At 42.1% G+C, this 144,179-nt stretch overlaps 2 protein-coding genes across 2 annotated transcripts; both read right to left on the bottom strand.

Moving 5' to 3' along the window:
• Positions 1-271: 271 nt before the first annotated feature.
• Positions 272-14,068, bottom strand: LOC139294074 (coiled-coil domain-containing protein 6-like). The gene is made up of 9 exons (XM_070915851.1): positions 13,814-14,068; positions 12,482-12,631; positions 10,538-10,666; positions 9,794-9,897; positions 8,578-8,738; positions 7,274-7,430; positions 6,125-6,225; positions 4,943-5,064; positions 272-2,047 (listed from the first exon to the last, which is right to left on the bottom strand). The coding sequence occupies exons 1-9, from the start codon at positions 14,066-14,068 to the stop codon at positions 1,847-1,849; spliced, it is 1,380 nt and encodes a 459-aa protein (XP_070771952.1). The 3' UTR covers positions 272-1,846.
• A 1,125-nt stretch (positions 14,069-15,193) lies between these two features.
• On the bottom strand, positions 15,194-109,478 carry LOC139293908 (ankyrin-3-like). Its single transcript, XM_070915576.1, has 45 exons — positions 109,356-109,478; positions 77,283-77,384; positions 76,898-76,996; positions 74,566-74,664; positions 73,807-73,905; positions 72,066-72,251; positions 69,640-69,738; positions 67,761-67,859; positions 67,269-67,367; positions 66,479-66,676; positions 65,605-65,703; positions 65,276-65,374; positions 65,044-65,142; positions 64,748-64,945; positions 62,910-63,008; positions 60,728-60,826; positions 58,349-58,546; positions 57,941-58,039; positions 57,010-57,108; positions 56,735-56,833; positions 56,457-56,552; positions 54,562-54,634; positions 54,279-54,335; positions 49,759-49,882; positions 46,070-46,172; positions 44,241-44,350; positions 42,224-42,448; positions 41,880-42,034; positions 41,308-41,519; positions 40,864-41,071; positions 40,395-40,491; positions 38,918-39,146; positions 38,617-38,742; positions 37,984-38,106; positions 35,816-35,897; positions 26,171-26,245; positions 25,633-25,764; positions 25,031-25,174; positions 21,073-22,555; positions 20,769-20,931; positions 20,324-20,401; positions 19,864-19,947; positions 19,620-19,733; positions 18,186-18,277; positions 15,194-17,232 (listed from the first exon to the last, which is right to left on the bottom strand). The coding sequence occupies exons 1-44, from the start codon at positions 109,476-109,478 to the stop codon at positions 18,206-18,208; spliced, it is 6,756 nt and encodes a 2,251-aa protein (XP_070771677.1). The 3' UTR covers positions 15,194-17,232; positions 18,186-18,205.
• Positions 109,479-144,179: the final 34,701 nt, after the last annotated feature.

A 144,179-nucleotide genomic window follows, 5' to 3' on the forward strand; every position in this document is an offset into this window, starting at 1 on the left:
ATTCAGTAGGATACATCCTCTGGTAAATATGAATGTCTGTACCCAAATTCATGGCAATCCATTTAATAGTTGTCCAGACGTTTTACTCTGAACCACAAATGTCAACCTCACGGTGGCGCCAAGAGGAAAAGTCAGGGAATCGTAAAAGTACAATACAATGTATAATATTTCATTGACCTGTTGATGGCACTAGAAGCAAATTCCATAGCAATCTATTATTTCAGACATTACAAGGTAGTAAGACGACAATACAACATGAGTCTTACCAGTGTTGAAGTGTAGAGAAGCCTGAGACTTCAGTTTAATATGAGAAACGCATCGTTTCCCCACTGTGCGGGAGGTTAAACTCCTCAGTTGCCTCTATGCACATGCAGCACATCACTAAATGTATTGAATGGGGATTCCTCCATAAGAAATATTAACAATTTTGCCTTCCAGGATAGGATTTGAGCTTTGATGGTGCATATTTATTTAAGGCACAAACATTTTCCATCAACTACTGTAGGGGTTTGGTGGGACCTCATGACTTTGACAAGGAAACATTCAAGTGAAGCTAAATACACATAAAGACCAATACAATTCGGCACCTGAGTGCCTGTTAGGAAATCTGTCAAAATCAGCAAGCGTATTACATCTCAAAAAAAGAATCACAAAGAACAGACTGATTGTTATTTGCAACAGTTCTTAAGTCTACTGCTTTCTCATCAGTGTGAAACTGTCATAGTTCTCACATTACAAATGAGAAGCAACTATCCATAAAAACTGACAATTAAAAACAGAAGTTGTCATCTAAAGAGCTTTAATCATACATAGAAATTTAGTTCAACAGTACCATTCATTTAGAATGTTTTAGCAGTATGTATATTTAGTGTAAAGAGCATTATGTTTTTTTCCTTTTTCTGATGAGGAATATCCACAAGGATGATAGAAGCTTTCAGAAATACACCAGAGAGAGAGACAGAAGAGCAGAGAAGAGACTGAGTACATGACTAAGTTGTAACACCTCAGACTACATTTTTAAACACCTCAAAAGGCAACATTTATCTGTGGTTTATGTACCAGTGTCCATCCTCATTGATGCTTTTTTTTTTCCTTTTCATTTTAACTGAAGAGCAGCAGAGCCTTGAATGCTTTCATAAACTAAAATAACTGTGGCGCGAGCTCTGTTTGATCACTGCCCTCTAATGGAGAAACTCCTAGCAGTCGTCTATGACACCTCTTGTTGACCTAATCAAAGCTGTGTTGAGCTTGGGGTCGGAGTGAATAGCTGACACTGTGTCAGAGACAGAGGGGTGAGCGGGAGTGGAGGACATTACTGCAATCGAGTGTCATATTATAGGCATGAAAAGAATCGACCACATCCATCTATCAATCCATCAATTTCTCTAGCCACACATCCATCCATTTATCCAAACATCCAACCTATCAGAAAATACCACCATGAAACATACTGTATGTGCTGTTTGTGCTATCTTAGAAGCGCCACAACAACAATTCCAACCAGCTAAAGTCCCAAGCAAAGAAAAAAAAAAACATAACATGTACAAGACAGAAGGTGGAACAGATAATTGGCCTACAAATCCCAGAAGCGATTATTTTTCAGTCCATCCATTCCTTTTAAGAGTAAAGTAACGCCACGTGTGGATTTGGCAGGCGGCTAGCTTCATTGAGGGTCAGCCGCCGTCTTGTTTCTTTCCCCTCTAAAACTTTTGAAGCTGCTTCTTTTGTGGAGTAAAGAGTAAGAAACTTGACTTCCAGAGCTGGTAATGATGGAAGCTGCTGTTGCGGTAGCGTCGTGGCATTCAGTGGGCGCACTCACGCGCAAAGACAGAGACTGTGTGGTGCGTTAAGGCTGGGAGGGAGGCTGCTGTGCTGCTGCTGCGTGCTGCGACATAGCTGCCGGGGAGGACATGGACTGGACCATGGGCTGAGCTGGTGGGGGTAGCGGAGGCTGAGCCTGCTGGGCCCCTGAGTGCGTGTTGGGGGAGGGTGGGGGCGTTGGACGTTTGAATTTGTCGGGGCTGGTGCTTCTTCTTGGGGAGGGCCTCTGTTTGAGAGAGAGAGAGAGAGAGAAAAATAAATAAATAAATATGCCTCATCTTGTTTAACTAACTGGACGGCAGCAGTCTAAACAGTTTGTGGCAAACTGAGATGTTTGGAGAAACTCAGTCCAACCAACAACATGTGAAGACAGTCTCATATGGGCTTTTAGTTAAGGCAGATACAGATAGAAAGCACATTTGAATAACAAGAGTGTAAAAAAAGCGAGGTAATCGTAGCAGTAATCTTTGTCCAACAGTCTTTCGAGAGCTACAAACCACTGAAAGAAAATAAGATTGAGTGGCGAGGTTACTTGTCTCAGTCGTGTTTCCCCCACTGAGCTTTTGGTCACGACCTGACAACTGCAATTCCAGTCAGAGGAATAAAAAGAGGAAAGAAAAAAATGGTTTTACAGAAAAATTAATCTGTCTGAGGCTCTGGTCTCCCAGACGGAGATTCTTTCCCTGTTTTAACTCCTGGGTGGGCTGAGTGGTGATGGGAAAGATGTGGTCTGTACCATCCTCATGCATCAAGAGTAAATGAATGGATGCAGAATACCAGAGAGGGAGAAAACAAGAGACAGAGGCATACAATAAGAGTGGAAGGAATAGGCTGCATTGAAAGAGATTAAAGCATGAAACAATTCAATCAGTGAATAAATGATTTCAGCTGCCTGTACATAAATATACCATTATGTTTTGAACTTGAACCTTGGTCAGCTGAAATTGGTGTTACCCTAATCTTGGTGTAATACGAGGGAAACATGTTAAGATTTGAACGTGAAATATAAAAACATTTAAACAAACAAAAAAAAGGCATTTGTGAAAAACAAAAGAACTCCACAAGGTCCTACATGTAGGGGACAGCAAAATCTTAACAAAGGGTTTAAGAATTGGTCAGAGCCTAATCACAGTTTCAGTCAAGACTCAGGTCTCAGTGACCTGAAAAGTACCAAGAAGGCGTTCCCATATGTTTCATAACTCGGGAGTAATGACCAGGTACAGAAGAGCCGAGTTTTTAATTGTCAAACTGGCGTAAAACTGACAGACCGCCCTCTGACTAATAGCACTAAAGCCTGTTCCCTGCAGAGTTCTTTTCTCCAAATCATAAAGTACTACGTATGTGAAACAAGTACAAAACGATCCAATACAAGTGATACTTCAACTGCATACAATATCTGGGCTAAGCTGTTCATGAAGGTGAATGGTGACAGTTGTGTCTTAGTGTTCTCTGGGAGTGGTATAACAACAGGATGGCTGAACTTCATTTGAGCATGATTTGCATAAAAGCACATAAATTGCAGGCAAGCTCACCAACATTTAATCCCCGACCATCCAGCTAGTGAGAAATTGACCACAATTTACGCCTGATAGCCTCTTTCCCACAGTGGCTGATCACGAACACTTGGAAATACAGTATGTCACTTTCTCAGACGACATTTGTTTGTCACATTATTTTTTAGATGTAACATGGCTTTATATTATGCTTTAACCATATTGCTTTAATTACCCAGACATTAAAATCCAAAACCAAACCCACAATCTCATTAACTCATCTTCAGAAGTCCCTTGTCCCCCAGAATACTAAACTTGTCATTTTGGCAGCACTTATCCCTTAAATAATACTGTCAGAGCATTCAGGCTCATTAGTTTAGAAAACATCTTGAAACCAAATTAATCTACATAATCTTTCATAAAACCATCTAAACTGACAGAAAGATATTGAGAAAAGTTACTATAAAAGACAAGACAAAACATGTTTGAGATAACAGACACACACATACTTTAAGTCCTGCTGTCTGATTTGACCTTATTGATGTAGGTGTTACGGTCATAACTGAAACTAAAAACACTTAGCAGAAAGGTTTTAGTGGACTATGACCGTGGAATAAAAATATAAAAGATAAGTTTCTACAGAAATATATGGGACGTAACAAGGTGTGTTGATTCAGTTATCACTGTGTTATTGAAGCTGTCTGGACCTTGAGACATTTATGGAGCTATGGGACGTTCTACTATCAATCTAAGACTGGGCTATGTGTGATGTAACAACTATATGTGTGAAGATCAAGCCAGTTTTCTTTGGCAGGTTTAAGGCTTGTAAATGTTCACACTAGGGTTGGGCGATATGTTAAAATGCTCCATCCGGCCACCATCAGGCCAACAACCTGCTATTGCCTTTATATTCATGCAGGCGTGTGTTTGTGGCATGCAGGGGGGTGGGGGAGCCCCCACTTCACCTTATCCTCTGATATCTGCGGTCTTAATGTGAAAATCCAATTTTATTAAAACATTACAGCCTATAGGCTACTCTTCTTCAATTAAACTCACTAAAATCAGCTTGAGATCTTTGCTGAGCAATAAGCTGTAAAGATGGCTGAACAGCTGTCGCACACTGTTTGAAAAGTCTGACGGTGATGAGTCTGATGGTGTCAGATGGTGTCAGATGAAGAACGCCTCCGCTTGCAGCCTCCAAATGAACAAACAGGTGCGAATAACGAAACTATGCCATTACATGATCATGGTGCACAACCACACACACAGTTTTTGGTCTAGTCTCTGAAATGTGATTTATGAACTGATGTTGCTTTTAAGCACCAATCAATCGGACAGCGACCACTAAAGACGGTTCATTGTCATTTAGTCGCTGCCCTGTTTTGTGAAAGACTCAGAGCAACAAGAACGTGTGCAATATGGCCCAATTCCAAATGCCAGTTCCCATCATTTCTATCAATTTAAAAGCATTTTGCTTCACATGCCTAGTAATGCCAATTTACAACACAAAACAATTTAATTGGCAACTAAACTTTTGATTGGAAATAACAAATCCTAAAAATGAACACCAGTGAGCTCCTGAAAACACCAGATGTCTGGTTAAGGAGGTGCCGGTGGACATTACTTACCGCTACGGCGTGAGAGGAGCTTCCGTGGACGTGCAGGGCGGGGGTGTTGTAGTGGGAGATGGCAGCTCTGGACAGCGTTGCTGGAGGGGTGAAGCCAACTGTGTGGCTGCCATATGAGAGACCTGCGACAGAGACAGGAAGACAGACATGAAGAGAAAGTTGCATAAACTGTATGAACGTTTGTTCCAAGTGATTATATTTAACTATAAATTCAACTCTGGTTGTTGAGATTCAGCAGAAGTACTGCTTTGTTCCAGGATTACTTAGAATGATAGATGAATGCAACTTGTACCTGACTGACCGAACAGAAAAGCAGCAGTGCTCTGGTACCTGAGGTCAAACTTATCATTGTGCAAACCTTTAGGCTGTAATATGATATCTTGCTGAATCACACCAAACATGATTGAGTGGACCTGGAATGACTCCATTTTCCTCTGCATTGTATTCAGAATTAGGACTCAAGGCTTAGACTAGATGCTAGTGCGGTATGGGAGATTGGGTTTTGGTTTACAAGAAAAGCCTTTCCACCGCACAAATTAATACATTTAATGAGCTTTTTCCTCATATTTTTCATTTTCGCTACAGTTCTCTTACTCTCACACACTCAACATTGACCCACTTTACATTGCTTTTGCTGCCACGGTCTAACAACTCATTAACTGTAGTGATATAAACGACACCTGGACTATAATTGAACCATTTTTCAAGGAATTTCTTGAATATCGGATAAACCTAAAAAAGCTTAACCATGTTTTTGTGTTCAATAATTCAGCAGCTGACTCCAGTTAAATACTGAATTTTTATACACAATCACTTTCTTTTATTAATTCTAATCAGAAAAATTAATTGTATTTATAGAAAAGAACAAGAAGTTGATTTGATTAGACAGACTGAGGGCAAACATTATGTCACAGCCATCTACACTGGAGATTTATTCATGGTTTCACTGACCTTTGAGACTTAAACCTAAATGTCAATGAATGTTTGTTCCAGATTTGACACATGATATGATGGATTCTAATGTCAAGCTTTGTTATAAAAATAAGGCTTGTCTTCTGGCGATTAGTCATATGAATTGATATCAAAGGTGCTTTTTATTGTTGTGTTGGCCATTCCCTTTGATGCAACATACCCTGTTGACTGCTGTATTACCTGGACAGTGGCCATATTAGATGTACCTACCAGGTGATATGGGTCGGCTGGAGCTGGGGGAGGGGGTGTAGGGGATGGGGCTGGACACAGTCCTTGCTCGCAAGCCCTGTGCAGACATCTCGTTGAAGTACCTGAGATGATGAGATTACCAAGTTTATGAAAATTCAGTAGATTTGTAGGCCAAAAAAGCAGTTCGTTAGATAGGCAAAAAGACATAAAGACATAAATGAGGATAGTTGGTGATAACACCTTAAGGTGCAATGTGAAAAGGTCCTAAAAAGAACAGTGAGATAACAGGCAATAATGTCTATTGCCAATATAAAAGATTAATGATTAGGTGTTCAATACTGAACCTGGCTAGATGATCTAATACTAAGAATGATGGAACAGTGAGTGTTTTTGCGTCTGTATGTCAACCCTTAGGGCCACCACCACTAACTCAAAGTCCTGTCTTGATTTCAGAACTGGGGGACTGGGGACCATCTGGGTACCACTTGGGACTGCCTGAACTGTTAAGTAGTAGTAAAAGGGATCACACAAAGGAGTTCAAATGTGCTGTTCATTCAAAAGAAAGAAGGCAGTCTTTCACTTAATTGGTCCTGATAGTTGGCTCCTTTTCAATTACATCAGGATAACACAGATCGGGCAAAATGAAACTAAGCTACTGCTAATTATTTTGATGGTTACCCGTGCTAACACTGGTGTCGGAGACAATCTTGGCAACTGTGGCCTGAAGCAAAACTGCATGGCAGTACTGAACATTCAAAACATTTATTTTATGATTGTAAGCTTAATGGCCACCATGTTGTTACCTTGCTAATCACAAAGACAGCCTATACACCACTAACAAAGATTGGCTATTGGAAGAGCAACTGGTGTGTGCTGAGGTGGCACGAATGAGCAGGCATGTCTTTTGCATCTCTATCTCTTTTGTTCCTTCATCTTTTCATTCAAGTTCAACCTCCCCTCATTCAATCAGCAATGTCAGCAGTGTAAATGGCAAACGGAGTGAAATGGCACTCTGCAACATCAGACTCGGGTAAACAGGCAACGCCATTTACTAAGATCAAGTCTCTCTCATCCACCTCACTTGACTGGCTGACACATGTGACTGCACATCTGCACTTTGTTATTGTGGCCTTTTTGATAAACTGTCCTATTGTGTGTACCATCCTCTACCTCTCATCGTCCATCTCCAGACTGGATTCACTCTCCGACAGTTGTCTGCACAGGGCCTCCCTGCGCTCCATTTCTCTCTGAAGCTTTCTCTGCAGCCGGATGTTCTCCTCCCTCATGTGTCGCTCCTCCTCTATGTACTGGGCACGCTTCTCTGTGTCTGGGGGGGGGGGGGGGGGGGGGCACAGAACAAATTATATCAGTTGAGATATTGTCAAGCTCACACCCCGGCCACTTTACTGCAACATGAGCAACTACTGCATTCATGTGTAGCATGTCAAAATTATTGCTTAAAAAAACAAAACAAAAATAAAAACGCCTCCATCTAAAAAATGTGCAGATGTAACATGATTTCCTCCAAAAACTTCCAAGAGCAATCCAGTTCGTTTGTGCAGTACAATGCATTCTTTTCAAAAAATAAAGTGAAAGTGGGTCAATGCTGATCTCTACAAACACCTCTCTAGCAATACAGCCTTGCTACTTGACTTGGAACATGAGGTTGGACTGACAGCTCCCTCTAGTGGCAAAAGCAATGCATAGACAAAATAACGTTGTGTGACACTCCCAGGCATGTGCTTACAGTAATCTCCATTAGTTCATTAATTAAAAGATGCATCAAGCTGGACCAGTATTTATGACTGTCTGAACAACAAACAAGTCTTATTAACATCAACAAAATGGTGTTTCCTGCACTGCTGTGTTGTGAGATGTGTATGTTATTTTGTCTAAACGGATATTATGAATACGGTTCTTTTGTGCATTTAAAAAGATAGCACTTAAAAAGGCTCATACGTTGGAGGGCCCTTGAATGCATCAGATAACATTTCCCAGAAGTCCTCAAAAGCGCCTATAAATGCACCATTGGATACTTAGTATCTGCTTGCAATTACATATCCATGCAGTATTAATGTGTGTAATACATAGTACATAGTAGGGTGCGGCACATTATGGTTTGATTTCTAGGTCACACCTTTCTACAGATGGACTGGAGGTCTAGCTTTCTATGCTAGTAACAGTCTGTGTTGTGTTAAAAGACCCTTTATTGAGCATGGAACATGAGGACAAACCAAAAAAAAAAAAGAAGAGTAGTTTAAGTATCTTCAGGTGCAATGTGACCAGTGGGAGGCAACAAGGATGTAAACTGTGTCAGAAAAGGCCAGAAAGTATCCTGTTCTGTCTGGTCCATGAAACAACCCATGCATGGGTTAAGGGCTTATCAAAGGATCAGTTTTACCAATCACATCCTCAATCAACACTTGAGGGCCCACACTCCCTTGGATCATGTGACAAGTTGAGCGGCCACTTACGCTGCAGCTCAGTGGTGCGCAGGCTTTTCTTAAGCCTCTCCACCTCATTCTTCAGGAAGCGGATATGCCGCATCATGTTCTCTGGTGAGTCTATCTCCATGGAAACGTCTCTTGGGGACGGAGGAGCTGACACAGGCTGGTCCAACTTCTCCTGAAGGATTCTAGTTTAGAAAACAAAGAACAGACCACACTGTTACTGTAATTCATTAAAAGAAATAATGGGCATGATGACAAGCTTATAAAACTGAATCTATTTGAGATCCACAAGCCTGGACAAAAGCCTATAGAACTAATATAAGACAATTTACTTGATTCTCAAAAGTGAAAAACCTTCTCGATTGCTACACCTTTAGTTTGAAAATGGCTCTGATTTGAAATGACTGCCTTCAGGAGTTAATTATTCAGCCTTCGTTATAATTAACTCTTCTAAAAACATTACCCTGAAAATGTGTAATCTAAATCAGAAAGCTACGGTTAGTAGATTATTGGAAATTTTACTCTGCATCACAAGTGAAGCTGAGTCACTTGTTTTTGGAGGCAAGCGGGCATTTTACTTGTGCCTGTGAATGTGTGTGCGTCTGTCAGAGACAGAAAGTGGGCCAGAAATATGGAGTATACTTAGACAAAAGCATTATTACACTAATCATAAAACACTGAAATATTGCAACCACCAGTCACCAAAATATTGCTGAAATTTGCTGTTGGGCCCTGTCAAGATATTGCATCTACCCTAGTGGTTCCAAAAATGGCTGCCTTGAGGACAGGTGACCTTCAGTGCTGAAACTATTGGCCAATTTATAGATCAGTTGATCAACAGATGATCAACAGATGTTCCACAAGATGTGGCTGAATGTTCTGCGACATCTAAGTTTTTTTTTGACTGTTAAAACAAAATAAGCAATTGGAAGATGACAACCTGAGCAGTGGGAACTTGCGATGGGAAAGTGTCCTTATTTTCTCGCTTCTTATAGATTAAGAAACTAATCTAAAAAATGATAGATAATGAAAATAATCATAAATTGCAGCCATATTTATTCAATACCATTATGTCGACAGCAATGCTCAGTAAGAGTCTTTGTCCGTTTGTTAGCACTACTGAAGAGATTTTGGCTTTCAAATGTGTTAAAGTATGGCTATGGGCATAAACAAGCATTGAATCCAAGCTCATCATCTCTAGATACTGAAGTGGTTAAAACATAATATAATCAATCCACACCTTTTCTCAGCCTCCAGTTTGTCCATCCGTTTCCACAGTCTGTTGACCAGGGCTTCTTGTTCCTGCTCTAATGTGTTCTCAAGGTCAATCTTCTCCCGCCTCAACTGGAGAATAAAAGGAAGAGTGGAGAGTGATATTCAGAGATACAAAAGCCTTGATGTTGAAAAGTGTTAACAGGACTGGCACAGAAATATACTGTACTGCAAACCGAAGGTCTCTGTCCAGATAAGCGTCTCTTTCATAGAGCTACAGTCCCTATACTGGCTTGTAAGAGACCAGAGAAACAACAACGCAGGATAGATATCTATTTTTATATTTCTAAAGATGTCTTTATTGCCAACTGATATAAAATGACCCTAAAGCTACAATAAGCTGCTCATTAGTGTTTTTAGTGGTGAAATTAAGTCACATTTTTGGTAAACATGCCGTTTGATTACGCCTCCATCTGAGCAAAATGCACAGTGGCATTACACAAGCATCACTCTGACACGTATACATTCGGCAACAATGAATGCATGCATGGACATCTACAGAAAAACCCTGTCATCAGAGCATGGAAACATTATGGAGTGGCTCGGCACAGACAGGTTTGACCAAGCCACAGACCACAATGTTCTTTCCAGCTAACATTCAGTGGGAAGAATTAAGGATGGTGAAATTTTGGCATCTCACACTACAACAAGAACTGGACACACAAGTTCCGGGATATGCTGAAATATTCTTGCGCTACCACGATAAGCATACCTGTTCCAAGGTTAGCTGCTTTGAAATGGTTTCATTCTCCATCTTCTTGATCTTTTTCATGAGTTTATTAACCTGGAACTCCTGCTCCTGCTCCAAGTGCTGCTCCAACTCTGCCTTCTCATGCTGGAGCTAGGATGGAAAAGGGGAGGATAGTGCACAGACAGAGGAAAAGAAGGAGAGGAGGTGGATGAAATGAGAGAAATTAGAAAGAAGGGAGAGGAGCAAGAACACAAGAAGAGACTCGCGGTGAGTCACATAAAAACTATTTGATGACCACAGTGAACAAACACACGGGTGTCAGATCATTTAGCTTACACATTATGTACGAGTATAGCAAAACAGGAAACCAATGTTGCAATTCTACCAGATTCATGGTTAAACTTCCCAGAGGAATAAACAGTGTAAAATAATGATTTGGCAACCAAAGTAACCACCTCTTTGGCAGCTCACCAATACAAAGAAAGGGTGCGGCTCCTGCGCTGATTCATAATGGGACGATTGTGTGATGAATTATATAAGTGATTACTCATTATGGAGAAAGGGATGCTAATTCAATCATAGGAAAAGACTTGAAAGGGAAAAATAACCATTTCCATCATGCTACTCAAAGAAGCAACTAGAGTTTGTTTTAAATTACTGCATTCATGCAGAGTCGAGTGCTCTGTAGCATCCTGGCTGAAAGAACAGAGTTTTGCCACACCCAGTGCAGCAAATTTTCTTGTAATTAACTCACTAACAATTTTAGGAATTGTTTTGATAATGTGCCTCCCTTTAACCAATACAACAACCAGCTATTGTATAACAGGCCTCCACCCCACTGTACTGTGTGGGGAGTGGCAACTATGCCAGAGTCTGTGTGAAAATACATCTGTTCATCTTTGCAAAGATATTTTATCCCACTGTCCTTCAAGCAGAGGCTGTTTGTAAGCAACACCAGAACAGCGGCAATGTGCTCCTGTGTGTACATATTGTACATAATGGTAACTGTGTGAAGGTTTTTCCCTTCATTATGTCATGCATTAATGATAACAATTACGCCAAAATCATTTGAAACATTTTATCACCTTCCTCTCTAAAAAGAAAAAAGAATATTGGCACATAAGAAGATATTAGAAATTACACTGTACATAAAATCTATAGGTCATAAAGTGTGCTGAAAGGGGGGCATTGATTCAAATACCTGCTGACGCACTTGCACGCTTAAGTTTAGACGAAGTGAAAAGTCCATCATCAAAAGTAATGATGGGGAAAACGCAGGTCAGACAAAATTGTTTACAAAAGTGCTTCAGCACAGGAGCATTTACACACCCAGTAAAATAAATAATCACATTTGCTCAATTTTCCCTCTATCATTGCAAGAGTATAACACATGCCCATGTATACAAGCATACACACACACTATGGGATCATCTGTCAGCACCAGGTCTACGGGCAGAGGCAGACACGGGTCTGTTTCATGTTAAGTGAGAAGGCAAGATAACAAAAGCCCGAACCAAAGTCCATATGTATGACCTTAAGCAGGGTCTGCTGAGGCCTACGTGTCCTTTTTAGATTCACACTTCTTTACACATCAACAAACCATTAGTCAGCCTACAGCTAGCCATTGAAAGTGTGAGAGCGTGCGTGCTGTGCACTCTGCAGTTGGGAAAATAAGATGTGGAAAACAGACTGAACCAAATAACCGACAGACGGGAGGAGAGTAATTTGAGAGTCATTTAGAGTAGCTAGCAGGCACAGTGAAGTCATCTTGAGCCTTTCCAGGCTTCAGGCAAGTACCAATACAGTTGATGATAATGCACTAGCTGCTGCGCACTCATACATGGCGCTGTGTGCATACACACACACACACCCTGCGAGCTTGATGATGACGCAGCCAAAAACTTTGTATAATCGAGCATTAAGAAAACATACAGTGATGTGTTATCAATATGATAAGTCACTCACTTGCATGAGTTTCCTCGACAGTTCATTGGTGAGAAATTCCTCCTCCTTCTCATAGTTGACCGCCAAGGTCTCCTTCTCCTTCTGGAGGGCCTGGATCTTCTTGAACAAAGTGTTGCTGATAAATTCTTCCTCCTGCTCTGCTCTTGCTTGCTGTGGGACAAAAAGATATAAGAGAGTGGCAGAGGCAAACGTCAGTGAAGCAGACTCCTAGATCTGGCACATGAAACTGCTGGATTTTCACATTTATCCTGATTAAATTGTAACGTCCAACAGTGCATGTAGGCTCACTGCAAACACACACAAACCAATCAACCAAAATCTGCTGCAGTGAAGTCTGCCAGCCAAAGAGGAAGCAGAATTTTCCCGAATGACTCAAGAGATATTGCAGTAATGGATGACTTACACAGGGGGGAAGAGTGAAACGTGGGGGCACTAAGGAAATGTGCTGGGACAGCTAGCATTACAGTGTGATGATACGTCTGTCCTTGTTAGCACCAGTCTCAAATTCTCCATCCTCATTCTTCACTGACCTCAAAGCTGAATTCTGTTTTGCAAGCTGGGAGAATTTGTCAGTTGTTCGAGGACAATGAGAGGGACAATAGAAACCAAACAGCTAGTTAAGCTTCCCACATTTACAGAGGGTGGACAGGGTGCACTGTGGCTGACTTACGAACATGTGAGCCTGTCATTTATGAGTCTGTGACTTAGCTAGCTTGCTAAGTTTGGCCTACATACTTCCCATATATCCAACAGATCGGTTACACATTTTTATGAAGCTGGGGCTGATTAACCGAGCGTGTAGACATCTGATGCATCGGTCCATGCCAATGCTGCTGCTGCTGCTGGACTATTTATTTTCACTCAGTTAACCTACCCCTGTTGGACATAACGTGGTGACAATGTCTAGCAGTGAGTAATCAGCTGATCAAATAGCTAAGAGCAGTCCAGTAACTTGCATTGTGAGGTGCCCACCTTTTTAAACGCCTTTTGACTTGACGTTAGCCGCTGAGCTAACGTTAGCCAAGATTAGCAACGCAAAACAAAACAAAGCAAACTGGCTGGCTATCGCTGCCCAGCCACCTAGCAAACGTTAGCCCGCTGGCTAAATTAGCAACATACCCAACTAGCTAATGTTAGTAGAGCTAGCAAAACACCAGGTGACTGAGTTCAAATACAGATAACATTTCCATGTAACACATTACATGGGTGTACATTGACTATTTAGTACTAAAGCAACAACACTAGTCATAGCCAGCTAACTGACGAATGCAATATAAAAAGTAGCGTGGGGACAGCATCTAGCTAGCTAGTTAGCTAGCTAACGTTACTCACAATGGTGACGCTAGCTTTGCGGAGGTCCCGATTCTCCTCCTGCAGGGCTTTGCACTTGAGTTTGAACGTCTCAAGCTCAATTTTAAGAACTTTATTCTCTTGTTGCAAAGAGGCCAGGCGGTTCGTCAGCTCCTCCAAACGAAACTGTGAAATGACTATGCTCGGTTTCCCCGAATTTGAAGCGGAGGACGACATCGGGGTGGCCGAGCTGCTCCCCGCTCCGTCGGTGTCGCTCTCGCTTGCGCTGTCCGCCATGGCTGTGCGACAGTGTGGAAGATGACGGCAGCTGCAGCGTTTGAGGAGCGCAGACAGCAGAATGGTACACCGTGTGACCTTGCTCACGCTTGTCGGCATAGCGCCACCACCAGTAAGTCTCCAGTACCGCACGATGCATCATTTGCAGATGAAACTGGAACATTTGATGCATCTTTATCAACTCCATCCAAGAATGGATTTCCAACGGAGCAAAGTGGACAACTGATTCGGGACCTCAGACGTTAAAGCACATTTGAATGAGCTGAATGATGAGAGCAGTAAAGTGTGACTGTATCATTTCCTGTTTTCTTGAGCGGCACTGTGACAAAAAGTGCATGCTGGAAATTAAATAAGTACCACAAAGAGGGGGTCAATAGGGGCCCCAGACCAAGTTTGGATGATGTGGGAAGATTTGCTAAATAATAAATAATAAGTAGTAGAGCATTTCTGTATTGTTTTCCACAACAAACTACCACAATCATTTGGACAGTACCACTAGTATTAATATTTTATTAATAACTACAAACTACTCTCATCATCATCTGCATAAAATATCCACTTAAAGTGTGCTAGTAAATCATACATATAAGAGGCAAGACTTGGTGGGACTGCTTTGAAATGATTATTCCATTTTATCATGAATCATGAGACGACTGTGGCTCAGGAGGTAGAGCGGGTTGTCCACTAATCAGTGTTGGTGGTTAAATCCCCGTCTCCTCCACATTTCAAAGTGTCCTTGGGCAAGACACTCAACCCCAAATTGCTCCTGATGGTCAGGCCAGCGCCTCCCATGGTAACTCACTACCACTACCATTAGTGAGTCTATCATTGTGTGAGTGAATGACAGGCAAATTGTAAAGGGCTTTGGATAAAAGTGCTATATAAATGCAGTCCATTAATTACTTATTCAACAGAAGTCAGCAATATCCTCATAGGGAACTCTCGTTGTATATAAACAAGCGGCCCTGGAGAATTTTGCTCAAGGACACTTACTTAACTCTGGTTGAAGGGCAGAGTCTCTGATGACATAACTACCCTGCTGCTATTACATTACTTACATAATAAAATATGCTCAAGGACACAAAGACAAGAACAGAAACAATTGTATTGCGAAATCAATGCATTTTTATTTTTTTTATTTTTAGGTAGATTTTTTTTAAAGACGTCTGAAACATTTTGTGGTGGCATCATTGCTGCTATAGCCTCTAAAAGACCTTGAATAACCAAAGTGCTAGAATAGTTACATTTCAATGGCTTCACTCTGTTAGTAAGAATTGTACATCAAAAAATCTGCTCAGGTGAAAACACATATCAAACAAAATTGACAAAATTGATAGTTCAACCATATCAAAGGATCCTCTACCCCCTGATTGACATAGTAGTATAAGGGGATGTGGTACAGCACCCCACCTGACTTCCTTTAACCCCTCCCCTCCCAGAAAAAAAAAAGTTACATAGTTTTCATGTCCACAGCATAGACATCAGCATACTGAGCCATCGCACCAGTAGAACACCACACTTGAACTACATGGGCATCTAATGAAAACCAATACAAAGATAATTCCTAATGTAATGTAAAGTAAAAATTTTGCCAATGAGCTAGTGAAAACAATTCTATTCGACACTGCATATACAGACTCTCAAGCCTAAAAAGATCACACAGTTTCAGAGTTAAACACAATTTATTTAATGCTTAAATAATTGTTTTTGACCATCCAGTGTTTTTGTCATACAATATGCTATTTAGAGCTACAATCAAATAATGTCTTTATGTGTCCTTAATGTGAGTAGGTTTTAAATTAAGGAAATACTTCACCAAAAAATCCAAAATGAAATGCCCCAGTTTTCCTTAAATATCACAGCAGCCGTTAGAAAAACCAAATTGACACACTGCTAAAATGATTACAAACAGTCTAACAGTGTACAGAGACTCCTACACCTTATAGCCAATACGCACAATACAGTTATAATTTTACAGCGAGTCAGCCTACTAGCATTTACATTCAGATTATTTCGTTCTTGTAGCAGAAGCTGCCCTCCGGTTTTACATAAACAGACAAGACATCACACCCTCAAGAAGCTATAGAACTTTTTTTCATCCTCACCCCCAAACATGATAAATGTTTTAATGGTATCCTTTTTCAATTTAAAATATAAAATCGTTGACAAATGTTCGGGCTATATGTGTACACAGATAAAGGGTTTTATTTGTCATTTGAATACAGTGTTTGCAAACTTGTAAAAATTGTACTTAAAATAATGTGAACAGCATGCATGAAAATATGAGAACTCTGAAAGGCTGCTTTTCGTAGGATTAGATCCATTCCCACTTTGGGAATTACTGAAATTCGATTTTCTGGAAATTTCCTCTGTTAAAATCAAATCAGCTTTTTTTTTCATGTACAAACATTATACCTGCTCTAATATTTAATTATACAAGAACCTGTGAAGTTACACTCAAATCTTAAAAAGGGGAACCGTTTCAATAAATTCTGAAAGCACTTGAAAAGGTTACTCTCCTCAGTGCGTTCTCAATCAGTAACTTACCCTTTTTTAAGAATTTTACACATTGTAATTTTATATACAGAAAAAGCTTTTGTGTTAGTTTAAGTTTTAAAAAGGAAGAAAAAAAAGTCCCAAAACAATTTACATCCTGACAACAATGGGTTCAAGAAAAAACTATAAGGCGAGTGTTGAAGTTGGATCAGAAGTGTTCCATTAGATTTTTTTTCGTGTTATTGTGTCTACTTCATTCTTTCCACCCACCATGTGGATTGAGCTCTTGTGCCATCTTTGGTCACAGTTGCACCTCTGTAGTTGTCAGTAAGGGAGTCTTTTTTTCGTTTTCACAACAAACGATGCTCCTCAAAAAAGCTCTCACAACACCAGTGGACCAATGGCACGTATTGTTTCACACAAAACAGGAAGCAGAATCATTGTCCACGGGTCCACCGCAGTCGTAAAGTGAGAACCTCCCGGCCCTTTGATTGACAGGTGAGTTTTTCATGCTCATGCGTAAGTCAGAAGGGTCGACTCCTCTCACGTGAAAACCATTTGTTTGAAGCAGATAGCTGACTGGACCCTTGCCTGAAGTCCTCACACTGGAACTCTCCAGCCCTCTGAACACTCACTCCCAGGAAACATCTTACTTGCTTCCTGTACATCTGTAAGACAGAAAACAGAACAACACATATTGTAGCACATTTAATGAAACTTTTAGTTTATAGATTACAGTTGCTCGGAATAATACAGAATGAACTGCGTTAACTAATATCTATAAATGTACATTATCTTTAAAGGAAATATTATTATTCAATTCCATGGGTGTAAGCTTTCTCTCGTAAAATACTAATATACAAACTGTCACGATCTTCCATTCCTTTGTATGACAAAATGACAACATGTTAACAAGACCTGATGGTCCGTGGGTTGTTGTGGTGACCTCTGTTACCATAGAAACGCTTTGCCAGACTTCACAGTAGTGCCATATAATTTCTAAGTCAGTTTTTTTGTACAGATGGAATGATTCACTGCAAACATAACATAAGGGTGAACAGCAGTGGGGATTAACAGTCTGGCCGGTGGGATAACAAACTCTTTTTGGATGCTACAATGCTATTGTGAGTTGGGGATTTAGCGGACAAAAACAGGCACGGAGGGTATCAGTGGGGCAATATAATGCTGAGGTGTGTACCGCCCATCAGCTCTGTTCCCTACTCACACACACTGAGTGAACACGGAGGGAAGAAATGTTGCCAGAGGATAACCAGGCTCAGACATCTGTCAGCCTTTTGCACTGTGTGACAGTGAGACAGTGAGACAGTGAGACTATCTGGGGAGGGATAAATTAAAGGAACAGTTTGACATTTTGGAAAATACCCTCATTTCCTTTCTTGCAGAGAGTTAGATGAGAAGATCAATACCACTCTCATGTATGTGCATTAGGTACAGAGCTGGAGCCAGGAGGCGATTAGCTTAGCAGAATACAGTAAAGAGATGGGGCAGTGGAGTATGGCATGAATGTAATTATATGGAAAAGAATGCAGCATAAAGAGATAAAGAGGACACACACAGATACATCCGCACTCTGATAGTAACTGACAGTAAGCTACTGTACCTGGTAGAGCACAACCATCCCTATGAGTGGAGCTTTTTATCCCCTGACCTTCTGTCATCTTTTCGCCTGCTATTCCTCGACCCTTCTCCTTGCTAGAAAACACAAACACACAGAAATACAGTTGAGACGTGGTATTCTTATCTTCTGATGAGAGGAAAAGAAGTTGCAACCCAAAACGTGAACCTGAATCATCACAGTGAGAAAAAGGAGAAAGCAAAACTGCACACACCGTAGGATCAGCCATCTGAAACTAGCAAATGTTAGCAGTAGCTTAATTGTTAGGAACATAATTAGGACCCAAACCACACATCAACCAGACACCTGGAGGAAAATTAATACAATTATTAAAATTATGTTATTATGGAAAGCGTTAGAAACAAAAGAGGCAGATTGTATTTTCACAGCAGAGTCACGGCACTCGTTAGTCATATTGTTGACTAATCGGTTATACACGTTAAAAAAAACCCATTAAAACCACACAGTCAGGAGCATAGTCAGCATCCCCTTTATTATGCAAACACAATAGACACCACACAGTTTCAAAACACACCATGCAAGCATGTACTTCAAAAGGCTGCATTTATGTGTTTCGGTATTTTTGCCCAGAAGAGAGATAATGAGGATAGTTATTCCAAACCAGTTAATCCAGTGTTAATACAAAATTCACCTGCACCACTGGAGGAAAACATGATCAAATCTAACTGATCCTCTTTTTGACTTTTGAAGCTGCACTCAAACAGCAGTTAGATGTAACTTTGAGGTCTTCAATACTTAGAAATAACATGTGATATCAGTAAACTGAGCTGTTTTAGAGACAGTATTTCTTTCTTAACATTCCTCCTAAATAAGCTTTAAAGTTAGACAAAGTAGGTTATTCACATGCATGACAATGTTACATAGTGTATTTATTCTGTAAGCGCTTGTTCCAGCTATAAGCTATACGCAGCTCACACTGAGTGAAGTATTTAAACCCAGGACATCATGTTCTTATGGCTACACCGTAACACAAATGGAAATATTGTATAGATTTTTTGTGTTGCATTTTATATAAATTTCCAAGTAATTTATCATGCCATATTTCCAATCTTTAGAAATCTTGTTAATAAAATACTGTGGGTTTGAACAATGCTTGGCCAAAGACTATGACTTTCTAATGATGGACCTGCTGGTGGGTCTCACAGGGTTGAAAAGGTTTCTCATTTAGATCTGGTTAAAGCCCCACTTTGCAATGTAGGCCAATAAAATTAGTGTTTTTTAACACTGAGTCTGGTCCAGTGCCGGTTTAAGCCTAACCTTTCCATTAGCTGTTAACCTCCCACTAATTATGTTCATCCTACTGATGTTTTCTGACAGGTGGATAACAGCATCCCATGCATCCCATATAGATTAGACTTTGAACCCAGGAACACAGTTAAAGCGTATCTTCATGCCAACCTCTGACCCGTCTTCCTGCAGAAGGGGACTGTGCTGAGGGTCTCGGTGCCACCTGTCACCTCCTTGGTTTTCTGGTGTGGGAGTAGACACGCGCCGAATAACCTTCCTGATTACCTGCCCGAGGCAGAAGGATGTCGACAAAGGAGGAAAAGATCTGATGGTGTCTGCTTTTATAAAAACATTAAGCTACTCTCCATTTTTATTTCAGTGCTGAATGGGAAATGGTAATGAAGTTATACGTTACTTTTCTACTGATGAGGTTACCATCTCGATCCATATAGTGTTCCTCTGTCACAGACTCGCCTGGGATATTCTTGGCTTGTTCTCCCTGCAAGCGTTTGTGGTTAGCACACAAATAAAGGCTCAGAAATGACCAATTCAAACATGATAAAACAATCCTTCACCATCACCACACCGAAACAACACCTCAAGAGAGGATCTCCATGTCAGAAAAAGACTGAGCACTAGGTTAGTCTTCAACCTGCCAATGTAAACACCATGGTATGAGGTACCATGAACTGTGACAGGTTCAATAGTCATGTACACAAACATATCTATGAGCACAGAAAGAGTAGAACTATAAGTACACCAAGCAATATCACTACAATGCACACCAGACTGACCAGTCTAAACTACACCAAACCAAACCACACCAAACCCAAACCAAGACTCAGCCCAGCTTCTGCTCCAGGCTGTCAGGGTACCTTTAAAATGAGACGGCGTCTGAAGATTCTGGTGGTAACAGTCTGCTCTTCCTCTGAACCAGAATCTACACTAACCCGCTGCTGGGGAAGGTATTATAAGGTCATTCCACAAACACATGGAGGGAGTCAGGAGGATAAAGAAGCACATGTATAGGCAAGAGAATTAGTTAGTTGAGACATTATGTTGATGTCCTTTATGTACTTCAACTCCATGGTTGGCTGTATCAAAAAAGAGAAACCTGGAAAAAAAGTTTATGTTTCTTTACCACGTCAACTTAAACCATAGGTGCTTTAGACATTTCTCTTGCAATAACATAATCACAATGTAATATAGTGCTTTAGTTGCTACAGGAAATAAAGAGGATTATATTCTACACTGTAACGACTACTGTTCAGGGTCTTTTTATTTGATTCTATTCATTATTATTATTGCTTGGAACATTACCTGGACTTTTTTCTCCGACACCAGTGCTCCCTCTTCCTTTCTACCATTCGATGATTCCGATGAGCCGTCCTGAGGTGAGTGCTTTGAGTTGTCGCCGTTCTGTCGGGACCTCCCTGATTCGCCCCTAGACGAGGAAGTGATGGAGTCACTAGAGTTCTCTTGGCTGTTGGGAAAGAAACACAGAATTAGGATTGTAGTTGCAAAGAGAAGATTTCAAATTCATGGTTGGCAAAAAACTGTCGTCATTCTTGGAGACTTTTTTAAGGGACTCTGTTTGAAGCCTATAATTATATAATACTTTTACCTTTCCCGTCTGTCGAGCAGGTCTGAGCTGACACTGCGGCCTGGCGTTGGTGGTTCCACATTGACGCTGGATGAGTCACTGTGCCAACCTGAAAGTGAACACACGTCTTTTTCTGCCTGTTCAACATGATCAAGAATCTCCTGAACACTGGCCTCGGTCATCTCTTCATCCTCCTCCTTCTCCTCTGAGCCTTCTTCTTTCTTCACTTCCTCCAACAGAGATCCTAATGCCTCTTTTGTGATCTCCTCGTCTCTGTTTCCCTCCTCCTCTTCCTCGTTGGATCCAGACTCACTGAGCTGACGTTCACCAAGTGCCTCAACCCAGGCCTGAGGGGAGAGCTGAGCTACAGCCTGGTCCTCGGCTGCCTGGTCCCCTTCTGATGTCCCGCTAATATCTCTTTCACTGCCACACAACCCTTCTTCATCCTTAAACTGCAGTTCTCCACCTGTGTAATCGATTCTGTCACCCTGGTAGACCCTTTCCTCACTGCCCCCATCAACCTTTTGAACCTCAGGTGTTTCATCAATACACTCTTTGCAAGTCTCTGCTTCTATTCTACAATCTTTATGCCCAATTTCTACCAGATTATGTAGTTTTTCTGACAGATTCTGCACATCTTTCACCTCCTCCATCTCACAGGCTGTCCCCTTATTCCCATCTTGAATAAGGACACACCGCTCATTTGTCACATCTTTCTCTTCCTCTGCAGATCCCTCCATCTGTTCCACCAAAATCTTATTTTCCTCTGCCAACGTAGACCTATCTTTTGTTATTATCTCACATTTTCTTTCCACATTTTTAATCAAGTCCTGCTCTACCCACTTTTCCACCAATCCATTTCCCTCTGCAAACTCGGCCGAAACCATCTCAACAACCTTCTCTATTTCTTTTGTCACTTCCTTTTCACCCCCTTTCAAACCTATATCCTCCTGTATCCCATTGGGGGCACCCATCTGCGCTCCTCTGTCTCCCATTTGTGCTCTGTCAGGCGATGAAGGGGTTATTGATGATACTGATGAGAGTGAAGGGGAAGATGTGGAGTAAGCCATGTCAATGTCTAACTCACACATCGCTGGGAGGGACTGTGACTTGGGCTTGTGGCTCAGCTCCATTTCTTGACAAGACCTGTCCTCCTCCTCGCTCAAAAGCAGCTGGTCGTTCAAAGCGATGTGGGGCTTTCTGACCTTGGGAGGAACAGGATCAGGGAGTTCAAAGGCTGGGACGGACAGGGCAAGCTCACAGGGTCTGGGAGGGCTCCTAGGGGGGCTGTCTGGCTCACAGCTGCCGGGCTCTATCTCCGGGCTCCAGGGCAGTGGCTGAGGCTGGGAGTCGGCAAGCAAAGGGGTGTCTGGTTCTGGGTAACGGTGGTGTTGGTCGGGGGCAAGGGAAGGGTTGGGGGTGACGGGGAGTTCAGGCTCCAGGAAGTGGGGGTCAGAGTGCAGTGCGGCGGGGGACTGCAGCTCCGCTAGAATGCTCTGATAATCTGCAGGTGACAGGATGACAAATGTAGAGACATACACACACCGAAGCATGCCACAAAAGAATATAACACACCAAAAACACACACAAACACACACACACACACACAACTCCTAACACATACACCATGTGACGTGAACAATGGCACAGAGGCTGAAGTGTAAAGCTTGTATTCAGACAACCACTAGCTTAGATGGTGATATGTCAGCAGCTACTGTATCATGGCAAAATGACAAACCAATATCAAACATATGCAGTAAAATGTAATAATATACCTACAATACATTTAACTGCATGTTTGAAAATGCCACATTTAACACAAATAAAAAATATAATAAAATATTTAAGATATATAAAGAAGGATTGACAGTAATCATAAAAACAATGTTATGTTTGTCAGTAGTTGCTTGATTTTCAGTGTTCATTCAACAGTTGCGGTGAGGTAAGTCATTGAAAGTGGGACACATCAGTGACATAAGGCCATATTAATCATGTAGCGTGGGATGTGATGAGTGTAAGATATTAATATTTGCCAGGGTGTTCTGTTACATGCTCACACGAGACAGTTGACAGATGAGAGATGGGAGAAGGAATAGGGGAGGAAAGGGAATAAGATAAAGGACAGAGCATGCTAAATGAATATTTCCATTGTGGAAGGGTCAACGCGAGTTCGAGTGGGAGGTGGAGGAATGGGGGGCGCACAAGTACACTGGCAAGCAGGACAGGGAGACAGGGAGCGGAGAGGAGGGGAGGAAGGAGTGGGGCTAGGACAACGTGACCCAGAGGGAGAGACGGGAGGGAGAGTAGACAAGGAGAGAGGGGAGACAGGGCGGGAGGACGAGGAGGCCAGCTGGGTCACTAAAGACTCTTTGCTTGGAGAGGTGGTGACAGAAGGCGGGGCCCTGCCTGATTGTGAGGAGGGGATGGGTGAAACAGGTATGGTGATGGGTTCAGATTGGTTAGGGGCAACAGAGGAGGGTACGAGGGTGAGGTTGGTGGGTGTGGTTGCAGAGTCGGAGGGGGCAGTAGTATGACAGGACGGGTCAGAGGTAGATCCGGATAATGTGAGAGAGGAGGTGTTTGGTTCTGCTTGTGCAGGGTTTGGAGTCGGCGTGGTGAGTGTGGGGGAGGCTGGGACAGAGGTGGGAGAGGACGGGACAGATGTAGCTGAAAAGGGAATGGGAGGTGGAGAGTTAGCAGCAGGTGAAGAAGGTAAAGGTGAGGTGATGAGGGGGATCGGGGAGGATGGGTGGGGCGAGAAAGGGAAAGCAGGGGATTGACGAGGGTCAGCAGGGGGGCACTGAGGAATGAGGCATGGAGCATGGGGGGAGAGGAAGTTGAACCGTGGCTGTTCAAATGGCGCTGGAGGCGCCAAGTCTCTGAGCGAAATGGAGGACTCATAACTCGGAGAGCGGCGTGGGGAAAACGGACGACATTGAAGTGCTGCAGTGGGTGTGAGTGGAGTGGGTGGGGGTGTTGGTGTCAGTGTTGGAAAGAAGGGGCTGGATGTCTGCAGGATGAAGGGAGCTTCAGTGCTTCTGGGAGTTAAGGGGATAATTATGCAAACTATGGTAAAGGAATAAGGCAAGGTATATGCCGAAGAAATAAAAAGTGAATTGGAGTAAGAGGGAAAAAGAACACATAAAAGACTGTTTAATGTGAAACATGCACAACAAGACCATGAATGAATAACATGACTGAACGATGTGTGGAGGAGGAGGCATGTGAGGGATGGATAAGGAGAGGGCACACATAGATATCAGCAACACATGACTCTTAATTTGTTAAGAGCTGTTATGTGCTGTTATCAGCAGTGGATACTGCTGTGGGGAGGTGATGGGAGGCAGGAGGAACGGGAGGAGGAGGCAGTCTGGTTTCACAGAGGAAGAGATTCTCTCATCTATCCAAGGAAGGCTCAGAGGAACTGGAGGAGAACTAGGAGAACTAAACTAAATCAATAAGAGGAAAGCAGACTCTACAAGGTTATATAATTTCTACTCAAGTCAGACATAATTTAAAACACATTTAAAGCAGTATGTAGTATGCAGCATGCATTTAGAATGGGATTTTAACAGTGGATAATGTGACAACTGGATACACTATTGTGATGTGTAGACGAGTATTCACCCAGAGCTGATTTAAATAAAAATGGTGGTATTCAAACAGAAACCAATTCAAATCAGTGCAAGTGTTAAAGTGCTAAAAATATATATAATTTAAATTGAAAAGCAAAAAGAATTTAAGTTTAAAGTAGAGTACAATAATTATTTCAATGGCACATAAGCTGTAAAGCACGAAAATCAGGAATGCATTTGGGGAATAGTAGGAGCCAGTTGTCCAAACAAAATCCAAAATCTGGCTGTAAATCAGCTTCTCTAGAGATTTGCACTAGGACTATGCTATGTGATCCATGCATTGGCACAACAAAAAAAGGTAGCAGGGAGAGGTAAGAGGTCAGCTAGACAGAGCTAAACTTTACCATCAGCCTGATCCCGGAAAACAGCGTTATCATCGGCAAAACATCTCGTGCCTGAAATGTTACCATAGTCAAATATTGGGCCCTCCAGTAAAGTCACAATATCCATCCGATTGACTTTGGTCAGCACTGTAGTTAAGGCATCCGCTGTGGAGACAAAGAAGACAAAAAATGTTGTTACCTGAAAAACGATGAAACAAGGTTTGTAAATTGGAGCAAAACAGCTTATTCCAATGTTTTAATGATTTTACTGAATATATATAAAAAGATAACTGTTTAAACAGTATTAATAGCAAAAAGAGGTAAAAAGTTGGCCTTTTCCTTTTGTTCTGAAATGGGGCAATAAACACAATAAGCCTGTTCCTAAATTTAAGCATCTTGTCCAGATTGGTGCTAGAGGATTTCAGAAAAGATGAGGCTGATGAAAAGACAGACAGAAAGGGAGTGAGGAGGATAGACAGACAGGCACTCTGAATAAGATGGAGAACACAGAAGCCTGTGAAAAAAGCTTTTATTTTAGTGAGCTAGCATAAGAAGTTTGTCTTCTGAAGGTGATTAACATTTTAGCCTTAAATCAAGTGCAGAAAGACTGTAGAGTAACTTACTTGTGGCATTTTTCCCTTCCCGAGTGACCCATTTCTTGAGTAGCATGAAGCTCTGTGCTGTCAGAGAGTTGGGGTTCTCTAGTCTGATGTGGTTGATCTCATCCACTGTGAAGTTCATCTCCCGAGCCAACTCTGTGATGGGACACAGATAGCAACTCAGACATAAATATTCAAACTTTTATGTACAGCATTTAAGTGTCTGTCATGATATTTACAGTACAAACACACATATTGCAGAGGGTAATATACAATACATATATTTGTATTTCAAAATGATTCAAGTCTGTGATTTATACAACAGCTTATTTAACTTGAAAAGTCAATGCTTTTCTGTAACAGGAAGGTAGTTTTATTCTTTTTTGTCCTTAAATAAATTTAGCATTCAGCCATATATTTGGCATAGATTCTCTGTAAGTTATTCTGTTAGCCTGAAGATGGCAGTAAATACCAGGGTTTGAGACTGATTTGGCCCAAGAAATAAAGCTAGGTAAAAGGGGATTAAGAGAGAAAAAAAAGAGCAATGCACAATATTTCTCACCTGTCCAACTGAGTCCCAGGTGATCTGCAACGATAGCCATGCGCAAGTCTGTTCGCTCACATGGACTTTGGGGACCTGGGAAGATAGAGGACAAAGAAACATCAATACCATTCACATTCTTCTCCCCCCGTAAACTAATGTAAGAGAAAAATAAATATGTACTAATTTTCCTTTTCTGGCCACGTATTCATCAGAATTATTTACATTCACAACATTAATAAAAGTTGTGTTAAAAAATATTAATATTACAATGGTTAGCATATTACTGTGATATATCTGTGATATAGGATCAATTATTTCCCCAGGATGGCAAGAAAAGGATATTTCACATTAGAGACATTATGGGCAACTTAAATATGTTCATAGAGTAAGTGGTGCTCTGTGACTGTTTGTGGTATGTATCCTCTAGGCAGGCAGTAACTGTCATGAGAACCACACAAAACAAAGCATAACATGACTCTCAACAACAGACTCATAGTTCTACAAATCTAGGGTGGAAACGTCTATGTTAGAATCTAAAATGTCAACATGCGAAGGCGCTTTTGTGTGTTCTTTGCGGACACTAGTTAGTTTAAATGACAATTGATAAATTCTGTAAGAACAAACTACTACAATAACTTGGTAGCCACCCCGCACAGACAGACAGACAGACAGACAGACAGACAGACAGACCAGAGAATTGTCAAAAAAGGGACTGGTTGTGCCAGTGGACCAGTCACTACTACTGGCATGCTCACTCTACTATACAAAGGTTTAAAAGGGTTGAAAGAAGGGAACAGAGAAAACAGAATCTTGCAACAAGGACAATACAGTACACAGTACATCAATGGCAAAAAAGAAATTTAAATGACAGCTACTGTTCTGAAGAGAATATGTAAACACGCCACAGGCATTCCAGTCAATCCATTAAACGATCACAACGATGTCATGCAACTACAAGTGAAATATATAAATATATAGATGTATTTTAAACATAGTGTGAAAGTTTTACAAACTAGGCTTGATCTCCGCGATGGGAGGCGTTCGAGACCCTGTGAGTCCCTGACTGCCCTCCTTCCCACCAGTCCGCCTACTCCTCCTGCTTCTCTCACTGCCGGAGGCCCTGTCCGTCGTCGCCACCTTTGCCCTTACGGACGCGGCCCCGGCCTCAGCCCTCGAACCTCTACCAGACCTGGATGAGCGGGAGGGCTGGGAGGGCTGGGAGGGCTGGGAAGGCTGGGAGGCGTCCGACAGAGAGGTGCTCCGGGAGGTGCTGTCTTCCTCCGACTGCTCTGTCTGCGTCTTTTTCTCCTCGTCTGACAGGCGGTCCACCAACTTTAGCGTCTCCCCGCTAATGCCTTTAAAGTATTCGATGGTGCGCTTACAAACCTCACTAGGGTTCTCCTTTCTGTCCTGTCTACATACTCCCTCAATTGTTACATTGCTGACCTGATGCCTGTCCTTCAGTGGTAGCCTTGAGGGCAACTGTATGGCTGCTCTGTCTGTGTCCAATGCCCTTGTTGGCTGTGAGGTAACCCGAACTGAAACAAGCGAGCTAGCTGTAGCAGCAGGGTTGCTCTTTTTAACATCCTTGATTGGTATTCTAGACCTGGGCTCTACTTTGGCTATGGCTGGCTCTCCTCTTTTCCTGACCTCAACCGTCACTGCTTGTTTGGGCTTCTGTTTGCCTATGGCTGTTCCCTGTGTGTGAAATGACCACCCTGATGCTTTAACTGGAAGCCTCGACTTGGGCTGCTTTACTTCACTTTCTTTAACTGTTTCACTTTTCTGCTCTTGCATTTGATTGCTATTATGTAATTCCACTCTCTCTTCTAAATCCCTACAGCACAGTGTTTCTATCCTGCTAGCCTTTTGAAGAGTGGGCTCAGAGGAGGACTGCAAATTAAACACCACACTACCACATTGAATGTAGTTGGCCTGAACACTGGAGGACTCGAGGTTATTGTTGTTGTTGAAGTTTTCAGAAGGGTAATCTCTTCTATCTAACTTCGGCTCAGTGTTTCTGCTAGACTGGCTCTCTGTACACTGACCCTCTATACTGATGTATTCTGGCACCAACTGACCCTCTGAAATCTCAGCTTTACAATCAGTGAGATCCCCTGAGTCTTTTTTCACAGTTATAGAGGCAGCTATGCCCATCTTAATAGGAGTGCGTAATTTGGGATCAACCTTAGAGGCTGTGATTGTGCAAGAGGAGGCGGTCTCAGCTATGGCTTCACAGGTGGGGGCATCAGTACCAGTATAGCCAGTGTCATTGCCAGGCTGTGCAGGGCTGCATTTTGCTGTTGTTGCTGCTGGTGTTGTTGGTGTAGTGCTGCTGTCTGTGGTAGTATCTAGAACATTCCCATCTACTGTGGCCCTCTCCCCTGTTTTTGACTGAGAGGAAATTACCCCCAGGATCTTGCCCCCTCTCCCCTTTTCCCCTGTTTTAGGGTCAGAGGAATGCTCACCAATCTGGAAAAACTGAAGCCTCTCTTCAACAAAGTCCCGCTTGCTCATGTCAATAGCACCACTGCGGGTCATCTCAAACATCTTCCCTTCGTGGAAAGGGAAGGGGTTTGGCTCACTAGTCGGTGTGCTCTCATCAGTCGGTGTTCGAGCGGGGGTTGTGTCAGGTGTTGTAGCCTGTGATTTGTCCTCCACCGATAAACCAAAGGGCTTGGGGTCCTCCTCTTTTGTTTTAGACTCAAAAACTCCCTCGTTATCAGCCCCTTTGGTGGACCAGGGGTCAAAGTCCAGGCCTTTGGTGGCAACAGTTTTAAAGGTTGAATTCAGTTCCTCTTCAAGTTGGTAGCCAAAGTAGTTTTCTGCAAAGCCCTGCCTATCTGGATGTCTTCCTTCGAGGGTATAATCTTTTTCATCTCCACTGCTTTTCACTGAAGATGTGCTGGTTTTAGTCTTTCCATTATTCCCCCCTTCCTCACATTTCTCTTCCTCAATCACTTCAAGCTTTGACTGACTGAATGAGCGGTCTGTTGTTTTTCCATCATTGGACAGACTAGATGTTTTAGGGTCCTCGCTCAGTCCATCATCCTCATCCTGAAGGTCATACCCATCTAAAGAGTCTATTTCAGTTGCATCTGTGTCATGGGAGAACTCAGCAGTGGTTGCTATGGAGCAGTCAGTGATTGACTGGTCATTGCCATTTTGTTCAAAGTCAGCATCCTCCCCCTTTACAACACCATTGATCCCAGACTCCTTGCTGTTGTTTCCGTTTTTCTCAGGGTTTTTTTGTTTTGGGTTTCCCTCCTCTTTCATTTTGAAGGTGTACTTTTTGATAGGGATGGGATGGAAGACAGACTCATCATCACTAGAGTCACTGTTATCAGCTCCAGGGGGAATAGGTGATGGAGGCTGGACCCTGATGATTGGCTCGGCTAAGAGGTGCCTATCATGCTCCTCTTGAAGGTTCACCTCCATCATTTCTGTCTCTGCCTCAGAAGAAGCACACGACCCCCTTTTCTCAGGGTCGGACTGCTCTGCCTCTAAAGGAGGAGGAGGTGGAAACTCTATATAAGCCACTCTTTTCTCCTTGGACTTCTGTCTCTCTGCATCCTGTTTTTTACTGTGATTATCTGAGGAAACTGGTTTAGATTTTTCCTTTGAGGGCTCCTTGTAGATGAAGGTCTTCCCTTCTTCATCCTCAGACTCCTCTGGGATAGGGCTTGGCATGCCAGGCATGAAGCCTATCACAGAGTCTGGTGTTCTTGAGGTCAGACTCACTTCCTCTGAGCTGGGGGTCTCGGGGGTAACAGGACTTTTCCCAGAGCTGTCCATGAAAGTCACTTGCTCTAGAGTGTCATCTTCTGGACTTCCTTGAGGAGATGGAGACTGCTTTTGCTTGACAGTGTAAAATGCACCCCTAGTCTCATGCACTGTCCTACTCTCATGGCTTACTATCTTTTTGTATGTTCCCAGCTGCCCCGAGGCTGTTTCTTTCTCATACTGCTTTCCTACTTGGATGCTAACATACACAGGTAAGGGTTTAATATCTTTGAAACCCTCTGTGACAACTACAGGAGTTACTTGATCCAAATACTCTACTTGGTCACTATCAACACCATTACACACTACATTTGACTGGCTACCGTCTGATGAGTCTGTGGATTTTCCTACTGATGATCCACAAGTAGACTTGTTGGATTCAGAGCTACTGTGTAACCGATTTCTAGCTAAAGTAGGTATATGAGACCCTGTCCTCTCATATGGTTCAACAGAGGCATCTAATTTTAAAGCAGTAGATTTGTGGTTTTCTGAGAAATTAGATGGCTTTCTTACAGGAATTTGTGATTCCGAGTTTTTTTTTAGACTATCATTGCTATTTGGACTTTCTCGGACAACGAATTCTGTGTAGATTATTTTCTTGGTGGTTTCTTGTCTTTGGGAATCACTATTGTTGCCATCTTTCATAGAATCATGGACTGAAGAAGGAGATAGTTTGGGAGATTGGGGTTTATAGTTCCCATACTCTTGGCTCTCCCATGTTTTGAATAACTTTTTCTCTTCCTGATCTTTTCCACTGGTCTCATGCTTGGGTGAGAACTTATTTGATTCGCTATCTGGACATCTCCTCTGGTTTCCCAGACTCTCTGGTGTTTTTGGAATGTTTGAACCGGCAAACACCTGATACACAGGTAGCTTGCTTTCCTGGAGTTTCCTGATAGGAGGATTTGAATTTTGGCCACCCTGATGACTCCTCTCTTGCCTTTGAGCCTCTTGCTCAAATTTTAGCCTCACTGCACTGACTTTAGAGGAAGACATTTGAAAAGGTTTAGGGCTTTCACCTGTGCTTCCCTGTGATTTACCATCTCCTTGTTTTCTGGGGTCTGAATCGCTGTACTGCAACAATACTCTCCTCTCTGGACTGCTGGGTAAGCTGGCACATTTCCTGTCACTGGAACTGAACCTGTCTCTAAGCCTTTCTCTGCTCCACTCTTCCCCACTACCCCCATTCCTATAAGCTGACCTCTCTGGACTGCTGTGTGTAGAACTGGGCCCTGATCGTGATTCTCTGAAGTCTGGTCTGCGAGATTTCTTCTCTGGAGATGAGAGCTCATCATTGAGCTGTTCAGTTTTATCACGGAAGAATTGGGATACCTCACTGAGTTTTTCCTCTGCCTCCTTTACAGTCCTGTCCACTCTGTCCTCATACATAAGCTGTTCTCTGTCCTTACTCTGTGAGTCATCTGGCACACGCATCCAAACAGACTGCTTTGGGCTACCAGGCTCAGAAGAATACTGCAAAAGTGTCAGTTTGTCAAAGTTATCATCAACATTGGCCATTCTTCCAGATTTGTCAAACACATTTCTCGACGACCTAAAGACATACTCTGTCCTTGGCCCAACTGATCTACCCTCACTGTGACTGCTTCTGTCCGGTGAGTGGAAGCGAGACCTATCTCTCAGATATTCCTCTGTATCAGAATGAGACTGGTCAAATTTCTCAGAGAGAAGCATTTTCTCTGCAAAATTGTAAGATTCTCCCCTAAGTTCTGATGATTCATCCTCATTATATTCTACAGACTGCTGGCTAAGTAGCTTCAGTGTTTTGTAAGAGTCATCTGCCATGAGCTGGGCTGAACTGGGGCGACTGTCTTCCTCTTGTGACATGGGTGTGTTCACTCTGGGGGAGTCAAGGTACACTGGAAGTGATTCCTCAGGCTCTTCCTCTTCCTGTCTATTGCCTGGATAGTAATACATTTCCTTCTCTGCATGGTTTTTTGTCTCTCTGATGATGACCTCTGTTGGTTCCGTTTTATTGCCTTTTTCAATATGAACTTCAATTATTCTTTCAACCTTAGGTTTGGAGTTGATGTCCTCGAGGACTCTTTGTGATATTTCCTCATTGCCAGACTTGTGTTCAAACAATCCAGCCAGCTCTCTAGAAGGGTCCTTGCCTGACTGAAAAGCCTTCATTATGTCATGCACAGACATAGTTTCCTCACACCTCTCCGATGCAGCTTCTTTGCCAGGTGGTTTGTGGTACACCATCCTGGTGGTGGTAGTGATGTGAGTCTCCTCCTTTACCCTCATCCCTTTCCCCATTGGATCCTCATCAGGGCTGACTTTTATTGAATAGCATTTATTCTGTTCTGGAGATGATGTAGCTTGATTCAGATGCCCTTTAGAATCTGAATCAATATATCTGACAGAATGTGCATCCTCCATTGCAGGTTGTTTGTTATCCTCTGGGGTCTCATAGCTCCTGATGACATGGACAACCTCAGTCCTAGTTTCAGTGATCACTGGGGGCACTGGTATATCCTGAAAAAGGGCCTTGGGGCCCATGCCTTCTGCACTCTGAGGGGCAGAGGGTGTCCTTTCACTCCTGGTCTCAAAGCCACTGTCTGAGAGGGGGCTTTTATCCTGTTCATGTGAGATATCATCAGGGGACTCTAGCACAGTGTCTGCTCCAAAAAGCGCATCTGCTACTTTACTGAGCTCTTTGTCTGAAGCTGAAGAGCGCATGTTTGTTGGAGGCATTTTGAGCTTATGCTCCTGAACTGCTATGGTGGGTTTTAGGACACGTTTCTGCTTCTCCTTGACCTCTCCTTCTCTCTTGCCCTCCTCTGCTTTATGCTTTGTGTCGTGCATTTTGGAGAAAGAGCTGCTACCAACATCATTGACCAGGTAGTCAACCACTTTGGAGAGATTGAAATCTCTATCTGGTATTGTTTTTGATTTGGTCTGAGGAACCACAGTCTCATATCTTGGCGGATAGCTCCAGTTGCTTGGTGGTTGTTCAACTTGTACTTTTGAGAAGTGTATGTCATCCAAAGTACCCCTTGCCTGGGAAACCCTACCATCCTTCACAGAGTCTTTAGTAAGAATTTCGCTCACTTTTACCAAATCTTGTTTTACTTTTTCCACAATCCTATATGGCTCCTCGTCCTCTATCTTAGCCTCTTTGGGAGAATCAGATTGAAATCCTTTATTAGCCATGGAATTTGGGTCTGTCTGCAAAATGGCTGACATTCGTATCAAGTCCTCTTTCATTTCAGCGACATCCTTCAGAATCTCTTGGCTGGATGACAGTGGTGATGTAGTGTTTGATTTCAGGCCAGCAGAAAAAAGAGGGGCTTTGATAGGGGAAAGAGTTCTGGCAAAGGAAGACTGCAACTGAGCATTCGTCTCAGCATGCACTGTCTTCCGTGGGGACAGAAGGGCAGCAGCTGACTTGGACACCTCAGGTAACTTTTTAAACTGGGGCTCTGGCAGTACATTAATAACAGAGTACACTGGAACTGTCATTGTACTGGATGTTACAGCAGTGGTGGCATTAGGAGGGGTTCTAAGAGAGGCATAAAGGGAATTAGATGCTGATGATCTAATGGACTGATATGAGGAGGATGCAGAAGAGGACAAGGACTTCAAGGTGCCATAGCCTGCAGAACAAGAATTAAATGTTTTTTCAACCTCATCAAAGGCTGCATTGACACTTGTAGTTGCAGCATTGGTGGTTGCTTGTATTCTCTCTTGCAGACTGCTTGCGAGAAGAGATGTTGGAGATGAAGAGCGGTACTGTGTAGGCGACACAGTTCCATTGATCAGAGCTGCAGCACTTGGAGGATTGTTGGATTTAAGTGGTGACGAAAGAGAGGAGAACAGGTTTCTTGCAGAGCTAGTGGCATCTGAGGCAAAGGAACGCACAGAGGAGAGACCAGGGACTGTTTTTATGGGTGAGGAGGAAGATGCTGTGCCACTTGAGCCCCCCATAACAGTCTTGTATGGTAGGGGTGAACCGAACATACTAAGAGAAGATTTGGGAGAGGTTGGTGGGGTCATGCCTATGGATGTTCTCTCAAGAAGAGCGCTTCCTCCTCCAGAGACAGTTATTGGGGAGGTCCTAGCAGACAATGCTGCCAGTCCTTTCATAGACATAGGATCTGGGGCAGTTTTACCTGGTGAGGCCAGGGGACTGGGGGTGACCTGGACTGGGTACTGGGCTTGCTGGACTACAGTTTTTATAGGAGAGGAGATGGTTCTGTAAGATCGGATGGGAGAGGCCATGTCACTAACTGACTTTACAGAAGAGGCAGGTGATCCAGGGATGTTGGTCTTGATGGGGGAGGCAGAGTTGATGGACCAGACAGACTTTAATGGAGAGGCAGAGGGCGTGTTGGATGACGAACTGGAGAGGGAGCCAAACCCAGACTTGGTTTGGCCAGGGACGGCGACAGGAACAGGCGACCACGCCTGATAAGATCTCGTTGAAAAGACAGGTTTGTGAGGGTAGCTAGAAGGCTGTGTTCTCGGCGAGCTTCGATCAGTTGTTTCTTCAACAATAATTTAAATAAAAAAAACATAAGGAAGCAAACATAAAATGTAACGTAAAATAATTTGAAATAAAAAATAAAAACCAGAAAGAGAAATTTGAGTCAGTCAGAAACAGCATTATTCACAGCAGCAAGACAAAATGTTACACATGAAATTTAAGAAAGGCCCCTATTCAAAAACCCAGGATGATATGGTAAATGATGGTCTAAAATCAATGACTAATGACAAAATACACAAGATAAAGAATAGAGCATGTATAGGAACAAAAATGCTTGACATACAGTAGAGTTGACAAAAAATGACATGATAACCAAAAAATACAATACCATTGACTTTTGATGTGCTTTCTCTATTTGCCTCCTTGCAACAGTGCCTTTTACTGTACATGTTTTATTGACATGTGTTTATCCTTTCATTTTCAATGCCAGAGATGACCCCACAAGTGTATACCATTAATAAAAAAATATCACTTTACTTGCTTGGTCATGAAAAAATATGAGGTTGCACTTTACAAAAAAGTCAGCCGTTCATGCCTTTCCAGTATGCCCTGCAATTTAAGTGAATTGTCTCTGATTTCAGTTTAATCAACATTTCTAAAGTCATACCTAGGAATGTATTTCAAATCTTATCAAATGGTTGTTAACAACATATTTTTTTCACAAAAGACTCAAATGGAATATGCTGGAATAAGAAAACAAAACAGTACCTCAAAATGTGTCAGATCTTTGTGTCCTGATAATGTACAAGATGCAATAGGAAAATTGCCCCTAAAATATATAATGGTTGCATGAAAATGTATGCCAATATATTGTAAATGGCAAAAATATTGTAGGAAAGTGTTTGCTCTAACATAGTTTCACTGTAGGGGAAATCAAGTTAATGTAAAGTGCAACCTGTTACCACATTAATATACACAGCCGCACACAATCATAAAGCCAATAAGAGTGAAATGGCCACTAAAAGAATGAGAACAATTCAAAAGAATATTTTTATTCCACATGAATTAAAACATTTTTTGTTCAAATGATAAATGAACAGACAGACATTGATTCCCAGTGTTTCCACAAATGTAAAATAACATTGAAACAGGGAGACTTTTTGTCAACATGGGGTGGGTAAGCAAAGCGTAACACACAGTAAACCATGCAAATGTTTGAAGAATGACAGATGATAAAAGAGTATGTGTCAGGTGAATAGAATAAATGATTGATGAACATGTTTTGTCAGGTAGATCTCTTCCTATACTACGGATATATGAAAAAACTTGTACACTGTATAAAGGGACCTTTAGACACTAAAACTGATTAAAATCACATAAATATCTGAAATCAATTAAAAATGTTGTGTAAGTAGAAATGAGAAACTCACTCGCTGCTGGGTCGGTCAAATAGCTGTAGCGCTTACGCAAAGCTAAGGAGGCAAAGGTATGACGTCGTTCTGGCTTTTCAGTCTGAAACAAACAAAAAAGAACAAAAGATGCTTTAACATAAAAAATATGACGAAATGCGATTCTAATCTACCAGAATTAGGTTTAAATAATAATGTTAACTTAGTGCAGTGCATAGTGTCCTGTTAGTGAATCAGTACATGCTGTTAGTGCTGGCACAAGGAGGCACTGCAGGTGTACTGTAGTGTCTACTCTGGGGAGTAATGGACTGTTTCCCTGCATAACTTCACTCACTGAATTTCTCAATGTTATTGCAATGAAATAACTACAGCTTTGTCTGTATGGCCTACCCAGTAAGTGGTAAGCATGGTGAAAATCCAACTTCCAGTTAGGTACCGTATGTTAAACGCATGTCCTCTTATCATGAAGATGCGTTCCCCAGATCATCATCAATTGTGGTGACATGGTACACCTTCTTAAAATTACAATAATAGTGGTAATTGTGTCAATTCCAATATTAGGACATTGGTACATATTCACCCCAGTCTCCAGGAATTATGTTCATATTGGACAATTCTGCATTACATTATTTACAGTATATGCCAACCTTCAGTGCCAATGCAGTTAATAGTGTGCCCTTTATGCAATAAAGTGAAAAGTAAAGGTGTGGAGGTTGGCGTGATGAATGTGGGTCTAGTGTGTCTGTCTTTCATGCCAGTGACCGGAGTTTGTGTCCTTCAGACAATCAATGTTGAAACTATGATCACAACCTTTTGAAAACCTTAACCATAACGTAATCATACTGCAGTTGCAATGCGTGGTTATTGGTGGTATACTTTTTTGTAAATGTTGGCACTGAATGTTCAAAAATGCTGTCACAGAACATAATCTGGGAGCTGAATTGTCCAATATCAACATTCAGTCTGGCGAGGGAGGGATATATTTATTTAGAAGGAATATAACACACACGGTCACTTCATAATGTGTAGATACTCAAAAATAAAAACAGCCTTATCTCCCTTTGATTAAACTCTCCAATAAATGTTTTGACATGCAGCTGAGAGAGTTAGTATTCTGTTACACACAAGCCAAGGACAAGGGTGAAGAAGGGAAACCCCAAATACAACAAAACAATGACTAAGTAGACAAATGATAAGCGTTAAGGTTTCATCTTTAGCTGACAAAAGATACCATAGTCCTGTGTGAAACTTCCTATGAGTTAATAGTAAGGATGGAGACATGGTGATTTCCTGTTGAACATGTATGGAAAGGAAGATAGAGATGAAAAACAAGCTGAGGCGTGGCACAGCAATTGGCTCCACTGGACTTGGGATGAAGACAACAATAAATAAATCCTTGCTGATTAAAACAACTGCCATTTCCACTCATGCACTACATGGGGTCACTTCAGCAATGACGTAGCTGTGTAAAAAAAACGTGCAGTCAGAAGCATCTTTCACACCAAGGTACTGCACAGAGACAAAATATTTGCAACACGCATATTTACTACAGCATCTGCAGTAGAGCAAACAGAAAGGACGACAAAGAAGAAGCAGTTCCATGTGATGATGAAGATTCAGTTTTACCTCATCATCAGGATCAGACTCCATATCCTGTGGTATTCCAAGATGCATTGCAGGAGAGGAGAGAGATGACACAATGGAGAGCAGGGACGTTATAATGAGCGGGGAGGTGGAAATAAAATTCAGGGAATGAAAATGGAGCAGCAAAAACAACAAAAGGCATCAGAAGAAATCTATGGGATTAATCAAAATAAACCGCAAAATAACAAAAGCAAAAGCAAAAGAATTTCAGTTTCTTGTGATCAATCAACACCACAACAAACAAACAAATGAGAAGTGTGTTTTTTTTGTTGCATAATTCTTATGTACCCACAGTGAGCCAGGCAATAGAACAAAGCACGGTGTGCATGTGTGGCTGCATGTGTACGTTGTGGGGTCTTATGACTGGCACAGGCTTTTACACTAATAAAAGACACAAGCAGCAGGCAGTCACTTCTAGACCAAATGAACTTCAATGGCTCCTCTCGATGTCAGGAAAACATTGCTTTCTGTATGTCAATTTCAGTTACATGTAAATGATATGATATGGCCTAAAAGGATGAACGATTCAAACATGGTGATCCTACCTTCTTGTGGGTTGGCAGTGTGATATTCAAATTGCATATGGCAGTCTGCGGAAAGCCTTTGATAGATTTTGGCTCTCTCAGGAAGGAGAGGCGGCCACATGGTTCCTGGCCCATATCTCTGATCTGTAGAAGATAGCAAAAAGACTGCATCAGGAGTTGACTATAACAAACAATTACAGGAACAACACTGCAAAGTGGAAAATGTAAAAAGAAAAAAAAATAAATAAATACATTTTCTTCTGACTTCAGGAGTAGAAAATTCATTTATTTCTACCTCAACCTATGATGCAGTATATGGATGTAAGGAGGGAACGAGCAGAAAAAAGTATTTCATTTGTCAGACTGCATGCATGTCAAAAGACGAGGACAAAAATTGAGTTACAGTATGTATCTCTGATCTGTGAGAATCAAAACATTCACTGTCACTTGATTTGAATTTTCTTGGGCTACAGAAAATGCTTCAGATACTGAAAAAGAGAATTGCTCTTGCTATGTGTGTCAGCTAATTAGGGGAGGATGATCACTTCTGACAATTTAATCATCAAGGCACATTTGCAAAGGAGACCAGAGTGAATAACAGACAGTAAATGCTAGCAGGGCGACAGAGGGTGACAGGAGGGACACATTTTATACCTTCACGTTGAAAGGAAGTCTGTTTTCCTTGAAGGAGTAGAAGTTAAAAACCAACTGCTGCCCACTTTTGGTGAGAGGAGACAGGTTGCCATAGCAATCCACGTGGATAGGCTTGCCCTCAAGAACCTACAGAAATCCATTGACCAAAAATGTAGTATCACAACTTGAACACATTCTGGAGATGATGTTGATTGTATTTCAATAACATTTAATGGATGTATTCATTTGTCAGTGTGTTCTTTATTAGACTCTCTTAGTGCAGTACAGTGTTTACAAGTCCACATGAACACACAACCCTAACCTCAATATCTTTGCTCCGGGCCACTTCCTCAAAGTTCTCCTGCTGCTCCAGGGTCTTGTCCACTTTGTCGTCTGTCATGCAGAAGCAGCGCAGCCGAGCCTCAATAGTGTCGTTCATCTTGGCGAACACCACAAACTTGGCCAGGTACGGCACGCAGATCAGCTCCCGGTATAACTGAGACGCTAGACTCACCGTCTCAGGAATCTGGTGACAGTCTGCGAGCCAGAACCTGCGGAGGAAAGATCGGAGGAAAGAGGAGGGGAGAGGGGGAAAAACACAAAAAGAACATGACAATTCTGGTAGTCAGCCAAGTGAACAATTTGCCTAATATGAGGATGATTTACGACAGTCATTTGGATGTTTGGATCTCTGCACTGCACATTTAAGCCATTTATGTGTCATACATTTCATAAGGCTGAGAGAAGTAAAAAGTCAAACAAGCTGGGTTATTTCTCTGAAGGTTGAACACATGACAGCTGTGTAGTAATCCAATTTCAGAGCACCAAGGGGTGCTCAGTTAATATCAGGCTGCACACTCACCACATGATTCCAATCTAGTTAGGATGAGAGATCATGACTTTGCGTACTGTAACCAAGAAGTTCACTTGCTAAGGTCAGGTTAGCAGCCTTTTTATAGGCAGGCGTGGTTGACGTGACTCTGTATCACTGATAAATGTGTAACCCTGTTAGTATACAGGGCCACCGAGAAAAATGTTTACTAAAGAGAGTGCCGGTACTATCAAGCCACTTAACTAATTCAATAAATGGGTTAAAGTCAGCCAGTAACATGTGGAGACAGACAAGAGGGGAACTCGCTGAATTCCTTCGATTCCCAACTGACAGTAATTTGAGTTTTTCCTCTTGTGATAGATTTTCAGATTCACTGCCAACTTCTTATTGCTTCACTGCACTGTCACCATTTTGAGGCTTACTAAGATGTCTTTTGGCAGTTAAAATTCCTTGGATTTACTTGTTTTATCGATTCATCTGTCAATTATTATCTGGATGAATCACTTGTTTCATAAAAATGCCAGAAAACAGTGACCCTTAAAACCTGGAGCCATTAAATATTTGAAATTGAAAATTTGAAAAACGACTGAATACATTATAAAGTAGTGGCAGATTATCTCTTGGTAGGACCAACATGCACTTCATTTCTAGCTATTGGAAACTGCTTTTCTGCGTAACCCACAAGGAGAATAATACATTTTCATGATGACACAACAGTGAGCCAAATAGATAAATAAAGTTCATTAATCCAAATGGAACATTTTGGGCCGATTTTAATTTACTACTGTTACTACTAGTTGGCTTCAAGCTCAACATATATTTAGACATGAGTATTAATGAGGTTATATGTGGGTTAATTCACTATGTGGCATTCTATTCTTTTTAGTGTGTTTATTATATTTAACTGTGCTCCGTTGTGTGTATAGTGTGTGTGTGTGTGTGTGTAGTATGTGTATGTATGTCTCACCTGGCCGACACATTTGTGGTGAAGGAGACGCAATCAGTTACAAAGGACAGCGGTGTGGTCCCGGTGATGTCCTCCCACTGGGCAGGGGACGTCCCTCCTGTATGAAACAAGGGCCAAAAGATGAGCTCACTGCATTTCCAGCCTTTGGTGTTTTAGCTTTGGTAACACCCCCCCCTTTATCTTCTTAGTTCATCTTCCCTCAACGAGTGGCTTTGGATATAAAAGTAGGCCTGATGTGCCCACGGCTATTCAATTCATGGTGACTGAGTTACTCTGTTTCATATATAGTAATTGGATGATCAACTATGTCTGGTGTCACAAATAATATTTATTAGTATCTAGGGATAAAATGACTGTCAAACTGTTTGTATTAAATAAATTGAAACTCAAAGCTAGTCCTGCAAAAGCTATTTGGATAGAGGTACTGCTACAGTGTGGTCATGCTCTAGTTATCTGCAGGTCTGCTTGCCTGTGATGCTGCAGAGCAGACGCAGGCAGGGTGCAGAGTCGCCTCGGTGGCCGCTGGGATGGCCTTCTGCCGATCTAGGTGGGACAGGGATCGTCATAGTGATCGGCTTGTGGAACTTTCTCCTCCTGGGCTCTACAGTAACAATGGGGCTGAAGGTGGCTCGGTTTCCAAGGATCGCCCTTGCCATGTCATCTGGCACAGGCTGAGCCTAAACACAAACATAGTAAGACAGAGATAGAGCAATGATTAAACTTTGAGAAATGTTCGTTCAAACTTTTCCTGAACTTTCGATGAAATTAAAAAGTCCAGGCGTGTGAGGCAGAATATTCAACCAAAAATAGGTCAGGAATGAATAAATAATAAGTCAGTGTACAGTATTTGCAACAAAAAAGCAGAGTCATGAAACAGATTAAATTTGAGCTGATCCAACGAGTCCTGCTGTACCTGCAGGCCAACACGGATCCTCTTGGTGAGCGCCCCTTGTGGGAACGAGGCCTGGACCATGGGCACAGTGCTGCTGGAAAGCAAGCCTCCGTCAGGACCCATGTGGTTAGACTCCTGCTTGATCCGCGACACCACAGCAAAATACTGAGGAAAATCTCTGGTGACAATGCGGCAAATGCGCTTCTTCTCCAACTCGGCAGGACTGTCCAGCTCTGTGACAGAAAATATTTCTTTCATGAATGTGAATTTAAGTAACATTTAATGGTTGTTGTCTCTTTCCGAGGAAGTCACTACATACAAATGATGACTTTATAAATACATTTAAATGTACTATTGGTACTATTGAGGTATGATATTTGGGTCAGTGTCACTACAAAAAGGACACTAAATAGGATAAACAGATTGAATAAAAAAAAGAAAAATGCTTCTATAGTGAAAATCTGATTTTCTAGGTCACCATCTGACATATAGCCCTAGGTTATGTAGAATAGGTTTTTCTAAATAGTTCAGTTCACCTTCACCCATTCACTCATATTGCAGACACAAACTACACTGAATAACCTTTCCTTTACCTTCATCCATTCCACTAAGCAGCTCAATGAGGTCTTCTGGCCTGCCGTCAGACTGGTGCTCCTTCCACGTGTCACCATTGTCGCTCCTCAGCACAATCAGCTCCCTCTCTTTCCCCCGCATGGAACCAAAATGGGGGATCTCCACAATCACAGGACTGAAACAGAAAATACAACACAATGAAACACAGCCTGAGGAAATGGGTTAATGAAACCATAAACTTAACTGCAGCTGAGAAGTTTCTTTGAGTCATGATATTTTAAGTAGATACTAGAAAATATCTTCTATGGCCTGTTGAAAACTGCAACTCATCAACACAGGAAAAAGAAATTCCCAAGCGTCCTACCCGAGGAACTGAGCCCCAGCTGGTCCGACCTCCACCAGTCGGCTGACCAGCCCCTCACCCTCCACCATGGGTGGGGGGTAGGCCAGCTTGTGCCTTTTGGCCAGGCGGCAAGTGATGCGCGTGGGCGCTGTGCACTTCCTGGGAGGGATGATGATGCGCATGCCATTGTGGCGGCTGCCTCTCATGGAACCACCACGGGCATCCACCATGAAGCTGACCAAGAACCTGCGAGACGAAAAAGAACAATGTCAGAAGAGAAGAAAAAAACATTAACAGAAAGAGAAAGATAGACAGAAGCCATACCACGGACACAAGTGAGGAGGACGATTCCCATGCTGTGATCACCGTACACCCAAACAAAGTAAGGAAAATAACAAATATAGAGGAAGAGCAAAGACAGAACGATAGAAAGAAGAAAAAAAAGATGCTTTGAGTTCTGAGTGTTGGCAGCTCTCACCTTCACCTGCCTCAATTTAGAACTTTAACACCGTCTGAAACTAAACAGGGTGCTAATGAGGTTGCAGAAAGTTTAGTTTCTAGTTCTGAGGCTGAAGGTCAGACTGTTGCCAAAATTTCAGTTCCTCTAAAGCAGCATTCAGTGATCAAATATTAAACACCTGCACAGATGTTTCACCAAAATAGGGTTAATGTGATTAATATGTGTTGTGTCGCATTCTTCAAATTAAGAGCAGGTTTTGGCCTCCCATTAATCTAATCATTGACACAAGTAAAGAGGATGCAGCAGAGTGTAGGCATAGAAAAACTGTTTATGCACTTTTTATGAGCAGTCCTTATGCCTAAAGCCAAATTCTTCTTCTTTTCCTTACAAGTGTTGTGTTATGCACTGTGTTGTTGCTTTTTCTGCACTGTATGTGTCAAATAGCAGAATCCCTGTAAGGTTTTGAGGAAGATTTATTTTTAATGTGCACTGTGAAAGAGAGAGAGAGATGGCACATCAATGAAAGACTCCCAAACACGTTGACTACACACTTCTAATGTCTAGGCAGTGCAAATGAAACACCAGACCACACGGATGAGATTAGCACAGAGTGGAGGAGGAAAGGAGGCTAAGAAGGGAAGAGAGAGTGACGAGATGAGGGGGAGGAGACAGAGGTGGAGGAGTGAGTGACATCACTGCGGCATCATGGGTGAAAGCTGCAAACTCAGTCATCACCTGGAGTCATACTGAGGGAGCGGGGAGGAGAGGCTGCAAAATAAACACATGGAGGCAATGCAGGAGGCAAACCCCCAGAACCTAGTTTTAGTATCAAAGTTTCACAGTCACTGTTCGTATCTGTAATAACTACTGATGATGAAAGAAAAATCAAGGGACAGAAAAGGACAAAAGGACAATGAACACAATAACAAATAAATAGACAGACAAACACAAAAGACAAAATAATGAGCCAAAAATAGAAATGAGGAACCAAAACTGGACATGACAGATCCCTGTATTTAATTTCTGAGCATAACACCAAAGAAGCACTGTTTACTTAGAGCAGACCTTAACATTTTATAACGTCATATATTCAAAGTATGTGAATGACATGAGAGCAAAATCTTATCAGTTTAGCCAAATGAAACACATGAGCTCACATAGAGTCTGTGCTTTGTTTCTGTGATAACAGAAATAGAGCATGTCAGTGAACATGGGGGTGATGTCTGGACCATGTCTTTAGACTTATGACATGAGCGCTTTAGAGGATGAACTGTGTCTTTTGTTGCTGTTATGTCATGTGTACAGTAGCAGCACTGCAGAAATCCCACAGCTCTGCCCCTCGTCTGCATCAGTGCTGCAGGGTTTGCTGAATATTGACTCTTAGGGGAAGAACAAAAGACGACACAGCAGTTGTGTGCAGTAAGCATATAAAATGTGTGATTTCTGCAAAGGTTCTATAGATGTACATGCAGTTTATGTGTCTGTACACTCACATTGAGGTGTGTGTGTGTGTGTGTGTGTGTACATGCTGGTAAATATTCCTTCACAGATTGGATGAGACAATACAGCTGTTCTTACCCAGAGTGAATGGGGCTCGACACAGTGTTGTGGCTGTGGTCCACGGTGTCCGGAGTCCAGCTGTAGCGCCGCATACACTCCGAGCTGTAGTCTCTGGTCACAGCCAGGTGCTGGGAGACGATGACCCAAAGACAGAGGTGAGGAGAGGAGGATGAAGAGATAAGACAGAGGAAGAAGACATTTAAGAGCGGGGGGAAAGGCAGATAGAGATTGAGGTGAAAAAAAGAGGAAGGTGAACGAGAGGTGAGAAGAACAAGGAGGATGAAAAGTCGAGATGGAGGAGATGAGAAAGATCGACAGCAGATAAATCATTAAAACAGAATCGACAAAACAAAAAGTGAATAGAAGGAAAGAAGAAGACAAAGAAGACAAAAGAGAGCTAATTATCAATCATTGCACGGACATTGCTGTTGACAGGCAAGACCTTCCCTTCTTTTTTTCAAGACCCTCGAGTCATGCATGGTATGGAGCAATGAGTTGATAACATTTACAGCTTCTTGACTTGTATTTCAACAGAATTTGTCACGATTATCTGCAGTCCCACCAAACTCAGAACTAAGAGACACAATAAATAACACATTAAATGTAAATGTAACAATTATGACGCTTGAAAAACAAGAAACTGGAAATCAGCTTTAATGAATCACTATGCATGTGAACACCAAATCATGGGAACTCATAAAGTAGCATGGGAACGACCATCCACTAAACACAGACCAGTACTAATGAATGAGATGAGAATGGCATAGACCCAAAACAAACAAATATACAAAGACCGAAACTCAAGAGGAAGGGGAGCTGAACCACTTTGACAGTGACTGAAAACTAACAAAACCGACGAATGAGTCAGACAGCTATGAACCTGTGAATTTATACCTTATTGAGTGGGTCAACCAAGTAGGAAATGTCTTTACAGACACTCTGAAGCTTAGGGGAGAAGAGAGACAGTTCAGAAGTCACACTGAGGGCACTGTGTGGTCCAGACAAGTTCATTTATGGTGCTTTGTTTCACTAAAGGATTCAATTTCCACCAACAAAAAACATGATCTTATCTCTGCGAAGATGACATGGCCCTACGATTTTCTAAATTAAAACAATCCCACTACAGATTGTAGAGGATGTGATTGTAACTGAAACTTCACCTACCATATATGGCAGATCACCAAGGAGTACCTCGTGTATATTTTTAGTTAGATATAATTCTAATGGGAAGCTCCCTGGAAGTCCAAAACATTTGCCTCTTTTTTCAAAGAAGAGAGTTGATAAGTGCATACTTTGGCCATGTATAGTTTGAGATCTTGGGTGATGTTGTCATTGAACTCGTAGGTTATATTACAAATATTGTTTATAATGTGAGAGGTTACAGTTTCTGTTTTTGCTCCTGACCACCAAAACAAGCGTTGGACAGGCTAGACAAGCCCGGCAGAGCACTGCATTTTTCCATGAGAAAGTAAAGGGGGGGCCTCCCAAAGCCCTTAGGTTTGAATAAACTCTTCGTCAAGGTGCTATACACTCACCCTCAGCACTTTAGCAAAAGCAAGAATGGCATCAACACGGCTTCTGTTATGACCTTAGTGCAAGACAAGTAAAGCTACCATGCTCCCTGCTTTAATTCTACCCAGCCTGTGTTTTCACCAAGCCGTTGACAGGAAGACAGAGCACAGCTAAAAAGTGTGCAAGAAAATAACCAGGGAATTTGATGAACAAGAGCTTAAAAAACAGACAGCTAAAGATACCAAGGAAGGAAAACGTGAACAGAGACTGAGAAAAAGAGAAAGGGGTTGGGTATAGAGGGTGGATAAGAAATTGCAGGAAAAAATGGATCTTACCGTGTCCTTTGTGGGGGCCAGAATCTCTTCAATCATCATACTGTCTCGTGCGAAGGAGCTCCGGTTGAGTGTGTTGGACCTATCCGAACTGAAGGAGCGGAGGCTACATGTTACCACGCAACCCAGCGCCGCGGGCAACAACAAGTGACGGGCAGGGGAACACGACATAAGACAAAAAGCAAGGAATCCATTACTACATGCAACCTCCAGGGAACCAGGTTTACTTACTGGACAGAGAGAGTCCAAAAGTGGAAAATAGAGAGAGGCGGAAGAGCCAGCAGTTGAACAGGGATAAGATACTGCAGCAGGTTACTCAGAGATGGAAATGAGTGTGAGGTCAGTCTGTTTGCATTACGAGATAGAGGGAAAGAGGACGAGACGGAAAGAAAACGCAGACGGCTGTTGTGATCATTTCTACATGAAGGTGTGGTTGGTGTGCTACATGAACACAGAGAAAGTGTGTCTAAATGATGAAATATTACAGATTAGTAGACTGTACGTGTATGCAGAATCACAGGAAGTCTCTTGTACTGACAGTCACAGAAATAGCGTTTACTCAAAAGTGTTTCAATCCGACTCAAGCTTGAAAAGACAGACATTGCTTTAGTCTAAGATTAGCAGCTGACCTAGACCTGTTTCAAAGCAGCTAAATACAAAAAGGGAGGCTGGTCTTTTCTATCTGTCTTGCTGCAGTCTGCTTTATGGCTGTGTGTGGTGACGTGTGCCTATTTTTGCAGCCTCTCAAGCTCCATGCGGTGCTGTAGATTCCTTTCAGGTTTTTTTTTTCTTGAGCTGTTTTTTTTGCTACAGGGATTTGATCAGTACAAAAGAGCCAAACAGTTTGTGTGAATGCAGTCACTATACAGCCTAAACAATGCACAGTCATGTAAACAACGCTTATGATGAGTGTGTTTTTGCATGTATTTGTGCACTATAAGGGGCTTGCAAAAAGCAACAAAGCTGACAACTCTGAGCCTTATTTTGTCAGAGTGCATACTGTATGTGTGTATTGATGTGTCCTGTGTGCGAGTGCGGAGGGGGGGGGGCGGGTGAGCGAGGGGGAGAAAATGCAGAGCTCAGCGTGTTTGAGTGGGCACACTATTCAGCACAGAGAGAAGCCCTTTATTCAGCACAGCCAGCCTACCCCACCATCGAAGTTACCAAGCAACTCTGTATGGCCTGAATGGACTCGCTGGCATGGCAGCGCCGTGCCCCCCCCCCCCCCCCCCCCCCCCCTGCTCTAACCCAGACTCTGTTTGTTCTTCACAGCTTCCTCCTCTTTCTCATTCCATCCATCCTCCTCTCTTCCCTACAAATCCGTGCTTTTCCATTTCTTCCTGCGTTTCCTTCATCTATTTCTGCATGTTATGGCACCTTCCATCATGTCTTCCTCTCTCTACTGTGTTTACCCAACAATCCACTAAATGGAAGACTTTTTCCACTTTATCTCTCCCTTGGTGCTTTCCTCTAACCCCATCCTTCTCCATCACCTTCCCTCCTCTATCCACACCACTCCACTCATTTTACAGTTGATCAATCAGACTGCCAGTTCCCCGAGCGTCTGTCCTTGATGTATGTTGGGGGTTTTCTAAATGCTGGACCAAAATGCCAGAGTAATGTTAAAGTTTCCATCTCTGCAAACCATGATTTAACATCCAGAATCATCCTGAGTGATGCTGGGACATCTCCAATTATTAACCTGTAAATAGGGTGGATGAAAAGGGATTGATTAAACTGATGTGTTTGATCCCTGGAAGTTACACTTAGTGGCACTACAGCAGTATAGCTAAAGTGCCACTTGGTTAAAAGCCACATCAAAATCATAGGGGATTAGTCCACACAACTCAAACTGAGGTTAAGTCTTCAAAAAACACAAGTGTGGCTTTTATTTTCCAGCAAGAGTGCCTCTTTTCCACACCTGCATCAAAAGAATTCACACATTTTCATTTTGCAGATATGATGATTTTCTTAGACGGATGAGAAAATAAGGTGAATGGTGACCAGCTAAGATGGAGCGACCATTTCAAAATACAACACGTGACAACGACAAAGTGACAAATCTGCCACCACAGACAGAATAACAGCAACACTGAATGACACCGATGCATAATGGATGACTTGTGGTTTGGGTTAGCAGTCTTATGGGTGTATGGTTGGGGTTAAACAGTAGTTCAGGGGTCACAAGAGAGGGACACCATTCACAACTAATGTTGCCTACTACTACTACAACAACTACTCTTTCCTTACCTGATTCTAGGGCTAGAATGAGGGACAGGGTGCAAGAAAACAAGGAAAGAAAAAGAACAAAATAGAAGAGTGAAAAGCAAAGCATTTTGAGGACATTCAAGCATGATGTGGCTTTCTTTTCCCCCCCCCCCCGTATAACATTGATGCTGTGCTTTTGCATGGTTGTACGCTAAGACTAGGCACAAGTGTCTCTAGGTTTCCATGAGTGCTGTATGCAGCCCAGTCGAAAAGCAAACCATGCAATGCCGATGTCATAAACAGAAAGGTAAGGAAAAAGGAAAGAACTGGCTCAGCATCATACATTCATTCATTGATCGATAAAATACAGTATTTCACAGCATTACATGATCACCCCTGCAAAGAGACAGCAATTTCAATATCTACTTCAGCTTACAAACTGTTCTTCTACTTCATATGCAGTAACAGAAGAGCAGCAGTATAATACAGTTTACAGTAATACAATTCTCAGTGGTAATAATCTGGAGTACCCTTGATATTCTAGACATACCAATAAACTGTTAACAGTAAACAAACAGTGCTTTGAGCAAATAACTGAAAATCCAAACCCTAAAATGTGGTCACCAACTTCTTGTATTTTCTTATCATTTTAATATTTTAAACTGCCAACAGCAATTCCCATAATTCCATCATTAACTCTGTCAAAACTCTTTCCAACATCAGCCCATGAAGCTCATCAAACAAACTTGTTTACATGGAACCTCTCCATTTAATTCAGTGTTTCCTTTGTTTGCTGTGGCCCGCTGATGTCAGCAGCTTCCTGTCACAGTTAGCGTAGTTGTTTTTATCAATCCAACCATCACGGTGCATCTGCCATCTGTTAGTGTGGCCACAATACACATTGGGGCTGCACAACACTTGTGCCGCTGATGTGTTTTCACTGGAGCCTGCCAGTTTTCCACTACATACTTTGTCCACTATTTGAAACTGCGGTTAGGCCTGTGCCGAATCCCGATGAGCAGCTGTTCACTGAGAGTATCGAAGTTATCACAGACACAGCTCATATCTGTTGTGTTACACTATGGGCCATTTGTGATCTTTGCCTGGGTTTGAATGAGGCCGCACAAAACGCTGAATCATGTTGTCGGGTTGAATCAGGAGATGGCAACTTTCCAGCTGATTTCTCTGGTGGTTTCCATTATTCTGTTTTTGAGAGTGTGTGTTGGAGGGTCTGTACTTTATATAATCTGTTGCAGCCCAACATACACTATACAATCTAGACACTGTATACAATATCAGATATGGCATCAGAAATCTGTGAACAACCACAGCATCTGTAGCAAATATGATGTCACACACTTTAATTACTGTAGTCAGATAAACTAAAATAATCTGGCCACAATATTCTCAGGACAAGTTGAACAGCACTGCACCAGAGTACATCAGTGCTTTTCATGCATTTAATAAAAAGGACAGGTGCTTACCTGGCTGAGCGGGCTCCTATGCTGAAACCCATGTACCCCTCCTGAGGGAGGGAGTCATCCCCCAGCTCTTTGAGGTCCTGAGGCCGCAGGTATTTGTCCGTGTCCCCGGTCATCGCATCCTCACCTGTTGGGAAGGGGGTAGGGGTGAAATCATAACATCCTCATGTTAACTTCAAAAATCCCCAATCCGGACAAAAGAGGCGATGCGGCACCTCAGGAAGAAAAACAAGCCCTCATTGCCGACTCTCACTTATTTGATGATGGTACTTAGAGGAGGCCTTGGATCATTTATCAACACCACTCCGTCGGTAAAGCTAAGATGCCTCACTGCAACTGCATAGGCCACCGCAACTTTTCTTTATGGCTATTCATTTGACTGTGACAGGACAACAACATGAAGCTGGAGCACTGAGCTGTTTCAGAGGTTAGTCAGTGAAATTATTTAGAGAAAGGTGCCATCAGAGGCGGCGGCAAAGCCACTTTGCGGTATATCTGGAGCTCTCCTGTAAAACCAAACGCAGCTCCTTTCACAACACTCAAAGACAGAGAACAGCATACAGTTTAACAGCTACCAAAGCCTGAGCACAATAAGCAGAGAATAAGTAGAAAGCGTACAACCGCACCGCACCTCGATCGGCGGACCGGTGGACGATGACACGCCGGTCAACGAAGCCGGCGGAGCGGCTACAGTGCTTCCCCTTCTCCCTCATGTCCGGCTCTGTCCTGCCTGCAACACTCTGCTCCTTCACCGCAGCCCCTCCCCCTACCTTCAATACTGCCGCACTCCGATCAGACACCAGCACCAGTGTCAAGTTAGGTGACACTAAAAGTAGGGGTTTCCGGTGTTACATTTCAAAATAAAACCAGCGGCGAAGGGGTTTTACACCTGCTATTCAACACTCATGGAACCACGTGACCAAATCGAGCCCCCAAAATCAATATGGTTACAGGCAATTAACATATTCACTTAAAAATTAAAGTTAAGGGAAATATTGTGGCCATGGTTACATTCATATGCTGCCATTGTTTTTCTGTTTTTTTCAGACTACCACATACATTTACAACAACATCAGTGAGTTGCACTTTCTACTGTCTATATCATGAATACAGGCCTATAGAAAGCAATAGCCTATCCTTTAGTAATACTTTCAAATAAATCTAGGCTTGACGTATTATTTTATTCCAGAGTTATTTTATCAAGAAGTGTAGCAATTCTTCTAATAAGTCTACTCATTATCTCTATTTACTCTTCACTATCTTCATTTCCTAGTCTCAACTAATATGAATGCTATGAATATTTTGTATTTATCAGAGTGATGACAAACATTTTGGCATTAATTAACTGCTATATTTTCACATTTGTTGTATTTTTCCCCCAGTGACATTATCAGCAAACTTCTGGAGCTTTCCAAGCCCCGTTGTTCTAAAAACACTGACCCAGAATAATACTCTATGTGTTACTGCTTTTGCCATCAGTTATCCACTCAAGAAGAAGAACATAAATAATAGTAAAGATTTGGAATTCAATACTATGTTGCTGGAATAGTGTTCCATGTTGTGCTTTTATTCTGATTGTAAAAATGATCACCCAACTTCCTGTGTTTTTCTAGCTGAGTCTGTCTGACTTCACACAACTGGAAACAATCGGCTCCCCGCTGCTGTAATAATGTATCACCGTCCCATTCAAGGCTTAGATACCTCATCACACTCACACTCACACCCACACACACCTCCTATTTTATATTTTAAACCTGAAGCATCTGGGACCCTCTCCTTTTCTCTAACAACATGAGTCAAAAACAAAAAATAAATAAATAAATGTCCACAGAAACCAAAAGGCTGAGCTAATTGCCATCCATCTCTTCCACCCACTGGTAGCCAACTAAAAACAATGAAACAGAAAAAGAATAATGAAACTTTACATCGGCTCACTCTTTATGTCTGTCGGTCGATCTTCACACCGGCCATTGAAACTTCCTCTGATGCTCTAACTAACTTACCTTTGTCCAACGCAGCCATATTGATCGCAACTCTTCTTATATTTCCTGAGTTTTTCCTACTTTTTCTAAAGCTCCACAAAACGTCCCCAGCATGAAAAGTAAATCCAGTGAGAAGTGAGGACTCTCAAGTAGTCCATTCAGTGCTTCTGGTGCTGATGGAAAATGTTGCCCTCTCTTCACCCCGCGCACTTAACTCCACTCAGACCAACTTGCGCGCGTTTGTCGCTGATGCGCACATCTCTGCGCAAAGAAATAAAACTCAAACTCCTCAAACTCCTCTAAGTTTTGCGTCTCCTCGCTGCAACAACAGCACACATAGCTGAGCAGAAACAGTAGAAGTCCAAGCCATCTGACACCGGGGTTAATTCTCCTGCGGGCGGCTCAAAAAAGCTCATCTCATTGGATTTAAAGAGAGAAAGTCTCGCTGCGTCCCCGGCTCAACAGCATCCACTGCAAACTCCGGCTGAAGACGGTCTACAGGGGCCGCACTGAGGGTGTTTACCGCTCCGTGGAGAGCACAGTCAGCTGACAGGTCGTTTGAGCAAATGCTTGGGAACCTCAGTGGAGGAGACAGTGACGGAGAGAGGAGGAAGAAGAAAACTCTCTCTGAACACTCCTCCTGCCTTTTCTTCCTCTGTGGTGGAAGTCACAGAGGGAGTCTGGCTGCATGTCAAACTGGGAGTGGGGCTAAAATAATGATGAAATATCTGTTGCAGGCATCATTTCCATTTTTAAACTCTTGAGCAACATTTCTCTGTGTAGTTCTTCCTTCAGCTCTACATGTTGCACACAGTGACTAAAGCTTGCACAAGATTAAGTAAAATTAGAACAATTATGCAAGATGTGTTTGACAGTTAGACCTTCAGTTTACACACACACACAACGCCAACTGTAGTAATAATATCCTCTAAGGACAGTGCTAGAGGGGTTATGGAGATACTGTACACTGAGATGACAGCAGAGCACAACAAGGAGTTAAGTTGCTCTCTAAAGATGGTACAATTAGTGGCAATAGTAGTCTATAGAAAGCATGAGGTGAGCGTGAGATTGCACAAGCAGGCCACACACAACAGCCAGAGACCAGGAGTGACCCGTCACACTAACTCCAACCTATAGCTTAATAGGATTGGCTTCCCACATATAGGATTAAAGAGAGATGTGGAAACTCTTTACGCACTCACGCACACACAGCAAAAACAAAAACATCCTACAAAGATGAAGGAGTGCAACCGCTAACTGAAGCACGTCCGGTGCTGCTGATATTGGGCAAAGTGAATATCAAGGCTGCACTGTACAAATACAATGCTGCTGAATTATGCACACAGTATAAACAGTTTATGTGGAGTATATGAGGCAATGGATACTTGTATTTATAACTGCTGCGTGGTAGTGATAACAGTCTGAATCATACATACGCCAATGAGGATCTTCATCATACAGCTACAGTACAAACTCGTCCATTATCACCTGATATATGTGTGTACGTAACTTGTTGAGTCTAGCTGTATCACCTGACATAGAAACTCCACACGCTCCCGCTGTCTCCTAAGCAACAGCCCATGAACAAGCTCATCAATTTTACAGACCTGTTGGCTCTGTGGTTCCAAAACAAAAGGACAGGAGCGGGCAGCCTGAAACAATGTGACTTGTACCATAAACTTGGCAGCGTTATTTGGCTCTGCAGTGCCACAGCAGCTATTCTGCTGCCAACTATGATATTAGCAACGTTATGTAATTTATTGAGACTTACATACAGTAAAACATGATTATTTCATTGAATGTATGTAGGTCTGTTCATAGCCTGTCATCTGAAATATAAAGGGAGTCACATTGACCTTGTTTTCATTTTCTCACAGCACAACACTCCTTCAAAGAGACTGCAGGGTTGAAGTTAGGATGACACTTCACAAAGTGTCTCTGAGGAGGAGAATCATGCAGTATGAGACTTATGGTGTGCAAGTAGTTAAAAATAACAAACGTGTTTTTAAGCTGCAGTGAAAATAACATCAGCAGTGTCAGTTTGTGCACAGAAACAGGGCACTCAAACCTGCCAGAAAACCAAGACAAGATTCAAATCAATTTGAAAAATTAATGTTCACTGATGGATTTCTTAAGACAAAATGGATGATAGTTTATTATAGCTGAGACTTACAGTCAATAAAACAAAAACAAACCTCACAGAAATAGAAAATCCGCTTTGTCTGACCCTCTTATTGGCTCTTGAGGATGAGGATATTCATCATTTTAATTAATTTTAATTTGACAGTATATCTGTCTGATTCATAGAGTCTTAAACTTAATATCAACTAAAGTACATAACCACATCATTCTGTATAAGTGGAAAGTGTGTGTGTTCTGGCTGTTGAGTGATTTTACTGAGAAACTTTCTAGTGAAAATGAATGCGAAGCTGAACAGTAGTATAGACAAGGCTTGACGGTTAGCGCTTTAACAAGGCAGGTGAGTTCTGCTGTTATGTTAAAGGAAAACAAACACATCAGAGGCAAACTGGTGACAAATACCTTCATCAACATCTGAAAAAGATTCCTCATTGAGAATCTCTGGCACATTGGCCCGGACTGTGTGATTTGGACACACATACAGTGAAACATGCACGTTAATGAAAATGACATCACATTGCACACAGTCACAAGTGTATGGAAATCATGCAGTGTATTGATATTACTTTTTAAAAATTGAAATCAAGTCACAACAATGGTTTTCAAGTATCAATTAATTGAATTTTAGTACTTGATGGCTGAAAATGAGGAGAATGAAGAGAAAACGTAAGCATTCTTCACATACCTTCATCGTCTGACATGTCGAGGAACTCATTCATGGTCTCTGGGACGTTGATTTTGTGTTTTTCTGATGTACTCTGTAAATGTGAAGAGTAGGTGGACACTGAGAGGTTTTGCCAAAAACAGCATTATATTGCTAAAACATATTTAGATTCTGCACAAATACCTGAAACTTTAAACCAGTTCCAAATTAAAAATATGAGTTACAATGCTGTGGTAAGGCTATTACCATTATATTATAATATATGACCATTTGAGTTCACTGTTGATACTCCACTATCACATAACATGAGAGGTTTGTTGCATATTAACACTCCTTGACATCCTAAACTGTATTTTAGTGTTAAAGTCTTATTCCTACATACATTGTTAAAGCATCCAATAATGCCACAAACCCCAAACGTTCCTGCCAGCTCATGGCTGATGTTTTGAAACTCTTTTCAAAAAAGTCATCACTGAGCTGAGAGGAAAATACAGGGATTTAGGGGTGCTGTCATTGGCCATAACAAAATCAGGGAGTATATCTTCAAGATAAACCATTTTGAAAGCGTTGTATCACCTGAAACTCTGTTAATGACAAGTTCAGCATTTACATTCCTACTAAAGTGTGACCTTCACATTTATTTCCTAACATGAACACTAAACTGAAAAGCCGTGGCCCCTGTCACAGTAAGAAGTAATGGTACTGTATGTTTGACGGCCATTTTACCCACATAGCCGACCAGCAAAGGTCCCACAGGCTCCAGATGAAAGTTCAATAGAGACATAAAACAGCAGGGGCCTCTGCACACTGAATAACAAACCAACACAAAGGTGCAGGGAAACGACCTTGATCTTTAAGTTACTTCACTGAAGGTAGAGACCGTTGTGACTAATACACTTTGCTGCTGATTGCGCAGGATCCTCAGTGACCTCTCTGTCCGTCTCTTCACTCCTGTCACCTCTTCATCATCCTACTGCCTCCCTTTCTTTCCCACTTTCACACCCATCTCCCTCCCCCTCTTTCTCCCAGACACGTGTGTGGATCAGATCGCTGTTAGTGACCTGGGCTATTAGAGGAGAAACCTTAAGCTCCAATCTAAGCCCTCTCTCTCTCTTAATCAGGATAACTTCACACATGTGACAGAGCGAGGGTGACTGACTTACTTGCTCGCTGATTTGCAGGCTTCACATACTGACTCCCCTCACAGCTGCTGGCTGACTAGCCAAGTTTTAATATCGGTCACACAATTCAATTTATTGAGCAGCTGTATTGAACTGAATTGTTTTAATATCGGTCACATAATTCAGTTCAATACAGCTGCTCAATAAGGAACCTCTAGTGGTTTTATACATTTTAGTCTAATAGCGACAAATACTTTACATCACTGCAGACAATTTTCTAAAAGCATATCGCAAGCAACCCTCTTAATGCAACAAACAATCATTACTTTCCTAGTAGCTCCTGATTGCAATGCTTTTCGGCAGCTGAATCTGAAATCTTTCAAAATCAGAAAGTCTACTTGCAACTGCATTAACATGTGAAAATATCCCAGTGGCACAACATAGTACATAATAGTGTTCACTGAGATTAATTTGAACTTTTCTCAAGCTAGTTTCAAGTTGATTTTCATACAGTTGAGAAATTTTAATCAATGGCTGCCTGGAAAGCAGGAAATCAATTAAAAAACGTAACTAATTTAATAATTTGTGATATATTAAAGTATATGAAATGTATTAACGTGCTAAAACATGCAAAACCATTAGTATGGCCATTCAAACTTCTGAAATGTTTTTATATGGTCTCATATCATGTTTATTTGGCCTGGCTCTAGTATTCAACCTATTGATTGTTGATGTGATAGAGATTGTGTGCATTTAACCATATGGGATGCCATTGACAGGAAGACAGTGTCTCACCATGGCGGTCAGGTTTTCATCCGTCAAGGGCCTCAGAGTGTCCACCACAGAGATGTACCCGAGACGACAGGCGATGGATAGGGCAGTGTTCCCATTCTGACCAGTGACAGACCGACAGGAAGTTATTCACAGGAGGTGCACAGAAAACACAAAGAGCATTCAGCATTTCATATAAGCTTCAGCTCTGCTGGAGTGTGTGTGTGTGTGTGTGTGTGTGTGTGTGTGTGTGTGTGTGTGTGTGTGTGTGTGTGTCTGTGCCAGTGTGTTTGTGCACTGACCACGGTGAGATCGTTGGCCGAGGCCCCGTGCTGAAGCAGCAGGTTGATGATGTGGGTGTGGCCCTGCTGAGCTGCCTGGTGTAGAGGAGTGTACCCGTTCTGGACAGAGACACACAAAACAGTCAGGGAAAGAGAGGAAATATCATAATATATTTGTATGTATACATTTGTATGTAAAGGAAAATCTACACAAAAACAGTAATACAAGACTGAGCATGTGAGTGTGTGTGTAGGTGGGCGCATGAACGTCTGTGGGTGAACATGTGTTTCTCTACCTTGGTTTTGCCATTGACTCTGGCATTATTCTGCAGCAGGAAGTTTGCCATCTTTGCGTTGCCATAGTGACAGGCCACGTGCAGCGGAGTGTAACCCATCTGCATGAAGGAAAGTAGATGGAGGAAGAGACACAGACATGAAAGTGGGAGCAAATGAAAATAATATAAATATATAAATATAGTTACAGATGCTGACTGAAAGAAAAAACTAATGATTTATATGTGAAAAATACATTTTCCTCTACTTCTTAGCATGCTATCTCTGATTCTAAACATAACTTCAAAACTGCATCGTATTTCATGCCCTCGTTGAATTATGAGTATGGTGCATAATGTAATGGAGAAGATAAGTGTGTGAATAACCTTTTTGCTGTAAACAACTGTCCTGTCAGCACAAATACACACACACACAAACACACGCGACATAACCTTGCGTAAGTTCAACCTTCAGCTACAGCACCTTTGTCTCAGTGAACGTGAGCAGCCTTTTATACGTGATGTGTGTTTGTGTGTAAGTGAATGTAACTGACAGAGTGTGACTCCATATTAAAGCATGTATGTGCTCATGTGCATGTTTGTGTGTGTGTATGTTTGCTGCAGTGTGTGGTGCATCCATAAAGACATGAACACCTTCCACTCAGGTATCAATCCTTTATTTATGTAGCACCTGAGACGGAACGAGCTTGGACGAACGTGTGTGTGCCCAGGAGTGTGTGTGAGAGTGTTTTTCCGATGCCATGAAAACAGGAAAATCCGGTTAAAATAGAGAAAAAAATCACAAAGACAAGCATATGCAGCAAAGATAATGATGCGTGTAAATGAAAGATTATGCATCAAACTTCAACTACAAAAAGAGGTTTAAACACTCTCATCTGTGTGTGTATTTACAGTGTGTGTGTGTGTGTGTGTGTATTATCCGAGAAAGATTTACCTTTGTTTGTGGGTTGACATCAGCCCCATGGTTGAGAAGGACTTCTGCAACATTGACCTTGTCCTCCTGAGCTGCTAAGTGGAGTGGTGTAAGTCCGCTCTGTATATGCGTAAAGGACAAACACAAACATGTGTGAACACCCAAAAAAATTTGTTATAGTGGGGGCACATAACAGGACTGAAACATGCTATCTCTCTCAGGAAACAAGCTGCTGCAAACTAGTTTCAAAAGCCTTAAGATCCATTTGTTTTTCTACCTGGTTAAGAGAGACAGTTTAATATGCTAATGATGACGCTAGTGTTTAAGTGTTTATGTATATTTAAAAAATGGTCATTAAGGTGGTACAAGCAAGGATTATTAACACTTTTTTGGTAACTGAACACGCTGAGGCTACGTCACCGATTTCACCTTATTGCACACGTTGACGTTAGCGTTCTTGGCCAGCAGCAGTGACACCAGGTCCACGCTGCCCTCCTGCGCTGCCAGGTGAATGGGGCTGATGCCTTGCCGCGTCACCGCATTGGTGTCGGCGCCGTACTCCAGCAGTGTGGTCCCAATGTCCATTTGGTTCTTCTTGGCAGCAATGTGGAGAGGTGTGTAGCCATTCTGAGACAAAAAGGATGCAGGGGTTAAGAGGTTGGATTGAGCTTTTCTTCTTCCAGGATTTGATGATTGGTGTATTATTCTATCTATTTCATTGTACTGAGAATTGGCCAGTTATGCTCAGTGTTACATAAAAAGATTTTAATTAGGTGTCTCCTTCTATAATGTATTTTATTCCATGCTGAATCAAAATGGAATTCACTTTATACATTATAGAAAACTTTTTTTCTGCACTGGAAGGACCCAATCTTGAATCAAGACCCTGATATGAAGCTAAATAAAGACCTTCTACCAAAAAAAGACGTTTCAGTAGTTCAGCAAAAGTAGTTCTGCAAACACAGAAGTAATACAGAGTAATAAAGTGTTGGTCAGTACAGAAAAGTCACGATGCAGAGATTTGACCAAAAATGTGATCAAATTTAACATTTTGCATCTCAACATACAATGCATTTAGTCATGACACCATCTATAGTCATGTAACTGGATTTGACAGAATGGTCTCAACTGTGGATTGACAGATGATATAATTATAATTAAATAATAGTTAGTAATGGACTTTCAATTAGAATCATGACGGCTGGTGTACCAAAAATATTTTGTCTGTCGTCCAGTAAATACTATTTAAAATTATCTTTTTAAGGGACAAGTACAAAAACCACTCCTTGAAGACGAGTGTGAATGAACGTCTGAGACCTCCGACAAAAGCTTTCTCTCAGCTGGCTGAACACATATGGAACAATAATACAGCAAGTTCCCATATGAGACACAGAATGAACAGACAGGGGAGCAGCTGAAAAGTCAGTATTCTGACATTCCTCACTTTGGTCACCATGGAGAGGACCTACGAGACAGCATAATACTAAAGACGGCATTCAAATACATTTCCCTGTTAGGAACCTCCCTGGTGGTAGTGTGAGCTGCAGGTGGGCTTTATTCAACTCTCTGGGAAGCCTTGAGGTCCACAGAGGGGTGGGGTGATTTTAACTTAAATGAGGTGAATGTGAAGAAAGAGTTATATATATTTCCCAGGTCTCTGTGTCATCACTGTGTCACTGTGTTCGGCAAAATTGAGCTCTAGAATTGAAAACTCAAACGCTATTTCCAAACTGTCCTCCTCCTTTGAATCAAATTCAATTTAATTTCTTGGATTGTTTATAGCAAGATTTATTTCAGGAGTCAAAATCACAATTTCGGATCCTCCTGTCTGAGACCAGAGATATGACACTGCTCGTATTTGTGTGTACAAACACTTCTAGACAGTTCCTCTAGTACGCACAGATTCACCCCTTTCAAAAAGCACTTAAATTAGACCAAGCACACCCACTTTAGCACCCAGCCAAATGAAAAACAAATTTATAGGGGAAGAAACTGAGAGAAAGGGAGGCAGGAAGGAATGACTAAGAGTGTGGGAGGGAGGAAGGAAAAATAAAGGAATAAATAAAGACAGATACAGATGAAGGGAGAGAGAGAGCGAGCAGGGGATAGAGTGACAAAAAGGAAAGACGGGCGAACAAGGATAAATTAGCTTTACAAGCTTTGGTCTCCTCTTGAAGGATGTCTGTCTTGAATGTCAGTTGGCGGTCCAGCCAAAAACATTTCCTGCCATATTTTGGTTGCCAGTTCTGCTCATACTTCTTCTGTGGTTTTGACAGACTACCAAAGCCGAGCAGGAGACTGACCACAACTTGACCACATGTCACTGACCATGTGTGTTTGTGTTTGTCTGACATTTCAACAAGCGCAGTAACTAAAGTGCTTTTTTGTTTTCTGCTTTTTATTGGGAACATGCAAAATTTACAGCTATGGAACAGACTTCACAAAAGGGGGGTGGTTTGAAGTAGTGATGAACTCTGGAGTAATTTATGGCATGCATAACACATCACCAGTTCATTCACATGCGCTCTCCAGTTTTGTTTTATGAGAAATATGAAAATATAGCATCCAGTAAACCACCAAGCCCAATATGCTGACAGTATGAGCTAGTAGAGCGGTTTCAAAGACTTTGCTGAGGTCAAACAACATCAGAGACTCGACAAGATGGAATGGGAGAAAATGGGTGAGCATTAGATCTTGAACAGATGTACATTACATACAGAACATTGTTAATGGTCTGAGATGGCACTGAGGGCATATGCCAGGTGAATGCATTGTAGTATGTGCGTTAATGCGTGTTTGTGTGGATACCTTGGCGGCAGCATGTGGGGAAGCTCCCTGATCCAGCAGCAGAAGTGCAACTCTCTGATTATCGTAGTGAGCAGCTACATGCAGTGGAGTTAGCCCGCTCTAAAAGACCCACACACACACACACACACACACAGACGCGCGCGCGCGCACACACACACACACACACAAGCATGCAACATGAGACCAGGTTAGATCACTGAACACACACAAGCAAACACACTGATAAGTTAAATGAAAGAACCAAACCAACATAATGTATAGGCATAAAGGGAGATGGATCAAATTGATGGAAGAGAGTTAATACAGGAAACAGTTTAGAGCAACAACTTCATGCTGAAATCTAGAAGAAGAAGCTAAGGGAGGATGATGGAGCATGTCTTCACTGGCCTATGAAACATATCTCAAACTTTCGTCAATTATTTTTTAATTGTTTATTTAACTTAAGTAGGAGAATTTTCTCAACCCATGCAGGAACACTTAGAGTACTCCACTGATGTAGCATCGAAAAAAAAGGGAAAAAAAGGATCAAAATCGATGTGAGAGCCACAGATATCGCCTTTTTTATTCCACATTGGAATTTTCCTGGTCAAAATGTGGCGCCTACAGTACCCACAACACAACTCAGCTGTCAACAGTTTGGTCAGGGATTCAGCTGTCTAATGTAGCCTCGAGCCGCGAGCCTCAAAGAGAGACGAGGAGCAGGCTACTGAGGTCTGGTAAGCTCACTTCTTTCTACCTCCCTAACCCTAACCCTCCACACCAAGACCTGTAAACAGACTTTGATCAGTAAAATCAGTGGAGTTCCCCTTTAATCCTTCATTTTATCTGAAAAAATTTAAAAGCACCAAAATTGGATACAGATTGCTGACGATGATGAGACAATTAATATGTATTTTTTTAGCAGTAGAAGAAAGAGTAGAAGTATTAGAGTGCTAGCAGCAGCAGTAGCAGCATGTTGCTGTTATTGTTTTGATTTAAAGATCCCCTCCAGACTCAGCAACCAGGACTGAGTCACCAGGATGTTCACGGAGCCACTGGAATGTCCCATGTATTTAACAAACACTGTTAACTGTCCTGGAGAGGCTTATTCACAACGTCATCATCTTTCTTCTCATCGCTAAAGAAAATTTATGTGATTAAACCGCAATAAAACCCTGATTTTGTGTTTAGACTCAGTATTACAATGGGACTGAGTTTAACGTGACACCACCAAGCAGTGCTTCATTATCATACCTGGCTGCCATTATGTTAAATGCTCTCAGATGGTGGCACAGGCACACACACACACTGCTAATCAGTGCCAGTAGGCCTGTGCTGCGTAAAGTGTGTCAACATGTGTGTGTGTGTGTGTGTGTGTGTGTGTGTGTGTGTGTGTGTGTGTGTGCACGTGTATACAAATGTGTTTGTACAAGGGTGCATGTGGAGGTGAAATGAGTGCATGTCATCAGGGGAATAAAAGCAAATCTACCCAGAAGGTTTTTGCAACAGGACAAGCATCTCTTGGCGGTGTTGTCCTGGGATCAGTCCTAAACCTGCCTCTCCTCAACAACTACAACCACCCCCGCCACCCCCCGTGTCCAGCTGCATCTTGGAAAATACAAGTCCAAAAGGTATCTGTTTACTCTCTTAGAGACAGGTTGGATAAGGGCAGGCGACAGAAAGACTTGCAGAATGATAAATGGTCGCAGTATCTGAATGACTTCCTGATTTTGGCCAGATCTCACCAGAAACGTTGACTTTATAATTCTTTACAAAGCTTCAGGATAACTGAACAGCTGCACATGTATAATTTCTTCTTGATGTTCTTTGTTGCTTAACTGCTAATAATCCCATTGGCTGTTTTTAACATTTTTCCGAGCGCTTCTCTTTTATGTTCACAGGAATTTTGAAGGATTATTTGAAAACTATGGCTCTGATCCTGTCACGCCTCGTTGTTGGTTGCTTGTAATGATGATGTATAAATCTGAGTTTATATTCCTGTTGCCTTCATTTTCCTCTGCTCTGTGTAGGGGTATCCTCTGCTGCCTTATATGTGGAGTCATTTCTGTGCCAGGCACCTCCCTCCTCAGACAGCTCGTGTTTTCCAGCATTTGAAAACACCCTTACATGTTGGTCAGGATTAAGACTGCCTCCCTAAAGTGTGCACAAGGCCTCTCCTCTTTTTTTTTTATAGACATCTCACCTTTCCAGCAGCATCAGGCGCAGCTCTCTTCTGTAGGAGGAGACTGGCCACCTCCATCTTTCCATACTTTGCTGCTACATGCAGGGGACTGAACCCTTTCTGTTGAACACAAAATAAGATACATCATCAAAATGCAAGAGAGTGGAGAGAGCATGGAGAGGAGGAGTAGAGATGGGTATTCAAACACTAAGGGAATGTTTGTGTTGTTTTAGGTCCCTTGCTGGCCTGGGGTCAAGCTTTTCTCCATAACAACATAGTTTCTCACATAGTTGTACAGAACTCATCTAAATGATTAAATATCCTTTTTTACTTCAAAACCTAAATAAAGAAATTAAGGATTTGTACATAACGTGTCTGTAGCAGCACAACTATAACATGAACTTACAGTAACAGAGATTCAGTTTTTACTCAGACTGAAAAATGATGGTGCTCAACCAATTCGAGGCCCATTTAGTTCATTATCAAACAGACAGCTACAGTCATTTTACTTGAATATTTTTTCTTTGGATAACGTTTGACACACAACATTATAATTCAAAGGCATATATTGTTACACTAATATATCTGTTGCAGAAGAAGTTCAACATTGTGAAAAGTTTTTAAATTAAGTTAAATTGATTTTTAACTATTATAAATTAGCTTAATTAACTACATTAAAATGTACAGTGACCTATAAATGAATATTATCTGCGTGTGACTAATGTAGTTATAGCAACACATGAACATAACATTATTTCAAGGTATGTGATACCCTGAGAAACTAAGCCAAAGGCCCTCATTTCCTCATGTATCCCAGATCTATAAACGGCTGCTGTATAATGTGATCATGTTAATCTTGGCTTCCTTCCTGTGTGTATGGGAAGATATTTAAAGACATTAGGTCATATTTTCCAGAGGAATGTGGGACTTCGGCAGATTCCCATTCCACGCTCTGAAACACACGACCTCATTTGTGTGATTGGTTAGTATTCATACAGCTTATACAGTAAAGGATCATTTTAGAGAAGATAGGCTGCTGGATAGAAAAGTTAGTTTTAAAAGCTTTACAATGTAGGCACTTTAATGATAAACTTGTTTCATAAACATCACAAATGGGTCAATTCATGGTTTCTATCCCCCAATTCCTCTGTTCCCAGATTAGTGTGACATCATTTCGTTGAACAGCTGACTCAGATGATGATGTCCCAAAAGATGCTGTGTGTGTGTGTGTGTGTGTGTAAGAGAGAGAGAGCGAGCATTGGCACCATGGGGTTTACCCTTCATTAATCTGTTCCACTGACAGAGGTCACCTTCAAACACAGCCCCCAGCAACATATCACACACATGCACAATCTAATTCCTTAAAGTCCTCTCTACGTCTCTTTTTGACCTTCATCTGTGCAATTAGTCATATGTGAAACCAACACCGCCAACAATTGACATTATCCGTCCACGGTGGACTGCAGGGATGAAAAGAAATGCCCCAGAGGTAAAAAGAAGTCTAATACTACCACTGACCTGAAGGTGAACACCGTGAAACTGATGTGAGTCCACTATCTGACAGAGCCTTGTAGACAGGTTATTGGTCTCATAACTGGAGACTATGAATGCTTCTGTATTATATTTCAGCAGCAACAAACTCTGAATAAAAAACATTACAAGACAAGCACCATGGCGGATATTGGAAACAGAGACTGGTGCCCACTAGTGGAGATACATGGCATTGAAATAATGAAAATGGTCTGCTCTGTGACTCTTGTTTCTTCAGATGTGTGTGTTTGATTGTATGTGATGTCGTGTGAAAAAGACATCCCACTATATTACTTCATGCATTGAAATAAACTCAGCACCCCACCCACCTTAGTCGAGGAGGAGAGTGAGGCTCCGTTCTCAAGCAGCATGGCAGCAACATCCTGGTGTCCTTCGCGGGCAGCCAGGTGAAGGGGGGTGTAGCCTGAGGTGGTGGCAGCGTTGGCGGAGGCACCGCACTGCAGCAGCTGTTGGACGATGTCGACTTTCCCCAGCCGACTGGAGATGTGCAACGCTGTCTGGTCATCCTGCAGAGAAGGAGAAAGTGACTTTTGGCCCACTATTTTATCATTGTATGTTTCTTCTCCCCGACACAGTGATTGATAATGAGGCTCAGTGTTCTAACCTTGGATTTGGTCTCCACCTTGGCTCCGTTCTTCAGCAGGTATCGAACTACGTCTGCCTGGCCTGCCCTGGCTGCCATGTGGAGAGCTGTCTCACCTCGCTGGAAGGCACAGAAACGACAGTGACAGTGGGAACTTTCCATATGCAATGATTTGAACTGTGAACAGGAAGATATATTTGAAAAAAACACGTATTTCTAACATGTAACAGCACATTGCAAATAATTCACTCACTACGTTGGTCGTGTTGGGTGATGCCCCGTGGTGTGTCAGTGCGTGGACGATGTTTTCATGGCCCATAAAGGCTGCCACATGGATGGGCGTCAGGCCAGACTGTAGAGAAACAGATATGAGATACGTGAAACATTATACTAAATATCAAACCTTAGCAAAGTGCAAACAAAGACAAGCACTATTAAAAGTAATTAAGTCGTAATGTATAACATGGTACAGTTCAGAATAGCTGAAAATCAGTACAGTTTAAAGACACCACTTCTAGTGCCAAGTGCTGAAAGGTAGAGTCAAGCAGAGAAGAGTAAATATGGTCCAGTCTGGTGTAGTACCTCAGTGACAGCCTGGATAGATGCTCCATGTTTAAGCAACAGCTCCATCACTTTCACTCTGTTCTTCTTGCAGGCAATGTGAAGCGGAGTGAAACCATTCTGCACACAGAGAGAAAGAAAATAAACTCTCAGTGTAAAGCTCCATACTCTAGTATCTTCACTGACATCCAGTAAGAGCTGAACTCTCCACTGTCACAAAACATCTGCGACTGTGTCACTGCTTTTATTAGGCTGATAAGGGGAAGCAAATGATCCGCCAGGAAATGAACTTGCGATGCAGAAAATGTCAGATGTAAACTACAAGGGTGAAAAAGAATCATTCTGTCTCTCAATTCTTCTACTCCTTCTCAAATACTGATTCTTAGAAAGAATCTCTTTTTTATCCCTCTGTGTCAGTTTTAAACAGACCACCTCTGTAACCAAATGCCATACAATGCAATGGTAAAATTGTTTTTTCTTTGCACATTTCCTCTATTAACTTAATTCATTATTTATGAAGGGATCCTTCTTTTTGCCAAGCATAACATCTGAATGTGCAGAATTTGTACCCAGAAAATGATCAAATATAAAATCAAAAATAGTGTCTTTCAGAGACTAGCCACAAACAATGTCACTATTAATCTAGTATGTTCCTTCAAATATTATCCTTCTGATCATATCTATTTGACACTTGATTATTCTCTTTATGTTTTATCTACTTTATCTCTAATATTAATTTGTAGTCTATGTTTTATGTTCTGTGTGCTGCTGCTGTCTTGGCCAAGGGATAAAAGACATTCTTCATCTCAGTGAGGCACTTTACCTGGATAAATAAAGTTATATATTATATGTAACTTGTGTCCCTCCCACCCTTCGTTCACCCCTTCGTCCTTACCAGAGCCTTGGCGTTGGGGTTGGCCTTCTTGTCCACGATGAGCTTGGCCACCTTGTAGTGACCACAGTGGGCAGCAACGTGCAGCGCCGTCAGGTAGTCGTTGGTGACGTCGTCCACCGGCACGTCATGCTGGAGCAGGAGCTGGACGCAGTTCAGGTGGTCCCCCTGAGTGGCCATGTGGAGCGGTGATAGACCGTTCTATAGTGGGGGGGAGAGAGGTAAAGAAAGAGAGAGGGGGGGAGAGAAAGAGAGAGGCAGACAGAGAGCGAGACAAAGAGAGACAAACACACACGCAGACGGACACATAGACAGATGGACAGACAGACACAGTAAGTTAGGGCGTGGCCATGCGCTGCACAGAAATACTGTGAAGGAAGTTGTTGAGACGGTTACAGAAGCATTGTTATAACGAGGTCATTACAACAATGTCTCGTTTTGTTACACTGGTCGTCCTGCGCGGTCAAACTGTGGGGCTACGCAGCGGAGACAGGCTGTTCTGGAGAGGTCGCACAGACGTTATGGAGACAATGCGACAACACTACAGCATCAACAACAGGCCTGCTATCTGATTGGACAGACTTCCAATTGCTCTGTGTGGTTAGGAAAGCTAGTTTATACAAATATCTGTATTACAATGTTATTATTATTATTATTATTATTATGTGTAACAGTTTCAAGTGAAATGTGATCTATTCTATTTTATAAATAAATATGTAGCTTGTGTTTGTGACACTTCCTTTCCTATTCTGAGCTAAGCAGCGCCTCCTGAATTGATCGTCCCAGTAACTACCTTGGTCTTGGACAGGAAAGGAGCTCCTCGGTCGAGTAGGATTTCTACCACCTGCTCGTGCCCGCTCCTCGCCCCACAGTGAAGAGGTGTCAGCCCATCCTGAAGAAGGAGAAAGACAGCAAAGGAGTTGATAAATAACAGGAAACAAATCTTTGGAATGGGTATAATGGTTTGCAGTATTGTTGCAATAAAATTGAGAGACAGATGCCTGACTTCACACTGCAATAGTCAAATCTAGATGAGGACACAGGCAGCAAACACCACAGATTAAGGGACTTTTATGGAGTTTTTCCCACTGATTCGGACACCTATGCATACTGGGGAATAGATGCATGCGTGTGGAAGACAGAAGAGATAGCCTGATGCACTTTTTTTCCCCAATACAACCAGAATGGAAAATTTGGTCTGCAACAGAACATATCATTCAGCCTCATGTGCTTCATTTCTGGATGTCTTATAGTTTTCTGAGGACAACTGGGTCCACGGTCTCACCTTGGTCTTTGCATCAATTTTGGACCCTCTGTCCAGCAGCAGCTTGACCATGTTGCTGTTGCCCCTTTTTGACGCCACATGAAGTGGCGTGATGTCATTCTAAACAAAAAATAGGAAATTGGTGTTATGATTCAGCTGTCAATTTAGATGTAATGGTTCATTATTTACACAAAAACTAACGTTATTCATGCCTGTCTATAATTAAACTGAATTAATTCATTAGACAACACGTAATCTTATAGACTGTAAATAGATGTAATGCTTTTATTTCTAGTTGGTCTGCTCTAATACAAACCCTACACTCTCCTTATTAGGAGTACACAGTCTGTAATTATCAAACAGTTTGTAGAACAGCTAAATTGTTTAATCCCATATATCGCCACAGCTGTATGACTCTTTGGATCTAACCTGTAATCAGTGTCAAAAAGCAGCAAACACCAACACTCCTTCACACACTAGCTGATATAATTACAGGCCACTGTTGACTCTGGTTAGCTAATGTCTAATGTGGAAACAAACATGTTTTTAATGGCACCCACTCATGCATTACAATGTAAATATCACAGTAAATAAATAGTAATCATACTCATACTATTATATCAAAACAACAGAGTGCAGCCTTGTAAAGTGATGCACCTTTATGAACACTGAGAGGCACATCAGCTAACGTACCACACACACACACTGCTGTTTGCTTCATTTAAAGGACAGCAGGGAATGTGTTTCCTAATGCCCACTTAAAATAAATGATAATGATGCCCCTTGCTAGTTGGCATTCTTTATAGTGTGTAACCCTGAGAATGTACACACAGCGAAGTGCAGACCAATACACTGTGCTTTACTCACTTAAAGTTTTCAGCGATCTAGCATTCATCAGGGTGCTGTCTGATGTTTTTTCTTAAATACAGTCCATTAATCAATCATGTGATACTACAGATACTAAGTATAGGAAACAGCAATACCATCATCTCCATTTTTTAATACAAAGCAGCCAATTCTGTACTCTTTCAACCTCATTTTTTAAGAGGCACAATACTCAAATGTCTTCCATGTCTTTATATTTATGAACATCCCTAACCAATTTCAAAGTCAATCTGAGGTTGACTTAAAACATCAATCCTTCAACAATATTGTTTTCAAAAACACCTGCTCTCTGACAACAAAGATAATCCAGTGCACTGTCTAGCTTCTCATTTAACCCTTTCGAGGTTAAATTGTCCAATTCAAAAACCCAGAAAGCTTCCCTCTTAACGAGTAATTGAAAGAGACGCTTTCTTGATTCATGTATATTTAAAGGAAGAGACCAGATTCATTTCTATGAAACGTGCTGCAGTGTAAGTCATGCAACGTGTTTTAATTTTGATGGTTTACAGTGTCCCCATTGTTATTATTTATTAATGCTTAAAGAGAGAGCTTAACAACGCATTACAGTTCATGTGGGTGTATTTGGTTTCGCAGAACTTTTTCTCTCTTGTAGTAGCAGCAGCAGCAGCAGCATGTGCCTTCTCCTCTCAACGCCAAGTCTACACGCATTTGTGTCTTCAGTTGATGCTCTCACCCTGAGCGGCTCATACTACATGCAAACTGTAGAATGGGTTAGCGTTCATATATGGCTAAAATTGAGGAGAGCAATGAATACAATAGGCCTTTTTCACAGAAGACATTTTGACATGTCACAGTGGGAAAAACACAGGTATAATTTATACACCTCTGGGGATTGAGGGACTGCTCAATAACAAGTCATGGAAACTTAAACTACTGTTTCACAGCTGTGAAGGATCATTGTTTCAGCATATCTAGCATTATACACCTTCACTCTTGTTTACCTTGAATGTCGGTAATACCCCCTCCCAAACAGCAGAGGGCAGAATAAACTCACCCGCGCCATGAAGTCCACAGCAGCCCCTCGGTTCAGGAGAAGCGTGGCCACGTTAATGTTGCCATAGTGAGCCGCGATGTGGAGGGGGGTGAAACCACTCTGAGGATTGGAGAAAGCCGTACGACACACACATGCAAACAGACAAAGCACACACATTACATTACAAACTATGAAACACACCACGCATGTACAATTCAGTGTAGACCTTGAGCTTTATAGCAGCCTACACAGGCCTATGGTTGACGTACACAAGGACACACTCTACTATACACTGTTACACTAACATCTGACTTTCCTCACGGTGGCAGAGAAAGTGCTTTTATTGAAGCATCAAACATGGGGCCAATGGTATGCTGACAACTAGGGGTGGGTTTTAGATTCAGTATACCATATGGGCTTCTATGTGCTTTCATGACACCGAAATATTACACTATCACACTGGCAAAGTAAAGTTAAACTATATAGGCTCGAGTGTTAATATACACATATCCAGTTTGACAGATGTTATTTAGAGGTAATTACCGGTAATCTATGTCATCTCATTTACAACATCCTGATACTTTTAGTGCGCAAAAATTGTCCTGCAAATGAAACTAATGTATATTTGTTAACCTCTTGAATGAAAGTAATTTCCTGGCAAAACCCCTGGCTTAGTGAGCAACAGCTGTCAAAGCAACAAAAGGACACTGGAAACAATCTGTCCAATGAGTGAATGAATCTCACATTAAACTATCTAATCATTGGAATCCCAATTTCAAATAACCAATAATCCAGTGGAGAGCAGGTGTCCCAGACATGTGTATCCACTCTGCTTATATCTGGTGTTTAAAAAATAAATCCCAACCAAAAACACTACAACTAGGAACAATTTCAAAACATATTTTTACAATTAAAATAATATTAGGAAAGTAACATAACCAAAAACTTAAATGAACCACAAAAATCTTTTTATAGTCAATCTGTGGACATACAGTGAGGTAATCTCATGTGCTTTTTTTAAAATAAAATCTGCAATAACACTCTTCCGTCTTCCAGCAGAGTACTATGTAAATCTGTTTACACAGATGCAGGAGCCTCAGATCAACAAAGCCATCGATGAATCATACCAGATAACTGGCCAGCCTGCCAAAGCCAGAAACAATGCCAACCAAAATAGGCACACACAGAAGGTGGCCACCTGACTTTGGTGTGACGAAGGGGCCCTTGTTACCATAGAAGCGGTGTTGAGGTAGCTTGTTGCTTTGGTCCCATGCAAAATGCTTTAGGTGTAGGGGTTGAGGATTAGAAGTACTAACATCAATATAGGGTAGACTAGTAAACTAATTAGACTAAGTGTCTGTTGCTAGAAGGCTGGGTTCCTTTACAGCTCAATGGGGATTTGGTTGCCATGCAGGTTATGGACAAACTGCTGCTTTTCAATGTATGATAACCACTTTTCATGCTAACACGGGTTATCGTGTTAATTAGTTTCATGGACGGACTGTGTCACGACACATTAGGACAACATTTTGTCAACAGTCACAAATAATTTGCCAAAAATAACAGCCGAAGCTTTAAGCTTTGGACACCATGAAACCATTAGAATGAAGTAACACCTTGATACCCAAGCCTCCAGCCTCAGGGTTTCCTAAATCAGAATTAGTGAAACATGCGCAATTACTCTGATTTTCTCTATGACTAGAGATATCCACTACGTGAATGAAGCGATGGAGAGGAAGATGAGATTACGTTAAGATGGAAAAGGGGGACGTGACAAAGGGCTGCAGAAACACTACTGCATCAAGTCAGGGGCACTGAAGTGTTTGTTGTTTTTATCAGAGTTTTTATGAGCTGCAATGGAGAGACTACATAATGTACAGAGTAGAGGTGTACCTCTGTTGTTCTATTCACCATCATCTACAGAGTCAGCCAAGAGAGGAGAAAATGGGCAGTTAGTGAGCAAAAAACAGAAAAGGGCCTCCACTGACATGAAGTGGAGAAGCAGAGAGAGGGAGAAGGAGCTCAGTACAAAATAATACAGTCAGTATTGATGGATACGATTCTCAGTTTGAGGAAGATGTTCTCAAACTGAAATACTCCAGGATGATCATACAGTATCTGAACATTTTCCAAGTATATAGTACTTGTTGTCCTGTTCAATAATGTGATTAAATATATGCAAACTTGCTCAAAAACAAACAAAAATATACTTCTGTTCCTTTTCCCTTTCTGCCAAAAATAGCATCAAAAGCAAATTTAACCAAGAAAGAAAGAGAGAAAAAGGCAACAAGAAACACAACCTGACAAAGAAAACCAAAGGCATCAATAATAAAAGAAACAATTAAACAATCAAAGAAGAAAAGAAAAGAGATAAAAAAACAACAACAACAAAGCAACCAACTGAAGATGCACCACCAGGGACTGGCTGCATCACGGTTGTCACTCACCTTGGACTCGACGTCCGCGTTGTGGTCGTTCTGCAGGAGCAGGGCCGCGGCCTTGGTGTCATCCTTGCGGGCAGCGATGTGCAGGGCAGGCAGGCGTACCTTGCCCTTTGTATCGTTCTCCAGCAGCAGGGAGACCACCTGGTCATGGCCCTGCTGAAGGGCCACCGCCAAAGGGGTGAAGCCATCCTGCATATGAGGAGAGAGAAGGATGGATGAGATGAGCAGGTTTGGAGCAGGTTATGGAGAGATGGTGCTTCAATATTACATTTTGCTGAATTGTTATTTTGCTGCAGGCATAGAGGAAAGCAATGCAAGACCCCTGAGTACAATGGAAAAAAGGTATAATGCATGTGTTATTAATTATCCAATGAATTCAGGCTTTTCCTTTTGTTTTAAAAGACAAATCTTTTTAGTCTCAGAACTAAATAAAACATTTAATCGGTTATGCATAAATGAAAGACAAGGTCACTAAAAAAAGCTAAATTGATGGGAAACACAAGGGCAACAGTAACAAGTCAAACTGCAAACATTGTTTTATAGTGACAATTTTTTACCAGAAACAAGTCAGAGCTAACCTTATGATTGTAACTGGATATTTTTTATATTAATGTCACCACTATCAAATCTCTTGTTTCAGTTTCACATGGTTCTTTGGGAGCTCGAAGAAAAAGAATCGTCTGGACAGAGGAGAAAACTTTGGAGTTCAACCTTTAGGCAGTCTAGGATTGTAAATCATAACCTAATGTGTCAAACAGATGTAGAGGTACATATCCAAGCCTCCACACCATATAGGACATTACTGTAAGTTACATAATGAGAGGACGGTGTATGAAAGGCTCACATCTATCTCCTACACACATCACCCTTCTGATGTATAATTGAGCTGAAAGCTCCCTGCCAAAGCTGTGTGCTTCAGCATACTGTAAGTGTGTGTGTGTGTGTGTGTGTGTGAAGAAGTATTTGTGCAAGTGCATATGTGCCTGCAGTCATATATCATGTTCACACGAGTGCTGGATCTGTGTGCAGATCTGTGTGTGTGTATGCACATCCTGAAGGGCAGCCCTGTTCTGCGATGTAGCCCGTAGATGTGAAGCAGTGGACTGTAGACCGGCTGGGGTATTCCATTAGCCCCATCAGCTATTTATCTCCGTATGTGCACGTGCTTGTGAGTGTGTATACGTGTGGTGACTGGTAAGTATGTGTGTGTATGGGTTCCACAGGCTGAGCAAACGTAAATCAGAGCAGTAATGGCAGCAGCAGCAGCCGTGGAGGAGAGGCAGCGAGCGGAGCAGACCTCATCTGTGACCCACTCAAGGTCACTCTGCCTCCACCACCATACACTACCAATCAATGAAGCTCTGCCTAGTCCCTCATGAAGAGATGGAGGGAGCAAGGGAGGAGGGGAAGAGGAGAGGGGGCAGGCAGAGGAGGATGGTGGAAAGACAGAGACGCAGACAGAGTGACAATGTGAGACAGAGAAGATGAGAAAAAGACACAGAGACAGGGAGGTAGAGAAAGGACGGAGAGATGAAGACACAGGCAGAGACACAGGCAGATGCAGAGTGAGTGGGGTCGGGATGGTAAAAGGAGGAAGGAGGAGAGGAGATGAAGGTGGTTAGTACAACAGATGTAAAGACCACACATGACTGAGGCAGAGAAAATGCATGGAGACATACTGTAACGGTATGACTGTAGAGAGGTGGCACACATACACATATGAGCACACACACGTGTACAGTACCTCAGTAGCCATACTCTGGCTGGCGTTGTTCTCCAGAAGGAACCGAACCACCTCCAGGTGATTCTCCTGGGCGGCCATGTACAGAGGAGTGAAGCCATTCTGCACACAACATGGACCAAGACACATTTTTAATAACATTGCTGCCACGTATGCTACAAATGGATAGATGTTTCCTTGAAGTCAGGTCTTTTAGATTTGATTATGGGTGTGTTTTTCATTACCAGAGCACTCTTTCCTCTATTTTGGATATAAACTGGATCATAAAAATACACAGAATGTAATCTTAAATGTCCCAATATGCTTTAAATGATGGCATTATCATATGATATGAATGTAATTGACAAAGTGATAAATACCCGGACAAAAAGACCTCATTGACAAAGCTAAATGTTCAGATAAAGTCTGTACAACTTTTGCGGTGCCATTACACCTCTATTGGCTGTGTCAGGGTTTGATGGGACCAGAGAGAAAAGACGGTGCTTGAAATATTTCCTCTCACCTTGATCTGATAGAGTTAAATGTAAAATGCAAGGACAGCAGTTTCCTGGGGAGGCAGAGGCCTAGTTGGCGTGCTGCCAGAGTCTGTCAGTGAGAATGTTTCCACTGAGTGATTCCCTCAATGTCAGTGACTTCAAACAAAAGTGTGCATCACAGCAGTGTAATTAAATTTACGTTGTTTCAGGTCCTAAATGTACTGCAGACATTGTGCGCGTGTCCGTGTGTGTGTGTGTGTGTGTGTGCATGTTGAGTGTTTCCCACCTGAGATTGTGCGTTGACATTGGCTCCATTGGTGACCAGCTCTTTGACGACTTCCGTTTGGCCAGCCAGCGAGGCTATGTGCAGAGCAGTGTTTCCTTTCTGCATTACATGGAACAACCACAGGAATGCACGTTAAGCTCTGCCCCACCTGTCAAACCGTACTGCTGGTGTGTGTGTGTGTGTGTGTGTGTGTGTGTGTGACTGTCACTATAGCCTGTATATATCCATGTCAGTATCCATGTGCCCCAGTGAATCCCCTCACGCCAACCATACTTTTGTACCGCTGGCGTTCCAGCTCTGGCATCCCCCTGCCTGCACTGCCAACAATGTGTCACTTCCGATGCCCCACGTCCCACATAAATGAGCTCCCGCTGAGCCTCAGCCATAAATAAAACTACAGGAGACTTTTTATGAACCGGTACAGGTCCTTGTGAAGGCAGAGTCGACCCCGAGCCTGTCTCCTGGCCGCGTGATACTGGGCTCTGTTATTTGCGACAAGTGCTGTTGCACAATAGCGATGGGGTACATCTGTCACATGTACTGTATACTGTAGTAAGGAAATCAGAGAGCCATGCCTGCTGAGGCACAAGGCAGATTAATAAAGACTGTTTGGTTTATAATGTAGCTGAAGACAAGAACTTGTATGCTTTGCTGAGCTTTTTCTGGAGTACAAAACAGTAAGACCAATTCTACTATCAGCGTATAATACTGTTACTCTATCATGGCTGACAGGCTATCTCACTGATTATGCTTTATTATAGACACTTAAAGCCTACTGCATAGACACACATTATTGGTTTGTTCCAACAGTAACTTTACTGGAAAATGGTACTCATCTGAGCCTTTTATAGCAAATATATTCATAGAAATGTGTAAGCCTCTGCAGGGGATGGACACTATGTAATGAGCATCAGTGTAATATAATGCAATCTAATGCAATAGTTCTGCAATATACAGAATACTACCTTTGTGAAGTTTTTTTGAAGCTATGTTCACAGCTCTTGATTAAAGGAGTACTCCTGTCAACACAGTTTGGTCAGAGATTTGGGTATGTTATGCTAGTAGTGGCTAGCGTAGCCTCGGGCCTCTAACCTCAAGCAGAGATGAGGAGGGGGCTACAGGCGTATATAACCTCACTTCTGTCTAACTCCACCCCCCCTAAGTTTTTGTAGTCTTCAGCCCCAACCAATGCTTCCTCAAGTGACATCTGACATTTGACTTGAGGCAATTTATCAGATTTCATGCAGCTCCCTTTTGAGCCACAAATGGCTTTATACAACTTTTTTTAAATCACACTTGCAGTAGTATTCTGCAAGACGTGGAAACAGACTTCGATGTGTAAAATTGGTGGAGTTCCCCATTAGCGGTAGGCAAAGATGGTGGTATTGGTTAAAGTGACAGCTTGGTCCTGTTTGGTAAGCCCACCAACAGTCTCAACACTGTAAGCTTCACAAGGGTAGCATGTGTTATAGAGCTGCTGAGGGGCTAATGAACCGAGGACAAGGCTTCTTGTTTAATTCTCCCACAACAAGAGCAGCACAACATTAGGGGCGGATACACAATTAACTTTAGCATTAAACACCCACACAGCCTAAATAAAACGTGTTACTAAATCTAAGTATCCTCTGTAGCACTGCCTCCCTGATTGTCTCCATTGGCTGCATAAAATAGTAATTTATAGGCATCAGGCAGTGGATTCCCAAGATCTCAAACTAATCCCTTAGCATCCTCGGGGTCACAATAGAGAGAGGCTTTAATTGGGGAGATTTTCTCCTTGATCTTGAATATTTCATTGTGCCCTGTGTTTATGTCAGCAATAGGCTTGTGGCCTGTGGCAGGGAGGCTGAACGAGACGACTAAATGGGGGTGAAAGCCTTCTGGGCTCAAATCTGGAAAATGTTTTCAATGGCTCTCCCTCTCAACTGCTTTTAGCATCAGAGTAGAGATGCTTCAAAGGAAGAGGCCTTCCCCTGATGTATCATAAAATATGATACCATATTGTAGAGTACATGAAATATAACACTACTGCTGCTCATGTTGCCTACATTGTTCTTTATTTATTAATACATTCTACTGTTATTATACCGAACTCCTTTTGTTTCATTCTGACATATACTTCCTTTTGTCTAGCTTAATTCTCTCACTTTTTCCAGCACCAATGCCCACAGGGATCATTAAATATTGATCTAATATTAAACCCTGCTCACTTACAGTAGTCGTACAGAAGCTGCATGCAGTTTTATCCTACAGTGCAGCCATGTTTTGTGCTGGATCCAAATATAGTCCTCAGTAACATCAGCCTAGCTGCAATAGGTGACGGGGTGGGCCTTACCTTTGTGGCTGCATCCACAGCGGCTTCGAGCTTCAGCAGCTCAGCAACAACCTCTACATGCCCCTCCTTGGAGGCTAGATGGAGAGCGTTCAGACCATTCTGAGAAAGAAACATATTTAGTGGAGTTGGTGTAGCTCATATGCTAGGATATACTATGAGTTAATGTTTAATTGTGCTTAAAGGATGGGTTAACATCATAAAATATTCTAGAGGATGATCCTGCTTGACATGAGCCCCTGAGCCCTGAAATTCAGCTGATGCAGCAGTATGGTGATGCATGTTTACGTGTGCAGAACAGAATAACTTAATGTTCTTCTTTAACCCTAAGGAGGACAGACACTCACAAGAACGTTTTAATTTACTAATAACAGTCTCGAAAATGTACCTGATTGCAAATGTTAATCTCAACCCCAGACTTGAGGTAGTCGAGGACCTTTTCAAGGTTTCCTGCCCGGGCAGCTCGCAGGTAACTGGCATTACTGTCAGACTGGAGAGGAGAGAGAGCGAAAGAGAGAAAGAGAGGCAGACGAGAGAGAGAGAGAGAGAGAGAGAGAGAGAGAGAGAGAGAGAGAGAGAGAGAGAGAGAGAGAGAGGAGGTGAGTATTTCAAGTCAGACTCTGACCACATGCTTACCTGCATCAAATTATCAAACTGTTTCAATTAGGCACACAGGAGAAGAAAAGCACATACAAATGCCAAAATGTTACTGTACCAGGTAGAACTCTGTCATAATTTCTCAGACATCCCAAAAACATCTTAACACGGGAAAAAACAATATCCACACATACAGTAGATCCATTGTCCCATTAAAATCGATATAAGAAAGTCCACTGGTGTCTCAAATCAAGACAGCGCTAAAACGTAAACATCTCAAAACGTATTCCATGAGAAAGCCAATAGAGCTAAAGCATATCATCCCAACAATTCACGTCATCCTCCGTCATCCCTCAGATCCCACCGGACTGTTATTCCAGCTTTGGTAAAATCCAAATGTCTCTGATTCCCAAAGGTAACAAGTTCAGTGACCGGGTGGTCCTCACAGCTGCCACAGAGACCTCCTCTCTTCCACAGAGATCTCCACTGAATCCACCAGTGAAGCAGTTGTGAGTCTATGTCGCCGTGCTACCAGAAGCAGAGCATTCCCTCTTCTGCCTGGCTGTCCTTTATTTCACTACAGAAATAGGGCTTTGCACACCAAAATAAAATGATGAGGCAAGCATGTTTTTGCCCCTATAACAAATGTGGTGTGCATGTGCATGTGTATGTGCGGGTGTGTGTGAGAGAGAGGAAGAGAAAGGGGGGGGGGGGGTCGAAAGAAGGATGAGAGTAGACAAAGAAAGAGCAATGGAGAAAGCTAAAAGAGAAAGAAGAGAGGGAGGTTGTGTTTCTTCGTGTTAGCTCTTAGGACATTGGGTTTGACATAAAATGACATGCAGCAAACTCTGCACTTTTTTTTTGGTCTTGCTTCTTCGCATCAGCCTCGCAAAGAGCATTTTGTAAAACTCAGCACTGGAGCTGCTGAGAGCATGAGGGAGAGAAGCTGTGATATGCTGCTCCATAACAGAGGCTCAAAAACCAAATACCCCTGAATTATCAAAAGCCCAGACCTGCTAAATTTAGCCTCGTGTCCAGAGACACTTAGGATAAACTCAGCAGGGCCAAACGGTACGAGTGGTTATCCAACATTGTACTCTCCACCTCCCCCTCTGCCGCGCTTTTCCAGAAATAACTCTGACGAACATAGAGGGATCTGACCCAAAGCCAAAATGTGCGCGAACAAGACATCCAGCATCAGATTGTTCCACTGATAGGCTGTATGAAACTGTGAGAGGAAAATATTTGTGTCTCTGTGTGCTCATGCACGCGTGTGTACACAACAAAATAATAGCTAGATGAAGCGGTGTTAACTGGAAACCAAGTCATTTCCTGATTACAAGAGACCATTAAGCTAAAGCTCATATCTCGGCCCACATCTAGAAATGTCGTCTTCCTTTTTCCATACCCCCAACCCCCAGAGAACTGTTTGATAGCACTGAACTACTAATGATATTTCTGTTCTCGGCCTTGAGAAAAGTCATGAAGACAACAGACTGTGTCGCTGGCACAGAGCCTGAGCCAGCACAAGTATGAGCCATGGGTCAAGAACAATTACAGCAAATATACAACCACTACCATTAATAGAAGTACATGCAGAAATAAGATTAAAAAGTATAAAAAGTTTAAAGAGGCATCAAAAAAGCTTACGATTGTGAAGACCGAGGCTGTTGTAAGCAATCAAGTGAGAGTAGCAGCTGCAAAAGAATCATCAATATTGGCACAGCTGCACTTTACAGGGAAATAGGCCATTGACTGTGAAAACTCATAAACACCCATATGCAGTGGCCCGAATCTCCTGTAGCCAAACTACAAAATGTTTTAGAGACAGTGTGGATGTGCACATGAACCGTCTCAGCATCAGAACTCCTTTGCTTGTGTACTAGATTGTGTTGTGCTTCGATTATTCTGGATGTCAACCAGAAGAAAAGACGAACATTTTCAATTTCCACAGCGATGAACAGCAAACTAACAAGACCAATCAAAAAAGGTTGCAATTCAAAAACCAGTAACTCACAATATCTGATATAACAACACAATTCGTCATCTAAATATGATTTAATTCTATATCATAATTTAACACAATAGATCTAACAAAGACCACTATACTCACAGACTGAGGTCTTCTTGTTAGTCATGGACACCAAGAAACCAGCGTCCTTCATGATGACCTGTTAGAAACACTTTGGCTTCCAGCCAGTCTAAACGCAGCCATCAGGCTCTCTCCACCATCACAGTGTCACACCTCAACACTGTCACGGAAGTAAACTCCCTGCACATTTTCTACGATACCTCTAAGTTATGTCAACATATCATATGCTTTCAACATGATTCATAGTGACTATTGTTTACAGGTGGCGCCCTGCAGGAATGAAAACAATGTCTTTGTGATGAGAAAACATGCTCACTAGAAGGAAATATAAACTCAGCGAGACCATGGTGTCACTCGCCCCAAAAGAAACTTCATATACTTCTCTGAACATATACATTAACTTGTACATTTTATACAACTTCATCTCCTTCTTGCCATTCGTCTCCATCTTCTTCTTCTGGTGTTTTACTAATACTATTTGCAGGGCAGCTTTTTAAGAAGTTGCAAAATCTGTCTGAGACGATAAAGAACTTCAGTCATATGATTCTTACATTTAGTCTCACATGGGTTTTCAATGCACCTAGAAGACTTGTTTGAACTCTAACAGTGGTGCTGGATTTCTTTCTTTCTTTTTCTATGTGCATTTTATATTTTCATATTTATCTATCACTATTCATTTTAATTTCTTAGGTATTTATTTCTTGAGTATTATTTTCATTTATCTTACTGTAAATGTGCACTAGGAATACATTTATAAGCCAGTTTATGCCCAACTCCAATTTTAATATTTCACTCAGAATATCCCCATCAGTCCTAGCTACATCATCAATTATTAAAGTCAAAGTCTCTCCACATAATAAAATAGCTGTGCAGCATGTGTGCACGTCTGCATGCTGGTACACACACCAACAGCTGTCCTGTTTCTTACATAACCGGTATGTGTCCTTAGCGTGTACCATGCTGTGTAGTGCATGCCTGTGTGACCCACGACTCTCAGGCTTTGTTGAGTGTCACCAAATGCTTGACCACTCTAAAACCTCTGACATGGAAGTACACGGGTCACACTGCTGGGGACAGGCAGCATGTATGACAAATACTCAGTGATTTACACCATCACATATTATGTAAGTCAAACATGATGTGTAATACTGTAGTTTTGTACTCTTCTTTTAATCATTCAATGCAGATATTTAACAGAAGACTATTGGTTGGTTTGTGCTGGCAGATGTGGTTGTACATAAAGCAGTTAAATATTAACAAACTTACAGAAATCCCTACAAGCATGCACGCTCTCACTTTAAAAATAGGTACAGTACATCTTAAAATGGAGGTCTAAGAGCATTTTTAAAGTTTACATGTTTTTCAATAACCCTGTAAATATCACACAGTGCTCTTTAAGTCTCCTTCTGGATCTGCCCAAGCTAAAGTGCCAACAGATTAACCAGTCTTCATCCAAAAAACACTACTCATTGCTCTCGTCAGTTTATCCCTTAATGCCTGCAGTGAAAACCGGTGGCCAACATGTCCATCCCTACATCCTCTTCCCATCTATGACCAACATGTGGGATCTTGAAGTCTTTCTGAATGACGCATTACACAGGACGGGGCAAGAGATTAGTAAGAGAAATATCATTAAGCCTCCACAGATCAGAGGTTCAAAGAAAATGGGGCCATTAAAGACTAGGTTAAGCCTGAAGGAAAGCATTAATCTAATGTTAGATTGAAGGGAGAGAGAGAGAGAGAGAGACAGACAGAGAGAGAGCGAGTGAGAAATCTGACACACAAGTGATAACCGGAAAAGCTGAGAATTATATTATTCCCAATTACAGTCTTACAAAGTCAGAAATGCAGCTAATTTCTGGGGTAAGTCGCTGTAAAAATGGCAATTAACCATCTCAGTTCTAATTAAAAATGCCCCCTGGTCACTAACAGACTGGTGTCTGCAGGTGTTCTTTAAAAGGGAGAGGAAACACAGGAGCCTTAGTATTGCCAGTTAAAGGGCTGTAATATGCAGATGTGATCAGATTACTTCACCTCTATTTCTTATCTTATTCTTTTGTTTAATTGGCAGTAGTTTTCCCAAAGTCAAAGTAACGTCCAATGGAAACGTATTGTATCTTTTCCTTTTAGGATAAATTAGTAAAGCATACTGATTTCTTGATATAACACATAACATGTACAAGTAGCATATAGTAGAGGCTGGGCAGTCAGTGTGGAGATTCATGATGTTTCAGAGCTGCAGAGCGTTTGTTTTCATTTCTGCTGAATCTGTTCTTGGCACTTCTTGTCCTCATGACATCAACACAGTGATAGTCCAGATGGATAGAGGATATTTAGATGTATAAAGGCTGATATCCCCCGGGCTGCCGGACTGTGATGATGTCAGTTTGGCACTCTGCACCAAGCATGTCACAAAACAGAAACACATGCAGCATTTTGCACTGCAACCGTGTATAAGATGGGATACACAGATACATACAGCACATGTCTGCACATACTTTTGGACATTGTCCACTTAAAAAGCATGAAGGAAAAAATATGTACATAACACAAACACAGACACACAGGGCATGTTGGTGTCATTGCTGTCGGCTCCGGGTGAAATGAGTGAGCTTAGAAGAGGAGAACCAGACCAGCAGCGGATGTATTGTTTCACTTTATCCCCTTCTCTCCTGACTGCACAAAACACACAGAGCTCCACAGCTCTACCAGCATAAAGCCAGGGACTTCCAGTGGTGGGCCACAACACCCACCAGTGCCAAAGAACCTCACCCCAAAACCACCACATCCATTTCTTTCATCTCTAAACGGTCAAATCTCCCAAAATCCACTGCCCGGCTTTGTCCCTCATAGCATCCTCCTCCTTCTCTTAAGGCTAAATATAGCAAAGCTATTGATGAATTAATGCCCCAATTTCACCGTCAACATGCTCATGCCAGAAAATCATTATTAAGGCTTTGAGAGGTATGGATGCAAAGCATGTTATTGGCATCACAATGATTGGTAATCTATAACAGGAATATTTGCATTTTAGAGCCTCCACAAATTTCAAATGCACACAATGTTCTATGTAAAGTACATCAACATCAGCTGCACTGTTCTCATGACTGTAAATATCATATGCTGTTATCTTATGCATCAACATTAAACATCCCTCTATTAACCAGACATTTCAGCAGTAGTTCAATGTATCATGCCTCCTAATGGCCACTTGGAGAAATGATTGTGAGAGACGGCGTGAGTAAGTAAGCATATGAATGAACGAATGAGCAAGTGAGTAAATTACTTCCTGATGTTTCACGTCTGAAAAGATTACAGTAAATACATTTTCTCCCATTGAAAGACAGCTTTACTGAGAAAAAAAACTCAGTACCTACTGTAACACTGCAGTATCTACTGTCTTCAGTTCAACATTTTCTGTCTCATTTTCTTTTTTGGCCACTTGGAGGCAGTACAAAACAAGCTGTAAACACACGCAGTAAACATTGACATATTGTCACTTTTTAAGTTGAGATGGTGAACTTGTTAGCAAACAGTTGCTTATTTACACATCCGGCAGTTACGGTGCAACACTATCATTCATTTTGAGTCATGTTTCTGTACATCTGATGAATGAATGTCCAATAGTCACTCTCCGTCTAGCTGTATTTTTCCTGGGGGACATATCTGACTCTTTAACAGCTAAATGCTCCACTATGTTCACCAGCTAGTTGCTAACTGTGTCTGTCTGCTGTTTGATGCTGAGCAGGTAGTGTGCAGTGGTATGAGAGTGAACCAAAAGAGAAAAGTTGCAGGACAGACAGCAAAACGAGTTGAAACTCACTATAAAGCTCCAGAAAGCCGAGGAGAGCTGCAGATTCAGGTGATAATTCTTTGTAGGTTCATCACTACCAGCGACCCCTTTCACATCGTCATTTGATATATTATTAAAATATCGATTCTAGCTGCTTTAAAATATGGGTGAGTGAATTCCTTAAAGCACTACAAACAAGCCCTGCATACCACACCACATGCTTTTATTTCATCTTAAAGAAATAGTTTGACGTTTTGAGAAATACATTTACTTGCCGAGAGTTAAATGAGAAGATTGATACCACCTCTCATCACAGTTAGCTTAGCTTAGCTTAGCAGAAAGACTGGACACAAAGTGAAACAGCTAGCTTGGCTCTGTGCAAAAGTGAAAAAAAAAGTTCACTAATTAACACATTACAGTATATCTTGTTTGTTAAATCAGTGTCTGACAAAGCAAATAAATGTATTTCCCAAAATGTCAAACTATTCCTTTAAAAGAAAATGTATCCATCTTGCTCTATAATCTACACACACCTCTATATAAACAACATGAACATGCAGGTGCAAGGGCAATTCACTTTCTAGACACCAAACTCCCTGATGTGTGCTGAAACTCCTGCATGGTATCACCCTGCAGACACACTTTACATCTGAGTGCAGATTTCCATGTTCATACACACCCAAACACCCCTTCAGTCACAATGAATGATACAGGACTAGGTCGTTCTAGTCATCTGGTGCACCACTAAATCCACAACATCAACCTCTGAGACTGTGAACAACCTCTCTTACATGCTTTTCAAGATAACACCAAATCACAACACAAGTCCAAGAATTAAAAAATATGAGAATAAATCCAAATATCAGCATTACTCACTTGTGTTAGGAAGACAGCACCTTCTTCCACAGCCATGTTCACTTTCTTTCACTCTTTCTCTCTCTCCTCTGTGTGAAGAGGAGTGAAACCTGAGCTCAGAGTGGCCAGGAAGCCAAACAGCCAACCAGTCATCTACTCAGTCAGTCAGTCAGTCAGTTAGCTCTGTCCTTATCTTAACCTCGTGGGCATCCATCCCACTCAGAGGAAAGAGCAAGGTCCCATTGGTTCAGGTAACAGGGTGAAAAAAAAAATCTAAGCACACCAACAAATGCTAGCACTGGAGGTCGTGGATACAACAGCTCCTTCCGCTGTGTGGTCGATGTCTTGCACATCAGACAGAGGTTTGATGGGAGGAGAGAAGTGAGTAAGGGGGGGGGGGGTGGCCGGGTGGAGGGGAAAGTAAAGGACAGGGGGGTCTATCTCCAGTGCTGAGTAAACAAAGCGCTGAGCATCTCGCAGTCTTTCATGCTGCAGAAAGGACACACGCTAAATCCCCTCTGCTTCCTTTCTCCCTCCCTGTCCCCTCTCTATCTCTATCTCTTTCTTTTTTTTTTGAAATGTGTCAACAAGGGTAAATCCCTGCTGCCTCGCAGAAGCTGGCCCCTGCCCCAGAAAGCACCTTCAAACGGGGAGGGTGCAGGAAGAGCACCCTGACTTACCATAATAGCTGAGGCTTCTCCCTCCCTCTCCGCCTCCTTCCTTTTCTTCCTCACCTTCATTTACTCTGAGGGGGGTTGGGATGGGGGGGTGTCAATGTGATCTTGATATCCAAGGTTGGGGAGGCAAGCAGGGAGAGGGGGCAAACTGAAAATAGCAGCTGAAACAAATACTTTAGCTAAAATGACTCGACTGGGCTATGTCAACCACCCCCCCTCCTCTTCTCTCTTGTTATCCCACCCACTCTCCCTCCCACTCATTCTCTCTGGTTCACTCTCCCTGCCTCCCTCAGCCTCTACCAGCATGCGGCTCTTTATTGTCATCCTGCTTATCAGCTTTTTTTTCCACGAACAAAGACCAGCGTGAGTGTGCATGTGTGTCATGAGTGTATGTCCCGGCTGGGCTTGCTCTACCTGGTTGCATGAAATCAATCAAAGAGATCTCAATGCATGGGAGAAAGCAGTAATGACCCTATGTGTGTCTACTGGAGGGGGCTACAAGTCCAACAACAGCAGAGAACCACAACACTAACACCAGACGCTATTTTGGGGCAAGTGGACCAGTGGGGGCCCCCCCAACAGTCAATGGGGACACTTTAACAGAGGATTAGGGGCTTTTCCTTTGGTATTAGGGACACCCTCTGTCCCACTATGTCTCACCCCACTGCAGTCAGCTGAGTGGGAGCTGGGAATGAGAAGCTCACCCCCACTGATATCTCCACACAAATCCTGCTCATAGCCGAGCCCCAGCACAGGAGAGAGCAGCCACGTATACTCACTGCTCTCCTGGAAAATGCACGTTAAGAGCCTGAATCTGATCACTATCTGAGTGAGCAGAAGACAGTTGAGGTTAAGCGAAACATGCAGCATAACTACCGTATCCATGTTATATGTTTGATCTTGGGTTATTACACCTGTGGGTGGTGTGATCTGATTATCTTATCTTGGAGGACCACCCACAACTCCATAGTGTTCTTAAACCTTTTTACCTTTAGGGAAGCACATTTTTCTATGATAAATCACCCCCTATCACTAGACAAGTGGGTCCCACCCTGGGGGTCAGGAGGGATCACAAAATAAATCTGAGAGGTCATGAGATGATTAATAGGGTAGAAAAGAATTTAAAAAAAACATACACAAAGTTTTGTTTATCTTTATATGTATGACATATAACGTGTTAATTTAGTGGTGCTGGTAGGTGGATTTTGTGACCTTTGGACAAGCCAGGCTTTCCCCCTGTTTCCAGTCTGTATGTTAAGCTAAGCTAACCTGCTGACAGCTGCAGCTTGGGATTTACCCATACAGACATGAGAGTGATATCAACCTTTTCATCAAGGCAAGAAAGGGAATAATCTTAGATCTTTCCTAAGCATAGTTTAGGCAATAAACTGTGGGTAATAAGGTATTCTTATGGATTGTTAGGCAACTAAAAACACTTGGTTTATGTTAGGAAAAGATCTGTGACAGGCTACAAACCTCTCTCCGGCATGACAAACCACAGTGATCTCTGCACCTCTATTGTTGTACAGAATGGTTCAATAAAAGCATAATTCCAGGGGATACTCAGATACTTTTGTTGTCAGTGGAAAAACAGATGTGTAAACAAATGCTGTGGTCATTAACTTCCTGCATTTGGAAAATCCCTGGGACACACCGCTGTGTGGTCACTCTTTCCTTCTGCCTGCAGTATTTTGATAATACATGATAAACACAGTTCATGCGTATCACACCCATAAGTGTTACTGATAGCGGGAATGCTGCTGTTCTGGCAGCGCTGCCTGTAAGATCATACACACAAGCGTACCCGTTCACACGGACAGAATACACAGTCACATGCAGTCATCCATCCCTCAGCCACTGCTTTCACATTCTGTCACTATTCCAGAGGAATGGCACCACAGCATTATGGGTATTTTCCAGTGCTATCAACTTTCAGAAGGGAGACAAAGAGAGTTAGAGAGTGAGAGAGCGAGAGTCAGAGAAATTGAAAAGGAGAGAGAGAGAGACAGAGAGTGGTGTATGTGGGAGCTGACAGAGGGAGTGACAGATGCTCTGGACCAGAGGAGGCGTGTTGAACATGTGATTGGTGGATCACAGGCCCCTTCACGCTAACACTGCAGTGAGAAGCCCTCCTTGGAAACGGCAGGGTTACCATGGCTACTGAGGGAGGTTACAACAGAAGAGGAAGGGAGTCAAGCCTACTTATGGAAAATTATCTCTTTTGACACAGTTGTGCTCGCACACACACACACACACACACACACACACACACACACACACACACACACACACACACACACACACACACACAGCACCTCAGTCATTCTTATGTTAGCGCCTGCCAACAATCACACACACAGTACGGCTCGATACATTATCTGGGAAAATAACATTGCAATTAGATGCTGACTGGATATCTTTCTTGCGGTGGCATTTGTGTGTTATTCTACATTTTTATCTACGTAGTTATTTATTTGCACAATTGAGTATATGAGCATTGAAATTCTATCATTAGAAATAAGCAAACAACGTAAGACAGAGAGGTGGTCCATATGGATAAAATCTATCTATTTTTATATTTGCCACATAACTATACACCTTTTTATTTCTCATAGGTGACCAAAGTCAATTTTTTGTATATGTATTTTGTTTTTATTTCTCTCTACTATCATTTTCTTCTTTTTTCTGTTATATAGTTAGGCCTATTTAACATCTGGGAATTAACAACAGGCGTAATCATTATTGGTGTGTTAGGAGACACTTTCAAAATGATTTGTAATGCGAAAATGATGGCCAAATAAGTGGAATGATTTATTGTTCACAAACAGTACTGCTTGGAAATCATGTAACTGTAACATAGCCTTAAATACCTGGAAACATTTAAGACATATCTTGATATTACAATAACTACATCCAAGACCATATTAGATTTTATTTCACAATATATTCATTTATTGCCCACCAGGAGCTTGAGCACCAAGAGTACCAATCAAAAACACTGTAAATTTTCTCAGAGGTAGAGCTTTGCTCCACAGCTGCATTATGCTTGTGACATCCAACCATGAAAACAAAGCAGATATGCTTATATATTCAAAGGGAATAGAAATGTCTCTGGGCTAATCCAATTGTCTCCCTGCTGGCTTTCCGTTCCTGGTTTCACAAACACACAAGGCGAGCTCAAGCATCTCAGAGGAGCCGTAAAATATCACACTGTCCTCATTCTGGGGAGTATCCTCAATATTTGTGGAGAACATACGACATACCACACACAACACACAGACGGATATTTACTGCTCCTGCTGCACGGAGCTCGTTCAAGGGCACAGCTCCCCTCCGTCACCTGGGACATAAAACCGCCAGGGAGGGAGGGGAGAAGGAGGGGAAGTGAGGGAGGGAGCTGAGAAGAAGGGTAGAAAGGAGAGAAAGAGGAGGAGAGGAGGGAGGGAAAAGGAAAATAGGTGAACCATTCAACTAGAGCAGCGAGTGAAAAAGCAAACCTCAGACCTCATCATGCACCACCAACACCCAGTTGGGCTAACGTATATGTTCGTCAGATTCATTATCAAATTATTACTTTATTAGGAAACCTCTGCATTGAATTATTTTAAATCCTACAGTCTTGTTTTTGTGCTTGTTTTTAGGTTGTTGGAGGCCTGCTGGGGTGACAAATTTAAATTATTTACAACCTTATTAGCATATGTTGTCAAGCAGTTCTACAACTGCTGCACACATGAAATCTCCTGTCTCTCTACTGTCTAGGACCAGGGACAATAACGCTGACACTGTTGCGGGGAGAACTTGAATGTCGCATTGGATTTCATCCAACTGACTCGTCAGCTGTACTGGTGAAATCTACACACTAGTGCACCATGCTGGGTCAATAGCTGTCCCGCCAAAAAGTCACCCTACAACAGGCTCCAGAAGAGAACAGGTGAGACAATGAAATACACACAGAAGAGGAGGAGAGGTAAAAGAAAAGTGGAGGGGTGATAAGGTTAAGAGGAGAAAAGAAACAGTAAGAGAGAGGCAGAAAAGAGTAAGTAAAGTAAAGCAATGGGAAGGTTATACATATGAGAGACATGAGAGAGTGTGAGATACACACAGAATAAGAGAGGAACAAAAATGGAGGGTGACAGCGACATAGACTGAGTTCGAAAACAGGGACAGGGCTCACGGCCAAACAGTGACAAGAGACTAAAGAAAACTAAACAACATACCAGAGTTTAGTTAAAGCCAGAGACATTAAACTCCTCCTCATCTCCCCTCTGCTCTTCCTCCTCTAGCCTCAGTTTGACCTGCAGCAGACTCTGTTCAGTCAACAGTCAAACACTGGACTCTGGTGGACAGTCTGCTGCATGACAACTGCGTGAAGGATCACTGCTCTCTCTGTGACATGTCCACAACCAGTGTTTTATTTTAAAGTAGGAAAGGTCATTTGGTCGTGAGAACACATGTTTTTGTCTCCACCAACTTCTGAGGGAAATATCTGGCTCTTTGGATGTCAAATAATCCACTATGTCCACCAGCTAGTCGCTTATTTTGTCTGTCAGCGCAGACAGACAAAGTTAGCAAAGTTCTTATCTAAACAAAACACTTAAGTTATGGGCTTTAAAACCAAAACAATGAGCAGAAAGACTAAAAAGCTCAGTAGAGCTGAAGACAACTGCAGAGTTGGGTCAAACATACTGTGGGTTCATCACTACAAGCGACCCCTTTCACATGACATAGTCATTCAAACCATTCTTATTATGAAATATTGATTATAGCTGCTTTATAACTTAGTGAATTCATTTGTACATTTCTTTCCATCATTACAACAATGCAATCAGTACAAGACACACACACATCTGAAATATATGTCACATGAGATCCCAAACACACAGTCTAGGAGTTATTAACACAGTTTAAATGTGTCTTTTACCAAACAGACCTCCAGGTTACAACTAGCCTTATTTTAATTTCAATAATCCATACGGATTCACATTGCCGGGAAGTGAAGCCATCTCAAGGTAATGACTACAGAGAAGTCCATAAACCATCTTAAAACGCCTTTTGTGTCAAAAAGGCAGTTCTCTACAGAGACAACTTATGAGTGAGTTTCCACCCTTTGTGATAGAGTAATGGGACATAAAAATGCAAATGACTAACCAGTAGTTGGACTGAAATGACTATTCCCAATAATAAGAGCCAATCTTGTGTGAACAGCAGGCAGCATAAGCGAGCCATGGGAGATGAGATGTATGGTAAGCGTACATGTGGCTTTACGGAAGAGAGAAAGAGGTACATGTGACACATGCATTTATGAATTCTTAATGAGTGTGTGGGAAAAACGTGACAAAGAGAGAGATCAGTCCACTGAAAAGACGGCAGAATTGAGACAAAAGGTTAACAGTACAAGAGTTGATATCACCACATGTCTTAATCACAAACCTCAGTAACTACTGTCGTCCTCTTCTTGCCCCCCCTTCACACTTTCATGGAGCTAAAATGAAAATAAATTAGCTATTTATGGTGTACATATTAAATCAAAGAGGAAGAAAAGGTGTAAGCAATCTCTGTGTCAGGTCAGAGGATTTGTCATTTAGGGGAGAGTCAGTCTCATTGATTCAACATTACAGCCACATGCTTCACTAGTTGTACAGCACTCATGGATTGATGCTGTAATGTAAATACAAAGGCAAATGACGGATACAGACACTCTAACTCTCTTTAGACACAGAGATACCTGCACAGGCACGCAAAAGGGACATGGATCAATTCTTCTTTCTTCTCTTCTGTTTCTCGGGGTGTCATATTTAACTTGAGCAGCCTGAAGTGATATGACATGATCTAATCACAGACTGACTTCTTCCTCTGCGTCAGTGTGTAAAGGTGCCAGTTTAAGCCGTAGGGTATCTGTTACCTGGACGTTAGATCTGCTACTGATCCAGAGAAAGAGGGAGAACAAGGAGATCCAGCTTACTCTATTTTTTCCACTACCTCCCCGTAACTCAAGAGAAATGGCTCTCCAAGTCTCTTTCAAAACAGTATGTAAAGGTGCATGATTAAACCACTTCATCAACTGCAGACATCCATTACTGATGATCGTCACTTCATTCCTCCCGTCAACTTGTTCAAATTAATTTCTGGTGGAAAAGAAGTGGAGGGAGCGATGGAGGGGCAGATGAGAAAAAGCTTTTATAATCCCCTTCTTTACTCTCCATCCTCCCTCTTTTAGGTCATTTTGTCCTCCCATCTTCCTCCACCTCTCTCTCCATCATATCTTTACCAATTTCCCTGTCTCTTCTCCCTCCCATCCATCTTTCCACCTTTACTGTATGCATTTCTTCTTGGTCCTGTGCCCTTCCCTTTGTCTTTCCCATACACAGCCATTGCCATTCAATACCTCTAAATTATGTGTATTCTCCTGTCACGGCCTCTTCTGAGCCTACGCGGTGGACTAGATCTTTCCATGTACGTGTCTGCATGTGTGTTACAGACAGGGAAAGACTGTGTTATACTATGTAAATGTCTAAACTACCTTATGCCTTAGTATCCATGTCAGCAACAGACATCAACAAGTTATTTAGCTTATTCTAGCCTTTTACATCTCCTATCAGTTCCACTGGCTTAGCACCACAGCTGGACAACAGTAAGTGAAAGTACTTTGGAAAAGAGTGAGAAACTGAATGTCCTTGTAGCTTCTAAATCCAACATGGCATGGTTAAATTGAAGTCGAGATGACTTTCACCGTCATACAATCAAGTTTGAAGGTGTCTCTTGAGTTGTTTTGCCAGTCTGCGTATCTGTCAGCCATAAAGTTCAGGTTATCTTCAAGAACCAGCAGAACCAGCAGGTCTTGGTATGTCAGGTAGGCTAACTAACAAACCCAGATAATCTAAGTCTGTAAATTTAAGTAAACAGATTACATTTTTGTATGTGTATGTGAATGAAGATACACTGCATTATATCTATAGTAGGTGGTTTGTGAGAGTTTGCAACTGTGCACGGTGTGTGTGTGTGTGTGTGTGTGTGTGTGTGTGTGTGTGTGTGTGGTGATAATTATCTCTCTGCTGAGACCCCTACAGCAGACAAAGAGGCTCTTCTCCAGACTTTATGGAGAGGATACAGCCTAAGTCTAAAAGCTTCTTGTCCACATTATCACTTCTCACAAAACCACTATGGCAGAGTAATACATTTAGCTCAATGCTCTCACATACAGCAAAACACCGACTGTATCTGGGATGTGACCATGTATTCATTTGTATGGAGACTTTTGCAAAACTTTAACAGTTTGAAAACCAGTGTTTGCGTTCAACTAGAACTTCTTTAGGTTTATCAGTATTTTTAAAATCAAATGAAACAATATGCAAAATGGGATGGTGTTTGATGCATAGTCTGATATAGTCTTGCAGTTTGAAAGATGGCACATAAACACATGCCTCTCTGCCAGTCAAAGACTATGCTGTAATCCACTAAACTAAATATTTTCCCACAGCAAAGAGCCAAAGAACAAAACCAGGCTTCCATTGTCAAATATAGTCTGTCAGTGAAACAAAACAAAATCTGCTGTTAATGTCATTTCTGTAGCTTCCACCATAACATTTTGATAGCTCATAAAGCTATCTATAAAACAGAGAGAGGTCTGTTATTTTGGCCTGTCAAGTGGGGCTGAATGAAGTGCACAGTGCTGCAACTGTTTTCGCCTGATCTTTGGCAGACAGAGAGCACCAGACGAGAGCAGACCACGAGCCATCTGTCCTCCCCTGAACCCCCATCAGCCTCCACACAGCACACACACACACACACACATGCAGGCAGACACAAACGTGCACGCAAGGACCTAAACTAAACATACACACGCACACGGATGGCTCAGTAAACATGTTAAAATTAGGGGACAATATTCTGATCCACCCTTTGATAAAAGGCCAAGCAGACCAAATGCTCCATCCAGACATGGAGGATGTCTGAGGGAGGAGGAGCGAAAGATGAAAGAGGAGAAAGAGGTGAAGTACTGTAAGGAAGAATGAGAGTGAGGGGATTTACATTCGATTTATCCAATGTCCAACATGCTCACCAATACAACCGCTGATCTGTCATTTATGCTTCTTAAATCTGTGTGCCCTCCTCCACAAATAAAGAGGTTATTACACATTACAGCCTCCTATTCTGGAGTAATGGTCTTTCAGATCCTGGCGATTCTGCTTGGCAAACAGAAGGCTAGTAGATGCTGAAACAGCCAGCTGCCCCTCAGGCAACACAAAAGTAATAGGCTGTTGAATGGGGAGGCCCAAATCCATAATAGCAGCACTCCCCAAACATGGAAACAAGACAGGCAATGTGGGTGTTGTGAGTGAAGAAATTCACCTGCGTTTTGTTGCTATGAAATGGTCAATATCCCACAAGACAAACAGCTGCAACTGCAGGATTTCTTTAAAAGTAAAACTGCATTTTGAAATACATTTTAGATTTTTAAGTCTGATTTAGTTTTGTTTAGTCAGGTAAAACTCATCCATATTAGTCCCCTTATCGCAATAATGATGCCGCGACCAAAGCACAACATCAATACCTGAGGTCACAAGAGTTTAAGGGGTCAAACGGGTCAAGCGTGGCCTGAAGAAGGATTTCAATACATTTAAGGGGACGGAGCAGTGGAATGGCCACTCAATCTGTCAGCTTGGTGCAACTCATTTAGATTAATAACACCAGCAGATGTCAGTGCAACAAATGAGGTGGAATGGCCCTGAAAGTCATATCATGTGACTTTCCAAAGAAAAAACAGGAAAACAGGAAAATACGAAAGCTTTTCTCTGTTGCTGTTTCTCTTTCTAACACAGGCTAAGCTTATGAGCAGTGTCTCTGTACCGATTGTGCTGTGTTTAGCACAGGACACGGGACACGGAAATCGATAGAGGGAGGGGTACAGGATGATCCAGACTGCCTCGCTCCCTCTTCTCCTTTCTAGGTTAATTTTGGTCGTCTTTTTTCTTTCTGCGGGACACTGCAATATGAATCTGATCCACTGGTGTACAGTAACCTAGACGTCGCTTTACACTGCTGGGCTCAGGATGCACGCCAGCGCACGTAGATCACACAACACAAGGATGGGTATTTTGCAAAACAGCTTGAGCATCATGCAAGTCAACATTTGGTGGTTTCTAGACCTTACACCGCACAGATATGTAGGCGGAAATACAGCAGTTTATTTAGTGGATTCAAGCTGTCAAACAGAACTGGCTAAACATGTGCAGCTGATGGACAGTAGGATTTCAAAGTGCAAACTTTTGATCAGTTACTAACCAGTCTGATACTATACAGTGCAAAAATTAGTGTGTGCAGTATTTCCTTCGCAATATGATACACAATGATAATGTACAAACACAATGAAATTGGCAGGGAAAGAGCAGTTATATGACCAACAAAAATCTCCACTGAAGCTATGTGCATCCCCGTCACTATCACATGCCTGTCCACAATCAGATCAACTGTTGCGTTAAGAACTTCCACTGTAATATTGGTGATTTATAGACTAAACATCAAATCAAGCAGCACAATATCCATCAAAAAAACTAATGACGAACTGTGACCTTGGTCTGGCAGTGCACTAAAATGTGTCAAGGAATATGATGTTATTGACAAGCGCTGTGAGTGTTTAGACATGTGGACTGTTCTTTAAAGGAATAGCGCAAGATTTTGGGAAATATGCATGTGTGTTTTCTTGCTGAGAGTTAAATGAGGAGAGCAATACCACTCTTATGTCTGTACATAAATATGAAGCTACTGTCAGCTTAGCACAAAGACTTTTTGCTTGTCTGTAAAAAAACTGAAGCACAACAATGTGTGTTTCTTGGCAGAGCGCAGGCAACCAGCGGAGACTCAGTATCGAACTATTCCTTTAATGCATCACAAACACAATAAGTCGAAAATCTGGTGAGAACTTGATATACTGTGGTTTGCACATCACTGTGTAACTGTCAGAGTGGGTAAAAGGCAACAACCAGTAAATGACTGCTGGCAGTTGGGACTCAGCCTATTGTCTTGCACGGCAGACAATTTTTTATCGTGGGTGGCAGCACTTTTACTTTAGACCAGCGTTAGTCCTGTAGCACTCAAATCTCTGACTGACATCCTCGTGAGCCTTCCCCACCCCCCTCTGTATGAGGGTATGTTGGCTGACCCTCTCTGACCCCCCGTGTCCATCCATCCATCACACACAGCCAGAGCTGACTGCTCATCAAGGCTGCAGCCACGTGTGCACACACTTAAAAAAACAACACATACACACACAGTAAGCAGTCTTGAACACATTTTGTGCAGTGCAATATACTTTGTGTACGAAGCAGCCTAGGTGCGTGCACACACACACACACACACACACACATTTTGCCTACTATGGTACATATACATGCTCTAGCAGGTAGCGTCAAGGTCGCAGCTGAGCATAGAAACTAATGACCTATAATAAGACACAACCTTGACTGATGGGTACAGTCCGTTAGCTTGGCTATAGCAGCCAAAAGAGCAGCACACACACACACACACACACACACACACACACATAAACAGACACACACAGAGCGCCCTGCTCTCTGCAGCTCTGCATCATCGTCCTGTATCTGCTCTCCTCACTGAGGTGGATTCTGATCTGCTATTCTTAATTTTAACTCATCTTTTTCGGCAGTCTCGTCTTATCTCTCTTTATACTGAGTGTTTCTGTTTTGTTGTCTTTTGTTCTGAACTCTGGCCAGCAGGGACTTCCTGAGAAAACCTGTTATCAACAAAACGTAAAAAAAGAATTCTGATGATTTTCCGTTTGCCCAAGTTATTGAAATGATTTCAGTTTTAAACATATTTTTTACATGATGGTTACTTGGTGGTGAAATTGCTATTGGCACGCATGTATGTTCCCTACACTACAGGAAGGAGAGACATACATTTTAATAGCAATGACAGAGAAATTGAGGTCAGCTTGACCACATTAAGGGTGGTATGTGTTCTCATAAGGACACTGAGGCTATGACGGTGTCAACAACAACTCAAATGATCAAGTCATGTTCGTATAGTCCGCCCCGACACTCAGCTCACCTTGGAATGTCTCCTTTATGTCATATTAACATGTATGTGATCTATACACACACAAACACACATCCAGAAAGGTTAAGCTACAGTACAAAGGTTCAAACACAGGCAAACACACACAAACTCTATATTTACACACACACACACACACACACACACACACACACACACACACACACACACACACATCTCTACCCCCCACCCATTCAATCAGGCATTTGCACCATAGTCCCTCACTACACCAGTTGTAAAATGGCCTGTGCCTGACATTAACATTATTGGCGTCATGGTGACATTGAATTAGACTGTTGAATCACAATTGTGCCAACACATCATAATGTGATACGAGAGACTCTTTGCAGCCATTTTATTCAGTTGACTGTCAACCGACCAATCAGCAAGATCTGAAAGGCCTTTAAATCCATTTTAAACCAATAGATTTTACCATAGATTATCAATAAATTCTAAAAGTTAACACTTAAATGATACAGAAGTCACGCTGACCCTGTGGGCGGAAGAACAAGCACAGCCTTTTCTGTTGTTGTCTACTCTGTCATTTCTGCTTAGTTCCAACACTTCTTCTAATTGGTCACTTCAGCAACTTGTGTGTGTGTGTGTGTGTGTGTGTGTGTGTGTGTGTTTCCATGGTTTTTCCTAACGGCTGGAGAGGCCATTTGGCTGTCAGGAGGGAAGGTCCCAGAAAAGTTAAAAGTGCGCTGTGGGTGTCAAGATGGCTGACACACACAGCTGACAGCATCCCAGTCAGCAACACACACACACACACAAACACACACACGGTGACAGCAACCTAGTCAGCAGCAACACTAACAACAACCTGACTCATATTGCTGCGTCTCGGTGCATCAGATCAAGCCTTCATGCTGACAGATAGCAAAGTGTGTGATTAGACAGAACTTCATATAGACAAAGAGGACGATGTAGCGTCTACATTTTAATACTGTGGTATATCATTTCTTACAGTAACCTGTGGGATTTAGTCCTATAATACACAGCTAAATCTGTGAAAAGAAAGTGAAAATTCTCATGACTATTTCCCAATGTGAGTCCAATGTGAAGTCTTTAGACTCCTTGTTTTGTCCAACCAACGAGAGACGCACCACTCCGACTTCTCTTCAAATACCAATACCTACAGTCAGGGTACCTACAGGTCCTGAATAGCAACCCGAACAAATTGCTTTCTTTCCCCCAAATCTAAAATCTGTAGAACAGCTTCCTCACTGTGTGGAACTCACTGAGAGAAATATGACAATATTATGCACCAGGGATAGCTGGTAACCGTATTTAATGTGGATCAGTCACATCTGACCGACACCTGATCTGCGTAATAAACTGTAAAAAGTATTGGGGCACATCAGTACAAACAAAATTATAAGACAGAGAAAAGCAGCAGATCCTCACATTTGAGAAACTGAAAACAGCAGATGTTGGGCATTTCTGCCTCAACAATTAATCAATTATATGACCGCTGGTGATTCAATTTCTGCCAAAGGACCAATCAATTAATTAATGCTTCAGCTCAACTACAATACCAGCACAATGATAAACAGTTGAAATGATACTGTACTTTACAACAGGTGCCAATAATGTTGTGTTTAACCTCAAAACTTAGAAATCCAAATATATACTATAAGAGTCCAATTCATTATTATTGTCTAAAATAGTGACACAGGGACAACAATACACCCCCCATACACACCAGCCCGTCCACTACGTTCTGCTACTGCCAATCAGCGTGCTGCTCCCTCTTTTCGAGGGTAGCCCAGCCATCGCTCAACCAACTCACGACAGTTTGGAGTCCTGGCTCCACAATGGTGGAACGAGCTCACCATAGACATCAGGACAGAAGAAACTCTACACATCTTCCATCACAGACTGAACACTAATCTGTTCAGACTGCACTTTGGCCCATAAAAAACTTATAATAATGCACTTATTCTAAGTCACTTTGGATAAAAGCGTCTGCTAAATAAATGGAATGTAACAAACAGACAATCGTCAATGTTGCAGCTCTTGGTATTATTACTCACGACCCCTCCGGGAAGGAAACGGCTGAGTGGGATCATACTACTACTATAGATATATGGTGAAAAGATCACAGATAGAAGGTGGGGTGTCTCTTAGCTGAGCTCTTCTCAAAACAACGACCAGAAAGGAAACCAGAAATATCCAGCGTGAGACTGTCAACATGGCATTACACATCATCAAGGGAGCTGGCTAGAAGTTGCTGTAGGGCTGTTCTATTTTCAACATGATGGGTGTTTGTGAAAGCGGCTGTAACCAAACAGAGGGGAAAGAACCTCCAGAAGAGTTCGAAGAACGGATGATACTGAAGAGAATATGCCAGGGATGGTGTAGAACAATTATTAATCACACGGGGAATAAGAGAAATTGCCATGACTCGGTTATGTCTGGGTGAGCGTTGTGTTGGTAATGAAATGACGATGTGAGGTGAAAGCTGATACAGCAAAGGTTAAGTTTCCCCGTCATCATCAATGCAATAATAGTCATCATCCCTGCTTTATGTTTAACATTAGCAGCGTTTCAGTGGTGACGGATCCCTCTTTATTCCAGCAACAGAAAACACAGCAACAAATCTATTAATTGACTAACTGTTTCTATTTCCCATCTTAACTACTGTAGTTTAATTCCTGTTTTTCTCTTTTTACACATCACATCTTGTCTGGAGCTCAACCTTACCTTTTAACTTTACTACTCTTGTTTTTGGTTTCACTCACTAAGTTTTACTCCTCTCCGCTCCTCTCCGCCTGTGTTTTTGCCCTTGCTATACAGTATTAGTGATGGATTTCTGTCAGGAGCAGGGGGCTCGGGGGCACCTAGAGCCAGAGCACAGCATCAATCCTGAATACCTGTTCTGCCCTGGGGGTAAACTCGTATCACAATACGTACAGACAATGCCCCTCTTAGCACCAATCCTTTACTGTTATTATTCAGGCCTGCATACAGAAAATCTCTTTCAAGGGCCTTTAAAAAACAGGAATATGTGAACCCAGTTAACTTATACAATCAGTACAAAAAAACTATAGAAAATGATCCCCCACAGATGAACATAAGCCAAGGTTATGTCATATATACATATGTCATATATAAATCTATGATAATTCTGGGACACCTCACACTCACACTGATTAGTGCCCTAAAAACTAACATTTGTTGTACTAAACCACATTTTTTCTAACTATACTATACATCAACAGACTGCGGTCAAACATAACTCCTATGTTTGACAGAAATAGCACAAGAAAAAAACTTGAAAACCACTGTCTACTGTACATTAATGGCCTAATGAAAACTTACAAATAATCATTGATGAGAATGAGGGTGATGACGGTATGATGAGGGTACCACAGTGATGAAAAATATGATGGTTTGGATCAGAGAGCAGAACAGAGCCAAGCATTGATTTTTCTCCTCTGGTTACTCTCAGGGCAGGAGGGGAGGACAGAGAAAAAAATCTAAAAAGAGGAAAAAACTCTGACTGTGGGTTTGAAATTGAGGACATTTGGGGGGTAGCACAAATATAGGTGTGATATAAATCACTACTTTGCTATGTTCCCAGCCTCATCCTTGAATTTCTAGTACAATTTGATACCGCGATTCCGTCAAACCGCGGCAGGAATCCTCTCTGACCTCTCTAAATCTACCACACAGTAAGTCCATGTTGGAACCAGGTTGTGTTATTATTTACAATTTTCTGCTGCTTCAGTCATCTTTCAGTGAGGAGAGTCTTCATGGGGATGATGAAATACACTTCCATCCCACAATATGCTGTGTGAGTGTTCACTGATAACAGAGTCCAAACATGTTTGCCAAAGCTGCTTGTGAATAATTCAGTATCAAACGTTAAGTAGACAGAATGCTTTGCCTCTATTCTGGCTGTTCACACAACTGCTAATAAAAACACAGGAAATGCAGCCAAAGTCTCTGGTGTCTCTGTGTATAATGCTCTACTGTCTAAAGGTCTATTTTTTCCAGTGATCTGACACATAACAAGCTGAGTAAAAGAATACCAATCCCACCTTGGAGCTACAATCAACCTTTCCCCATCAGCCGGCATTATACTGGATTACTGCGTTCTGTACAGGCTTGCTTCAAAGATGTACACGACTCGCCAGGAGATGACAAAAGCGATCATTTCATTCCTTGTTTTACCTCCCACTATACTGCACAGTACACCCAAGGCCACACACACACACTGTGAAAATACAGAATTTCCATGCTAGGCTTATACTGCAATAAAGATGCAACCTTTTCACACTAAATTACCTCCTTTAAAGGTGCAATGGAGTCTTTCCCTCAGGGCCAAAAGCAAAAAATACAGTCTATATGTTGTGACAAAGTGGTATTAAGAGGCAGTATTGTAGCTGAGACTATTAGCTGGACATTGCAGGAGGTTTATTGCACTTCAGAGGGTAGTAATACACACTTCAGGAAAGAAGAAATGCAGTGCACGAGAATCATAACAGCTTAATCCTTTGTAGTAAAAAAAAAAAAAAAAAAAAAGAGCAAAAGGACAGAGGTGTGGGTGGACGGATGGATGAAGTCTGCAAATGCTTAAGCTGAACAGAACTTCCAAATACAATCAGGTTGGAGCATGTTCAGACAGAAGGGTGCATCCATGTTTGGGAGTTGGTAGATGGGACAGAGGGGGCGGGGGTGGGGTGAATATTTTTTCTCTAATCATGAATCTAGGCGTTTTTCTGTTCCCAAGGGGGCCCCTGCATACACCCCCTCACCCCCCCGCTGCCACCTCCTCCCCCCATCTCTGGCTCTCCCTCACTCCGTCCTTTCCTCTCCCTCCCCCCACGCGGGAGAGCGAACTGTGAAGAGGTGTGATTACCATCGATCTGTCCTAACACAGCCCATTTCCTCAGCTCCAGAGCCTCTGAGCTCAAGCCTGCATGGCGGGGACCGCCACAAGGCCAAGACCACACGCTCCTGCCCTTGCCCAGGGAAAGAGGCTTTTTTCTGGGGGAGAAAATGTGAGAAGACTGGGTGACAGATCCGGAGCTGACGGAGAGAGCAACTATAAAATCTGAGACGTGATATTACACAAATATTGACTTAGTAAGTGTAGCCTGTTCTGGGTGTTTTCATTGTTGTCTCGTTTGCTTTCATAGCAGGGATCTGGGATCTTGAACAAAATCAAGCCAGACGACAAAATTGATGACCACATGATTCTAGTTATCGCTGCATGCAATGGTGGAGTGGCAGGTGGTTAAGTGGAGAACAGGGAGACGGCGTTGTGGTGGAGGTGGAGGTGGGGGCGAGTAAAAGAAAGTAATTATCAAGCCGTACAGGCGTGAGTCCCAAGGGTCAACAGAGTGGCGTGTGTGAGAGAGAGAGAGAGCAAGACAGCACCATTTCAATAGGATAAGCTTTATCTGTGAGTGTATGAGGAGCACCTGCCATATATGCATAAATGTACACACACACACACCCGTGACAAACCATTTGGCGCGTTTAAGAGCCTGATGGAAGAGGTCTGGCATTGACGCACAGCAGGGGATTAATGAGCGCGATGTTGTAGGAGCGGGGGCGTTGTCTCACACACACACACACACACACACACACACACACACACACACGCACACACACACACACTGCTGCTTCAGTGAACAGTGAGTTGAGACTGACCCCAAGACAGACTTGTGCATCAAATGGAAAGGAAGACAAAAGAAGAAGCTGTATGTACCTTTAGGCTTTTAAAGAACAATTAGGTTAAGAGAGGGAGAGCTAATCTGTTGTCCAGTTTTCTATTCTTGTCTCTTTTCCTCTTATTCCCTGTTTTCCTCTCTGCATCTCCTCTACACCTGCTTCCCCCTTGGCCTGTCTTTCTCTCCCTCTGTCCTTGCCTCATCAAGTCTCCTCTGCTCCCTTATCTCGTCCTCTCTCCTACTCTTGTGTCTTTAGTCTCCCCTCCCCTCTCCTACATACCATTCAGCTCTGTAATCACATCATTAAGCAGCATTACTGTATCTGTAACTATGTGTGAATAATCTCACGGTGAACTGCACTCACTGTGCTAAACTCCTTTTCTGTCTCACCCTTGAGCATCAGAGGTCAGCTGGTCCTATTTAAACGAGATGAATGACGGTGAGGAAAGTCCTACACTTTAATATAACCTGCTGTTGCTTCACTTGAACAACAGCCACATGGGCGACGCTTCTTTCCAACAACTGCTCCAGTGATTCTTACCATCCTCTCATTTGGCTGCTATATGTGTTGGCATCAAACTTGAACTATAATCCTGCATCCTTAAAGGACTTCTGATGGTACCAGCTTACATTTCTAGCGAGGCAAACTTCAAAAATGCAGCCCCATATCCTGCTGAGAGGACTTTTCACCCTCTGTTGCTAAGCAGGATTGGAGCCTCTGATGCCAACAAAATGAATGAAACACACGAATTGTGTTGCATTAACATACAGCTCATATGTATAGCAGTACAATTAAACAACAAGCACTGGTTTATGTATTTACATGCATATTATATTCTCTGTTCCTGCAGCCACAAGCTACAACGTATTGTTTCTTTGCTTACATTAGAGCTGCAACTATTAATTATTGTCATCACTGATTCACCATTTTTTTTAACTTATTTCCTTGATTAATCATTTGGTCCATGAAATGTCACAAAGGTTTTGTCCGACTAAAACTCCAAAACCAAAAAATATTGACTTTGCTATCACACAAGACACTTTTTGTGTATGGCATTCTCCCGTTTAAACAGAGCCAGCAATGAGCATTGAAAATACATGAAAAGTGGATTTTTACGTTATTATTTGAAATGTGAAATCACATCCAAGTAGTTCCACATAGGACACCACATCAGAGAGAACAAGAGGGATGAAGAGGAGGGAGGGTGCATGTGGATTTGGAGAGCGGCAAGAAAGACGCCACTCACCTTCAAATGACCTTTAGGCTTACGATCATGCTCTCTCTCTCTCTCTCTCTCTCTCTCTCTCTCTCTCTCTCTCTCCAATTCTCTCCTCTTCTTCTTATCTCTCACTCTCTCTCCTCTCTTTCACACACATGCTCACTTTCTCTCCATCTATTAGTCCTTATCTCTTCTTTCCTCATTCCACCTCAATCTCTCCTTTTCACTGCTTTTCTCTGTTTGACTCTTCAATGCATGCACAAACACACATTAGCCAGTGCCCACATCACTGGAAAAAAGGATATAAAAATGTTGTGTCGAACGCACTTTAAATCACCTGATGCACAAAGAAAGGAAAAAGACTGTCACATGTACCAGACCACCACAACTAGACAACATGGATTTTTCCCCAGTGGTAGGACAAACAAATCCCCACATACACAGGTTTCCAGTTACGAAGGCTCCCTAAGAAATCCCATCACTACATACACACACACACACACACACACACGCACACGCACACACACCATCCCCCTGCAGTAGCTCACAGTGAGGACCCTTGAAGTGGTGGATCAATAATTAGAACAATCCTTATTACACGCTCTCATTTCCCCTTAGAGACTGAAGCTAATGTAGAACAATACCAGCAGCATACAGTAGAGTGAGGACGCTGTGAGGCCCGTTGGAAGATCCTGCACGTTTCAGGCCATGTTCAATACAAGAGTGGGGATTAAAATGGACTGATTAACGTGTATTATAGTGTGTATGTGAATGAGAACACATGGCGTGCATTGTCAAGATTCAGTAAGCGTTATTTCATCTTGGATTTGAAGGTGATCAGGTGTGTCAGAGAGCATCTCAAGTAGCGAAAAAGTGACACAAACTCATTAGAATAGTTTCATTGGTCAATGAATGGGGATGGGGGCGATCACGTGATGGGGGACAAATTCCACAGTCCTCAAAATGTATTTGAAAGCTTATCTGAAGCTATATAATTTCAGCAGTCTGAGTTAGTAAAATCAAGTCTTCCAAAGTTACAGTCTATTTAGTATAACCTGCCCTCTTTCAGCCCAGTGGAGGGTGAATTTTGTACTAAAATGTCTTTACTTTGGAATATAATTGATTTGACTGTGGATTTTGTCTCCCATCACCTACATTGAAAGCGCATTAGAAAGGGATCTCTCAATGACCAATGTGAACAGGAGGAATGAGCAAGCAAAACTTGTTTCAGTGTTCATATGGACACCTGACTATTGTTTTAGGGCACACTTGAAAAAGGGTGCCCTAAAAAAGTATCCTTTAATATTGCTAGCCTGACAAGTGTCTTCAGGTCTGTTTTAGTGTGTTGTTTACAGTCTTTTACAGGTCGTCTTATATTCAAGCCATAAATCTTCTTATATTAAAGCCAGTAGAGACAGTAGAGTAGTCATTCTCTACTGAACAGGAAGGCCTTCAGTTCTTAGGTGTTTAAATCTCTCTGTATGTTTGTCCCTTCCAGTGTATGAGTGTGTATGAGTTACTGTATGTGTGAGTGTGTGTGCCTATGTGCAGAGTCAGAATGGTGTTTACAGTCAAGTCAACTCTTATTTATATAGCCCAGTATCCCAAATCACAAATTTGCCTCAAGGGGCTTTGTCCTGTTCACTTTGATGAATGGACACAAATAAGACCAGTGAAGCTATGGTGACTGATGAGGTTCAAACTGCCCCTCTGAGATGAATACACACATAAGCAAAGTGTGACTATAAACTGGCCAATAGCTCCTCAGCTAACCTAATCTAACTAAATTGTGTACATCATATTCCCACTGAGTAAATGAAAATACAATATACGCTACATCAATTGTCATTATTTCCACGAACAGAAGCTTGGCAGCCTCCTCCAAAGTCACGCTCACCGGCCGTCCAGCCGGTGGCCATCTTGATGGCGAAAACATTTTGTAATACTGGGAGGAGTTCCCAATGCCAATGCAATTAGCTGAGGCATGCATGAGCGCCAAATTCATTAACCTCCATCTTTTATGGGCTGGTGGGGAGGGGAGGATGTGAAGGAGTAGGTGGGTGAAAGGAGGAGGGAAGCAACACGCGTGCCGGCTTTGTTTCAGCCACACCAGAGAGCGTAGAGTGGAGAGAACGAAATGAGACAGAAAGAAATAAAGGAAAAATAGGAGAGAAATCTATTAAAATATGTACTGATATTATGTTTTCTCCCTTCCTGCCTGCCTACGGTCTAATGGCTCTTTTCCCCACGGTTTACTTTTCCTCTTAGGGCCAGGCAGACTATCGCCTTGTTGCCATGGGCTTGCTCTGAAGGCAGCACGGGGCAGAAATCCAATTTCAACACTGCCATTCGCCTTCCAGCAGTCATTTCAAAGTCTTGCTTTAGATTCACTACTGTGATCCGGATTCAGGCCTCTAATGAACAGTGATGATGGCGATAAATGATGATGACATTTACCCACTGATGAGTGCGACGTGCCAGTGATCTTTGGAATTTTTAATGAAGTGGGTCGAATTTTGTAAATCTTTCCCCGTTGTAAGTTTTTTTTCAAGCTTTCAATAAAACATTAGGCACAATATTAGACTTCAACAACACAATCAAGACACAAGGTGCACAAAGCTGGGAAACAGGCACAGAATTTCCTTGGAAGATCAAACACTATCAGATTAGACTGTAAAATAAGCATGTGAAAAAAAGCTAGCACATGGCCCATATAAGCCCTATGAGAGAAATAAAAGGTACTGTACCAACGCACACTCTGTGTACCGAAATGGTGTGTAAAACTGGGACCCGGCAGTAGGAAACCTATGCTTTACTTAGCTCTCTTTCTTTCTTTCTCTCTCTCTCTCTCTCTCTCTCTCTCTCTCTCTCTCTCTCTCTCTCTCAGGGAATCCATTGGGGGCTCCTGGCTCTAGATAATGTCATTAGAAGTAAAGCAGCTTGGAGAATTTATGTAACAGTGTAACAGGGGTTTCCCGCTCAGATGACCACTGCAGCTACTGAGTTTTCACTGCTTCTCTCTCAGAAACTCTCGTACAGCACATGAAAATTAATTCCAGCGTTAATACAAACACACAGACAGATAAATAGAGGTGTGCTCTCTTCTCCCTCTGCCTTGGTCTCTCAGGTTAACGTCCCACTATTCCCAGGGTGCTAATGCTAAGGGATGTTATCTCCCTCTGTGCTGCTTTCCTGATGATACACACTACACCAAGTTGTTAGGCATCTGTAGCAGGGATCCCTCCCGAGACACCCTGGACTCCATTAGTCCTGCACTGAACTGAGTGCCGTCTGATAAAAGCAGCAGGCCTCATGCCGAACTATTTCTCATCTCCCTCACATGCACTTTGTTGACCTCTTTCTACATTTTGATTGTCAGTTACTACTGCTGTGTCCACAAATCACTCCCTATTTACTATAAAAGATCCAAAGTGTCCAAATTCTGAATAGGAAATGTATTTATTATACAATGCCCTCAAAGTTTCCCACATCACAAAAAGAGTGATGGCATCCCACAATGCAATGTGTCACATTTTATAGGTGCAACACGTGCAAACTGATGAGTCAAAAATCTCAATTTACTGCTGACTAAACTACTGAGTGCAGTTAGTAAGTAGTGAATGAGTGAACGAGGGAGTGAGTGACACAGCCTATGTTTCTATGGACTGCATATCATGTTATAATCTGATATTAACTCAAACTAAATGGGACAACACTATTTTCTGGTGACAATCTGTGATCTAATCTTCAGTCCACTAATGCTCACAACACAGGACAGGAATCTGCTTTCACTTTCAAACTGATTGATAAGTAAAGTCACATTACTGAAGGACATTTTAGATACACATTAAATTAACCATGACTCTCAGTATTTTGCAGCATTTCATGACATACACAGTTATGCACCTGCTTGGTGACTAATGCAAAAAAAAAAAATGTAGGAATGGGAAGACACACCACTCTGCGTTTACAAGTGTTCTCTACACACAGTTTTGTACCTGCTCTACCATCTAAATATAATGTTTGTAGAGCTGTGAAAGCAGTGACTCAAAGCAGTTTGTTGCACAACTTGCACCAAGAAAACCACATGAGTTTAGCAACAAGACAGAAATAAAGGGTTTGAGGATGAATAATGGAAGGAAACTGAAAAAATAACGATGTGAGATTTTTCAGTCATTATCAGGGCTGTGCTCCGTAGCATTTATAAAAGCTTTGTGTTTGTTGTTGCCTGTGACTGTAATGTTCTTTTATCTCTTACATAGTTTTTCTGCATGTGTCACTCTTTTGTCACGTGTCTCTATGACTCTGACACCTCTCAGTCAGGCTATTCCCATGTATTGTGGGACACAGTGAGAGTTGGAAGGCCACCAAGAAGGGTAAACAGCTCACGAGCAAGGGCAGCCAAGGAATAAAACCACAGGCAGAGGAGTACTCTGTGTGTGTTGAGCAATACAACCACTGTGTCTCAGTATGTGTGTGTGTGGGAGAGAGAGTGAACGACAGCGATGGCCTAAAGTTCACGTCCCTCAAGTAAACAACGACTGACAAACAAATTAACTTCAGTGTTTGACTTTGTTTTGTGACAGTGTACTACTCAAAAGGTAGCAGCATGAGCCTAATAATAAAAAAAGAGACAGAGAGATCAAGCCAAAAGTGAGGAGACGAAGACACAAAGGGACATAAAGAGACCGAAAGACAGAGAAGGGAATGAGGGAGAGAAGAGTAGACTGGAGTGAGGACAGAGGGAAGGACGCAGGGCAGGCCGAGGTGAGAAGAGAAAGTTTATTATCCTCATGGAAGGTGCTGTGCACAGTCCAATCAATACAACCCTCTGCTCTCCTCTACTCTCCTCATCATCTCTGTCTCCTGTTCTCTTCTATGAAACATGACCCTTCATGAGGACTATAAACCTCCTATACAGATCAGCATCTCAGACACATCATTTTCACACACACACATGCACACAAACACAGGGGAAAGGTACAAGTAATGTGCACTTACAGGCATGTAAACAGATTTAAAACACACACGACCCTATAGAGAAGTAGATCCATAAATTCACTTGACCTTATGAATCTTTTTTTTCTTTTTCTTTTTTTGGTTTAGAAAAGATTAGGCCATGATAGCTCGCTTCTTGTTTGTGCTGAGGTCAAATAACGTTGCCAGCAGCATAATTCAAAACCAGGCACCCATGGGCGCAAAGTGCAGTAAATGTCACTGTTATTGAATAGATAGCTCACGGTCAAATCTCCCCGCATTCAATACGCAGAACGCAATGAATGCTTTCTCTAAACACCAGAATAGTCCAGACAGTGAATAGTTTGTTTCAATATATAACTGTGGATAGACAAGTAAACTTTTGTGTTTGTTTCCATCAGTAGTAGTTTATAATTTGCTGTAATCTTATTGAAAGCCTCCTCATTTTGCATGAGTGTCTCCCACTGGTCTGCCCAAAGTAAAGAGCTAACATGTAAGAGAGGAGGAAGAGGAGGGAGACCCCACGTGCATTTCAGTTCCTTCTCCATCATATGAAAAGCTTTGTCATCAATAAATCAGTCGTGTATGCATTATACATAGCTGTCTGTGCATCCAAGCACACACACACACACACACACACACACACACACACACACACAGAAGCAAGAACCCACAAAACCCACTAAAGCACTCATACATTTCCAAAACCATGATCAAGTGAAAAGAGCATGAGTGTTCATCCCATTGGATAACATGTGTTCTTATTTTCAATTTTAAAAACAAATGCAAACACAACCTCACAGTCTTTGCAACTCTTGGCATTCATCTTATTTGGTTTTCTATTACAAGAATACACCAAGGAAGCAATGATTAACAAATCATAATTTGCACCGGACCGGACAATCACAACAACTGATCTCCTAATTTCTCATCAAAACAATGGTGGATGTGCAAATATTTAAAGGAAGCCCCGTGTGACGTAGTTTTACTAAAGACGCACAATTTTAAGAAACGAGTCAGAAGCAGGAAAACAAAACGCTCCATGTGTCCGTACAGCGTTCCCTTCATCTAGAGATGGGCAGCTAAGATCATCGCGCACAAACTGGTGAAATTATTTTGGTTATCACGTGTATATAAACACTTCCCATACATACCGACAATAAGCACACAGACTCCCACATAAAGAAATGGAGAAACACTACATCACACATACATTCAGCGTACAAGGTCAAAGATGCTCTTTAAAATGTACAACATGACTGGCGTCTCCACGTGTCTCGATTTATGCGCAGAGATCAACATGTACATGATGTGTGACGAGGCAACCTCCGAGCCCAGTTGATCTAGGTAGTCAAGCTGAGGGAGATGTAGAGATGCACACACACACACACACACACACACACACACACACACACAGAGTCACGCTCCAATGATGCTAGCGGAGCGGAGCAGATGAAGCCACCAGCCAAGCCAAGCCAGCCCTCGTCTGTTACCTTTCTCTTTTGTTCCCGGGACGCTGCTCTCCTGCTCTTCCTCCGCTTCTCCTTCTCGTCCTCTATTGCATTCACATCCACTTCCCCCCGATTCTTCTTCAATTGGGAGGCCGCGTGAGCCATGATAGGCAATAAAAAAAATGTAGAAGCACCACACACTACACACGCGTGCCTCACCTGAAATCCCAGAGAAGTTCAGGGGCTGTAATTGACAAAACCGGGATCTCAGAGGAAAAAATCGGGGTAGAAAAGGAAAGGGGGGGAAAGGGAAGAAAAATGCCCTCCTTGAAAAGGAGAATGGAGAAGAGTAGGGTTTCTTTTATGTATTGTATGTATATCCTGTGTGTCCTTTCTTTTGGTTGTTGCTCTGGTCTGGTCTGCCCTCTCTCTCTCTTTCTCTCTGTTTTTTTTTTTTAAAGTGATGGAAAGATGGGAGAGAAGAGACAGCAGCTTCTCCTTGTCTCCTCTTCCTCCTCCTCCTCCTCGTGTGTCATCCGCTGGCAGTGTGAGAGGAGCGCGTCCAGGAGAGGTGAGGACAAACCGGATGGAAAGAAAAGAGAGACACGAGCATCACCAGCACAGAGGTGGAGGGAGGGAGGAGAGAGAGAGAGAGTGGAGGTGGAGGGAGAAAGGGAGGGTGCGAGGGGAACGGTTACTACGGCAACCACGCTCTGTTTCAGTCCGTCCTCTTAAATGTTTCTCTCTCTCTCTCTCTGCTCTGGTCCCTGCTGCTGTACCTCGCCTGGTGCTCCACCATGCCGGCGTGTGTGTGTGTGTATTTGAGTGCATTAGAGAAAGAAAGAGCTAAATTGTGTGTGTGAGAGGGAGTTAGTGCATGAATGAAGCAAAGGAACCAGTTAAGAAGGAAAGGAAAGGAAATGGAGGCGAGGAGCAACAGCAGAATGGGTGAGTGAGTGTGCATGTGTGTGTGTTTGTATACCCCCCTACCTATCTACTATCACACACACACACACACACACACACACACACACACACACACAATGGACACGCATTACCAGCTGGAGGTGACCAAGTAATGGGATGAGGATGGGGATGGGGATGGGAAGAACATGCAAAGGACACAGGTGAAGGCAAAGGGGGAGGGAGGAGAGACTGGCTGATCCTGATGGTGAAAGTGCACAAATATCCCAAACGCACGCACACACACACACAGAAGAGGTAGCTATAACTGATGATATTCAGTATTGCCAGTTTGACTGTTTCAACTTTGACAATGCGCCTTGATTTATTCATTCTCTCATACCTGGAAATGAATGAATGAATAGCTCAATGACCGGCAGACCAAACCAAAGACCCATCAAGTGAATGAACTAACCAGGTAAAAAATGATAAATGATTTAAAACATGAATTAATGAATCATTTAATGACTGCACAAATAAAGAAATCCAAGCTGTAAATGCCCTGATTTCCCTGATTTCTACACTTCTCAGTCCTGTGCTTCTCTAACCTCAGTGTGGTCATCCCACCATCTGGGTTCATTGACATCGTGATGGAGAGGTCAAACAGGACCAGGGGAGCTTTTGTTTCATCAAATCACTCGGGTCTTTGTGGAAAACAGAGGGACAGAGGAGGAGGAGAAGAAGGAGGAGGAGGAGGAGGAGGAGGAGAAGGAGGAGGGAGAAAGAGGAAAGAAGATCTACACAGACAACAAAAGCTCCTGTTTGATTTGCTGAAGAGGGGAGAAAAGATATACAGAGGAGGAAAAAGAAACCACACGAAACGTCTTATGTTGTCCTTCACATCACCCGCGCACATGTTAGTCATGGATGCATGGAGACAGACGGCGCACGCAGCGGCCATCTTTGTATTTCCTTCCCTGCCTGCCTGCGTGTCAGAGGCACCTATGAGCCTGGCCGGGTCCTGATGATACCGAGAGGCTGCCTCGTCAGATGCCTGTCTGCTTTCCACAAAATCTACTGTATTTGTTCATGCCTCTCACTGTACATATGGACTGAATGGGAACCATATGGAGAAAAGCTTAGAATGAGAGAAGATGATCGGCCACTGCTGCTAGAGAAAGAGGAGAACAACCCTCCAGGGACAGATGACAGGTTTAGCTGGTGGACACCAGTCATGTAACGATATGAGCGTGAAATTCCCTTTTCTCTTCCTCAAATATATTCATCCTCCCGGCTCCATTTTTCTTTCTTTTCAACCCCAAACACCAGCCACCAGCACAAGGGGGGATGAAGCTGACTTACAGCCCCCATCATGCATCAGGGGGTGTCACATTATGCCAAATTATCATGCGGTTGCTAGGCGAGGGCCAATGGGGTGGCTTCAGGGAGAACAGGATGGATGGATAAGGAGCGTGGAGAGGTAAGAAGAGGGATTGGGAAGGCAGGGAGCAGGGGGTGGGTACATGTGCGCAAGTGTATGTAGATGCATGGAGAAGACAGGGCATATGTGCACATGATAAACAAAAACCAAAGAAGAATCGTGATGAATGAACAGGAAATTGCGATCCTATAATAGAGAAAACAAATATTCTGCTGCTGAAGAAACAGCACAAAAACCTATGTTACTATGCAAAAACAAGCATTTAGTAGCTGCCAGCTCTACTGCTTTTTCAAAATTCATTCATTGATAAACCTCCACTCACAGTCCGGTGGCCAAAAAGAAGACCATAACTAAATACTCGTAGTAAAAGCCCCTGCCAAGGCGTCCTATATTTCAAACACCAGCATTTTGCAGGCAGAGAAAAATCACGACTACTACAATAGAGCAGAGTTGGCTGGAGGCCGGTGAACTCTAGAAGTGGATGATTATTGGATGTTTTCCACCGTTTCCCAGGCACTATGCCATACACACAGGAGCCAGGATAAAGCAACCACTATTAGAATGATAAATCACTACACAATTAAGTATATGTTGCATAAAATAGTAGTAGTAGTAGTAGTAGTAGTAGTAGTAGTAGTAGCTATTATTAGAGCTGAAGAGCTCATTTTGATAATTGATAATTGTCCAAGTCATTTTTTAAGCAAAATATTATATAAAATGGTGTTTTAGGCATCACAAATGTGAATATTTGCATTATTTAGTCTGCGCTTGACTCTCTTAATGAACAAAACAAGCAATTTAAACACGGGTCACCTTGGTAAACCTGGAATTTGGAGATTTTATACTACTTTCTGACATTTTATAGACCAACCAATTTAATCTGCAGATTAATCAATAATGAAAATAATTGTGCAAATAAATATGACAATTATCATTATCATTATTATTATAATTATTATTATAAGTTGTAGTAGTACTCAAACAGTAGTATATTGAATGCATCAACACTCATTCAGGAATTTGAGCAGGAATTCAAAAACTTTTAAATTGAAGTATTATATAAATCTCACACTGAAGCCTGGGAGGTCAGAAGTCAAACTTTATAAACCCTCATATGTCTTAAGATGCCTCTGGGACCATGTTGTTTGGGTCAGTCCCTTATCTGTGGTGAGTTGCCTTGTCCTGACTCTGTGTGTCCCATTGCTGCAACTCCCACGGGTGCCACATGACCAATCACAGCATCAATCTCATTGGCCTTTTTGACACCCCGAAGCCACAACAGCATGTCCCCATACAGTAACAAAAACAGGCAAAGAAAAAGACAGCATCTGGAGGTCACTGTGAGGTTACAGAATAACCAACACACAGGAAATGACAGGGGGTTTTGATAGAAATTGTATTTTGAATGGTGCTGCTGGAAGAAGTTGAGCGACAAACTTTCATCTGTATTCAAACGGCCTTTTCTTGTCCTGCCCATGTTATGCACAACACAGATAAAACACAGATATAAACCAAATATTGCTTCCCTGTGGTCATTTTATATCCTCATCTACATTATTCATTTACACACACAAACACAGACTTTGGACAAAGTCACAAACTGCAGTGCATGTGCTGTCACATATAAGATCTTTTGAGGTTTTGAAAAAGGGAAAAATAATAAGCAGTGTTTCCTCTGTGGTCCAGCAGGACTGTACTCATTCTTTGTACTATGGCGCCCTCTAGTGCTCAACAGCATCAACAGTTGAAAAAATGCACAGTTGGCCTAGTACGGTACACCCCACCCCCTGCCCACCCCATGTGTCCAACACATACACAATGAATTTCACCTGTTTTCCAAACCCATACTTTCTCTCATAAAAGGATCTATTTTCATGATTTAAGATTTGGCTTTCACACCATTCAGCTCCATTTCACAGAAAACTAAGTCTGCTCATGTCTCGCTGCAGCTGCATGAAAGTATGTTTCTTCTACACCAGGGCAGACCTGTCTGTGGTCCCCAAGTGTGGAGAAATCTTTGTCTGCTCTGACTGGACTGGAAAACGCCTCCAGGAAGAAGAAAAAGAAGGCAGAGGAAGAAGAGTATGAAAGGTGCAAGGTCAAATGGCAAGTGGTTTAGACTGACAGGAAATCCACCCACACAGAGAACTCCCCCCTACACCACCTACACTTGGCCTCAGGGCTAATGCATCAACATGGGGGGATGTGGTGAGAAGAGGAGGAGGATGGTGGACAGTGGGGATTGAGTTTGAAATACCATATCATAATACCACAGTATACAAATAAAGATGTCAGAGAAGAGATGTGAGAGCAAAATCTGGATGGATTAATTGCCTACAAGAAATGAGAGGTGAAATACAAGAGTAGTGCAGGGCACAAACAATGATCAAAACAAATTGATCATCAATTTATATTTAATTCGCACAATCAGACAGTGTGTGTGTATTCAAGAGTGGTAGATTGTGAATTAAGGCCACACCTGAAGGCAAAATACCCTAGTACCATGAGTTTCTTTTTTACTCTCTTCATCATTTACATGTCCAATCTGGCTCGACCAAACACACAAAGTGGGTCTCACACACACAAATACAATCTCTCTCCCACACCTTCTATTTTTCTTATCCCCCTCGATATCCCCCTTGTTCCTCTTCTCTATCATCTAAATTACTCTAATGCCTCCCCTCCAGATAAGCAAAATGCACCATGAGGCGTGTGCTTTAACCCAGTTAGCTACCAATAACCTACCTAAATGTGTGTCACGACCAAGCAGTCCCCTTCAAACCAGACCAAAATGTCCTTGCATGGTTTCCCCACTGAGGGGCAGACAGACACTCATGGTGGAGGGGATAAACACACCAACACATACACACACACACACACACACAGACAGGCTGAGTGTACTAGCACTAGGCTTTGAGGTGGGGTCTTAAATGGTTGACTCACTGCAGGGTGAGACGAATTGGTTAGCATTGAAATGGTATTCATATAGGCAAAAACACAAAGATAACACTGTTTACACTACCAAATACAGATTACGTGGGTCATATTGAAGCCACTAAATTAATTAATCGACAAACACTTTCTGTCTTTCTGTTACTATATTGTGGTCAAAATGCAACAAGGGAAGATCACAGAGGTTAAGACGATCAATAAGATTAAAAACAAGCCCTCCTATCATTCTGCAGAAACCAGCTAGAATTTCTATCAACTCAAGCTTTTAAAAAAAGTATTATTCATGCAGCTTTAACAGAGGAGCCTGCTGTCCACTGCTATATGTTACAGGTTACCCCAGGATAAACCACTGGGGGCAAGTGGGATTTACACATGAAACAAAAACAATTGGATTTATGATTCTATTACACCCCTGGAAGCGGTGTGCATTCAGAGCCCATAAGCTAGGTTTCCAGATTTCACATGACTTTATAGAGCCACAATAGTCAAACATTATCCACATTTTTAAACCACCATCCGGTTTGGTGGAGGCAAAGCAGTCATATTTACAACTCGGAAACCACTTGCAAGCAAAACCTGCAATATCTTCCATTTTGAACTACCCGAGAAAGGGTTCATTTAAGCTCACAACAATGAGTAAATACTAGAAAAAGTGCTCACATCCATGTTGAGTTATCTGCCATTTCACCATGAAAATGTAATCAATAATCTTAATAGGTTGAAGCTTTTTTTCCAACAATATCTCGAGGCTATTGCAATGACTTTAGTGGGATATCCACATAACAACAAGAACAAACACAGTAGCCTGTTGATTAAGAATTTCCGGTAATCAATGGGGAATTAATTTCTTGGCTGAACAAGTGCCGGTCTGACTGCGATGGCTGTGCAGTGGGGGAAGTGATCCCTTTTCTGTTTTACACAGAAATGGCAGCAGAAGAATAAACAATTTCACGGTCTGTTGGGAACAGTAATACACGGCCTCGCACAATCACACCCAGTGTCTTCCTATTCACAGGCTGCTTTATATCAGCATACCGTACTGCGATGAGTCATTTCACCAAGGCACAATACAGCGGGGCAGTTTTAAAACGTTGGCAATATGTTGCACAAAAGAGCTAGAGACAGAATTGGGCATCTGGGCGCTGGTAGCGTCTAAACTCTGCAGGGCAATTATTTAAAAGTGAAGCAAAGTTTCCATTATATTGCTAACAAAAATGTTCTATCGTTCTCCTGTGTACTTCTCTATTAAATGTATCTCTTAATTCTAAGTACTCTGCTGTTGATACAGTCAGTCCAATTACATTATGTGGTCCAGGAAATGGAAATGTGGCTGAGGAGAAACTTCAATTTGAGCATTAATAAAACACAATTTCCTGATGGTAACCATCGCGAGTCGGCCTGAGTGGTTTTTAATTGAAAACATTTGGAAAAAGCTGTGGTGCTTCTACTTTGATGTCCTGAATCTAATGGGAGTGCAGTGAAGAAGGAAGGAAGCAAAACAAGAAAAATTGAGGTGTGATTCACTGACAAAATGTATCTTAACTAATGGTGAGAAACAATTCGAAGTAGGAGAGACAGGTGAATTAGCAACCTGTTGATGGCTGAATGTTGAGGTTTAGGACTGAAGCCTCACAGGTCATGACCCTGTCAGTCCAGTCAATCACAGATACCAACTGCAGCATATAAACCTCTGGGATATGGCTTGTCACCATGGTGACTGCTTCCTTTGACAACATAGTCCCTCAACAGTTATAGACAGAGTCCTCAGGAACTCTCTGGTAGGCGGGTCGGTGGGATATTCTGGGAACTTGACACACAGGAAACATCAAGAAAACAAAAGTTGTCATGGTAACTGGCAGTTGATGATGTGGGATGTTAAAAGACTGAGAACAAGAACAGTTTTCTTGATAAATGTAACACATACACACTTAATGTTTTAGTCAGTGCATGCAAATATGGTTAATTAAAAAGTGTCATAGGTTTAGAGGTGAGCTATCTATGGTACTAGAAATGTTTTTGAATTATTGTGTTGTTTTGTCTCAGTGTTTTGTGTATTGTTGAGTCTTATTGTGAGTATGAATTTTAGATGCATGATGTACCAATTTTACCGAAGTACTATTAATAGTGGAATACATTATGTAGACTCCAGGAATATAGCACAGTCCCATTTTTATTTGATAAGTTATGTTTTGAAAAAAAGGAAACAATGTAAAAACTAAATACAATACATTTATATTATATTTATTTATTTACATTTATATCTCAAGTTCAAAATTAAAATCACAACAATCAACCAAACATTTTGTTTGTATGTGTGGAAAACACAAATTCCAACTTTAACACAAATCGCTGGTGTGTTCATGAGTTTATAGGTTCGCAGCCAATGGACTCCATGAGACAAGCCAAATTATGTAATGAAATTGTACATTATACTGCACTGTGAAAAAAACTGCAGTATTTTCTTGATTTTCTGTGATTGCAAAATCACAAAAGGCTGAAGGGAGCTGCAAGAGGCATTGCATTTGATTTTTTTTTTTCAAATAATGAGACACAATGATGCAATCCAAACAGTTAGAGATTTTTAGGCTGTACTTTGTGTGCTGTGCTCTGTGATTTGGAGTCTGATCAAAGGCGAGCACAGTGCCTTCCTCCCATGCGAAGCAGCAGAAGCCACCAGCACCATATGTGTGTGCCCATCAGTGGGTCCACATGCCATATGCCTGAATGTGCTAGTGTAATGCTTTCTCTGTGCCAATCATATCACTGTCCGCTCAGCAATTGGAGTGTTCATTAGTGCAGTCCTGGGGAGGGGGGGTGAAGGGGTGTGCATTTATAAATATATATATGACGTGTATGTTTAGGTATGTATGTATTTTGCATACTTTAGGGGTTTGTACTGTGCATGAGTTTCAGTGTTCAAGTGACAAAGCGCAGGAGTGTGTGAATCCTTGTGTGTTTGTGCAGGCATAACCTCACCAGACCCTGTTACTGGAATTGCAGGAGCTGTGTGTTTGTGTAGCCTTGTTACTCTCCCTTAGCTGCTGGGCAGTGGAATATCCTCCCCAGTGTCGAGTTTCCCCATCATGATGGGATCATAGGGATGTGCCAAGAAGTGCTGTGCCTAGGGAGCCTCGCTCAGTCTCGCGCAGTACGCCAGCCCCATATCAAAGTATCATCACACACACAGGCACAAACACACAAAGCAACCACCTGGAAAGTACTGCCGGACACAAAAAGCCCCAAAGTCTTGTGTTACTGTGTGAGTACACATACAAATTGGAGTACAGACAAATGCATTTACACACACTTACACACTCGCTTGCTACTGCTTTTCTTCACAGACAAAAGGTCAACTGCCACCTTAGCATTTACAGACTGTATTATTTTTGAGCCTGGAGATATTTACCATACTCCAAGTTTCTGGTATCACAATAATCATGTATACACCTATAACTCTAAAGTATGTGGTAATAGATGCTAGCATGTCTATGCCTTTAAATAGTGTGCCAATGCACCTAAGCCAATGTACTGTACAAGTGATACTACAAGATACTGATAAGTGAACATGATAAGTCATTACGTTGCAATGAATATCAGAATTCACAATGAGATACATGCATGTCAAAGCAATGCTCAATAAAATAAAGCCAAATAACCAACTGTAAGATCAATGCAACTTTCTCTATTTTTAGCAGTATCCTCAAAGCAAGGTGATATATAAATACTCACTACTATCACTTTCTCAACGCTATCAATTACGTTGCCCTGTTCATCATGCCAAACAGGTGGATTATACACGTTGGAAGTAGTCCAGCAGACAGAATTTTGTGTAACATTTTCAACCAGTTTGCCTCCAAGTTCAATGTAGACAAATTCCTCTCGGCCAAACTTTTCAGACATTTCCATTTCCACTGCTCTTTGTGACCAGATATACTTCGTGGACATGTTTCCTATCAAAATGTACACATTTAGGGTGAGAGTGGAATAAAGCCTACCAACTGGAGTGAAGCCAGAGTCTTGCAGTAGTAACCTCTGGCCTAGTAACAGTAACAGCTAGGACGTTTGATCACATGCAGGCTTTATTTTCAATCACTGAATGGCTAGCACCTCTGGCCGACATTCGGCCTCTTCTTTCCAGACAGCCGGTGTGTGCGACCGACTCCTGGTAATGGAAATGTAGCACTACCACGCTGAGCTCATTGCATTTCTCGTATTAGTGTTGCCAAAAGGTCGAAATGCCGTCTGATATGGTATCTGGAAATTAAAGAGCATGGAAAGGTTACAGATAGAGTTTATTCAAGTTTTAATTGGATGCAAATCAGCTACTTGTGTTTGCACAGTGATAGCTGAGCAGCCAACTCTGTAAACTACATGTGCAAGCATACATACTGTACATACAAACAAAGTCTGGGTCACACACATCCAATAACCTCATCTTTCTCACACCTTAGCAATGATCATCATGCAAAAACACTTCCACGCACACACTCACTGGATGGTTTGGATCCAATGTAGGGCAAGATAGAGGTGGTGTAAATGTCAAGTCCTCTAACTAACCACACTATAAAGGTGAAGAACATTTCCATGCCTTCTACCACACATAATGTAAAAAAAGAGACTTCTATCCATAAAAATGTATGAGGTATAATAGTAAAAGTATAATTAAGTGTTTATACTACATTTTTTAAATATTACATACAATCGCTTGCAATTTCTGCCTAATTACGCCAGTGAAACACTTAAGGAAGCATAAAACAATAAACAATATATATTGAAATGCTGGTAGAATCACTTAGAGTACTCACACACGAACACTCTCTCCTGACCAGAAACCCATCTATATTCTATGCACTGATGTGGTTTCATAAATGTGTCGCTGAAAGCATCATTTATCTCATCTTAGGTAGCTCAGAAAACAAAACCAAAGTCATTCTGCAAGATAAGTCTTATGCAGCCAACATCACAGAGAGGCTATCATTCACTCTATCGCTGAAAGCAATAAGGCACAGAGACAGAGAAAGAAAGGAACGGAGGGAACTTATCAATGTTCTCCCCCATAAGCCATAAAGCAGCGAGATCTTGCCAAGTCTGATAAGCAACATCCAACGCTCCTCTCGCTCTCTCTCTCCTACTCATTTCACCCCACCCAACCCCTCCCTGCTGCTCCGTCTTGACAGCTGGGGCCCCAGTCCCACATCAGTGGAAATTTCCTGAAATGTCACTCTCGTAGACGGCCAGAGTGATTGGATAGCATGGGGAGTATTGCTGCAAAGGCCACACACAGACATACACACAATTCACCCCCAGCCCATTGTCCCTAGTCCCCACACGATGGCTGTCACCCCAACTCCAGCACTTAGAGGCGAAATTTGTCCGGCCATGCGTGTATCTTTCGGTCTCAAAACCCCACTGTGACTCGCCTCCCTCAACCCCTTCATATTGCGTCCTCACCTTCTCATCCTTAGAGTTCAACCTGTCATGGTAACTTAGCCAGGGGCCAGAATGAAAAGGTGATGGGTTAAAAGGGGAAACAGGAAGTACCTTGGGCCAGGATCCTCTATCAATCTACGCCTTAAAGGTTAATATACTTAACATTGGGAAATTGGCTTTGAAAATTGGAATTCAATCAGACTGACCACTTATAAATGCTTGGTGCTTAGTTAGGAAGAACAGTGAAGGTCATCTTTGAAGACCACTTAATCTACACTGGCTGTCAAGAAACAGCTATACATTTGGATCTTATGATGGTGCTAGATAAAAGATAAGATAATCCTTTATTAATCCCTCAGCGGAGAAATTTGCTTTGTTACAACAGCGACATAAGAGACATAAGTAGAAAAAAATCAGTATATAATAAATAATAAAGACAGTAATAAAAACCTATAAGAACAATTATAAAAGCATTTTACAAGTGTACATATGCACACATTTTCAAATTAAAAGGGTAAGATGATCAACAAAGTCATTACAGTTCATAGGGAGGGGGACATGAATGCCTGTACCAAATTTTGTGGCTGTCCATCCAATAGCTGTTGAGACATTTCACCAACAAATGTGAATCTCCTGGTTGTGCTAGAGAAAAAGTCAGAGGATCATCAAAGTCAGTAGGATTCATTCTGAGGGGACCATAAATATTTGTACAAAATTTCATGGCAATCCATCCAATAGTTGTTGAGATATATCAGTCTGGGCCAAAGTGTCCAAAGTGGTGGACAGACCAATAGACTAACAAAGCAAATCTGCTCTCTCTAGAGCCATGTAGCTAGGATGACTAAAAATGAAGGCAAAACAAAGTGAGAGTGACTGTGACAAAGCAGTTTCATTATATTGAGGGCTATCTTAAAAAAATATACATGTTGATAAACTAGATCAGGTATTGCTATAGTGTTTCACCTCATTAGCTATGAAGGTAGACGAAAGACAGCCGCATGGATCCTGCCAAACTTGACCTCACCTTTACTTAAATCCACTCTGACTTATCCAACTAGATAAATAGGTTACCAGTGTGTTCTAATTAGCGAAACCCCAGCCCTGTTAGCCTAGCGTTAGCAACTCTGTGGGAAGTTGTACTGTAAGTAGGTCTTCATATAGAAAATCCCATGTATAAAACATTCAAGTCCATGTGACTGTACTTTTAAACTCACCCTTTCAACTCTTCGCATCTTCAGTTAATCCTGACCGTCTCTGACATTGTCCACAAGTGCACCAGGTGCAAAAAGGGAAAGTGTATTGAAGGCCATGAACCGACTAAAGACGGGACAGTGAGTGTAAAGCCCTGCCCAACCCAGTTGAGTGACAAGTAGCAGCAGGGGTTACAGGCAGTTAATCAGACAGGCGGTAATCTAGTTAGGAGATCAACAAATGAGCCTCTCAGTGCTGAAAAGGAGGACACAACCCCACAGACAATAGAGCGGGTCAATGCCATTGTGTAAGAGAACAACAGCAGGGATAGAAAGGGGCTATTACTGTCATAATTCAGATCAAAATTAGGGTGGAGTGTACAGCAGGAGCGTTAAGCTGTGCCTGCTGGTGGGAATTTCTACTGGAATAATTTGTATTGGACTAATTGTTGAGGTGACTTCATGTCTCAAAGCAACACATTTGAAGTTCTCTGAAAGTGACAAATTGTGACTGTGTTCATTTGCATGAGTTAAAGCTTAATGCTTGATATTTTAGACATTTTAAAAAATATGAGTAAAGGCCCTGGATGTGGTCTAGAGCTAGTGCAACCACCTGTTCTTTCTAATTAGCAATGTCATGAAAATGTGCCTTTGCAAAGCGTCCGGCTGTGAAGGGCTATTAAAAGGTAAGTGGTGGCGGCTGGCAGCACGTATATGACAAAGCCAGTGACCACAGAAGGGCTTAAGGATTCTCCACACCTCTTTTGGTCTCCATGGAAACAAGGACAGGAACATTCAGGCACACGGGAGCCCCGAATAGACCCTCACAAGGGAAGAGAAAAACATGCGTCCTGCTACTGGCATTTCACAGACTCCAGTCCAGATGTTTTCAAACCCCCTGGAATCAAAGTGTTGTTTATATGCAACAAATTCAGAACAGGCCATCTCAGTGCACACCTGATGCCTCTTTGTCTTCTATACAAGCCTACAGCCGGATCAAGACTATATCAGACACAACCACGTCTGGCATATTTAATTAGTTAAGGGCTGTGCTGCCAGTCGTTTGAATCCATTTTTAAGCCAACACAGATTCCTCTTAAAAGGATGGTTCATATTATTGCCTGTTTGAGCACATTCTGGCCTCAGCTGGGAAAAGTTTTCTTCAGTTGCAAATCAGAATTTAGACAGTCTGGTGATGACTCTGTGCTTATAACTGTTAGCATTCCCATAAAGACACTGTTATGCGTCCACGAAGAGCATCTGTAAACTGTTATAAACACACTAAGACAGTGTTTGTTAAACTTTGCAGTCACAAAAGTGGGAAATGGCTTTTGCTGTCAAGCACATGCAAACAGTGGCTGCTCTACAACAACCAAGTGCCCAGACCCTGGCTTGAATGACAATGTAGATTAAAAATGTGCCGTTTTAAATCTCTTTTTAGCAAACAGCTGGCCATACTGATAAAGCATTTTTTATACCACATCTTGCGCAAACAGCTAATCTGTTCAGTTTTAAGCTTTGTTGCATGCGGCCATATGCTGTTGCAGTTGCAGACACATACGCTGATTAATGTTTTGGAAGGGAACAGATGATAAAGTATCACTGGCTGACCCAGACAGAGGAGGTGAGCAACTGAGACAGGGGGCACAGACAGACAGAGAGAGAGAGAGAGAGAGAGAGAGAGAGAGAGAGAGAGAGAGAGAGAGAGAGAGAGAGAGAGAGAGGTCTTTCCTCGTCAACAGCAGGAAACACCATCCTCTTCATCTGACCTGCATCATTGCTAATGCTATCTGCCGTCCTTTAGAACCAACATACGGCAACGCAACAGTAGAAAATGAAATGCACATTTGCAGCCCAGATGGACAGACATTTTCTCAATCATACACACGCACACACACACACACACAAGCGCACACACACACACACACACACACACACACACACACACACACACACACACACACACACACACACACACACACAGGCCTTGTTAGAGGGTGCTTGCAGGCAGGTTCCAGATGCCACATGCTGGGCTGAGTGGCTGCTGAATGTGCCAAGAGAGGAAATAGACATAGGACTCTGCATAAAACACACATTTCCACTACAGCTTTGTGAAGCACAGACAAGCACATATACACATGGTGATGCCTAGACACACAAAGAAGATTTCAACAGTGATCTGTCTGTTTTACATTCTGTCTCCAACCTCTTACTCTCACCTCGTCTTCTCTCTCTCTCTCTCTCTCTCTCTCTCTCTCTCTGTCTGTCTATCCTCGGCTGCCCAGTGATCTGGCTTGTCGGCAGGCAGAGAATGACGGGAGCTTTGATGTTGAGACAGTGTGTCTGTGTCTGTGGGTGTGTGTGTGTGTGTGTGTGTGTGTGTGTGTGTGTGTTACTCGGCATCTTAGTCAAAAATTCTACCCTCCTTCAGGTTTTCACAGTTCCTTCCCGTCACTCTGAGGCAGCTGCGAGAAAACAAGCAGGCTGACAGTGAGGGAGGAAACTGAAGAGAGAAGAAAAAAGAAAGAAGACAGTGAGAGAAAAAGAGAGAGAGAGGCAGCCAGTGTGAGGAGAAAAGGAGGTCAGATAGTGGATAATGTTTTATTGCACTGAGCCGGAGAGTGTGAACGCCTGAAGGTGGAAGGTTTTGCTTTGGTTTGAGAGGCAGATGGATGGATGGATAAATTGATTGAAGGAAGTTGGTGTCACGAAGTAACTTATCACATGTGAAGATTTTGTTGCTCAAAATAGATCATTTTAAGCTACTTCTACTTAAAAGACATCAACAACATCACTTAAAGATATGCTATTGTTTGGGCCTTGGAGTCACAGGCTGTCATCAGAAGTCTTGGCGTTTTCTTCAGCTGAGAAATTTAAGCCTTCAAAAGTGTTCAAAGACAGAAAGAAAAGGCAGAGGAGAATTCTTGAATTACCAATCTGTTTCATTACATTTTCTGTCAGACAAACCACTGTTGGGTTCTGCCTTTTCACTCACAAGCTGCATGATTTTTTAAATTCTTTCCGCCTCACACACACTCTCTAATCATCTCTCTTAGAAATGTGCGGTGCCTTTTTGAATGGCGCACTGTAATACTGATTATCAGCAGTTTGACAGCTCCAATTAGCTGGTATTATAGATGGAATAATAAGGTAAAGCCTCACTGTAAAGTGAAGATTTCCTCCCTCTCCAATCTCATCCCCGATGACTCCGGAGAAAATCCCTTCAGAGTTTCATGTGAAACACTCTTCTGTAGGCTAATCTAACTACAAAGTTTTATGGATATTTCATCCACCAAAAAGGGCAACTCTCTGTCATGGCCTCAAATGCTTCGGGCTCTTTTTCCCTTGTTTGCTGTGATTCACCACACCCAAACAGTTAAACTGCTCTTGAGTGTAAACCAAGTTAGGTGCTGATTTCAAAAGTGGAGCAGAAGTCACATAACCCTAACTTCATTTGCCTCCGTCTACCACATGTCTTCAGCTCTCAGCACATTACCCAGTCGCAGGCCTGTGTAGGGTCAATACTAATGCTGTCTTTCTCCAATTCTGACTGTGACTGTGCTGGTAAAGCAGACAATTAGCTGCCAGCTTCAGTCAGGAAATAATATTTTCTCTGAAATGTATCGGACGTTTTGGCACACACAGAGGTCCGGGTGCATGGCCATTATTACAATGATGCTAATCAGAAAACTATCTGGGCGTTGATTGAATTAAATACCAGATTAAGATTAGATCAAATTCCAGCAGTGCAGTCTTGTAGCAGATAGTAATATGGAGGATGAGACTTCTCAGTGATCACTGGATAGATGATATGTGGATAATTAAAATATGCAGATTGAAATGTCTTTCTGGCCACGCTTCTTTGGGTAAGTAATACATTTTTAACTTTTTTTGCCATCTGGATGACTGAAGTAGGGCACAAGGGGAACCCTGGAGACGCTTCGGTAGTCAGTTGCTCAAGAGGATGCCTTAAACTTCATGTCTCACATACAGGGATGTAATTGAGTACAGTAAGTCAAGTTCATGACTGAGCACAGACGAGTAAAGGTGCATAAAAATGATAGGTGTTCCTACAAGTTCATGAAAAAATGAGTTTGAGGTAAGTATGTTCTTAGCAGTAACATTATGCTAGATCTCCAGTGTATTCTGCATCATTTCATTTCAGTGGGTCGCGGATGGTTCCCAGCAGCATTCAAGTGATTTCTGACACAGGCTGTCTCTGAAGCTCTACAGTAAATCAACAGTCGGACGTGTCTCAGATACAGTACAAGTAATTACAAACAAAAGCACAAAACAGCATGCAATTTCAACCCACCTCGTCCACTTCCTTCTCTTCCTGAGTAAGGTGTTATTAACACATAAATTGTATTATGTAATATGATATTTGCTACTATAAAGATCAAAATTGTAAGAGGATCCTATTTGTGAAGGACATGGAAGTCCTAATGAATACTACTGACTGATATTAAGATATAAATAATATTAATATCTTTTAGCTCATTATGTGTAAATTAATGTGTCTTAAAGAAGTATGTCTGGACAGAGATGGCTGGGAGAGACACACCCCAGAAAACTGCCACTAGAACAGGAGAAATATTGGAGATATTAAAGAGATTTGTGTCTTCGCTAATGCACTAATGTCTTTGGCTTGACCTGCTCTACTCATATTACCATTACGGCAGAATGACAAAAGAAATCTCATGGAGGTTGTTGAGCTGTGGTCACTGATCAATAAACAATCATATGTTCCAGAGGACTCAAGAGGTTTGAGGCTGAAGTGAGTGATACTGAATGACATATTTACATTACATTCTTGTGTAAGTCCAGGATGTTAATTACTAGTGACTGATGCTTTTCTCTGCAGAGAAAAACAGATATTTTATGTTTGGCTCACAGTTGCACTTTGTACTATTGTACTTTCTGTCTCCTACATGCCTCTGTACTACAGACACATACAGACACACACAAGCCATGACGAATAACATTATCAATCACAGCCAAAGTGAAACATAGGTCTTTCCAGAACCACTCAATTTCTCTCTGTCCTGGCCAGCGAGGAGGATGTCTCCATTGTTTAATGACACTGAGGGAGGAAATGGTTTCTCTTTGTTCCCTCACAACTCCATTACTGTCTGCATGGGTGTGCAGTACTGTACTGAGCCGACAAAACCACATCATTTAGTAATTTTGACTCAATTTTTTTTTTTTTTTGGCACTGATCTTGTCTTCCCACTCGCTTTTATATAACACCCTCCTCTGCGACTGTAATAAAGAGGGCAGTGATTTTTAGACTTAGATTTTTTAATGTTAGAGGATTCAGGTACGTGTACTGTGATACAGTCACCAAAAGCTCTGTATACATACATTGGTAATTACCGGGCGTCCTTCTCCCTTTGCCAGTTTCATCTATCATCCTTTTAACATAGTTTTCATGTTTTTCATGCAGGTAATATTCAATACTGGGGGTGTCCACGTTGTTAAATTTCCGCTGCATACTTTATAAGTGTTTGACTTCCGTTGTGCTGGGTAATTGATGATGGATGAAGCAATTATAAAGAGTTCCCAGCTGGTAAATTACGGCTTGGCTTATTCTCTGTGGGTAAACTAGGCCATCTGGGATGAGCTATAACTATGAAAGTATACTGGTCCACGCTGGGACAGACAGCAAGGAGATCTCACCAGGGATTTATTCATGACACAAGTGGGTGAAGATTCAGCCTTCCTCTCTCCTCCCTGCTTCCTCAGCTCCCCCTTTCCCCAGCTGCCTCCTAGACACCATCACATCATCCTCACATCCTCTCTGTTGTGTCCCACCATACTGCCCACATGCCCCCTCCCTCCCTTCATTTTCTACCTACTCATATTAATCACATCAAATCACCCAGAGCCAGGAGCAACACCCCCTGCATGAACTGAATGTGTATCAAAAGACTATTTTAACTACATGATCACATAAGATTGTTGGATTTTAAAAATACATATAATATATATCATAATTTAAATGATTTTTTCCCCAAACTGAATTTGTTTGGCAATACAATACAATATTACTTTTTAATGCAATAACTTTAAAAGAAAAGTTCACCATTTTGGGAAACACGCCTTTTTGCATTCTTGACACCACTCACTCTTCTCTACGCTAACTATGAAGCTACCACCAGCAGCCGGCTATGCTAACTTAGCTTAGCGCATAGACTGGCACAAGGGGAAATTAAATTATTTTGTTACCTTTGGACAGAGCCAGGCTAGCTGTTTCCCTCGGTTCCCAGTCTTTGTGCTAAGCTAAGCTAACTGGCTGCTGGCTGTAGCTTGATATTTAGTAGATGAGAGTTGTGTCAATCTTGTCATCTAATTCTCAGCAAGAAAACGAACAAGCACAATTCCCAAAATGTTGAACTATTCCTTACACTTACATGCAATAAACACTGCATTAGCCTTTTAGGTAAATTACAAATTTGCTTTATGTTATTCCATTAAAATAGGTGAAAAGACCCATTTTAATTTAATTACTATCTCAAGAATGTATGTGCAGCACTATTATGATGTTTGGTGTGGCAGCTGATGACAGATTGATCTCTGGATCACTTTTTGTAAGATGTCCGGGTTGTTCCGTAAACAAACAAATGCCCACACACACGTACACACATAAAGGTCCAGAGGGTATCTCATTAGCAGACTCACACCCTCACAGCTGGAGGTTGTCACATTGTGTGTGTACTGTGTCACTGACCACAGGGCAGGAGAAACCCTGTGACTGTTAGAAGATACCAACCCACAGACAACAGCCCTCTGCAGAACCACTGGGACATTCCACAACATGCACACACATGCAAGCAAAACTAAATGGAAACACACACATATATATATATATATAGTGAAAATCACCACGCTATCCCTCCGCCCACATGCCTCATCTAAGCCTCGGGCAATGCTACTTTCACGCCTCAGCTTATTGCCAAGCCCAGTAAACACAGTTCAGACACAGTGTGTTTATACAACGATGGCAACTGTGGCTAGAAAGCACTGGGGCAGTGATTAATGATCAGTTTCAAAATCCATAATGTCCACTGTTTCAGGTAACCATCCATACTAAACTGGTGCTTTCCAAACAGAGCCAGCATCATGTAGTCATGTAGAGAACTGAGCTAGTCAAAATTGCTGATATGATTGTCAACCTTCACAGACAGCGCTGAGCACTCCCACGTAGCAGCTGTGATTTGAAGCCAACTTTCTGTCAATGTTCTCAACACAGCTTCCCAGGATTTACTGTTTGTTAGTTAGCATGAAGCATTTATCACCTTCATTTAAACCACTATCTAATGCTCATGCCATCGTCTGACAACAATAACAAAAATATGCCAATATGTCAACACCTTTATTCTGTGGTCAGCCTTATTGAGACACAAAATAAAGATAGTTGGCTTGGGAAAAGATAGTTGCCTCCCCATCTATCCTCGGGAATCTGAAACAGGATCGTGAAAGCTGTCCCAGTGGCATGCAGCTTTTTCATTTAATGGGCCATTACATCACTGTTGTTTGTACAGTGGACATCATAAATGGAGGTCTTCGGTCGAACAGAGATAACATCACAGGAAGAGTGTTGCTGAGCGAAGCAGGTGTTTTGGAAAATGACTGAGCACATATAACCACTGCCGGCTCCTCATTAAAGCCAATGATGTGGGGAATGGATGGTGTGTTGGAGACAGGAGAGGAGAGGAGAGCTGAAGGTTTTCAACATGGTAATAATGACTGAGATTGTCTGATCATTAATTATTAAAGTTCTTTTTCCAGAGAAAAAGTCCTGAATGTCTTTGGGCAAAAGAAGGGCCAGATAAATAGCAAGCAGACAGGCACCTTTTACTCCATCCCCGAGAAGAACGGAATATCATCATATCAAAACCACATTGGTCTGTCTGCAACCGAAACTGAGTTATCAATATCAATATCAAGCCATCCGTCTGGCCCTCTCTGGTGAGAGGAAGGCAGAGAGTGTTACAGAACAGATGAGGTGAACATTTTTGTTCTTACACTGAAACCTGACATATGTCACAGCTTCACTACAGCAGCAAGGAGATGACTTCTTGAGTTACGTAATACTGTGATACAGGAAAAACTGTGCTGTACTGAACGGTACCATCACTGTCACTGAAGCCCCTGGGAATAGGCATCTCATGCATGCCTGTAGGGGTTTATTTTAGACGTACATGTGAGAATTCACTTGCATACATTCTTATACTTCTCCTACTACTCCTCTCCTCCCACTCTCTCCTTTGCTTAACATCTCACGATCCCCTGTGGTTTCACCTGTCGTGAATCACGCTTTTCGCTCTCTTTTAAAAGACGTGGTTCTCCCAGTCTTCTCCTGTCTCTCATCCATCATCATCCTCTGCCTTGACTCCTACTTACTCATTCCTTCCAATCCTCTTCCCCAATGCTACTGTACCATCTGGCTGGCTCAGGTGATGTTGCCTTGCGGCTCACGTTACGCTGCTGTCATCCCTGAACTGAAATCTAAAAAGGGGAACATTTAACATGGTCCTCCCAGTCGGCATACTTCCCTCCGCCCCCGCGCCTCTTCTCTGTGCTGTTTCAAGAGCCCCACTGATAGGGTTGCCCCTGCCACCAGACAGCCTGGGAAAAACCACAAAACCATGAATAAGGGAAGCGTAACATTGTGGAACCCCTGCTGAAGGATGATGGAAATCCCACTGTTCATGCAAAATTCAATTTTATCAACATAATGAGGAAACGGTAATTAACGTATTTCGCAAGTCAATAGCACAATAGCTGCTCGTATCAAGGTATTTAGGTACTCACAGCACTTGGTTAAGGTTAGGGGAAGACCACATGGTCTTGGTTTAATATTGAAAAAGTCAACATGTGAACATGTAACCGAAACCATGATCTTTCCTTAGTCTTAACCAAAGTGCTTTTGTTGCCTAAACTAAACCAAACATAAGACTCAGGATATGAGGGAAAGTGCTGCGCTTTCTAAACCCACCATCCATTCGGACCACCTCCCTTTGACTTGCAGTACAGGGACATAGCACTTTGCTACCCGGTGAAAAATGTTCCCATCAAACATAATCCAGGTAGTAACTATGTGTCCATCAAAATGTAACCGGTAAAATAAATTAGTAGTAGGTTCTAGGAGCCAGCATTGTTCTGAAACATGTAAACCTTGTCACTGACACTAAACCATGAAAAGCATCGCTGAATTACACTGAAAGAATATTGCTTAGTAGAGCATATCTCCCGGATGTCTCCCTCACCTGTTTTTTTCTCCAGCCACTTTTTAACATGAATTGTGCTAAATTGGCAATCTGCTCTGAATTTCAAAACACAGCCTCAGTTCTGTGGCTGTCTGTCAGACAATCTGAATTTCAGAGGAAGCCAGATCCTGCTGTTAAGTGCATCTTCAAGCTGAGAGCCAGCAGAAGGGTCTTAACACATGTCCTTTTTGAGAGAGACTGCAGCTATCTCCTCGGCCTGGGATTACACAGCTCATCTTTCATGTCATTTACCTATTTTATTCACTGGCAAGCTTTCATTCTTCATCCCATGGAGGAAGCTAGGGTGAGCCATCTGGCTTGGCTCCACTGTGGATGTATTCCTGATCTCACAATACATCATCTGACACAAATAAACAACACCTGAGAACCTAAATGACAGTGACGGATGCAGACCCCTTTTCCTCCTTTTTGGTTAATTAAAATCATGTTTCATAAGTTATTTTGATTACAAACAACATTGGGTTCTCTGTCACTGGCACCATTCAGGTCCTGGTCGGGCCACTGCTCTGAAATCTGAAACTGAAATCTAGACTGTTTTCACCCACCACAGCTTGTTGTGGGCATTTATTGTGAATAAACACAATCAGCCTGCACATCAAACATGATAAACAGGAATTTACATCACGTGACAAGATTTCTCTTTCCTGCTGCTTTACTGTGGGAATGAGTGTGGGAATAGTGTGATCTTTGTCCACTCTCACACGTGGCTGTTATATTCCCTGCATCCTGACCTCAGCCTTATTAACAACTCATACATCCATTTCTGTGGTGCTAATTTTTTGTGAAGAACAATTAACAGCCAGTGCATCCGTGACTCGGTTCATTTAAAGTATGGACTATAAATAAACCAGCGTTTTTCTGACCGTTTTCACACATTCATACGAGCTATAGTAAAACCACTGATGTTAAATAATTGAGAAATAAGGTGAGACAATGCTGCGGTCACAATAAGGTCGGCAGACAACACAGTGAGCATAAACCACTGTTATTGCTTTTGGTACAGAACAAAAGCTTTTGTCATCCGGCTCTGTTGCATTTAACAGTTGCCATGGCAACGCTGTACCAGGAAAGGATTAAGGAGGATCCCAAACTCGATAAAAGGGGTTTCTAAATCTGACAGTGGAACTCTCTATTTGACTTTGTCTTTTTCTCTCTCGTTTTCCATTACTGACTCGCACTGTGGCTCTGTCTTTTGAAGAAGAGAGGAAAAGAGGAGAAGAGGAATGGAAAGAGCACAACAGAGCGAGATGTAAAGAGCTTTCCGGTCGGAGCTGTGGGAAACGGAAGAGGCTGCAGGGTTCAGGCAGCAGCGACTGCCAGCAGAGAAAAATACCAGTGGAGTGGATATGAAGGCGCACATTATTACATTGTAGACATCTCAAAGCAACTCCAGTCTGGGTCACCAAGGTTAAAAATGTTGGGCCTTTTTGCATTCAAAGTTGGTGGTGAGTCACCGAGTTTATTCATACGAAATGGATATCTTTTGATTAAAGTCACATGCCTGACATATTATTCAGCATTCCGGAAGTTTAATTTTCAGATTGAGGCCTGATTTTTGTTTTTTAATTAGAGACAAGGTTTCACATGTGTTTACTAGACAGAAGCGTTCTGATACCAGATAACAGCACAGCACTGGCTTTAGCCTTTTCTTACAGGGAGAGAAACTCATTTTAAGTTGCGCTGAGCTCTCACTGGTATTGATTCATCCTAGCCGACAGAACACAAAAAAAACTCCTCACCAACGCATTTCTTCAAATTGCTTGCTTTTGTTGATGCGCGGGAGGGGTGGGGTGGGGGTTGTGGAGTTGGGGAGAAATGGATGGATAGAGCAAAGAGTACCGAGCCCTTGTTAGGCCTTTTTGATGATTAGGTCTGGTTCAACAGCCTTGTTAGTGTTGGCCGAGGCTGCTGTATTTCTATCTGACGTCTCTGTGCGCTTGCGTGTATCTGTTTGCGAGAACTGTATACTTGTATTCATATTAAAGCCTGCTCAAGCATATAAATGTATGTCTTTGTCTGACAACAGCAGCTGCCTCAGGTTTGTATCCAGACAGCTGACTTATGATTAAACCAGGAAGCCATGAGCAAATCAGTCAAATAACTGCTCAGCAACTGAAGCAGTCAACTAGAAAGCCACAGATTCATGCAGGACTCATAATGCAGGACCTATGCTTGAAAAGTTTGTACTGCGTGTTGCCTGACCACGTCGCAAGGCAGAAAGGCAACACTCGACGGTGTAGTGAAAAGCTGGCCGTCAGAGAGAGGGATAGTAAGATAATCATTTAAATATGGGGCTAACGGTGCACATTTTCAGACCATCTCTCCTCAAAGACATTCATAGTGTTGCATTCGTTTGTACACACAAAAAGTGACAGAAATGGTTGTGTTAGGTACGAAAACACAAAGCTTACACCTTCACACATCTGTATAGTGGACATGGAGATTGTTGGTTTTGGAAAGTTAAAGAAATTGTCAGACACAGTCCTCCCGATTCCGACATTGGCAAAGTGTGAGAGGAGGGGGTTTCTGAAGCTGTTTGAATATCTGACAAACACCTCAGATGAAGCCTACTGGCCCCTTAAACCTCCCCTTCAGCAGTGTGGAGATCAAGGGAGAGCTCCAGAGTGACAGAGAAAGAAACACTCCTCTTTCACACTTCCTTCTCCCCTTCCTTTCCATCTACTCCTCAGTCACTCCACAGCTCACACCTCACTCGCACTTCTTCATCTTCCGTCGGCCTTTTTATCCCTCTCTATTTCACCTCCTTCTCTCCCGTCCATATCCCTCTCTCCCCTGGCTCCCCGTCTTCTTTTTCACCTCATCCCTTTCTCCCTCCCTCCTTCAGTGGAAAGAGAGGAACGGATAGTTCATCTGAGAGTGATGGAGCTCTGACAGGCTGATCCCTCTGCCCTCTCCCCAGGGCGTGCAGCTGTGCCCGGGCTCTGCGACGCCTACCTCCCCAAACACACATCCACACAGGAACGGCAGGAATACAGCCACCTACACGCATGCATGCATACATTTATAGAGCTACCGAAGGAGCACACATGTGCACTTACTCACACCTCCACACTCCAACTGATACAGCACATGTGCATGCGTGTGTGTATAGCTTTATATAAGTCATCACATTTCTATGCTGCACCCAGGATATGCTGCAGAAACAAGGAAAGTCAAGGAGGTGATGTGATGTGGAATCACAGGTTACAGATTTTTTTTGGGCCCGATACCAATATCAATATTCAAGTTCAATTGATTTTTCTGGTGTTTTGTGTGTGTGTGTGTGCTGGTGAAAAAGGTTGCAGAAGATGCTTGACATCTAATAAAAGCAAGTTTTGTAGAGTTAAATATAATTCTACATTCGATCTTAACCAGGTTTGACATTTCAAAAGTGTTTTTTTTTCATCATCGTCATTCGTCATTTTGACATTTAACCACGTTTCATTCTCGCAATATCAATATACTTTTTTCAACGCATTAGTGACACATATTGTGGCCAGTATTAACAAACACATTAGTTCTTCACACAGCGGTAGTGCTGCAACTAATGAGTATTTTCATTATGATTCATCTGCAGAATATTCTCTTATAAGAAATGTTAGAAGATGATATACAGAAAAAAACACCAAATCCTCACGTTGGTGAAGCTGGAGCTATGGAATATTTGGCATTTTGGCTTGAAGATGACTAATCGATTAATTGTTTCAGCTGTATTTAGCAGTATTTACTGTATTTCCCCCTCAAGCACACACATTTTCTCCACATGCTCTTACCCAAACAGCCCTTGAAGCATAACCTACCCCTCTTAAGAATTTGATCTGTGCCAAGTCCATTAGCCTAATCTGAAAAACAAAAGCAGCACTTCGTTTGCTCTCTCTCACTCTCTCTTAGCGTCTCCCCACACTTCACATCTTCCATCAGCACTTTCACCAGTGCCCTGCTGTTATCTGGGGGATGTGATGTGCCATTTCTCTTTGAAAGCACTGTCACAGAACAACTTATTTCACCAGTCTTCCAGATGCAGGGTTCTCCATCTCTGGCAGGGTTTTTCCACCCAAGACAAAGAACAGAGCTGCCCGAGCCTTGCTGCCTGGCTGTCTCATTAGGAGCAAGACAACAGACGCAACACAAAAGAGAGATGTATACAGTCCAGTGAAAAGTGGAAGGATGGTGAAAATGAGCATCATCTTTCTTTGTTCATTTTTACTGCTGATTTATCTTTAAAAAAATGTCACATTAAAAGTTGGTGAGCAGCTGTTTTTTGCAGGCTTATAAAAGCTTGCATGTCACTTACAGCTAAAATACAGCAACAGGTAAATGAACTCTGTGTTGCCTTCAGTTGTTTTTGTGAGTATGAAATATGCTGTGAAGAGTGGAGGCAGAATATAGTGCGGAGTGTGGAGAAATATGATCAGCGGCAGTGGCTTGTTTGTGACAGAATTTCAGTGTTTCAGTGAAACCACATTTCAACCAACTGTCTCCATCCATCAGCATGTTTGACAAACACACAGAAAACCCAGCTCTGCTTAGGCTTTTCTGACAGAAACACTGCCGTTCCTCACACAGTCATCTGAAGTGTAAACACACAGCACATCTTGCAGTTAAGGGCAGTTTATTTTTGGAAGATATAAACCTGGTAAAACTATGGTGTTTCTGAAGCATTGCTATGCAAGCATCTCTTATATAACAATTTATTTGGAAAAGCCATCCATGTGGGCAAACTGCACAGTTATCCTTAGCGCTACTCTTTCTGGCCATCATCTAAGTTTTCATTCAAATTTAAATTTAAATTTAAAACACCAGATCCTTCTCAGTTTACTCTGTGTCTGCTCTTCATTGGGTATAAGCTATTGTATATAAACATATGGGACAGTTAAGTAAGTCTCTAGATCAGAGTAAATAAAATGTACTTTTACTGTCCTGATAATACAAGCATTTTCTTTCTGCCTTTAGTCAAGCAGCTGAATTTTGTTGAGTTTAGTTATAGTTATTAGGATTCTAGGAGCGAGATATTTCTATATTAGTCCCCTGGGGTCTTTTTATCTTGCAGGCACATTTTTCTTCCTTATTTCTGTCTTCTTTTGTGCAAGAAAACGGTTCTATGTCCAATTTAAGCAGCTGAACTAACTATACTAAAACCTGTCAGAGCACAGCAAACCAGATGTCCGGCGACAAGCGTGCACACACACACACACATATACAAATATTTGATAAAAGGGTTTCACTTGACCCAACAGCAGCTTCTGTGTGGTGGGAATATATGCAACTGAATTCCTGTTAATACTGTGTGTGTGTGTGTGTGTGTGTGTGTGTGTGTGTGTGTGTGTATGTGTGTGTGTGTGTGTCTGTGTGTTATGTAAACCTCATTATCTCTATCACTACATCAAATTCTTATCATTAAGCCTCTCTGAGATCATAGAGCATTTGGAGAAACATCAAAGTGCTACACAAACTCACTGTCAAACACTCACAAATGCACACGCAGCAGACTTAAACACACACACACACACACTGATGAGCACAAACATCCACAAAAAGGCAAACACAACATTGTGTTTGGTGTTGATTTAAGACCCCCGTCTTAATCGGGGTAAGTCTGGGACCTTGACTCAAAAGATGTTTGATTGTATCCTTGAGCTTCCCCCCATCACAGCAGCTGCCTCATGAAAAATATATTTCTGTTCTGGCCACCAAGTTCACCAGTCCACCCCCTCTTCACTCTCTCTCCCTCCTGCCCGCTCTCACCCTCGACATCTTTCGCTCAGAACAGAAACTAGTTGCCATGGCTACAATCATTAACACATCTGGCATAGTTATCTGGCACGCACATGCGCACAGAGTGAACCACATGGACACACACATTTGCACATGCACACACACACACACACAACAAACAAACAAACTGCACACATATGTGAAAAGCATTAATATGCATCATTTTGCTGCGCTGTTTTCAGTTTCACGGCTGCAGTCTGGAGCTGGTGTGGGAGAGATAACGGGCCGAGGCTTGTTGGGGGAAAATACATCAACGGAGAACTTTGGGCCTCAGTGATAATCCTATTGGTGAGTTTAACCCAACTTCCTTCATCTTAATCCGTTGGGAAATGAATTGATGTTGAGAAGGATTGAATCTTATATTACTTTATCTTATATCATAAAACTGATATTTAACATTCTGCTTAAAAACATCGTCTCTCTATAATGAAGAAGAGCCTGACCAGATTTATGAGGCTAATACCGATATCATTATCGTAAGATAATGTTATATTAGCACTTGTCAATGACACTTACGCTTAATGACAAGTACTTAATTCTTAATATTTGCATTCTTTTTTTCTTTCTAACAATTCGTTTTTAATTCACACACACGTTACATACTGTTCTGTTCAACTGTTATTTTACATCTGTTTGGTCTGGAGGTAAACAAGGTTCACTTTGCTCACATTTATCAATTTTCAACAGCCCCTACACCACCAAATGCGTGACATCCCTTTGTGTCAACATTTCATTACTGAAGTCAGTAGTTTGAACATCTTGTCTCTTGCTGCCATTGAAGAACCCGACTGACAGCTTTACCACTGAGGGTGGCATATATCACAGCAGCTATAAATTATTTAATGGGAAACACAGAATACATTTCCCTCCTCAATAACAGATTCACTCAGTCTTGTAAAACGTATAGTGGCTATCTGCTGTAACTGTGCTTCTCTGCTTTGCTTTGGTCTTCCCCTGTCCTACAAAATCCCTGATCTCAAGGGCCACCTCGAATGTAGCGTCAGCCCCATCCAAGCTCAAATGGTCTGGAAAATACTATTTTGTGTGTGTGTGTGGGAACATGTGTATTTTTGTGACACTGTATGATCAGTGGCTTTCAGCACAAAAACACATTTATCATAGACTAGCCACACAGAGACATGCTTCAGTAATGCTTTCACAACAGACAGACATGTTCAAGGTGCTTAACTGTGGACCACAACCTGAAAATCACATATAAGTATGCACATGTGAGCACAAGCACACACATACTAACCAACATTCCACTTCATAAGTCAAAACATGTTTCTGTGGCTCCAACCACCTTCAATTAAAAGCCATAATAACAACTCCTGAGGAAAACAACAGCACAGCTTTGCATATGTTACATACAGTGAGATAAACACACACACAGCTGAGGGAGTTTGACAGTACAACAGATGCCTGCCGTGCATTCTGCTGCCCCCACCCCAACCCCTGAGGACATCCCCTTGTCTCCCATTATATACACTCTCTCCCTCCACTTTACATACCACTGCTCTCCCAGCCAATCACCCAGAGCAAAACAACCAGACCGACCAGTCGCAGCACCAGGATTATAATAACTGGTGACTGACAGACGGCATTTCTATGGGCTTTGGTAGCATTTCAGGTGAGGCTAAACAAATATTTCTTCCTTGTGTCAGAGCTACATGCGGGCTTGGGGATGACAGGAAAAATGTAAAAACACTTGACAGCAAAATTCACTGAAAAACAACCAGGTGTACAGGCTGTACTTTAAATAAATAAATAATACAAACCGACTCAATCGTACACATTTGAAACGTGCTGTTTAATCGAGACGGAAAAAATTATCAGACAAAAAATCTATTAAAAAACAATAAAAACACACCTTCACTCACTTTGTAATGGGTTCATCAACCTCACCCATTAATCCCACCTCATCAGAGGACCTCTCACTTCCCATACAAACACATTAAACATCTTTTGCTGAGCCTAAGCAACAACTGGGCAAAAGGAACACCACCAAGACAAAGAAAGCTCTTCCTCTCTCATACCTTTTTGCCTTTCTTCTTGCGATGGGCTGCTTTCCCGCCGCCTGCTTTCTCCTTAGCTTCCTCACTCATGTTCAGAGATCTCCCCCTGTTCCACTCCTCTCCTCACTTTTTTTTTTTTTTTATAAATCCAGCATGTAGGAGCTTGTAGAGCGGAGCGGCAACAGCTGCTGTCTTCACTGGTGAAATGTTGCCACAGAAATGTCCATTTAGAAGCAGTGAAGGAAGGATTGTTCCATGCAGAGTGGGAGTACGCGTGAAAAGAGGAGAGACTGGGAGGACTGTGCTGATGCTCTCTCCCTCCTCCTCCTCCTCCTCCCCTCTTCCTCTCCACGTTCACAAACACACACTTGCAAGCACGCTCGCCGAGGTCCACTCCCACTTGCTGCCTTTGCCGTGCGCAATTGGCGACTCTCTCCGGCGCACTCAGAGGCAGGGTGTGGAGGCAGGAGGAGAGTTAAGAGATAGAGGCGGAGGAGGAAGATGAGGAGGTGGAGGAGGAGGGAGAGGATGTGTATGATGAAGGAAGGAGGAAAAAAATAGAGAAGTAGACTGGAGGAGTGTATTCCTGGCTGGATGTGGTGATGCCTACCTGAGGCTGGAGGCTGGAGACACTCTCCCAGAAGAAAAAGAGACAAAGACAGGCAAAAAAAAATGGTACATAGGAAGAGGGACACAAACAAAGAGAGACAGAGTAAGAAAGGACAGAAAACGAGTGGGTCATACACAAAGAAAGAGAAAGAGAGAATAAAGGAAAAGAGTGTGAAATGGTGTTACTGGTGTTAGAGAGAAAGAGCGTAAGGCTGAGACAGAAGAGGGGGGCGTGATCCTCTCTTCATTCTGCCGGCTGAATGGTTTCTGCTGTTGCTCCCTGCACAGACGTTGTGATATGAAATGAGGCTCTCCACTCCTCTGACAGGCCAGCAGAGAGACAGAGAGAGAGAGAGGGAGGAAGAGAGAGAGAGAGAGAGAGAGAGAGAGAGGGAGGAAGAGAGAGAGAGAGAGAGAGAGAGAGAGAGACAGAGAGAGAGAGAGAGAGAGAGGGGGAGAGAGAGAGAGAGAGGATCATTAACACGATGCATCAGGTCCTTCCAGAAAAGGAAGTCTTCCCACTAGCCTCTGCCAGCAGGATCAGCTTACTGGAAACTGGAACAGAACAGAACTGCACCCAGCACTTACTGACTGACTGACTGACTGACTGACTGGGTTGATCGAGGAGTGTGTGTGTGTAAAAGTGTGTGTGTGTGTGTGTTTGTGTGTGAGACAGAGAGACAGGCAGGCGAAGGGTGAAGGAGAAAAGGAGTCGTGCACACAAGGTTGTTCATATCCAAACAATATCCAACTAATAACCTCAACAGACAGAGACTTCGAAAAGACAGAAAGACCACGCCTTCCCAGATTCAACAAGCTACAGCTCTCCACCAATGAAACATCTAGCTAATGAGGCAGGAGGAGAGCAAGTGAATCAGGGAGAGGGGGAGAAAATGGGAACAAAAAGCCCTGGGTGACACAGAGGGAGAGATCAGAAGGAGGGGTTGGGGTGAGTGGAGGGTGAGAAACAGACAGGAGAGAGAAAATGACAGTGGGAGCTGGGGAGGAGCGAGGTAGGGAGGGCCAAAAAAAAAAACAATGTGATATCAGTGAAACGGACAAACCAAGGAGGCATGGAGAGAATGAAAGAACAAATGAAAAAACAAATGAGGAACAGACAGAGGCACAGAGAGGCAGGGCTTGTTGTGATTGCCCTCTAAACAACAGGTTCTTTATTCTGGGGGGTATATTGCTGCTAACCATGACTCCCTCCCTCCCTCCCGCTCCTGACGAGCTGTATGCCATCACCACCATGCTGTTTCATGTCAATTAGGCCTTGGCCTCCCAACAGAGAGATTTCAACAAGTATCTCCAGAATTTTAGAGACAAATACTTTTCCAATGGAAAGACACAAATGGACACCAACAGATGCTGAGACACCTCCGCCCAACCGAAAAATCGGCAGGCTGATATATCGGCTGATATTAGCTTGTTTCAGATATGCCATTATATATGTCAGCCGAAAAATACCAAGAAACTGCAGTACAGAAATGCCAAGAATATATTTGAGATAATTTAGAGGCAGTGTCACTGAGTTTATTTTTCAACTGTAAAATGTCCCTTTAGTAACAAACTCTGAGGGATTCTTACCAGAAATATGTGTTTATGTAAAAAACATGAAATAATGGCCGATGTATCGTTTTTTATGTTTGTATTTCTGTAAAACTCTCAATTATTGGTCAAGTACCAGTCGGGCTCTGATGACATCGTACAGAAAGAGGCCAGAGTTGATCTCAGACTAGAGTGCTTTGAAGTGTAATTCGAGAAGATATGATTCACAATAAAAAGTAAAGCTTAGTTTGCAAAGGAATTGAACATATTGTTCACTAATAATCTTGACGTCAGTTTCAAAATGAAATACTTTAGAGACAGGCTCGAACAAGGATTACAGTATGTTTCCACACCCCCTTTCTAATGCCACTGAAAAAGGATTTACTTGAAATATGTATTACTCTTCTACTTAAAGAGGCGAGATCCACTGAGATATTCATTTATTTTCCAACAAAAGCCCCGGCCAAGGGAAACAACCAGAAACAACAACTGCGATAATGTGACTCTTTCCATGAGATAACTGCGTAAATGTTTGTAAGCTTGTCTGGTAGCAAACAGGAAACATCTCATTAGTGAAGGAAAATGGAGGGAGTGTGATGAATTTACTCCACTTCAGTTTACTTTCCCATCACCACTGGCTTTGCTGCTGTTTGTGTACAGAAACGCTGTTCAGCTTCAGTTGCTCTGCAGGCTCTCTGGCACATGCATTATTTCAAACCACTGAATAAAATCACTCTACGATTACATAATAAATGAATCAAACTAATACATAAATCAAACTAGTTAAACTGGTGTGATTGGGGTTTTATTTATGATAATTATAAGCTTAAGACAATCAGGATAAGGCATTTACATGACAATCACCATATAGGGTTGTTGCCTAAATTTGACTATAATAGAAGTACTAGAGTGCATGTAATTGCACTTAATTACAAGTCACCAAACCAAAGGATTAAATGAGGGAGAGAGGAGGGAGGAGATGTGCCGCAGACCTGCTGTAAACTTTGTTAGTTGCCAATAAAAGCTGATATTGAATAAAATGCGACATGACAGAAGATTACGGTGATTCACAAAGTCCTTTAAGTGTAGTACATGCACACATTAAATCAAAATATTGTACCAAAGTTGTCAAAGCTATGAATCTACTTGACTCTTTTTAAGAGCAAAGGATTTATCTTCATTAAAGGTTTCCTAACCCCAAAGCTGTGACCTAAGTGAAAGCTCATGACAGATTACTAGCTGTAACGCCAGTGGCATATGATGTCTTCCAGTCAAGACCATCATCCTCCTCCCTGTCATCTTCTCTTTACTCCACCTTCCCCCATCTACAACACCAAGTCCTCAGAGTGAGAGGAGAGAGGGATTACACACTGCTTCACACATGAAAGGTTCTCCTCACTCCATTTTGTTTGACAGAAAGTGTGTATGTACAGTATAGCTGACAGGGATGTGTGCACGTTTGATTTTGATGCTGCTTACAGCTGATGTACACTGTGCACATTTGTGTGTGTGTGTGTGTGTGTGTGTGTGTGTGTGTGTGTGTGTTTCAGGGTGTGGTTCCTGTGATTTGGTGCCAGCAGCGGTTATTATTGATTGTGCCAGGAGGCAGCTCCATCAGCCAGACACTTATTAGGATTTATAAGCCCCACACCTCCTCAGACTGGGAAACACCACAAAGTCATACAGAATTCAAAACCATCCATATCTGTTTATGGAAAACACTGCTCAGTTTCTTGTTATAAGAAGATACTTTCAAGATAACAGAAACTGTAGTTATTGGCAATTTAAACATTTAAAATTTCAACCCATTGCTTTATTTGTTGCAAAATGTCGGCTATTACATAACTGTCTATTCTTAAGAGTTTGCATGCTGCATTACTCACTAAATAATTCTACTACTGTCAGTTTTATTTATCTTTGGACACACTTTGCTTGGCTTACTTGGTGGCTATAGCTGTTGACCTAACTCATAAACATGTACACACACTATTCCTGCTATACTGTTTAGAGGGGGAGTTATATTTGGTGGGGATGCTTGATTTCCATATCAAAAGGAGTATTTTTCTCTCCTTGCAGTAATCCGCTAAAGAGGCAGGCATAGCATCCCCAAACGAGCCGTTACGTCCCCCATTATTTAGCGTGAGGAAAAGAGAGGTAGAGGGACTAAGAAAGAGAAAGAGATACAGATAATAATCTGACAGACAGAAAGAAAGAGACACAGATGTACAGTCAAATGTTTTGTCATCTTTTCCTCCCTCTTCACTATTTCTGCTCTTGTTCAGATAATCACCAAACACTCTACTGGACCATTTTCATATTTAGCCTGCGCTGTTATTGCATTTTCTCTGGCGAAAACACACTAAATGAAAAATGTCTAGACAAGTGCCAACAAACAAGCCCCATATTGTGGATGTAGGACTTACAGAATATATACCACATCCACATACTGGGCAGTATGAGTGTGTGCTGTGTGTACTCTTGCCTGCAGTCTGAGTTGTAAGGAGACACTCAGTAGGTAGGTCTAGTAGGTTATCTGGAAGGCTATCAGTCACTGTGGTGATCCATGATTACTAATCCATATTAAAAGGTTTACAGTTACCATGGTATTCTTAATTACTTGGACAAGCTGTAATAAGTTGCTAGTAACTACAATCTGATAGATAAAAATAGAATGAATATTGGGATAATAGCACAGATAGTACTGATAATAATAACAATATTATTTAGGATAGTGATGATTATACAGTATATTAATAATTTGATGATGTAAAAAGAATGATAATATGGGAATTATAATATAATAAATAAATGTTTGAAAATATGTGTTCATAAATTATAAGATAGTCATAGGATGTGGGAATTTAATTATGGTTCTAACAGTATTTGATCATGTACGGATGAAGGCAGACAACTTTACAGTCTGCAGATCTGTCATTATTTGAGTCTTGTCCTTGTAGCAAGGTCCAGACAATGTCACGGGATCAGACTGTGATCTTTTGGCTGCCGTTACATTTGCCATTAGTGTGACTTTGATCATCCGAATACAGTCAGACACATAAAGGGATGCACAGAAATCTAATTTAGCTCACATTGCTTTCAGACCACTAAAAGCAGAGATGGAAGCGGTCGGCACAGAGTTGAGGATAGTCACAGTTTATAGGCAATGAGAAGAAAAAATAATTAACATGTACGAATAAACAAATAAGTCCAAGGGGAAACAGTGTGGCCATTTAATGTCACGACATCTGATCTTTGCAACTGCATCTAAATCAGACCTAAGTGTAAATGTGGCCTCCTTTATGACCTCTTTTGAAATTCGTTGACACTTGTAAATCAAGTAGAATATCTTCAAACAAGACTAAGAGTCCACAGCCATGCTCGCAGCTCTGTGAGAGTCTACTTATAGACACAGCAGTGCTTTGAGCTAAGTGTTAATGTCAGCATGCTAGCATACTCACAGTCTCAATGCTGACACGCTGATGCTAAGCAGATATAATGTTCACTTAGCATGCTTACGTTTGCTAATCAGCACTGGACACAAAGTACATCTGAGGCCGATGGGAATGCCATTAGTTTCGGCATTTGGTCATAAACCAACCAACTAGCACTAGTGGAAGTTTCAGGAGATCACCAAAGTCAGAGGGATTCGTTGTCTGGGAACCATGGTTATCTGAACCAAATTTCAAATGTCAACCTGCTTGTGATGC

The sequence above is a fragment of the Enoplosus armatus genome, chromosome 12 (assembly GCF_043641665.1).
Source record: "Enoplosus armatus isolate fEnoArm2 chromosome 12, fEnoArm2.hap1, whole genome shotgun sequence".
Taxonomy (NCBI): Eukaryota; Metazoa; Chordata; class Actinopteri; order Centrarchiformes; family Enoplosidae; genus Enoplosus; species Enoplosus armatus.

What these genes read in the sequence shown, in the direction of transcription:
- LOC139294074 (XM_070915851.1), bottom strand. Translation starts at nt 14,068, where the DNA reads ATGGCGGACAGCGCAAGCGAGAGCGACACCGACGGAGCGGGGAGCAGC. An exon ending in CTGGAGATGGACGATGAGAG is followed by an intron (nt 6,226 to 7,273) that starts GTAGAGGATGGT and finishes TCATCATCTCAG; the next exon opens with GTACTTCAACGAGATGTCTG. An exon ending in GCTCCTCTCACGCCGTAGCG is followed by an intron (nt 2,048 to 4,942) that starts GTAAGTAATGTC and finishes TCTCTCAAACAG; the next exon opens with AGGCCCTCCCCAAGAAGAAG.
- LOC139293908 (XM_070915576.1), bottom strand. Translation starts at nt 109,478, where the DNA reads ATGGCTCACGCGGCCTCCCAATTGAAGAAGAATCGGGGGGAAGTGGAT. An exon ending in TCTGCTCTGCAGCATCACAG is followed by an intron (nt 40,492 to 40,863) that starts GCAAGCAGACCT and finishes TGTTTCATACAG; the next exon opens with GAGGGACGTCCCCTGCCCAG. An exon ending in TTTCCGGGATCAGGCTGATG is followed by an intron (nt 22,556 to 25,030) that starts GTAAAGTTTAGC and finishes TGTCACCTGCAG; the next exon opens with ATTATCAGAGCATTCTAGCG.